Here is a 144179-nt window from a genome sequence, read left to right on the forward strand (position 1 = left end):
CTCTTCCACCTAGAAGGACAAGGGCAGCAGACTCATAGGAACATCACCACCTCCAAGTTCCCCTCCAAGTCACACACCATCCTGACGTGGAAATATATCGCCGATCCTTCATCGTCGCTGGGTCAAAATCCTGGAACTCCCTCCCTAATAGCACTGTGGGAGTACCTTCAGCACACGCACTGCAGCGGTTCAAGAAGTGGCTCACCACCACCTTCTCAAGGGCAATTAGGGATGGGCAATAAATGCTGGCCTTGACAGCGACGCCCACATCCCATAAACAAATTTAAAAAAAAGAAACCAAGGCTACCTATTTTGAAAATTTTTTCTCTTAACAGCCATTTCTAGAAATAGCACAACATAATCCAAAATGCAATCAACAAAGAAGTTTGGCCAATCTATCTACCTGTGACAGTAGTGGAATCAGAGCATTTCTCTGCAGTAGTAGGAAATCCAGTTGGCTGGGATGTTCCCAATCCCTCATCCTAGACAAAGAGCAAGACATTAGATTGATTTTCTTCACAACGGAAAAGTGGCAAAAAATTAATTGCACCAACAAATGATGACAGAATAATAATCCGTTAATATAAACCTGTTTGCTCAGTATTTATTATTTTGTCTAATACATTTTTCACCTTTCAATGATATTCTACTGCACTCCAAAAAAAACCTTTACATTGAACAAGTTGGATTCAGAAACTCAACAAAACCAGAAACTAACATTTTCATGGGGAATATTTGTCAGATATTCTTGGAGCGCTGAGTAACTTTCAGAAAAAAAGATTGCATGAAAAGAATAAACGTGCCGACAAATTAACAAAAATTGAAAGTTTACCTTTTTAAACCATTTTTGGATGAGATGTTAAACAGAGGTCCCATCTGCCCTCTCAAAGAGCAGAGGACAGTGGCCATAGAGGGGTTCAAACCCTGGAAGGCCGGCAGGGACAGTTCCTCGCTCGATATTACTGCTCTGGATTGCACGATTAGCGCAGGTGTTCACTATTGCACCAAACGGTCATTTCCAGGCATCCAAGCACCCAAAAAGGGTTCCATTAACATAACCTTGTTGCTGGATCACAGCATGAAGTGTACAGGGATCTCTCTTTTCTTTACTAACTTTTTTGTCCCCCTCCCTTCCTAAAGGCACTGAACTCTCCTGGGGCATTGGTCCATGGGCACTAGCCAGCCTCTAGGTACCTAACTCAAGTTGATTCAAACCCCATGGACCGGCCTCATACCTTTTTAAAATTGCGAGAGTTTTAAAAACTGTGTACCATAGTGAGAGCATACTGCAGATGGAACAGATTGCCCTTGGTGTGCTACTTAACAAGTTGTTGTGATAAGTTCAAGACAGACTGTGCTGTGAAGGGCGTTTCCCTGATCTGTGTTTACACGAGGCAAAACAATTATAATTAGTTGTCTTTGGGAACAATGTGAATTAGAGGCATACCGGCAGGGACAGCGACTGCAGGGGTGGGGTGGGAAGATAAAAGAGACTCAAACCCCAGGGATTGGTACCGACAACAGCCGCAGGGGGGGGGTTCATCTTTCTACAAGTGGGTCTTTCTCCTGTTGCCGAGCAACCAAACAACCACCGAGACTGCACAACTGAGAGTGATTGGCAGCTGAAATGCATACGCACATTCCAGAAGCATCTCTGCAGCGGCCACTTGACTCAGATACAGGAATAGTACTTTGAACGTTTTAAAATGTGATGTTAGCCTGTAACCAGTGTCTTGAGGTGTAAAATACACCAAGTAAATAGAGCTTGGTACACTGAAGGCTGTTTGTAATTTCCGAGTGCCTGTTGTTTCATTGTATCTTTTGCAATGTGAGTTATTTGGGACGGTCATGAAGTTTCTGTTTTTTGCAGGAGTCCGTCATTTGGGGGTGGTATCCGTTTATACAGGTTTCACTGTATTCAGTGACAGTTTCCAATTTAACTAATCCTGAATAGCGGATCGTTTACATATTTTGTCTGACTCATTTTCTATTTTCCAAGCTGACTCCTCAGATTCATCTGCCCTTCCTAGTTTGGCACCAGATGCAAATTTGACTACTTTGTATCGAGCTGCTAAATTCAAGTTGTTAATGATAATTAGGAACAATAGGGGTCAAAACACCAAGCCCTGGGACACCCAATCAGCACTTTCAACCAACTAACCATACAAGTGCCTGCTGGTTCCTACCTTTCAGCCAATTTCTCATCCATTTCAAGATTTTACCTGTAATCCCCATCATTTTAGGTTTAAATTGCAGCTTCTCGTGCTTTTTGGAGTCAAGATACATCACATTTCTACTGCATAATGAGAAAATACTTTTGACAAAATCCAGTGAATTTTTAAATTTATTTAGGTGACAAGTTCAGGGACCAAGGGAGACAGATAAAGGCACAATGAGTACGATAGCAAAATACTGCAGATGTTGGAAATCCGAAATAACAACAGAAAATGCTGGAAAAACTCAGCAGGTCAGGCAACATCCGTGGAGAGAAATTTGAGTTGACGTTTCGGGTCGAACCTTTCTTCAAAACTGGAAAGAAAAGAAAATAGATCGAAGGCAGGGCTGCGATCGGACAAAAGAAGTAAAAGAAACAAAAGCAGTAAAAGGGACAATAAAAGGTATACGAAGCTAGACGAGATGTAATAGGCTGAGATTAGGTGTGAAGTGTACTGGCAGGGCAAGAGATAGCTGCCAGGTGTGAGAGAGAAACAAAAGGAAAGGGGGGGGGGGGGGGAAAAAGGAGTGGAAAAATTACAAGTGAAAATGTAATAGGGGCCGAGGTTATGATCTGAAATTGTTGAACTCGATATTGAGTCCGGAAGGCTGCAAAGTGCCTAATCGGAAGATGAGGTGCTGTTCCTCGAGTTTACGTTGAGCTTCCGTGGAACAATACAAGAGGCCAAGGACGGTGAGGTCCGAGTGGGAATGGAGCAGTGAATTAAAATGACAGGCGACCGGAAGCTCGGGGTCACCCTTATGGACTGAACGGAGGTGTTCCGCAAAGCGGTCACCCAATCTGCGTTTGGTCTCCCCAATGTAGAGGAGGCCACATCGTGAGCAGCGAATACAGTATACTAGATTGCAAGAAGTACAAGTAAATCGCTGTTTCACCTGGAAGGGGTGTTTGGGGCCCTGGACAGTGGGAAAGGGGGAGGTATAGGGGCAGGCGTTACATCTCCTCCGCTTGCACGGGAAGGTGCCAGGCGAAGGGGAAGGGGTGCTGGGGGTGAGAGAGGAGTGGACTAGGGTGTCTCAGAGGGAGCGGTCCCTACGGAATGCTGAAAGGGGAGGGGAGGGGAAGATACGTTTGGTGGTGGGATCACTTTGGAGGTAGCGGAAATGCCGGAGGATGATCCGTTGAATGTGGAGGCTGGTGGGGTGAAAGGTGAGGACAAGGGGAACCCTATCGTGGTTCTGGGAGGGAGGGGCAGGGGTGAGGGCAGAAGTGCGGGAGATAGAACTGACACGGTCGAGGGCAGTGTCAATCACGGTAGAGGGGAATCCTCGGTTGCGGAAAAAGGAAGACATGTCTGAAGCACTGGTGTGGAAGGTGGCATCGTCGGAGCAGATACGGCAGAGACGGAGAAACTGGGAGAATGGAATAGAGTCCTTACAGGAGGCGGGGTGGGAGGAAGTGTAGTCCAGGTAGCTGTGGGACAATGAGTAATGTTTTCCAATTTAAAACATTTAAATTTTTATGATACTTGATACAAATGATCTTTTACATAATGCTGACAGGACATACAAACTGATCATTGTGGGAAGTAATTTGATTTGAATGGGAAAGATTTCTAGAATGGATTAGAATGACTGGACAAGGAATCCAGTAACAAAAGTGATTTGTTGCATTGCAATTCAGTCATGGAATGAGGTATTCAGTTTATCCAAAGCCTGTTCCCTGGCACAAATCTTCCATTGCTCAGCCAATCAAGTGGAAAATGTTAACAATGCCCTAACATGTAAAATCACTGAGCTAGTTAAGTTTTAGCAAAAATCTCAATAATCTTGTACCATCTTTATAGTGGCAAATGGAAGTTAAAAATCAGGCCTCTCATTTCTCCATTGTAAATCCCCCATATTCTAAATTGCATTGCCAGTAACAAGTCTCACACTGGGCTAGGTTTCACTCCGAAGGTGATTTGGATACATGCGGTCTTCTTCTAATCTGAATTGGCAACAAGATTCACGATCAAGACCCTAATACCAAGTGGACCAAGTGTCTGTGGAAGAACACTTGGGTAAGAATGATCATCGTATCATAAGGTTTAGATAAGTAATGGAGAAGAGCAAGGAAGAGTAGAACTTTTAAATTGGAAAAGAGCTAACTTCAATGGGATGAGGGGGGATATGACCAGGGTAAAATGGAACCAAAGATTGACAGGAAAAATTGTAACGGAAGAATGGGTGATCTTTAAGGAGGAGATGTTTCAGGTACAGGCTAGGTACAAGAGGAAAAGGTAGGGGAACCAAAGCCCGGGCTTCTTGAATGACGAGGGAGATAGAGAATATGATGAAACAAAAAAAGAGGGTGTATGATACATGTCAGGTGAATTCTTCAAGTGATAACCAGGCCAAATACAATAAGTTGAGAGGGGAAGTGAAGAGGAAAATAAGATTGGCAAAGAGAGAATATGAGAATAGAATGGCAGTTAACATAAAAAGGAACCCAAAAATCCTTCTACCAGCATGCAAATAGTAAGTGGGTAGTGAGGCGGGGGTGGGGCCTATTAGGGACAAAGAAGGTGGTAAATGCTTAGAAGCGCAGGGCAAGGCTAGAATACTTAATTAGTGACTTGAATCAGTGTTTATTAAGGAAGAGGATGCTGACAAAATATCGGTGGAAGCGGAGATGATAGAGATAATGGATGGGGTGAAAATTGATATGCAGGATGTACTGGAAAGGCTGGATATGCTTAGAGTGGATAAGTCGTCTGGTCCGGATGGCTTGCATCTCAGGTTGCAAAGGGAAGTGGAGGTGGAGATAGCAGAAGGGCTTCCCATAATCTTCCCTAGATACGGGGGAGGTGCCAGAAGATTGGAAAGTGGAAAATGTGACACCCTTGTTCAAGAAAGGGTGCAAGGACAATTCTAGTAACTACAGGCTGGTCAGTTTATCAGTGGTGGGTAAGGTTTTAGAAACAATAAGGGAAAAATAAACATGCACTTTTTTTTTGTTCATGGCATGGGGCGTCACTGGCAAGGCCAGCATTTATTGCCCATCCCTAATTGCCCTAGAGGAGGTGGTGGTGAGCTGCCTTCTTCAACCACTGCAGTCCATGTGGTGAAGGTACTCCCACAGTGCTGTTAGGGAGGGAGTTCCAGGATTTTGACCCAGCAACGATGAAAGAACGGTGATATACTTCCAAGTCAGGATGGTGTGTGACTTGGAGGGGAACTTGGAGGTGGTGGTGTTCCCATGCGCCTGCTGCTCTTGTCCTTCGAGGTGGAAGAGGTCGCGGGTTTGGGAGATGCTGCCGAAGAAGCCTTGACGTGTTGCTACAGTGCATCTTGTAGATGGTACACACTGCAGCCATGGTACGCCGGTGGTGGAGGGAGTGAATGTTTAAGGTGTTGGATGGGGTGCCAATCAAGCGGGCTTCTTTGCCCTGGATGGTGTCAAGCTTCTTAAGTGTTGTTGGAGCTGCACTCATCCAGGCAAGTGGAGAGTATTCCATCACACTCCTGACTTGTGCCTTGTAGATAGTGGAAAGGCTTTGGGGAGTCAGGAGGTGAGACACTCATCACAGAATACCTAGCCTCTGATCTGCTCTTGTTGCCACAGTATTTATGTGGCTGGTCCAGTTAAGTTTCTGGTCAATGGTGACTCCCCAGGATGTTGATGGTGGGGGATTCAGTTAAGAATGTCAAGGGGCGGTGGTTAGACACTCGCTTGTTAGAAATAGTCATTGCCTGGCACTTGTGTGGTGCAAATGTTACCTCCCACTTATCAGCCCAAGCCTGACCGTCGTGCAGGTCTTGTTGCATGCAGGCATGCACTGCTTCATTATCTGAGGAGTTGTGAATGGCACTGAACACTGTGCAGTCATCAGCGAACATCCCCATTTCTGACCTTATGTTGGAGGCAAGGTCATTGATGAAGCAGCTGCAGATGGTTGGGCCTAGGACACTGCCCTGAGGCACTCCTGCAGCGATGTCCTGGGGCTGTGATAATTGACCTCCAACAACCACAACCATCTTCCTTTGTTCTAGGTATGACTCCCCCCGATTCCCATTGACTTCAGTTTTACCAGGGCTCCTTGATGCCACACTCGGTCAAATGTCAAGGGCTGTCACTCTCACCTCACCTCTGGAATTCAGCTCCCTTGTCCATGTTTGGACCAAGGCTGTAATGAGGTCGGGAGCCGAGTGGTCTTGGCGGAATCCAAGCTGGCATCAGTGAGCAGGTTATTGGTGAGTAAGTGCTGCTTGATAGCACTGTCGATAACACCTTCCATCACTTTGCTGATGATTGAGAGTAGACTGATGGGGCAGTAATTGGCCGGATTGGATTTATCCTGTTTTTTGTGGACAGCACATACTTGGGCAGTTTTCCACATTGTCGGATAGATGCCAGTGTTGTAGCTGTACTAGAACAGCTTGACTAGAGGTGCGGCTAGTTCTGGAGCACAAGTCTTCAGCACGACAGCTGGGATGTTGTCGGGGCCCACAGCCTTTGCTGTATCCAGTGCGCTCAGTGCATGGTTTCTTGATATCACGTGGAGTGAATCGAATTGGCTGAAGACCGGCTTCTGTGATGGTGGGGACCTCAGGAGGAGGCCGATATGGATCGTCCACCCGGCACTGCTGGCTGAAGATGGTTGCAAATGCTTCAGCCTTGTCTTTTGAACTCATGTGCTGGGCTCCACCATCATTGAGGATGGGGATATTCATGGAGCCTCCTCCTCCAGTTAGTTGTTTAATTGTCCACCACTTAGAGGTTTAAGTTAATTAAGGAGAGCCAGCATGGATTTGTAAAAGGAAGATTGTGCTTGACTAATCAAATTTAATTTTTTGATGAAGTAACAGAGAAGGTTGATGAAGGGAATGCAGTGGATGTTGTCTATGTGGATTTAAAGAAAGCGTTTGACAAAGTACCACATAAAAGGCTGGATATCAAAATTGAGGCTCATGGAATTGGAGGGTCAGTGTCAGCTTGGATAAGAAATTGGCTTAAGGACAGAAAAAAGCTTCATAGAGGTATTGAGTACAAAAGCAGGGAAGTTATGCTGAACCTTTATAAAGCTCTGGTTAGGCCACAACTATATACAAGATTATGATGGGTTTGGATAAGGTAGACAGAGAAAGGCTGTTCCCGTTAGCTGATGGTACAGGGACTAGGGGACACAGATTTAAGGTTTTGGGCAAGAGATACAGGGGGGACATGAGCAAGAAGTTTTTTTATGCAGCGAGTGGTAATGACCTGGAACTCGCTGCCGACAAGGGTGATGGAAGCGGAGACGATCAATGATTTCAAAAGGAAATTGGATAGGCACTTGAGGGAAATAAACTTGCAGGGCTACGGGGATAGAGCAGGGGAATAGGACTGACTGGATTGCTATATAGAGAGCTGGCATGGACTCGATGGGCCGAACGGCCTCATTCTGTGCCGTAATGACTATGGGCTCGATTTTGCCAGGCCTGAGGAGGCGGGTTTGGAGGCGCGTGAGGTGTTAAAATCACAAAAAATGGCAGGCGCATCCGATCCCGCCTCTGAGCAATTATCCAACATTCGTGGTTTCAGACCCCGTTTCCATCCTGTGGGATAAGCCCTTAAGAACCAGTTAATTGCCTCTATAATCCCATTTTGAGAGGCCTTTCTGAATTTAACACATTCCCCCGTGCTGCATGTCTCCTCACAAGTGGATTGCTTACTAACAGCTGCAGTTCCACCATTAAAAAGGAGTTTTCACCAATGATCATTTGCAGGTGACAGAACTGTTGTCATCTCAGGTCTGGGGGAACTTTTAGCAAGCCTACTCATTGTTGTGGAAGTTTGAAGCCTGACACCCATCTCCAGTGTGACCTCCTGGGAAACCCCTCTCCCTACCTTGACTGAGCGCTTCCTCAACCCATCCTTTCCATTGAGGTTGCCATCCTTTCCGTGGTGATGCATTCATGCGCCAATGCCTCCACAAAGGCTCTGCTCATATTCGCGATGGACTCCTCCATTCGCTCCACACTTGCAGCGACCCTGGAGACAAAACCTGCCAGAGACTCCTGCACCTGTTCCTGGAAACATAGAAACATAGAAGATAGGAGCAGGAGTAGGCCATTCGGCCCTTCGAGCCTGCTCCGCCATTCAACGAGATCATGGCTGATCATCCAAACCTTAGCACTCGGTCCCTACACCGACAGCCATCCCACCCAAGCCCTATCCCCGTAACCCCACGTATTTAATCCCCCCTAACACTAAGGGCCAATTTTTATCATGGCCAATCAACCTAACCCGCACATCTTTGGACTGTGGGAGGAAACCGGAGCACCCGGAGGAAACCCACGCAAACACGGGGAGAATGTGCAAACTCCACACAGACAGTCGCCCGAGGCCGGATTTGAACCCGGGTCCCTGGCGCTGTGAGGCAACAGTGCTAACCACTATGCCACCGTGCTGCCCAGCACCGCTCGCTTTCTGGATGGACCCGGAGACAGGGGGTCGACACGCAGCTGAGCCGAACTGGGAGAGTCCTGCGCCCTCCGACGAGGGCTCTCCACTGCTGTCCCTGTCTCCACCATCTGCTGATGCTCACTTGTGAGCTGTGATACACCAGGTTACAACACTACTCTATCTCACGAAGGTCCCACCGAGGTGCGGGTGTCTGCGCTGGTGCTGGGTGCGTTGAATTCTGCTGACGCTGCACCCTCAGAGGTTGCAGCTTCCTCTGAGGAGTCTTCAGGCTCAGGCTGTTCCTCCTGGACAGTGGGGACGGGTGCTCTCGATGGTCCTGTGGGGAAGTAAAGGAACGAGTTAGAGATGTGAGATAAAGGTTGCATGCACATTGAATTATACAGATGATCATAAGTCAATCTGTTAGAGCATCAGAATCATTATCAGTCACTCGTGCAATGTCAATGAGATGCAAAACTATTCTGTCACCAGCTTGCTGTGATGCACCCGTCTGTTCGTCCCCCACTTGCGCATCCTTCTCCACTCCCACGATCTCCAGGACCGCCTCCTCTGCATTGGTGAGCTGGGCTATTGAGGGTGGCCCTCCTCCTGTCCTCAACCTTTCCCTCTTATTGTGGGCTCTCTTTTCCTGCAATGAGGGATACAAGTGGAGTTTGAGTGAGAAGTAAGGAGTGAGTGCAGAGAATCCATAGCATAGATGCTTAGAAGGAGGCAAGGGGCCCTCCGTGTGTTGTAAGTTGTTGTCATTGCATCACAGTGATAGGGAGTGTGAGGGCTGCATAGTGGAATAGTTAAGTGAATGTGAACATAGAGAGGGAATGGGTAAGGGTGCAGGGATGTGAGGGTGAAGTGGGATGTGGAGGGAGAGGTTGACAAAGCAGAGTGCTAGTGATGAGAGGCGATGGGGATCAGATTGAGGGTGATGGGAATGTAATACTCACTTTTCCTGTGCGGAGAAGGTCATGAAACCTGTTTCTGCACTGCAGCCAGGTTCTGCTGCACATAGAAATAACATTGGCCTCCTGTGCCACTTGCAGCCACACAGCTTTAGTCGGTTGTGGAGGCTTTTTCCTCTCTGAGGAAGGAAAGAGCACCTCTTTATTTGCTCTTGCTCCCTCCACCAGAGCTTGGAGGGAGGCCTCATCGAATCTGGGTGCACACTTTGGTCTAGTGCTGAACATACTTGCAGAAGGAATCCCTCAGAAGAATGGTCATAAAGTTGTATGGCTGAAAAAGAAGCAAGGCTGCTTGCAGGCCTTAAATCCAGCTGCACAGGTGATGTCATTAAAGGCAAGTTTCTGTATGAAAAGATTCATTGGGCCAGGGGTTTCCACATGCTGGAAATCAAGTGCCCAATTAGGGGAAAATCGGCCAATTGTCCCGAATCACATCGGAGGTAGGGTCGGGAACCGCCGACCACCTGACATGTACCCAGCCCGCCCCCATTGGCAAAATCCAGCCCTATGACTCTAATACATTCCTATTATTACTTCCTACCAGTTCACCCTATACAGCTGTTTCCTCCTTGCCCCATGTCCTTTGGATTCAAAAAGTTATTTGCCAATGAATGCCAAATCTGATACTGTTTTTAATTTATTTAAATATGAGGAAGCATTTTTAGATTCTTGTTAATATAAAATGGGGCAGCTTCTCCAACATTATATGTGTGATTCAAATTCTAAACCAAGATTACAGAACACTGCATTGCACTGCTGCTGAGTTAACAGAAACTGGACTGAAGTAATTTGTTAACTACTAACAATGGCTTAATGTGACAAATATAGGTTTTCATTTGGCTGATACAGCAAAAATATTGTCTCACCGTGGGCATTTTTGGACTGACTAACTTTGGCACTAGTCATAAGGTAATTTTATAGTACTCTAAGCTTAAAACAGACAAAATCAATTTTACATGATATCAATAGCTTTTTGGATGCAACCAGAGATGCCTCAAAGTTGAACCAAGAATACACATGCTAAATAAGATTTGATTAATACAATAATTTACAGTGCAACCTGATTTTACCATATAGTTCCCCTTACCATATCTGCTGTATCATCTGATGGCCATACTTTGGCAGACTGTTCGGACCCTTTACCGGATACCTGAGAGTTTCTGAGGTTACGGCTAGATTGCTGTGTTACTGGGTTCTGTAGTGCGGGGAAATCACTTGATGCAACAGCAGTCTTAGGCTCAGGTTCATTTTGAATTTTCTGAAGTGGCTTTGATTTGCTGTGCTGGCATCTGTTAGACTGCTTGTCCTCTATATGAAATTAAAAACCCACTAGTTACTCTCAGTGCCTGGAACGCAGAAACTGGTCAATGATATAGGAGCTCAAGGACAGGGTCACAGTGGCAGAGTGTGCAACAAATGGAGATGAATTGGCAGCTTCTCAACTGTTTGAAGTGTCTCTGCGAGGTCAGGGGTGAGGATGCTCACCTGGAACGATTAAGTTTCAGAGGCAGTATCTCACAGGTCACCAATCAGAAACAAACCAAACAGGAACTCTACATCTATACATAGCAATAAACATTTTTAATTATATAGATAGTAGTCGTCTAAACAACTGCACATGCCACATGAATTAATTATTCAAATAGTATGTTAAAAGAACGGTTTGTTAGTAAGTTTAGGTTCTGGTTAACAATGGTTCTCAAACATACTTGAGCTTCTATAGTTGAGCTATATATTCTTTTAATACAAAATATTTGGAAAAATCACATGCAAAGAACTGCAAGTATCAAAAAGAGGCATACATTTTAACAAAATTAAATATACTTACCACTTTTGATTATATTATCCCTAAATACATCAGGCTGTTGTAATTGTTCACCTGTTACTGCTTCTGGTAATTCATTTACATTTTGCCCCTGGTTTCTTAACTCTTTTCTGGACCTTGCTTCCTAGAAATTATAGACACTGCAAATATCAGTGACCAATCTACAGAACATAAATGTTTGGACTTTTACATGCACAGGACACAGAGCATATGTTCACTACTGGCTACACATTGGAAATGTAGAAAACAGCTAATTTAAAAACAAGAGTTATTTTTCTCTTCTCATCAGTTTTCTTCATTCCCTTCCTGAAGGAGTTAACTCAGCTGAAATATGGTTTCATGATCACCACTGCAAAATAACTAACAGGGCTTGATTTAAAACTTTATATTTTACATGGCTAAAGCCACAGATAGTTAATCTAATCAATTAGCCTCCAATACCTCATCCATTACTGATTTGTAAGCTTTGAGGAGTATTGATAGGCTTTTCAGCTGGGGGACAGGGAGTCATTACAACTAAGCGCAGTCCTGTCCCTTATCAATGTCCACACATGCACAATTCTTGCAGGGAGCTGAGGCCAATTATAGCACCCCAACTGAGGTCAGTTAGCTCAGCACAGCCCGAGGACCTTCCTGGTCTGTATGGCTTATTCACTTGATATATTTGTAAGCCATCAGGGAAACACAAATCATTGAGAGCTTTCCCTACTCAGAAATCTGCATTATTCTCAGCAAGAATTAGCCAGCTCTTATCAAAAGCATCTAATAGGCAAGAAAGATTCTTGAGGCATTGCGGACTAGAACAATAATGTCTAGTCACATAGCAACGTCAATTCAAAAAGAGCAAATTCAATGATTTAGCAAATTTCAATAGGTTTACTTACTTTTTCCACTATTGACTTAAACAGACAAACACAACTAATCTCATTTTAAATCTGGAAACACTACAAAAATTCTAACATTGGTTAACATTTAACTGGCATTTAGATTCGAATGAGTAGAGCTCTGCATATGTATGATTGCATATACTGGCAGAACTCCATTCTCCCTGGCTAGAGAACACAGAGTCAGCAATGTACTTCAGGCCCACTGGCCCCTGACTGATCTAGTCTCAAAATGGTACTAGTATTAGCTGCACACACAAACACAATTTTTAAATAATTAAAACTTAAAATTTGAGATCTAATAATATGAGCATCTCTGTACCAGACAAAATGATAAACTGATTAGAAAGATTAAAAAAAAAATATATATATATATATATTATATATATACACACACACACACACACACACACACAATCATAAATTAGCACAGCTTGCCATACAGCACAGTATAATCTTTCACACAGATACACACAGGAGATTGGTCTTGCAGTCCTAATGTACCACAGCACCACATGACATACCTTAGATGACTGGCCCAAAAATGTTCTCTCCTTCTCAGAGTCCTGTTGGCCAAGCTGTTTTTTCTTGTTCCCTCGGTTACTGCCACTGTACTTGTGCTTTGAAGAGCAAATGTCATCACAGTGTAAAGATGTTTGCGCATATGGACTCAATGAGGAATCTGATGATTGTCTGTACGAATAATACAAAGAATAATCCACAGGCAAGTGAGACGACATAACTGGATAGGATGTGTGCAACTCTGAGAAATTCTGGGACCGTTTACTGCAGCCATTCTCTGGTGTGTGTAAATGCTGCCTAAAAGTATAGCAGAAAACAAATCACAGATTAATTGATACGGATGTGAACCAATTGCAAGAAAAGTCACCATCTTTTCTTGTATAAATACCCATCAAGGAGGACATTTCTTCCATCAGTGAACCTTTGTACTCAATACATCCCTGCAACATTATATTCTTTAAAGTGTGAGCCAACACGTTATTCAAAATTAAAATCCTTACCTGCAGGAGTACTGATAATTGTTTACTATTTCCAATTTTATCCACACCTTTGCGGAGGCACTGAATAAAACTGGTATGGATGCCTTCTGGTACCTTAGTCACATGACCTTCATGCGTATGCCTAAATGGTGAGTGAGAGCACTCTATTGACTACCTGAAGGGGAAGGGGGCAGACATCACTGCCAAGACCAATACTATCATCACACAACAGATGCACTTTCACTGGGATCACTGGAGAGCAATCAGCAGCAGGAACCTGGTTAACATTTCCCCTCTTTACTCAAGGCCAATTGTAGCATCAGCCAGAGACCAGCTAACTCAGCAGACTGGGAAATGAGCTTGATACCATCCTGATCTGTATGATACAATACCACACCAAGCAATACATTTATCCAAAAGCAAAACAATTAGTACAGTATGCACTAAAAACACCGGTCCCACTAGTCGATGTGCTCATAGAAGGTCAAATAATAAGTCATACTGCAGCATTCTGGAAACACAATTGCAGCTTCTTTAACAAATGTATGATAAAGATGCAAGGCAAGCAGGGGAAAAGAGAATTAATTTTTTGGCTCCAGTTTAAAAAAAAATAGGTTTTACATGTTGTCCCCTAAATATAATTAGGTAGAGATTAAAACACAGAAACAGGTCACTGGGCTAAACCAGTCTGTGCTGGTCTTTATTCTTCACATGAGCCGTCGATCCTAATCCTATGTGCCCACTGTGTTCTCGTAACCCCCCCATTCTTTCAAGTAACTAATTAGCCTATTCTTAAAAGTTGAAATGGTCTCTGCTTCAACCAATAAATCCAATAGTGCATTCTACGGCTTTGCAACTCTGCATTAAATAGCTACTCCTAGTCTCCATTAAATTTCATATACTTATTATTATCTATGCCCCTTCAACCACTGGAAGCAGTTTGTTAAAGAAGCGGCGATTGTGTTTCTATTTATTCTGTCTAATCTCTTCAAAATTATGATTTAACTCTTATCAAATGACATGGTGATCTCCTCTGTTCTTAAGAGAACAGCCTCAAATTTTCAAGTGTTTCTTTCTTCATATTTATATTTTGTCATACCAGACAACATTCCAGTGAAACTGTGCAGGAAGAGGGCGGGCAAGAGGGATGCAAGGGTGGGTGAGCGAGCGAGGAGCAAGCAATACAGAGAGAAAAGAGAGCGAGAGAAAGAGATGAGGGAGCGAGTGAGAGAGAAAAGAGAGCAAGTGAGCGGGAGAGAAAAAGATAGCCAGCGAGCGAAAGAAAGAAACCCTCAGTCATCAGATGTCTGTACCTATGTCAGCAGAGCTCTTTACAGGCACTTTACAGCCTCTGGACTCAACAAAGAGTTCAACAATTTCAGACCATAATAGGGAAGTCACTTGACACTTGGAGGGTGCGAGTCTAGGTGGGGTAGAGGAACAAAGGGATCTCGGAGTACAAATACACAAATCACCAAAAGTTGCAACGCAGGTTAGCAAGGCCATAAAAAAGCAAACCGAGCACTAGGGTATTTCTAGAGATATAGAATTGAAAAGTAGGGAAGTTATGCTAAACCTGTATCAAACCTTGGTTAGATCACACTTAGGGGGAAAAATTCGGTTGGCTGTGCCACCCATTAGCGCCTAAAGAGGTCGAGAAGTGGGGCGCTAACCAACTAGCGCCCGGGCGCAGCGAACCCTGCGCCTCTTCCCGAACTGAGCGGACATTTAGCGCCGGCGCTAAACCGTTGCGCCCACTCACCGGCGCACGCAGATCATGACGTCATTTCAGTGTGCAACGCCCTTGGGGCACCCCGGACCAGAAATTCAGTGGCACCCCCCTCCGTTCCGCCTGGCGCTAACAAGGACAGGTTACCTGGAACGTTTCAGTCGCTGTCGGGCTGGGGGAGCGCAATTTAAAGGGGACTCTTCTTAGATTATTAGTGGTAGCCCTTTTTGGACCACACCTTCTTTGAGAGAGAGAGAGAGAGAGAGAGAGTTGCTCAGAGACCAACGGAGAGCCATTTCTGCAGTGAGCCAGCGCTGGCTGAGGAACTTTAGCCTTCTGAACATTACTTTGCAGTTGGTAAGCTTCTCAACCGGCATAACTTTCAGTGCGCACTTACTATGGGGGCTGCATTGGATGGGAACGTCGTCCTTCTCAATCATATTGACAGGGCACAGAGACGCAGGGATAGAGTGGCAGGCATGGCCAGACGGAGGAGGGCCTACAGACGTCGGCACATGAGATCTTACGCTGCCAGGGTTTTCCGCCAACAGTTTTCGTATATCAACATGTCGGAGGAGCAGTGTTTCCGAAGGCTGTGTTTCAGTAAGGAGGTGGTCACTGAGCTCTGCCACCTGCTTCAGCCAGATCTGCAGCCTCAACTAAGGTGCAGGACATCTCTGTCAGTGGCTGTGAAGATCACTGTGGCTCTAAACTTCTATGCCAGCGGCTCCTTTCAGGCCGCTACTGGGGACATTGCCAACATCTCACAGTTCGCGGTGCATTGCTGCATCCGTCAAGTGACTAATGCCCTCTTTAAAAGGAGACGGCAGTAATCTCCTTCCCAATGACCCCGGACAAGCAGCGAGAGCACGCAGAGGGCTTCGCAAGGATAGCGGGCTTCCCCATGGTGCAGGGCGCCATTGACTGCACGCATGTGGCTTTGTGGGCGCCTCTAGAGAATGCGGAGGATTTCCGCAACCGAAAGGGGTTCCATTCTTTGAATGTACAGCTGGTCTGTGACCACCGACAGCTGATACGCGCTGTCAATGCCCACTTTCCGGGCAGCAGCCAGGACGCCCTCATCCTGCGCCAGACTTCTGTGGCAGACCTTTGAGGCCCTGGCTCACCCAGGAGGCTGGCTTCTCGGGGACAAGGGCTATCCTCTGTGGCCCTGGCTGATGACCCCGCTCCGTTCGCCCAGCATCCCTGCTGAAGAACGTTACAATGAGAGCCATCAAGCGACCAGGAACATAATTGAGCACACAATCGGCGTGCTGAAGCAACGGTTCCGCTGTCTGGACCATTCCGGAGGAGCCCTTCAGTACTCACCTGAGTGAGTCTCCCACTTCGTGGTTGTGTGTTGCATGCTGCATAACCTGGCAATCCTCAGGACCCAGCCAATGCCACCAGACATTGAAGCACCAGCAGAGGAGGAGGAGGAGGAGGAGCACCAAGATGGGAGGGAGGCACAAACTGCAAGGGCCGTCCGTCAGAGGCTTACAGCAAGTCACTTCTAGGCCCCTCTGAGGGAATGCTTTCTCCCATTCCAAGAACATGAATGGAACCGTTCTGCTACCCCTAAGCCGGTCAAGGCAAAAATTAGTGCAAAGAACAGATCATGGACGTTGTGAATAAATAAACTTCTTTATTTAACAAAATGTGTATCCTTCCCGCATGACAAAGCAATGGAAACAAACAGCAAAACAAACAGACTGCCACATAACTGTCTCTCACACCCTGGAGACAATGTCCAAAACATAACTGTCTCTCACACCCTGGAGACAATGTGCAAAACATAACCAACATTCAGACCAGCATCTTTGGCCTTGAATGAAAGAAAGAACATAATTTAGCAGCACCTTCTACTTTTTGCCCCTCGATGGTGATCTGCTTCCCTTGCGGAATTGCCCCCTTCCCGCCCTGCAGCTCCTCCGTAATGGGACTCCAGTGACTGCAGCAAGGCTGGGGGAGGCCTGCTGATTGTCTGAAACTGAGACCGCAGATGCCCTTGAGGGACGGCCTGGACCAGCTCTGGGCCTGGAGGGCCCGGCTGCTGAGTGCTCCAACTCTGCATGGGCGGAAGCAGTCTGTCCTACAGGTGGAGGCAGCTGCAGTGGAGAAGTGCCAGTGGTGGCATCAGGAATGCTGTCATCCGGAGAGCGGACAGCAGCTCCCTGGTCGGTCGACACACTGGCACTCTGACGGGGCAGCACCGCAGCATGCGCAGCAATCAGCTGGTGCACAGATTGCTGGCCTGCTGTGGCGCGGCAAGGGCCCCGGGGAATCCTGCCCGATCCAGCGAGGGTGGCAGCAGTCAGTGCTCGCGTGGCCTCAATCTGCGTCTGCATGAGACCAGCCACTGAGTGCGTGGCGGTGCCAGTGCTTCGCCGAAGTCCGGGAGAATCCTTGCCAGTGCTGCGCCGAAGTCCTGCACACTCCTTGCCTGTGCGGCGCCGAAGTCCTGGACACTCCTTGCCAGTGTCTCAATGGAGTCGGGCATCCTTGCCACTGCAGCCATGAGCTCAGTGTGCCTCAGCCCAGCCTGGGCGCTCATTTCTGCGAGGGCACGCACCTCTTCTGCGCTCTGTGCAGCAGCACTTGCGGCCCGACTCGCCCTCCGGGGAGACGGCCCCCGAGCTTCCCTACCCCCCTCGCGTTGCTGCAGGCCGCTGGGTCCTGGAGCTGCATCCTCCTCAGACCATTGCCCCCCCCGCTCCCCTCCAGGGAAGGCGTCTCCCCAGTCTGGACATGGGCTGGCTCGCCTAAGGGTGGTACGGATGGTCCAGCTTCCTCCTCCTTGTCGCCGCCTCCAGAGTCACTCGCACTGGCAGCTTGAGGGCCTGCCTCCCGAGCTGGTGATGCAGCATCTGAAAGCAGGGAGGCTCAAGAGTGGCTTTAGTGAAAGGACAGGGTGGCAGCAAGGGATGCATGAGTGCTGCAATGCTCTGAGTTGGCTCGAGAGTGAAAAAGCATGCTGGTGTGGGGAACAAGTAGAAGGAGAGAGGTCAAAAAGGTGATGACCTTACCATTGCTGTCCACAATGGGGTCGGCATCTCCAGAGGCGACGGGGCCAATCATCCGGCTTGCCACAATCCGGTGGACTCGCTCCTCCAGGTCTGGAAGGGTCTGCAGGTGAGGCCGGCCTCCTCCGGTCCGATGCTGCTGCCTTCTATTATTTGCCAGCTTGGCCTGCAAGAGAAAGGACGGGGTGTGATGAAACCTGCAGCCCTGATCTGGCATGACATGCCTCCCATGGTCGATTAGCCCTTACATTATGCACAGAGCTGAATGTGCATGTGTGTTTCCAGAAAGGACCATGGGTGCTGGATGACAGCTGGCCATTGGGGCTTTGCACACCCTCTGGCCATTGGGGCTTTGCACACCCTCTGGCCATAAAGTGAGGTGTAGATGGAGGGATGAAGATGATTCGGAAAAAGGCACTCACCCTGATGACCCGAGTGAGGTCGTTGAACTTCTTCCTGCATTGCACAGGAGTCCTGGAAACCATACTGCTGGAGGTGACTCTGGGAAACCTCCCTCCAAGCTCTGCAATAGTCGCTGTGTTGAGGCCTCCTGCTATTCTCTGGGTAGAGCACAGATCGCCTACGCTCCACCGCGCCAACCAGAGCATCCAATGCCCCCTTGCTGAAGCGCTGCGCTCTCTCCCTGGTCCTCTCCATATTGATGCAGTTGTCGATGCCACAGGTAGGTTACCGCCGAGTTTGAGGCCTACGAGGCGCAGGGTGCGGCTGCAGATGATAATCGATCCGCCCCTTTAAGAGCTGGCCGGCGCCAGCGTGTCTGGCTGAAATCGATAATTGACAGCACCTGCACTGCGCCCGCCCGCGAAGAAATTGCGTCGCGCCGCCGGGTTAGTGCCTTAAGACTATCGTGCAGCGCCTGATTTAGCGCTGCAATCACCTTCAGGGGCGCACCTACCCAATATCACTCGAGGTGGCGATAAATTGCGCCTGGCGCTAAACTTTGCGCACTGCCAATACTAGCGCCCCAAACGGGGCGATACCGAATTTCTCCCCCTTAGAGTACTGCATATAGTTCTGGTCGCCATATTATAAGGAGGATATCGAGGCACTGGAGAGGGTGCAGAGATGATTTACAAGGATGATACCAGAAATGCGAGGGTATACATATCAGGAAAGGATGAACAGGCTGGGTCTCTTTTCTCTTGAAAAAAGGCCAAATAGAAGTCTTTAAAATTATGAAAGGTTTTGATAGAGTGGATAGAGAGAGAGAATGTTTCCACTTGTGGAGAAGAGCATAACTAGAGGCCATCAATATAAGAATAGTCACCAAGAAATCCAATACGGAATTCAGAAGAAACTTCTTTACCCAAAGAGTGGTGAGAATGTGGAACTTGCTACCACAGGGAGTGGTTGAAGCGAATAGTATAGATGCATTTAAGGGGAGGCTGGACAAACGTACGAGAGAGAAGGGAATAGAGGGTTATGCAGATAGATTTAGATGAGGAAAGACGGGAGGAGGCTCGAGTGGAGCATAAACAGCAACATGGACTAGTTGGGCTGAATGGCCTGTTTCCGTGCCATATATCCTATGTAATCCTCTGCCCCTATTTTTTCAGATGGCAGCTGCTGATTCTGCTATACACATTTACACCTCTTCTAGACCCATCTTTTGTTTCTTTACTTGTCCCATTACCATCTTCTTTTGCTTTGTACTATCTTTTGTCCTTTAATCACTCCTGCCTTCCACCCTATCACAGACCTTCCCTTCTGTTCTTTCCTTCCCTCCCCTCTTTCCCTGTCCCTGCACATGCTTAAAATCTGTTATATCTCTAACTTTTTCCAGTTCTGACGAAAGGTCATACCTGAAATGTTAACTCTGGTTTTCTATCCACAGATGCTGCCTGATCTGCTGAGTATTTCCAGCATTTTCTGTTTTTATTCAACAGAGCTCTCGATTTGCTGTCTTGCAGCATGTTGTTTCTGTGGCTGACATTGTGGCGGTACCACTGGCTGTCCCTTACATTGAGACACATAATTCCCTTTAACTTACCTTACTGTATGTTTAACTTACCTTTTGGGGCCGTTGCCCTTTTAACTTACCTGTTGGGGCCATTGCCCCTTTAAGGCGCGCCCTAGCGCGCTGACGTCACGTCACGTACAACGTGATGTGCGTGCGCCGGCACAGCCCGGCCTAGCGTCTTCGGCCAGCCGACGGGAGCGACGCGATCTTCCGCTCCCGCGGCAAGCACCGGCACAGCCTGGCCTAGCATCTTCAGCCTCAACGGCCAGCGACGCGCATCACGTGACGCCCTAAGCGCGGGAAACGCGAACAACGTGATGACGTCACAACACAAACACGATGACGTCATCACGCTCCCCACAGGACTGCGAACTCAGTCCTCGTGGAGTCCCCGCTGGGACAAGACCTACACCACGGTGCTCCTACAGTCAGCCATCTTACCTGCTATCATTAGCCTATTCCTGTAAATAAGCAACTTATTTATAGTTCGTCGAAGTCAAACTCTCTTATTTAATGGCGATCTACACGAACCGCTACATTGGTGACCCCACGACGTGAGTACGGGAGCTCATCAATTCCAACGCTACAATTGGTGAACCCGTATCCGTGAACGATTTTCACGGTAGCAACACGCGCCTGAACCTCGTCTACACTCAAGACGACCAACGCACAACCGACGAACAACCACGGAACAGCAACCGCCTAACACCGATTCCACCAAAAGCGACCCCGTCTTTGCGTACGTATTCGCAATGGAAGCGCAGCTTGGAGGTGAGCCCGTTTTTCACGAACGATTTCACAGAGGTAGAGCACGACCAACGGCAACCGTCATCCACCAGCGCTACAATTGGTGGGTTTGTGAATGTCTTTCACAAATGAAGCACGCTATGGAAGCATCAGCCGTTCTGCTGTCGCTACCGCAATCCAGGGAGCCACGGTCTCCCTCGTGCTTTATGCAGGTAGAAGCCCTGTTCGCCGAGAACATCGATGCGGCACAGACCACGCACGTGCTCACGGTCTCCGTATTCGACTCTTCTACCGCCACACGGATCTTTTCGAAGCTCGGCCAGGAAGACCCTGAAAATGGGTCAAGATTTGCAGGGTGTCCCCACATAGACAAGTTTTAAAACCACTGAATAACAGCAATATTCTCTTTTTACAGTCAGTTTTAGTCCAATTTGTAGGAAACAAGATTAATTGATGTTATGGTTACTGTCTTAATAAGCACATTTGGTAATGGTAATGTTCTAATTTCCATCCTCAGTTTGTGTTTCCATGATATGGATCATGAATAAATAATCTTTCATTGTTTATCTTCCCAAAAACTTTAATAACTTTGGAAACATCTATCAGATGCCCCTTATCCTTTTAGTTCCAGGGAAAATTGTGTCTTTTCTCCAAGCTTTTTCCCCCCCCATTAACTATAACCACTCCTTCTTGGTATCACATTTCAACCAGAATCCTGAAAGATAAAACTGGAAATGTCTCTCCAGGTTGATATAATTTTTCTTAACTGCTGTAATACAAACAAAATACAGAATTATAAATTAATATTCACCTATCCACATAAGGATCTTGAACGAAAGGATAGCAGGTCGTTAAATATCTAGGCAATGTGGCAGATGAAGATTCAGACCATCCCACTCCTACTGCGTGCTGTTTTGGCACAAATGGTTCAACATCAGCTGATAATCTGGTCCCCTGTGAAAGGTTGGATTATATTTTGTACTTTATTGACAAAAAATGAAAGAGAGGTATACATTATGTGAAATAGAATTTACTGCATTAAACTCTGTAGTAGGCGCCTTCTAAGTTCACTTGCTGACTCCCAAAAACTTTTCCACCAGTTGGTGCTTGATCGGCACCCCATCCACCACCTTAAACATTCACTCCCTTCACCACCAGCGCAACGTGGCTGCAGTGTGTACCATCTACGAGATGCACTGCAGCAACTCGCCATGGCTTCTTCAACAGCACCTCTTCAGATTTGGCACGTGTTCAGGGACAGGAGTGTGTGACTGCGAGTGAGGCAGGTATGGGGATCCAGGAGGTAATATTGGAGGAGCCTCATGCCTTGCACTTGCCCAACAGTTAAGAGGTTCTTGCAACCTGTGTGGACGAGAGCAGGGGCTGCAGGGAGGATGAGCAAACTGACCATGGCACTGTGATACAGGGGGCCATTCAAGTGGGGGGTGTAAAAAGTAATGTCGCAGTGGTAGGAGACAGTATAGTTAGGGGGATAGATACTGTTCTCTGCAGCCGATAGCATGAGTCCCGAAGGCTTTGTTGCCTGGGTTAAGCACATCGCCTCGGGGCTGGAGAGGAACTTGGAGTGGGAGGGGAAGGATCCAGTTGTCATGGTCCACGTAGGAACCAATGAAATAGGTAAGACTAAGAAAGAGGTTCTACTGAGGGAGTATGAGCAGCTAGGGTCTAAATTAAAAAGCAGAACCACAGAGGTAATAATCTCTGGATTACTACCTGAGCCACGAGCAAATTGGCATAGGGTAAATAAGATCAGAGAGATGAATGCATGGCTCAAGGATTGGTGTGGGAGAAATGGGTTTCGATTCATGGGGCACTGGCACCAGTACTGGGGAAAGAGAGAGCTGTTCCACTGGGACGGCCTTCACTTGAACCATGCTGGGACCAGTGTCCTGGCGAATCGAATAACTAGGGCTGTAGATAGGGCTTTAAACTAAATAGTGGGGGGGGGGGGAGGGCTCAAGCGAGGGGGAATTTAGAAAGTTAAAGAGAAAGGACAGGGCAATAATGCAGGGTAGCGACATGGGCAAGGAAATCCAGAGTGTGACAGGAAGGGACAAAGCGTACAAACATAAGAGTGCACCAGCAAATAAGGTCAGAGTAGGGAAAAATGATAAAAAGACAAAATTAAAGGCTCTTTATCTGAATGCACGCAGCATTCGTAACAAGATAGATGAATTGATGGCACAAATAGAAATAAATGGGTATGATCTAATAGCCATCACAGAGACGTGGTTGCAATGTGACCAAGGCTGGGAACTGAATATTCAGGGGTATTTGACATTTCAGAAGGATAGGCAGAAAGGAAAAGGTGGTGGGGTAGCTCTGTTAATAAAGGATGAGATCAGTACAATAGTGAGAAATGATCTTGGCTCAGAAGTTCCAGGTGCAAAATCAATTTAGGTGGAGGTAAGAAATAGTAAGGGAAAGAAGGCACTGGTGGGAGTAGTCTATAGGCCCCCTAACAGGAGCTGCACTATAGGGCAGAGTATAAATCAAGAAATAATGGGGACTTGTAAGAAAGGTACTGCAATAATTGTGGGCGATTTTAATCTTCATATAGATTGGGCAAATCAAATTGGCAAAAGCAGCCTTGAGGACGAGTTCATAGAGTGTATTCAGGACAGTTTCTTGGAATAATATGTTGTGGAACTGACCAGGGAACAGGCTATTTTAGATCTGGTAATGTGTAATGAAACAGGATTAATTAATGATCTCATAGTAAAGGTTCCTCTGGGGAAGAGTGATCATAACATGATAGAATTCCACATTCAGTTTGAAGGTGAGAAACTTGGGTCTGAAACTAGAGTATTAAACTTAAATAACGGCAATTACAAAGATATGAGGAGAGAGTTGGCTAAAGTGGACTGGGGAAATAGATTAGAAGGTAACATGGTAGAAAAGCAGTGGTAGACATTTAGAGATATTCCATGACTCTCAACAAAGATATATTTCAGTGACAAAGAAAGACTCGAAGAGAAGGATGAACCAATCATGGCTAACCAAGGAAGTTGAGGATGGTATCAAATTGAAAGAAAAGGCATACAATGTTGCAAAGATTGGTGGTAGGCCAGAAGATTGGGAACATTTTAGAAACCAGCAAAGGATGACTAAAAAAAGAGAAAATAGCTTGAGAGTAAACTAGCAAGAAATATAAAAACTGACAGTAGGAGCCTCTACAAGTATATAAAAAGGAAGAGTAGCTAAAGTAAATGTTGGTCCCTTAAAGGACGAGACTGGGGAAATAATAATGGGAAACAAGGAAATGGCAGAGGCATTGAACAAATATTTTGTATCTGTCTTCACAGTACCCGCAACCTCTTCCACCTAGAAGGACAAGGGCAGCAGGTGCATGGGAACACCACCACCTCCAAGTTCCCCTCCAAGTAACACACCATCCTGACTTGGAAATATATCGCGATCGTTCATCATCGCTGGGTCAAAATCCTGGAACTCCCTACCTAACAACACTGTGGGAGTACCTTCACCACATAGACTGCAGCGGTTCAAGAAGGCGACTCACCACCACCTTCTCAAGGGCAATTAGGGATGGGCAATAAATGCTGGCTTTGCCAGCGACGCCCAGATCCCATAAGCAAATTTTAAAAAAGGACACTAAAAACATCTCAATAATAGTAGAAAATCAAGGGGCAAAAGGGAGGGAGGAACTTAAAACAATCACCATCACTAGAGAAAAGGTGCTCGGCAAACTTATGGGTCTAAAGGCTGACAAGTCCCCTGGACCTGATTGCCTGCATTCAAGGGTTTTAAAAGAAGTGGCTACAGAGATAGTGGATGCATTAGTTGCAATCTTCCAAAATTCCCTTGACTCTGGAAAAGTCCCAGCGGATTGGAAAACCTTAAATGTAACGCCCTTATTCAAAAAAGGAGGGAGACAGAAAGCAGGAAACTATAGGCCAGTTCGCCTAACATCTGTCATTGGCAAAATGCTCAAATCTGTTATTAAGGAAGTAGTAGCAGGGCATTTAGAAAATCATAATAAAACCATGTTGACTGTTTGATTGTATGAAAGGGAAATTGTGTTTGACAAATCTATTCTTTGAGGTGGTAACGAGCAGGGTGGATAAAAGTGAACCAGTTGATATAGTATATTTGGATTTCCAAAAGGCATTCGACAAGTTACCACATAAAAGGCATAATATAAGAGCTCATGGTGTTGGGGGTAATATATTAGATTGAATAGAGGATAGGCTAACTAACAGAAAACAGAGTTGGGATAAATGGGTCATTGCTGGGGCTTCAACTATTTTCAATCAATCAATTTTATTTGTCATATATGCAGCAAACGTGTGTACTGCACAATGAAATGTTGATTTTTACGAGTTGGAACATTGGAATAAATATGGCATAGCAATGATAAAAATACTAATAGAAATACAGTAATAATAAATAAAACAACAGTAATAAATAATGATAAATTATTCGTTCATGAGTCTTATGGCCTGGGGGTAGAAGCTGTTTCGAAACCTGCTGGTACGAGACCGTATGCTTTGATATCTCTTACCAGATGGGAGCAGGGCGAAAAGGTTGTGGCTGGGTAGCTCGCATCTTTGATGATTCTCAGGGCCTTCCCCCAGCACCTCTCGGGGTAGATATCCTGCATAGCAGGTAGTTTAATTCCTATAGTATGTTGTGCAGCTTTCACCACCATCTGTAGAGCCTTGCGGTCTATGGCGGTGCAGTTGCCATACCAGGTAGTGAGGCAGCCGGACAGGATACTCTCGATGGTGCACTGATAGAAGTTGGTGAGAATCTGGGGGGCCATTCCAAATTTCTTCAGTCTCCTGAGGAAGAACAGGCGTTGGCATGCCTTCTTGGTTACGACGTCGATGTGATTGGACCAGGTTAAGTCCATGTTAAGTCCTCCGTCAATCTATATTAATGATTTGGATGAAGGAAGCGAGTGTATTGTAGCCAAATTTGCGGACAATACAAAGATAGGTGGGAAAGCAAGTTGTGAGGAGGACATAAAGAGTCTGCAAAGGGATATAGATAGGTTAAGTGAGTGGGCAAGAATTTGGCAGATGGAGTATAATGTGGGAAAATGTGAAGTTATCCACTCTGGTAGGAAGAATAGAAAAGAAAAAATATTTAAATGGAGAAAGACTACAGAATGAGGGATTTGGGTGTCCTCGTACATGAAACACAAAAAGTTAACATGCAGGTGCAGCAAGAAATTAGGAAGGCAAATGGAATGTTGGCTTTTATTTCAAGGGGGATAGAGTATAAAAGTAGGGAACTGTACAGGGCGCTGGGGAGACCACACCTAGAGTACTGCGTACAGTTTTGGTCCCCTTATTTAAGGAGGGATATACTTAGATTGGAGGCAGTTCAGAGAAGGTTCACTAGGTTGATTCCTGGGATGGAAGGGTTGTCTTATGAAGAAAGGTTGAGCAGGTTGGACCTATACTCATTGGAGTTTAGAAGAATGAGAAGTGATCTTATTGAAACATATAAGATTCTGAGGGGGTTGGACAGGGTAGATGCTGAGAGGATGTTTCCCCTCGTGGGGGAATCTAGAACGAGGGGGCATAGTCTCAGAATAAGGGGTCGCCCATTTAAGACAGAGATGAGGAGGAATTTCTTCTCTCAGAGGGTCGTGAATCTTTGGAATTCTTTACCCAGAGAGCTGTGGAAGCTGAGTCATTGAATATATTCAAGGTTGAGCTAGACAGATTTTTGAGCAACAGTGGAGTCAAAGGTTATGGGGAGTGGGCAGGAAAGTGGAGTTGAGGCCAAAATCGGATCAGTCATGATCTCATTTAATGGCAGAGCAGGCTCGAGGGGCCGAATGGCCTGCTCCTATTTCTTATGTTCACCCAAACTCGTAACCTCTACCACCTAGAAGGACAAGGGCAACAGGCGCATGGGAACACCACCACCTCCAAGACACATATCGCCTTTCCTTCATTGTTGCTTGGTCAAAATCCTGGAACACTCTAACAGCACTGAGAAAGTACCTTCGTCACACGGACTGCAATAGCGGTTCAAGAAGGCGGCTCACCACCACCTTCTCAAGGGCAACTAGGGATGGGAGCAATAAATGCTGGCCTTGCCAGCAATGTCCACATCCCATGCATTGATAAAAAGTTACCAAAGACCTCATTTATTTATTCAGCCTTGGCTCAATTGCTAGCACTCTCACCTCTGAGTCAGAAGGTTGTGAATTCAAGTCCCATTCTAAAGATTTGAGCACGTAATCTAGGTTGACATTTCAGTGCAGTATTGAGGGATTGCTGCAATGTCAGAGGTGCCATCGTTCGGATGAGACGTTAAACTGAAGCCCTGTCTGCCCTCTCTGGTGGATGTAAAAGATCACACAGCGCTATTTTGAAAAAGAGCAGAAGTGTTCTCCCTGGTGTCCTGGCCAATAATTATCCCTCAACATCACTGAAACAAATTATCTGGTCATTATCATATTGCTGTTTGTGGGAGTTTGATGTGTGTAAATTGGTGTAGCATTTCCTACATTTAAAAAAAGAGACTTGCACTTAGAGCGCCTTCCACAACCTCAGGACATCCCAAAGTGCTTTACAGCCAATGTAGTACTTTTGAAGTACAGTGACTATACTTCAAAAGTACTACATTGGCTGTAAAAGCACTTTGGGACATCCGGGAAGGCACTATATAAATGCAAATGTTTCTTTCTAATATTATCATCTCCCTTTTCCTTGTTATACACAAATTCCTTGACCAACAGTGTTCACAGGTATAACAACAGAAAATGCTGGAAAAACTCAGCAGGCCAGGCAACATCCGTGGAGAGAAAATGGAGTCAACGTTTCGGGTGAAAACCCCTTTGTCAAGACTAAAGAAGCACAGGAAATGAAATGGATTAAGAGGCCAGGCTGGGAGAGAACAAAAGAGACATTGGGCCAGAAATTCCAGAACGGGGCTTGCAGCGCGTGCAAGCCCCGTATTTGCACTTACCCCGCGCTCCTGCCGATCAGCTTCTGGGACGCCTGAACTTGGAGAAATAGAAAGCACATTCCCGGGCAGCGTATGACGTCACGCCGCCCAGGAGTGCAGCCAGCGCGGACCCAGGAGCGTGCAGTGTAAGTAAGACACGCCCCTTGAGGTCTCAGTTTCACTGGACACGCCCCCAATGTTTCTGTCAAGCTGCTTTGCTTTTTTACATGCAAAGCAGCAGTTTAAATAGGTTTTTGGAAGTTTTTTGAAGATTTTGGTAACTTTTATAAACTTTTTAAAATGTTTACATTATTTTGAGTAATCTGAAGTAGTTTTAAAGAGAATTAAAGCAATTTAAAGACTTTTAAAAGCCCTAAAAGAATTTTTTTAATTCCATTTATTTATTTAGCAATGTCGTCGTCATACGTGTCTTCACACTGTTCCCTTTGGGGAACTGTATGAAGTGGTGGAAGGATTTATGGCCGTGATTAACGCTCATTCCGTGACCGTAACCATCTTTGAACCAGCCATTAGGGCGGTTAGTCCTATGGCGGGAGGGTTTTACGGGCTCCCACAAGCTATACAAGGAGGGGGGGCCACCCACACCCACGGACGCAAATATCCCACTGGATGTCAACCCAGAATTTAGAGCCGGAGCTCCGACTCCACTTGCCGGGACTGTCTGGAGCGGGGTTCGAAACCCTACCCTGATCTGGCCCAGCGGCGGGGATCCTACCGCTATGACAAACGCCCAATCCGATTAGCAACGTGAAATGGCAGCATAGGGCTCCAGTCACGGGGAGGGAAAAGGCGCAGGAAACGTATGGGTGTCACCTTTTGTGCGGAGTGGGCCTTTTGCGTAGCAGTAAGCATCCCCGCCGCTGGGCCAGAAGGAGTAGGGTTTTGAACCCCACTCCAGACAGTCCCGGCAAGTGGAGTCAGAGCTCCAACTTTAAATTCTGGGTGGACATCCAGCGGGATACTTGCGTCCGTGGGTGTTGGTGGCCCCCCCCCCCCCTCAGATGGGTTGTGGGAGCCCATAAAACCCTCCCGCCATAGGACTAACCACCCTAATGGCTGGTTCAAAGATGGTTACGGTCACGGAATGAGCGTTAATCACGGCCATAAATCCTTCCACCACTTCATACAGTTCCCCAAAGGGAACAGTGTGAGGATACGTCCGATGATGACCTCTTGCGCAATGCACCTCCTTGGACCCTCAGTCACAGATGCGAGGGGGCAAGTCGTGCAAGTGTTAAATTTTTTATTTTATTGACATGTAAAATGTTGGCCCAATAATTCCCTTCCAAATGCGCTAGTACGGTCGGGGTACTTACGCATCTGGCCGGATGAAATGCCGGTTTTCAGCATGCACAGTGCATGTGGGGAAAACCGGCATTTCCTGTCCTCTGAACTAAGGGGTTCAGAGGCAGAACGCGTGCGACTGCACATGCAGCGCGTGCGCAGTATAATTCGCCGCTTTCATTAATGCTTTCAGTGAGGTCCAGTCATTACAACTTACACATGAAAAAAGCATGGGTACAGTTGCTACAGAGGCTGCGGAGGAAGATATTTCTTATCGTGGAGCTTCTGAAAGTATGTATGTCTGTATATATTCCTTTGCGTGTTATGTGTATATTCCTTTACTTATGTGTATGAATGTATTATTTAATTATGACTTTCAGAGAAAGTAACTTATTGGAAAATCATAAAAACATACATTCATAGTAAAGGAATATAAAACATACATACATATACGTAAAGGAATATATGTGGACATACATACATAACTCATTCTCACATTCCATTCACACAGCCACAATTGCTCCTTCTACCTACCGTTCTGAAAACCCTTTAAAAAAAAAAAAAAAAAATTTTAACTTTAAAACTTACTTAAAATTTCTTAAAATAACTTCCCTCCCTTTCCCAAACAAAAATATTGCATTTCAAAAGCTCCACGATAAAATATATCTTCCTCCGCAGCCAATGAACCACTTTGCACTTGCTTTTTTTCAGTGTAACTTCTAAGGACTTAACCTCACGGATTTCATGAATGAAATCCACGAAGTTCACTGCGCAAGCGCTGCCTGTGCAGTCGCACGCGCTCGAGGTCTGGAAATGCCGGCGTTCCCCGCATGCGCTGTTCATGCTGAACGCCGGCATTTCCAACGGCCAGAAGCGTGAGTAAGCCAATACTCACGCTTCTGGCCTGGAATTTCTGGCCCATTAAGAGGTATTCAAAACGAGAAGAGATGGTGATAGGACTAGTGTTCACAGGCCTTTGTCAGCGGTGACTGAATCAGAATGTAACTACATGGCCTACGTAGCTAGAATATCACTTTTTTAAAAAGAGGAAATATAAAAGGAATCCTAATCCTGGGGATGGTGCAGAATAGACACCCTAAGCTAAATTTCAAAATATCATAAAACCACTTTAAAAAACAATCCACTTGCACAACTCGTACTGAGACTGCGAGCTGCAAGAAGTGCATCCCCCCACTGTGACAAAGAATAGCGTTCCCCACAACAAATACGTGGCTGAAGCATTTAAAAGGATGTTTCCTGACCCAAATAAGTCATGTTTGGTCTTTGACTGGCCCTGGGAAATACCAAGTATTCTGGTGCCAGTACGGAGAGGGAGAATAACACAACAGTTGTGCATCAGATTTTGTTACAAGGACAAAATTTGCATCATCGCACCACTGTTTGGTAAACACAGAAAAAAAAGAGTTGCCAAACACCTTTTCACAAAGACGGTGCCCTTTAATCTAACATCTGCAAACCAGCTGGTGCGAAGGATTGGTTAGGGTTTAGCATAGAGGCAGTTGGGCAAACAAGATGGTGCCAAGTCCAAGGCAAACAGAAAAGCAACCTAACAAACTGACAAGTTAAACATTTTACAGTTTACTTTGAACCTAAACAACTGATGTCATTTTCATTATATGCCAGATCCACCCAAAGCATGTTCTACAAACACCAATGATTACATAGAATTAACAGCACAGAAACAAACCATTCGGCCCAACTGATCTATGCTGGCGGTTATGCTCCATACGAGCCTCCTCCCACCCCTCTTTATCTAACCCTATCAGCATATCCTTCTATTCCTTTCTCGCTCATGTGCGTATCTAGCTTTCCCTTAAATGCATCTATACTAATCGCAACAACTGCTCCTTGTGGTAGCGAGTTTCACATTCTAACCACCCTCTGGGTAAACAAGTTTTTCCTGAAATCCCTATTGGATTTATTGGTGACTATCTTATATTTATAGCCCCTAGCTTTGGTCTCCCCCACAAGTGGAAACAGCTTCTCTACGTCTACCCTATCGAGCCCCTTCATAAAGACCTCCATCAGGTCACCCCTCAGCCTTCTCTTTTCTAGAGGAAAGAGCCACAGCCTGTTCAGCCTTTTCTGATAAGTATATCCTCTCAGTTCTGGTACCATTCTTGTAAATCTTTTTTGCACCTTTTCCAGTGCCTCTATATCCTTTTTATAATATGGAGATTGCATGTCCAGAAGAACCTGCAGAATTATATTGTCAATTAAGCACATCAAAAATGGGGGGAAAATGCTTTGGTTTACAATTGACAGTATAAACTGAGAATTAAATAAGTCACAACTTCCACCAGCTTAATGTTGGTTTAAACCAAAGCTATGCTCCCACCAGCACCTCCAAGCTACTGCCCACTATTCCATCAACTTCCCTGGCTGCAAGCTTGAGCCCTCGGCATCCTGCATGACACCGAGCTGACTTTCTTTTCCATATCCACTCCATCACCAAGGCCACTTTTTCCACTTCCAAAATATTGCCTGCTGCAGCCCTCATCTACTGTCAACACCCAAGTCCTCACACTACATACCATGCCCAGCCCCAAACAGATAAAAACCCAAGAACTCCAAGTAGCCTCTTGCTCATAGCCACGAAACCCAATTTTAAAAACTATACATGGATCATATCCACATGCTCTATTACAGGCTTTACCCTATCTATCCAATATCCCCAAGAGAAAGTTCTGTATAGATAATCCCTCCTCCCCAAAGGTAATCAAACGGAATTTATATCTATCCCTACAACTCTATTGTTCAATCCTGATCATCTGGCAACTTTCCTCAAAGATTACAAACTTCAATTTCATAACTAGACAATTGTCATTTTTTTTTTGAAGGAGTTGAAGCCAAACTATATTAATTCCTCATCTGGGATTCTGTTCCACATGCCCATTACTCTGTGGGTGGCAAGAGCTTAAGCCCTGAACAGGGTCACAGGACATCCTACCAAATTAAGGGCATATATGGGAAATTAGAGAGTTTTACTTAGTCAAGTGCTTGTGAATATGCTAGAAGCTAGTGGGTCTGTCTGCAGATAGGACTCGGAGATCCCTGTCGCTTGCCATTTCAATTATCGGTCCCTCTCTGTCTTTGGCCTACTTTCTCTGTTCCAATGAAGCGCAATGCAAGCTTGAGAAACGGCACCTCATCTTTCTAGTAGGCACTTTGCAGCTCTCTAGTCTTAGCATGGACTTTAAGCACTTCAGACCTTAAACTACAGTTCATATTTTCTCTCTGGCAGTAGGCGCCAGCATTCCCATAGTTCCATGGGGGAGGTGGTGGGTGGGGAGAAGTGGGTGGTATTTAGGGTGCTGACTCCCACCACCCCTCCCCAGAATACTACTGGCGGGTTTGCTGTGCATTCGTGGTAAACATTATGTAAACTGGTTTTATTTTCCTACACTAGACTCATGGGCCACTGCTCTGCCTTGCCAATTTTTCATACTATCCCCATTAACTGTTCACACACTCTCTGTGTCTTGTATATGTATTTTATTTATTTCATTATGCCTCCTATTTACCACCCAAGCACTTCAGTGTGCGTTTGTCTGTGTGCATTCCCTTCCACCTTTCCCTTGTCCTCTTCCTTTTCAAATGGTGTTTATTTGTAAAGTGTCAGCTGTGGCTCAGTGGGTACCACACTCACCTCTGAGTCAGAAGGTAGTGGGTTCGAGTCCCACTTCAGGGACTTGAGCACATAAATCTAGGCTGACACTCCAGTGCAATGCTGAGGGAGTGCTGCACTGTTGGAGGTACAGGAAACTTTGTTATATCCGACACCGACGGGACCGAGCTGTTGCCGATCTATCAAAACTGCCGGACATACAAAGTTAATGTTGAAGCATACGGAGACAAACACTGTTGCTTAGCAACAGCTTCAAACAGTCGGCCCGTACCTTGGAAGCGTCTCTGTAGCTTAGCAACAGCTTCAGAGAGACTTTCCAAAGCCTGACTGTTGGAAAAAAAAAAAGCCACGAGAAGAAAAACAACCTAACAGAACGGCTCCTGATTTCTGCCGGTAGATCGAGGTTTCCGGACATACAACGTCTCCTGTACTGCCTTTCGGATGAGACGTTAAACCGAGGCTCCGTCTGCCCTCTCAGGTGGATGTAAAAGATCCTATGGCATTATTTCAAAGAAGAGCAGGGGAGTTATCCCTCAATTAACATAACAAAAACAGATTATCTGGTCATTATCACATTGCTGTTTGTGGGAACTTGCTGTGTGCAAATTGGCTGCCACATTACAGCAGTGACTACACTCCAAAACTACTTAATTGGCTGTAATGTGCTTTAGGATATCCAGTGGTCGTGACATGCGCTATATAAATGCAAGTCTTTCTTCCTTCTATTTTCCAGTCCTGAAGAGGAGTCTGAGACAGGGGTGTCAAACTCATTTTACATGGTGGGCCTGATCAGATATCCTGGCACTTGGTGCAGGCCACATTCATCAACAGATATCAAATAGAAATAGATAAAGATAAACCATATTTAGGTGCTATACGATAATCATTAGTTCATTTTTTGTTCACCTTCATTTATTCCACTCTTAAAGATATCTTCACTGCATTTCTCCCTCAGCCTCTGCACCGAGTGACTTCTCATCCTCGGTGATTTCAACCTACATCAACTGAATCGTGCTCTCTCCTGAGTTCACTGCCCTTCTATCCTCCCTTAATCTCTCCCTCCATATAAACTCCCCTGCCCATATTTACGGCCACCTCCTTGACCTTGCCACCTCACATGGCCTGGCTACTCCCATCATGTCAATCACAGATAAGGCCATCTCTGATCACTGCCTTGTATCGCTCTCCACCCACATCCCCCTCCCAACCCTACTTCCTTCGGTGTTCGCCCCTGGAAAATCCTCTCGCCCAATTCGCTTACAACTTCATTTGCAAAATCCCAACTGTCTAGCCTTCATTCACCATGACATTTCTGCAGATACTGATCCGCTCAACCACACCCTCACCTCCATCTTTGATGCCTAATCCTCATTACTCTCTCTCTCACCCTAGTCGTTCCCTCAGTACAGCCCTCATCTCTGCTCCCTCAAGTCCAAGTAACACAGACTTAAACATATATGGCGGACAACTGGTTTAGCCATTCACCGCCAGATCTGGCTGGACCACATAAGGTACTATCGGGTCCTGCTCTCGTCTACCAAAACTGCTCATTATTCCAGGATCACCCTGGAATGCAGAGATAATCCCCGGTTTCTTTTTTCTACTGCAAACCATCTTCTTAAACCCCTCTCTCCTGTCTCCTCCACCCTCACCTTCAACAAGTGCAAGGAGCTCATAGACTTCTTTGTCACTAAGATTGAGACCATTCGTTCAGCTGCCTCTGCCGTTTCTCTCCCTTCTCCTAGCCCACCGGGCCTAACTTCCTCTAGCTGCCCTTGCCCTGAACTCACATCTTTCTCAAGTTTCTCTCCGATCTCCCCTCATGCCTTCTCCAAGCTCATCTTGTCCATGAGACCCACCTCCTGCTTCCTCGCCCCTATTCCCACTAAACTGCTGACCACCCAATTTCCATTCTTGGCCCCCATGTTAGCTAATATATTTAATGGTTCTCTCTCCTCAGGTACTGTCCTCCTCTCCTTCAAATGTGCCGTCATCACCCCTCGCCTTAAAAAATCCCAATCCTTGACCCCTCCGTCCTTGCAAACTATCGCCCCATCTCCAAAGTCCTTGAACATGCTGTCGCCTCCCAAATCCATGCCCATCTTTCCCGGGACTTCATGTTTAAATCCCTCCAATTAGGTTTCCGTCCCTTCCAAGGTACCAAAATGGTTCTTATTAAAGTCATAAATGAAATCCTATGTGACTGTGACAAAGGTTTACTATTCCTCCTTCTTCTTCCCAACCTGTCTGCAGACTTTGACACGGTTGACCACACCATCCTCTTTCAACGCCTCTCCTCTGCTGTCCAACTGGGTGGGACTGCACTCGCCTAGTTCCATTCTTATCTATCCAGTTGTAGCCAGAGAATCACCTGAAATGGCTTCGCTTCTCGCTCCTGCACCATTACCTCTGGTGCCCTCCCAAGGATCTATCATTAGCCCCCTCCTATTTCTCATCAACATGCTGCCCCTCAGTGACATCAGCCGAAAACACAAGTCAGTTTCCATATGTACGCTGATGCCACCCAGCTCTACCTCACCGCCACCTCTCCTCTCTCGACCTCTCCGCTGTCTCTAAAATGTCTAACTGCTTGTCCGACATTCAGTATTGGATGAGCAGAAATTTTCTCCAACTAAATATTGGGAAGACCGAAGCCATTGTCTTCGGTCCCTGCCACAAACTCTGTTCCCTAGCCACCAACTCCATCCCTCTCCCTGGCAACTGTCTGAGGCTGAACCAGAGTGTTTGCAAATTCAGTGTCGTATTTAACCTCCATATGAGCTTCCAACCACATATCCACGCCATCACTAAGACTGCCTATTTCCACCTTCGTAGCATCGCAAGACTCCGCCCCTACCTCAGCTTATCTACTGCTGAAACCCTCATCCATGCCTTTGCTACCTTGAGACTCAACTATTCCAATGCACTCCTGGCCGGCGTCATCTTCTACCCTCCATAAACTTGAGGTCATCCAAAACTCTGCTGCCCGTATCCTAACTTGCACCAAATCTCTTTCACCCAACACCCCTGTGCTCGCTGACCCACACTGGGTCTGGTTAAACAACACCTTGATTTTAAAATTCTCATCCTTGTTTTCAATTCCCTCCATGGCCTCGCCGCTCCCTCCCTCTGTAAACAGCCCTACAACCCTCCGAGATATCTGTGCTCCTCCAATTCTGGCCTCTTGCGCATCCCCGATTTTAATCGCTCAACCACTGGCAGTCGTGCCTTCAACTGCCAAGGCTCTTAAGCTCTGGAATTCCCTCCCTAAACCTCTTACCTCCTTTAAGACGCTCCTTAAAACCTACCTCTTCTGTCCTAATATCTGCTTATCTGGCTTAGTGTCAAATTTTGTTTGATAACACTTCTGTGAAGCGCCTTAGGAGGTTTTACTACATTAAAGGTGCTATATAAATACAAGTTGTTGTTGTGTTGCTGTCAACCCATGTACCATCTGTTTTTGGCTCTCTGATCTCTATCCATTGTTCAACCTGCTGTAATTCCAGATTATCAGCAAAGTGATGGAAGGTGTCGTCGACAGTGCTATCAAGCGGCACTTACTCAGCAATAGCCTGCTAACTGACGCCCAGTTTGGGTTCCGCCAGGGCCACTCAGCTCCTGACCTCATTACAGCCTTGGTCCAAACATGAACAAAAGAGGTGAGGTGAGGTGAGAGTGACTGCCCTTGACATCAAGGCAGCATTTGATCGAGTGTGGCATCAAGGAGCCCTAGCAAAACTGAAGTCAATGGGAATCAAGGGGAAAACTCTCCATTGGTTGGAATCATAACTAGCACAAAGGAAGTTGGCTGTGGTTGTTGGAGGTCATTCATCTCAATCACATGACATCACTGCAGCAGTTCCTCAGGGCCGTGTCCTAGGCCCAACCATCTTCAGCTGTTTCATCAATGGCCTTCCCTCCATCATAAGGTCAGAAGTGGGGATGTTTGCTGATGATTGCACACTGTTCAGCACCATTCGAGACTCGTCAGATACTGACGCAGTCCGTGTCCATATGCAGCAAGACCTGGACAACATTCAGACTTGGGCTGACAAGTGGCAAGTAACATTTGCACCACACAAGTGCCAGGCAATGACCATCTCCAACAAGCGAGACTCTAACCATCTCCCCTTGACATTCAATAGCATTACCATCGCTGAATCCCCCACTATCAACATCCTGGGGGTTACCATTGTTCAGAAACTGAACTGGACCAGCCATATAAATACTGTGGCTACAAGAGCAGGCCAGAGGCTGGGAATTCTGCGGCGAGTGTCTCACCTCCTGACTCCCCAAAGCCTTTCCACCATCTACAAGGCACAAGTCAGGAGTGTGATGGAATACTCTCCACTTGCCTGGATGAGTGCAGCTCCAACAACACTCAAGAAGCTCGACACCATTCAGGATAAAGCAGCCCGCTTGATTGGCACTCCCTCCACCACCGGCGCACTGTGGCTGCAGTGTGTACCATCTACAAGATGCACTGCAGCAACTCGCCAAAGCTCCTTCAACAGCACCTTCCAAACCCACGACCTCTACCACTTAGAAGGACAAGGGCAGCAGACGCATGGGAACATCACCACCTGCAAGTTCCCCTCCAAGCCACACACCATCCTAACTTGGACCTGTATCGCCGTTCCTTCACTGTCGCTGGGCCAAAATCCTGGAACTCCCTTCCTAACAGCATTGTGGGTGTACCTACACCATATGGACTGCAGCAGTTCAAGGCGGCGGCTCAGCACCATCTTCTCAAGGGCAATTAGGGATGGGCACTAAATGCAGGCCTAGCCAGCGATGCCCACATCTCATCAATGAATTAAAAAAAATTACTGCTCAACTCTGAATACATTTTCTGCATCTCCCAGTCTCTATGACCGTCTCCAATTCTTTCCTTCAATTCAGTGCGCTTGCTCAAAAATTGGCCTGGTCATTCCAGGAAATTTTCCCTGGGCACTCCTAACTCGAACATTCATAGGAAGTCTGTGGGTAGATGAAGCTTTTCTGCATGCTGCACATTTGACACCCCTGGTCTAAGACCTAAATTGTCAACTTCTATCAACACAGATATTGCCTGATCTGCTGACTATTTCCATTTTTTTCCCTGTTTTTAGATTTCCAGCATCTGCAGTTTATTCATTTTTGGTAAAATCATTGACTTGTTTTTTGTTTAGTCTCTGTAATAGATTTCGGAGCTCTGTCCAATTCTTTCTTAAAGATATTATCATGCATATGTTCTGGGAAAGAGTTTTTTTCCAAGACTGATATGCTTAATCCAGTTTGAGACTCATTGCATTTCTCTTAACCTATTCTTCCTTCAACAACACTCTTTCTACTTCCTGGAGTTTATAATTTATAGAGAACATAAGAACAGAGATCTTTTATACACCAGTTAATAAAACACTAACCTGTCACCAATTTACAATCTCAAACCACCAGAACATTTAAATCACCACTGCTTCAGGCTACATACAAATTAATACTAGCTGATAATTAACACCAACTTGGATCTGATATGAAGTGAAGATAAAGCAGCTTACTATAATCACAATTTATTGAACAAAATATGGTGTGATCAGTTTTGACCTGGAACACATGATCTGAGTAAAGGTCCAAAACTAGTTCTGTTGCACTGATTGGAACATAGGAATTGCTGGACGGAAAAAGACGAATATCCAGCTAGTTCGCCTTCTACTATCACATGGATAATCACATTGCTGCAATTGGTAACAATTTCTGTAAATTAGTCAATATTTTGGTGTTAGTGGCATGAAATCCGAGGGGGAAATACATACACATTTTAAGGATACATTATTTTCAATCATGTTATGCAAACCATACAAGTGACTATACTTCAAAAGTATTTCACTGGCTTTAAAGCGCTTCGCGACGTCCGGAGGTCGTAAAGTGCGCTGTATAAATACAAGTTATTTAATTTCATTCTCACTATAAATAAGGTGATTGCAGTTGTACTAATCTTTAAAATGTAAGGCTCCTTTTATTTGGCTAAAGGGATTTTAAAAGGAAGATGAATAAACCGAGAAGAAGCCAGACCAGCAATCAAAGCCATTTTGGTCCCGCAGCTTCTGAAGCGCTGAGCCCTGTTTGATTTCATCTGGGACACTTTGCACCGCCTGTCAGACAGGCCTGAATTTGTGCTTTCAAAACATCGACTCTTCTCCGCACAACACGCCACCCAAAGGCCACGTCTCTCTCTCTGCCCAGGGCCCGGCCACCAACCCGGCTTCTCTCACCCACCACCGGTCTCGGCAACTGGCACCAACTCGAGCGATAATCAGCCCTCGGCCCCCAAGGCCCAGCCCGGCTGCTTGGATTACCTTTAGTTCGCTCGCACTGCGTTCGGCCATGGCGCTGCTTTCAAACGGCCGTTCCAAGGCGCCGCTGTCACAACAGCATCAACACCCGCCGCACCGCCTCACTACGGCAGCCCGGAAGGCTCACACAGGCCGAAAGAGACAAACAATCTGCGTGAAATAAATATATTGATTCTTTCCCTCCCCTTCTTCCCAGTTAGACAATTTACTTTATAATTGAATGTTTTTACAGATGCTGTAAGTTATTTTTTGCGCGCACTCTGACAAGTGAGGAAGGCCATTGGGCCCGCCTTAATTCATCTACCCCGAGATCCTCCCACCCATTGTAGCATTCAGTTTTTTTCATAAATAATTGCAAGGTTTCAGTCTCCATTACTCCATTCGCATATCTATCGTCGATCACTATGAAAAATAATTTCCAAATATCAGTACTAAAATGACCTGTTACTAGTTTGAAGCTGTGCCCCCATGTTTAATACTCTTAAGTTATTGTGCCCAATTCGGGGCACCGCACTTGAGGAAGGATGTGTAGGCCTTAGCGAGGGTGCAGAAAAGATTTACAACAATGGTTCCAGGGATGAGGGACTTCATTTATGTGGATAGACTGGAGAAGCTGGGGCTGTTCTCCTTGGGGCAGAGAATGTTGAGAGGAGATTTGATAAAGGTGTTCAAAATCATGAAGGGTCTAGACAGTGTAGATAGAGAGAAACTGTTCCCATTGGCGGAAGGGTCGAGAACCAGAGGACACAGATTTAAGGTGACTAGCAGAAGAACCAAAGGTGACATGAGGGAAAACTTTTTTACGCAGCGAGTGGTTAGGATCTGGAATGCACTGCCTGAAAGGGTGGTGGAGGACGATTCAATCGTGGCTTTCAAAAGGGAATTGGATAAGTACCTGAAGGAAAACATTTTTCAGGACTACGGGAAATGGGTGGGGGAGTGCTTTTGCAGAGAGCCGGCACGGGCTCGATGGGCCGAATGGCCTCCTTCTGTGCTGTAACCACTCTATGATTCTGTGGGGGCCAGCCCTGGGGGGGGGGGGTGAGTTTGGAGGCGGGACAGCCAGGAAAATGGCAGAGTCTGGGGGCGGGTACCCATCCCACCTCCGTGCCATCTTCCCAGGAGGCGGGTCCCCGACCTGCGCCGGGTCCCGTCTCTTCGAGGTGAGAGGAGGATTAATGCCAATTAACTGCCTGTTAACAGGCAGTTTTTTTGGCTAATCCCTATTTTGAGCCCTGAAGTGTGGGCTTCCCAACGTTTCCAAACCTCGCCAGGGTCAGCAAGGCGAGCCGTCGGTTTGCGGGGGTCGAAGGGGCCGAGATGTCCAGTGTGCAGGTGAATGATGGGTGCATATGTGCAGAGGTAAGTGTGTGTAAAGTGTTTTAATAAGTTTTACCTTTACTTCTTCCTGCAGGCTTCCTCCCTTCAGGTCTCGGGAGTCCCTCAGCTCACTGGCACAGAAAGCAGAATGGCCGCTGAACTGTCAAAAGCTGCAGCCTTCTGCTTTCTGCTCAGGAAGTCTTTCTAATTAAGTCTTGAGTAAAGACTCAACTTAGAAGACAGATTGTCAGTGTTTGACGGCTTCACAGAGCTGTCAAATGATGACATTTCATCTGTCAAAAGCTCTTGACAGATGAAACGGCACTCGCTGACGTCACCTGTAACCGGCTTTCCCTTAATTGGTCTGCTAAGCCCGCTGGGCGGGCTTAACAAGGTCAATCAAGGGAAAATAGCGCGGGTTGGTCACAAGTTGATGGAGGCGGGACTAAAACCCGACAAGTGGGAGTCCCGCCTCCAAAAGCTCCCCATTGACAAAATCCAGCCCATCGATTCTAAGTTTCGTTTTTCTATACCCTCAACAATGGCCCGTAATTTGCGGTCAGCGGCGAACCAAAGGTGTTCGCCGCTGGCCCCAAAGAAAGCTGCCCACAAAGATCTTATGATCTCTGTGGCGAGAAGTTCGTCTTTTTCGCTGTGCAATTGAGATCAGTGTACTCTTCTGGTTAAAACAATAAAACTGTAACTTAAAACATTAAATGAAACATAACAAATTAAATTAAAATTATATTCCTGGGCGTAATGATGCACTCTAGTCCCTGCAGCACCCAACGGTCGCGGGAGGCCTAGAGCGTGCCGGCGGTTACCACGTGCTCCATCTCCAGGGCCACCCGGTCGCGAACGTGGTTGCGGAAGAGAGACAGGCAGTCAGGCCGAACGACCCCCTCGACCGCCTGCTGCCTGGACCAGTTGATGGCCAGGCCCAGGAGCAGTCGTACGAGGAGGTCCCCCGATCTGCCCACTCCCCTCTGCACTGGGTGACCAAAGATCAGGAGCGTGGGACTGAAGTGCAGCCAAATATCGAGGAGCAGTCCCTTCAAATAATGGAAGAGGGGCTGCAACCTCTCACATTTGACATAACTTGAGATCAGTGTAGTGTAGTCTTCTGATGGGTACATAAACAAATAGACTGTAACTAAAATAACTTCAAATAAAACTTAACAAATTAAATTAAAATGTTGGCCTGGGTGATGATGCACTCCAGTCCCCGCGGTGCCCATTGGTCGCGGAAGGCCTCAAGCGGATGGCAGACACTGCGTGCTCCATCTCCAGGGCCACCCGGGCGCGAACATGGTTGCGGTAGAGAGGCAGGCAATCGGGCCAAATGATCCCCTCGACTGCCTGTACCAGTTAATGGTTTGGTGAGCCTTGAGTACAAGAACTCACCAAACAACAGAGAATGTCAGTGTTTGACAACTGTCAAACGATGACAATTCATCTGTCAAAAATTTTTGACAGAAGAAACGTCATACGCTGACGTTCTATCACCGGCTTTCCCTTAATTGGCTTGCAGTCCCGCCTCCATCACGTCCCCATTGGCAAAATCACCCCCACAAGTTCCACAGTAATATAAAAAAGTACATTGGTATGCATTTCCTTCCACCCTTCAGGCTTCTCACTTGGCATAGTATAATTATATGTACATTTCTTGAAGCAATTGGCTACATTTTATATTCATAAATCAATAACTAAGAGAAATCACAAAAATAGTCAATCAAAAAAACAGAAACTGAACCAATCAAATGACTCAAAATATTTTTTTCTAAATCCTTTCAGCCATAATGAATCAGAATTTAGTAACTATGGAGACTGAGGATAATTCACTAGTGAAAAAAGAAATGAAACTGAACTAATCAACCTTTGTCTGTTATTTTTCCTTCTTACAAAGTGAAAAGTACAGGGTTCAAGATAAGCTTTCAAACAAAGTAAGCACTACAAAAATATATACTTTACAATAACATGATTAAACTTACTTATAGAATTCTCTTTTGTATCCACATTAATATTTTTGTTCAGAGGCTCTAGCCTTTCTCTAAAGTCTGAGTTTTGGGTTGATACGCTTTCCACAGCTATCACTCTGTCAGCTGAAAAATGTTACCAACCAAACCTGTCTATAATTCCCAGATTTCCACAATCTGACTAGTGTGGAGAATATCCCAGGATGCATGGATATGATTCAATCAAATTTTAAGAATGTCTTTTCTCAGCTTGTAACAGTATTTATCCCTTTGTTTATTTCCAAATGATTTCAAAACAAAGTGTTTTTTTGAGGTACAAATTTGTCATGAAAGCTAAAATGAAGTGTGCATTTTTATTTCAGATAGTCTGAGAGAATAGACAAAGGTTATGATCAACAACATCTGTGATTTGGTTATTTTTGTATTCAAAAACAATTATTATCTATAGAAAAATAGAATTTTAAAGCAGCCATTCACAGAAAAAACATTATTTTTCTCAGCTGCATCAGAATTTTTGAGTCTATTTGTTTTTCTAAATGATTGGATTTTAAAAACTTTAAAACATCAAAACTAGTGTTCACTTTTTAAAAAAAACTTGAGATAGAGATTGTCTCAGACAGAGACACACACACAAACAAGTTTCAATTACAGCATCTGAGCTTTGTTTATGCTTTGAACAGATAACTTACATTTATAAATCACCTTTCACATCCTCAGAACCACCAAGAGTTTCACAGCCAATGATTTACTTTTCAACTATAGTTATTGTGGTTTTGTAAATGAAGATGGCAACCAATTTGCACACAGCAAAGTATAGCAGTAAGACAAATGACTAGTTCATCTGATTTTGGTGGCATTGCTTGAGGGATCAATATTGGCTAGGATGCCAAAACTTCCTGCTGGTTTTCAAAAAAGTGCCTTGTGAACTTTTACGTCAATCTGAAAAGTGGAATTTGAAAATGATAATTGTTTATAGAAACATTAAATTTTACAGCTGTGCTGTGTTTTTTTTCCAATTGAGTTACAATAGGTAAGGGAGAACAAATACATTTTGGAAGTTTTTTTAAACAAAAATCTTTCACATCAAAACCATTACCAACCCCCACGAGAATGTGGCCATACTCCTGGATGCACACCCCAACTCTGCTAGAGCCCAGGGCCATTCCCCCAGTTGGATCAAAGCCCAGGGCTTCTGTCATTGCTGTTAAATCTCACAAATCCCCTGCCCCCAATACTTAACTCTAAACTGGTGGATGTTGCCTAGTGCTTCTCCATATCCTGGGCTTTAAACTTCTTGTATGATAATAAGCCAGTCCTGTAAAGATGGATAGAAGTGCAAATGCTATATATTGGGATGTACCAAATAGATTTTTTGAATGTGCTGTGGCCAAGTGATCACTTTATATTGGTACTTGCAATAAGAATGGACCTGAAATATTCAAAATAACACTACTACATAGCAATGTGAAAACAAGCATCCTTGTGGTTCACGTTGGCCAGCCATTCTCCTCGACACTGTGCCTGACTACTGGCATTGTCATTTTGAACTGTTCATTGCAACTGTTCGGTGCTCCCAAAAATCAAATCAAACCATCCTACAAAAACATAGAAGTTTGGCTCAAAATGCAGAGATCCAAGTATTGGTAGTGATCATTTCCCATATTGCTGCAAGTATCTTAAGTGACCACCTACACAGGTTCCTTGTGGTTTGGACAAAATGGAGGCACTCCTCAGTGAGTGAGGCTAGACCTGGCCCATAGGATATCTGTGGACAAGAACTGTGCAATTTGGTTCCCAATCTAGGATAACAGGCTTCATGGTACCTGTAAGAATCTTTGTGAGATCTTGGATTCCAAATGATTTGACATTGACCTGTATTGATGGCAGTGATTAAAACGTTATTCAGCGTATTCAATGGAGAGGTACTCATCAAGGACAGAGAGGCAGTCAGTGCCCACTGGAAGGAGCACTTCGAAGATCTCCTTAACCGCGACTCTGTCTTCGACGCGAGTGTCCTCAACCCCATCCCACCAGACCCAATTCACGTACGAACCGGGGTCAAACAAGGCTGTGCCATCGCACCAACGCTCTTCTCGATCTTCCTTGCTGCAATACTCCATCTCACCCTCAGTAAGCTCCCCACTGGAGTGGAGCTAATTTACAGAACGGGAAACTGTTCAACCTCCGTCGCCTCCAGTCCAGATCCAAGGTCGTCCCATTCTCTGTCGTCGAATTACAGTATGCAGACGACGCTTGCGTCTGCGCACACTCGGAGGTCGAACTCCAAACTATCGTCAACACCTTCACCGAAGCGTACGAGAGCATGGGGCTTACACTAAACATCCGTAAGACAAAGGTCCTCTACCAACCTGCCCTCGCCACACAGTACTGCACCCTGATTATCAAAATCCACGACAAGGCCTTGGACAACGTGGACCACTTTCCATACCTCAGGAGCCTACTGTCAACAAGGGCAGACGTCGACGAAGTCCAACACTGCCTTCAGTGTGCCAGTGCAGCCTTCGGTCATCTGAGGAAGAGTGTTTGAAGACCAGGCCCTCAAACCCGGCACTAAGCTCATGGTCTACAGAGCAGCAGTGATACCCGCCCTGCTGTATGCCTTAGAGACATGGACCATGTACAGCAGGCACTTCAAAGCACTGAAGAGGTACCACCAACGCTGCCTCTGCAAGATCCTGCAAATCCATTGGCAGGATAGGCGCACCAACGTCAGTGTTCTTGCTCAGGCCAACATCCCCAGCATCGAAGCTTTGACCACGCTCAATCAGCTCCGATGGACAGGTCACATTGTCCGCATGTCCGATACAAGACTCCCAAAACAAGCGCTCTACTCGGAACTCCGGCACGGCAAGAGAGCCCCAGGCGGGCAGAGGAAACGCTTCCAGGACACCCTCAAAGCCTTCTTGAAAAGTGTAACATCCCCTTCGACACCTGGGAATCCCTGGCCCAAGACCGCAAAAGTGGAGCAGGCGGAAGGAGTGCACGTCAACCCAAGCACCCCACCCACCCGCCGTCTGCCCCACCTGTGACAGAGACTGTAGGTCCCGCATTGGACTCATCAGTCATAGAAACATAGAAGATAGGAGCAGGAGTAGGCCATTCGGCCCTTCGAGCCTGCTCCGCCATTCAACGAGATCATGGCTGATCATCCAAACCCTAGCACCCGGTCCCTACACCGACAGCCATCCCACACAAGCCCTATCCCCGTAACCCCACGTATTTAATCCCCCCTAACACTAAGGGCCAATTTTTATCATGGCCAATCAACCTAACCCGCACATCTTTGGACTGTGGGAAGAAACCGGAGCACCCGGAGGAAACCCACGCAAACACAGGGAGAATGTGCAAACTCCACACAGTCACCCGAGGCCGGATTTGAACCCGGGTCCCTGGCGCTGTGAGGCAACAGTGCTAACCACTATGCCACCGTGCTGCTCACCTGTGAACTCATTTTTAATGTGGAAGCAAGTCATCCTCGGTTCTGCCTAAGAGGAAGATTCAGCACAAGCAGGAATCAATACAATTACTGTATCTTAAGCAGCATTTTACAAGGTATCATAAAGAGTTATACTACCCCGTTTATGCCTTGGATAAAAGTCACAGTAAGAGTTATCTGCACCCCTCTGGCAATGCCCCAGGCCCGTATTCACCCGAGTGTCTCCAAGAATTACTTGAATCCTCCTGTCTTCTTCTACACTTAACCCCATGCTGGTGTCCCTTTTTTATACCATTTCTTTCACTTCAAATCTATGTATGGCATTCCCTCGGATCTATCACTCAACTTCCCTGATCTCATGTCGTCCCTCCCCTTCTGTTACTTTCCACTGGAAAACACCTATTTCAAGAGATGTTATTGTGGAACATGGGCCTCTTATCTGTCTAATGAAACTCCATTATCAGTCTAGTTTCTATGGTTGAGCAGATTTCAGCCCGAGCTGAGTCTTGTTTTCTCAAGTTATTACAACTCCTGTCTTTGTGGAAATGTTTTGTTCAGCTCGTCTACTGTGATAAAAATGTCAAGCTGATCAATATTTTTCCCATCAGTCTTATCGCTAAGCTGGTTACTTTGCCTTGTAAGTTAATTATAATTGTGTATATATATTTGTATGTTAATAAACAAATTAGTAACTGCATACATATATATGTATATAATAAAGAAAGTAAGTGTTAAGACAAATTAATAAGCAAATTGACTATAATCTTACATACCTTACCTTAGCCAAAATAATGAAAAAGTTACTGGTGGTCCTTGGATGGGAGGGTCTACCCCTTATGCCAATCTAGTAATCACACAAATGTTCTGTTCATAGCCTCCAACACCTTTTCTACTTGCTCTCAAAAGAACTGCTTCGCATTGAAAATTCAGCAAACTAAACTTGCAGGGCTACAGGAATAGAGCAGGGTAATGGGACTGACTGGACTGCTCTAGAGAGCTGGCACTCGATGGGCCAAATGGCCTCCTTCTGTGCCGTTATGACTCTATGACAAGGTTCCTAGAGTACTCGATCTCAAGTGTGACAAGGATGTTCGCCACAGCCCGCTGTTCAGTGATGCAATTCTAAGCGCTGGTCCCTTAGATATCCACAATTAATCTTAGCATGAAGCAAGAATAACACTCTTGAATAAACCCAGAATTTATGCTGACTGTGAAAAGGTGTCTTTATCGAAGTCCAATCATTGAGTGTCAGGTAGTATAGTGAATTATCTCCTGGGACAGTTGCTTTGGCATGGGGTTCAGCATCTAGAATATGACTCCAAATCACTGGCTATGAGATATGCAACAGAGCAGCAGTAGGTGGACCTACTAAGTTAATTCTATTTTGACAATTTGGGTTACTCATGTATGCCTGCTCACTCCCTTAAAAGGGTAGGACAAATCCTAAGCACCATGTGGTACAAGGCTATTCAGAACCAACATGTTGAAACCCTGGTGTTGAATGCATCAAAGAACCTCCTCAACTTATACTAACTGGTCAGTGAAAGCTTGCAGTCAGTCATCCTCTTTTTGGGACATGGCGTAGTCTATGTAGCAACTCACTCATCGTGAGCTGGCAGAGAAAATTGTGCATGGGGTGGCCAAAGTCTGATAGGAAGGTGAATATATCAGCTTTTGAGTCCACAAATCAAAGATTTGACAGTTAAAACAGTTGGTAGTTTAAACCTTTGGACAAGAGTTCTTCCAACTCAGAGGGAGGGACAGACTATGTTTCTTTACCTTCCCTCATTACAAATTATCTGGATACCCAAGAGTTGGAGTACAGCAAGATTGTCCCCGATATAGTGAGTGATAATATGCAGATGAGGACCTACTTGCCCTACTGTTGTACAGATCACCCTTCAAAAAAAGGACTGAATAAGTGCCAAAGGCCTTTGAGGCTGGTGCCTCAAATTATAGAACATTGCCAGAGGGCTCATCAATACCAGTGAGATTTTGGAGTCACTCCCATTTTGACAATTGGCACTAAATCTGTTGCCAGAGAAAGTCTCTTTTTTCTGTATCATAGAAATTCCAACATAAACAAGCCATTTGGCGCAAGCAGTCCACATTAGTGACATCCTCCGTACTAGCAGCAGTCCTAATCCCATGTGTCTGCTCTATTTCCACATCTCTCAATTCCCTTTCCTTCAACCACCTAATCTATTCTTAAATGTTGACATGGTCTCAGCTCAGCTTCAATCACAACTCTCTTGCTTTCTACTGTAGTATCAGACAGAGAGCATTACTTGATGGTGCAAGAGTGGGGAAAAGATGTTAGCCAGCTCATTTTGATCTGGGACTATAAACAGAGCTGAAAGACCATGCTGCTTGAGCCCTTATTACACTTGTTAATAGCAGAGCTCAAATTACACCACTGACAGGAATGGCGGATGTGATGTCTTTTGATTTGCTTTTGGTGCTTCTCAGCAGTTTTGGTTGGTGCAAAAGTCAAAGCTGGAACTGCAGCGGTATTAGTGAAAACTCTCTGCAAAGAAATAGCAGTAGTTAGTGCTCAGACTTCTTAAAGGGCCAGTGCCATGATGGGTCGGTAGCCAAGGATGACACAGCAATATTGTCAATATAGAAGAAGAATGATCTTATGTTAAATTCCTCCTTCAAAATACCATGAATCTACAGTGGGAGATTGAAACTACTAAGTTACTGTCCCTTTTAAGCCATGCTCAATGCATTGGTGGACTTAGTTAAATATTAATCTTTGAAGAAATTATTGTATTGATAATCAATAGGCCCAGAGCCAGGGTGATTGCATTACCTTGAATAGCTTCGGACAAAGCTATTCCCCTGCCCCTAAACAGACTTTCTCCTCAGCTTCCCTTAAGGATTAAATACAGAAACACAACCTGAAGAGCAAATACATACAGGAATCCCAATAAATGCAATTAAAATCTTTATTCACAACAGTATCCATCAAAAGAAAATTTAAAGGCACAAGAGAAAAATTCACAGAAAAAGTAAACAAAAGGCACTGTCATTTCTTAGAGTGGAACCAACATCATTTTGACTGCTAGTACTTCTTCTTAAATACATCTCATAGCAGTCTAAACCCACTGTACCACAATGAGCTCTATTGCTGTTTAGAATACAGCTCATACACAGGTCTGAATGAATTTGTACAATTTTAATGTATTCACTGAATACTACAATATTTACAAAAAAGTCCCAGAAAATTCCAGAAAGTGAGGGTTTATTTTTCTTGGTCTTTTGAAAGAGGTCTTCGGAACAGCAGAATATGGGGTTCTAGAAATAAAAAATTTAAGTCAGTGGTAAATTAGCAGCACATTTATTGCATATTCTGTAATCCTTCATTGTAGGACTTACCATTAATAAACTTAAAGATCAGCTCTAAAACATGTGAAGTAAAGGCGTAACTATGGGAGAATTTTTATTTTCTGTACAAAGTACTCTATAACTAATCTAATTTTAAAAGACGTTAAGAAATACTATGAATTAAGCAATGCATTTTTAGTTTCAGAGACCTACCATTTCAGGTCAGTCACCCACTTAGCAGGTGCAGTAACGTTCAGTTATGGGGGAAATGTCCAATACATCCCAGAGTAGCTCTATCAATTTTAATAACCAGTACTTAAATTTGACATGGAGAGCAATCTAAAGTACCTTCTGTGGGGGTGGAGGAAGCATCCCCCCCAAAAAAACTAAAATGTCAGTTAGGTCAAGTTCTCTACACCTCATTAATTTAAAATAGAAAAACCTCAGGTGCAAGCATATGTAGGACCTCTGCTGGCCATAGCAAGAAATGTACAAACTGCATATGGAGCTGCAGAAACACCAGGAGATACGCTGCCTTTCCTACAGGCCAACCTCGCAACCAGCACAAGCCCAGCTGAAGAATCAGGTTTCACTTGCCTATAAAGACCTGTTGCTGGTTTAACCTATTGCAGCACTTAAAAAAAAAAAAAAAAAAAAAAAAAAAAAAAATTAGCCCCCAGTATCAGCTGTGGTAGTATACTCGCCTCCGAGTCAGAAGGTTGTGGGCTCAAGTCTCACTCCAGAGACTTGAGCACAAAGCGAGGTTGACACACTAGTGCAGTGCTGAGGGAGTGCTGCACTGTCGGAGGTGCTGTCTTTCGGATGAGACGTTAAACCAAGGCCCCATCTGCTCGCAGGTGGACGTAAAAGATCTCATGGCACTATTTCAAAGAAGAGTAGGGGAGTTATCCCCGGTGTCCTGGCTAATATTTAGCCCTCAAATCAAAATAACAGAAACAGATTATCTGGTCATTATCACATTGCTGTTTGTGGGAGCTTGCTGTGTGAAAATTGGCTGCCACATTACAAAGTGACTAAAGTCCAAAAATACTTCATTGGCTGTAAAGCGCTTTAAGACGTCCGGTGGTCGTGAAAGGCACTATATCAATGCAAGTCTTTCTTTCTTGAAACCAAACAGAATAACGATGCATGACCCTCACTGCATTTACCTGTAGTTATTGCGACATACTATAACAAATACTCTATGAAACTAGTCCTAAGAGCATGTATTTACATAGGACCATATAGAAACAATCTTTATATCAAAGAACACAGAAGCAGGGTCACATTTATGATCATTTACTTTTACAAATAAATTCAGATGCTTAGGCTCTCTACTTCAATGCATCAACTAACTCATCATACAGCCTTTGTAAATACCATTCGTGTTACAATACAATATACAACCTCTACAGAAGAGATATTATGGTTCTTGTAAAGAAGAACAAGATTTTGCAAATGAGGACAAAAAAAGTGTCACGATAGTGCAAGCTTTCCCGATAGCCAGTTCACTCTTAACGGAGCTCTTGGAAGCAGGCTTGAACACTCCAAAGACTCTAAACTTCCAACAGCTGTAATATACAAACCCCAGGCCTCAAAATATTTTGAAACAAGCTATAAAAGGCACAAGGTATGGATAGCTCTGCTGTCACATCACTACGTGGGGAGTTATTAGGAACTCACATTTACTCAGTCCATGGCAGTGTGCTGGTGCAGCAACTTGTAATAATGAGGTTTGATGCAGTTCTTGAAAAACAGGAGACCTAGGCCTAAATACTATGTAACAAGCAAATATGAATAGTTGTATTTAAAGTGGTTTCTCATATTGCCTTTTCTTAATTAAACTAAGGAGACACTGGGTAGCCCCAGTGTCAAACAAAAAATCTAACAAAAGTGCCCCCTTTTTAGAGGGGCACAACTAATAAAGAACTTAAGTAAAAACAAAAGGAAACTTATGAACTTAAATAATATTTACACTATTCACCACATACTCTAGTACCCGCCGGTCGAGGAATCACAGAAACCCCACAGTGCAGATAGAGGCCATTTCGGCCCATCGAGAAGACCTCAAGCGTACCGGCATACACTGCGTGCTCCTTCCACCCGGGTGCAGACATGGCCACCTTGGCCAGGCCCAGGAGCAGACCCACAAGGAGGTCCTCCGACTTGGTTTCTCATCCAGTTAGATCCCAGGTGCAGTTCAGATTCACCATAAACTTCAAACTCAGTTCTGAAAGTGATCTTACATTAGTCTTCACTGGGAGCTCAATCTTAAGTCTAGCATACACCAATAAAAGTCTAAGCAACTGTAAATAAACGAGGACAAAAATACATAAAAAATCTTGGGTGGGGAAATAACGAAGTATACCATCAGCTAGAAACAGCAGATTGAAGATAATTTTAAGCCATACATGTTTTCATTGCATCCATTTGCTTTCCCCACACTGCAAAAAGTTCTTATCCCTTAATAGTCATAATACCTGGTTCATGCATCATGTAGTGGACCCAGCCCAGAGACTGCTGGACACCTAGCTTTCGCCACTCGTCTTCAGACATAAGATGAGTCTTTGGTACTTGCTTTGCAAGTTCTTTGGGCAACATAACATGCCTGTTAAAGAATCAGAAATTAAGTTCATCTATAGTAAAATACATTATATATAAATGTTCTGTTGTTCATATCTAATCCAATCAACTTTTAATTTAGATGACTAATACAAAAAGTAAAATACTGCGGATGCTGGAAATCTGAAATAAAAACAGAATGCTGGAAATACCTAGCAGCTTAGACAGCATCTGCGGAGAGAGAAACAGAGTTCACATTTCAGGTCGATGACCTAAAAATCAGTGACCTGAAACGCTAACTGTTTCTCTCGCCACAGATGCTGCCTGACCTGCATTTTCTGTTTTGATTTTATTTTAGATGGATGATTGGGTGAAGTAGCTTCTAAGAAGCACCTGACTTTAATAGTTAGGACAAGGAAACTCGGATGCGTTCAGCAGGAAGATACTGTTAACATGGTGAAAGAAAAAGGAAGACTTTCATGACGACCGGACGCCTCAAAGCGCTTTACAGCCAATTAAGTACTTTGAGTGTAGTCGCTGTTGTAATTAAATTAAATCTTAAAAACATGTAATGTGTAAACTCAACATCAGATAAACCAATAATAGGAAATGAAAATAGATAATTTAGTAGAAACTAATATGCCATGTACTTTATAGTAATTAGCCTCCAATATCAAGCTCAGATATAACCCTGTAAAGAGGGTCAGCTCTGCTAGAGGCATGAAGACTACCCAAGGAAGATTTATTTTGCGCCTCTGACCTGCATGTCACCACCGAAATACAGTGGCAGCTTCTGGCATAAAAGATGAGGATTGCCATTTTAGAACGGATTGTGAGCAGGCCGAGAGGCCAGCCTTCAGGTGCAATGAGTTTGGCACTGATGGCCTGTACAAACCTTCCAACATCAAGGAAAGTCCCTGACTAAAAATGCTGCAAACATGACTTATTAACTGTACAGTGTCTGTTGCTACCAAAGTTGTTCTGCAGTATTATTAATAGGGAGATTTGGCAGCAAGGGAACTGACCTGGTATAAAGTAATTCTGTAATACAAATGGGCTATACATTGCTAATGTTACAAAAAGACTATGCATAACATTCTTCTGTTAACTAATGTTACTACTGTATTTAACAAGAGGAGCTAGGTCATCAACTGCAGAGAAAAGCTCAGTAAACATTTAACAATAATACCATCTCCATCTGCCTGGATGGGTACCAACAAAGACAACAACTTTTTTCTGTTTTCACACCAATTTTCAAACTACAGAAAGAATGAACATATAGCACCTTTCACATCTTTCAGACATCCCACAGTGCTTCACAATTAAATACTTTCAAATTTTGCAAACACAACCAATTTACATACAGAAAAGTCCTACAAATGGCAATGAGATAAAATAACCAATCTTGTAGTGGTTTAGGTTAAGGGATAAATGTTGGCCAGGACACCAAGAGAACTCAAAGCAAAAAAAACTAGATGTTGGAAATCAAATGAAGAGAAAATGTCAGAAACAAATCAAGCAGATCAGGCATCATCTGTGGAGACTGCAGATGAGTATCCATCGTTCGAACTCTCTAGGTTGGGATATGGGACCTTTTATGTCCACCTAAGCAGGCATATGGCTGAATGTAATACTTTGCCTGGAAGATAACACATCCAATACAGCAGAATTGAAATGTCAAACTAGTTTATATGTTCAAGTCTCTGGAGTGGGGCTTGAACACACAACCTGACTGAAAGGCAAGAGCGCTACCACTGAGCCAAAGGACTGACACACTCAACTCACTATGTTGAAAGTGAAAACTTATGCCGTTAAAAAATAAAATAAGATTTTTACAATTATGCAGAGGTTATGTTCAATGTAGACCTATCATTCCTCTCCAAGTTCTTTGAACACATCATCTAGTCCACACTTACCATTCCCATTGTTAAAAATTCCTTCAGGCTGGTTTCATCCCACTGTATCAAACCTGTACTGGTTGAAGTCACCAATATCATCCTTTGTTACTTTGCATTATCCCTCCCCAACCTATTTGACCACATCATTCCTTTTGAAATTTTGACCACCGTTTCCTCCTCCAGAGCACTGTTCTCACATGGTTCTATACCTTGTTACCCCAACATTCTCAGCACTTTTCCAAACCCTGCATGACCACCTCAGGAGCGTCTTATGACCCCATCTCCACTGTCACCGAGAGTGCCTTAAAGTCCAATCCATAGCTTCTTCCTAGTTCCCAGCTAGACAGTGGCCTTGGTAAGAATGGGGTCAACGTTCACATGCCAGTGATGTCATCCAGGTCCAACTCCCCATCATCACCCTCAACTTCACAATCAGCACTGACTACTTGTCAGACATCAAGTCGTGGATGAACCAGAATGTTCTCCAACTTGACATTAGCAAAGACCAAACTTATTTGGTTTCTAACAACAACTCCCATTTTTATCTTCCTTTCTCATAGTCCATCCCCAGCTGCTTACTCAGGTTGTACCTGATGGTACACAACCTCAGTGCCTTATTTGACCTGGGGCTGAGCTTCATGTCGCAAATTCTGAGTCCCCAAAACCGCAGTGCGCCAACATGTTTTTTTGGGAGAACGATCAGCCATGATCTCATTGAATGGTGGAGCAGGCTCGAGGGGCTGAATGGCCTACTCCTGCTCCTATCTTCTATGTTAATGCAAACATACCCATCTAGTAGGTGATAAGACTAAATTTAGAAAAACAAGTCGAAGATGAAAAACAAACTGATCTGAAACAAAACATGAATATAAGTTATTAGGTGATCATAACATGTAGTAGTTTCCTACATTACAACAGGAACCACATTTCAAAAGTACTTCATTGGCTGTAAAGAGCTTTGGGACATCCGGAGGTCGTGAAAGGCGCTATATATAAATGCAAGTTATTTCTTTAGAGCAGCCACATATCTACTTTTGGACTGGATGGTCCATAAGTTTGACACAAACCAGACATCATTTAGAAAAAGAAACTCACTCCTATCTCCGGAAATGGAACTCATCACAGCAGCAAAGCAAGCCTTAAAATTTAAACCACTAGAGCAAGCGATGCCTTGCAGCAAAAAAAAGCCAGAAGGCATTGGCCATTTGCCGCCTCTGAGACCAGGTCTTGTTGTTTGTGTCACACATAGTCAGTCCCTCTGCTGCAATCATCCTCCTCCTCCTCCGTTGGCTTGGAAACTGTGCAGTAACTACAATCAGCCTCTGGAACCTTTTAAGCAAAGGCACCCTGCTGGGGCAGCAAATCGCATTATACACAGTAGAGTGAGATCTTTTGAGAGATGCGGTACATCCACCCTCTTTCCCGGTTTTTGAACGTAGCAATCAAAAAAGATGGAAAGGCAGCGTGCGAGCCCTTCAGTGGGATGCAGGTGTGTGTCAGTAAGATGGCGGGCGGGCAGTCGGCGCCCGGGAGACCTGCCCGCCCACCTTACGTCACATCACGGGATCTGAGCCGGGAGAGAGAAGCTCGAGATCACTATAAATAAAACATCTTCCCAGCTCCGCACCGAGCACTAGCATCGCCATCATCCCGAATAACGGAACTGGAGAACGGCCAGACTTAGAGAGGAAGAGCTTTACAGATTTAAAATTTGGGATCCTGCAAATACGATGAGGCGGTAATATCTTTATTCCGATTTTGTCAAGTTTAGTTCAGAGCTGCGATCGCGCGAAAATAAAAAAAAGCCTATATAGATAAGTGTCAACATTCAGAAAAGTTTAACGTTCAAAACACTTATTCGCCGCGCGTTTACTTGGTCCGACATTAAAAAAAAATCAAAATCGTGCTTGGACCGGGGGGGGCGGAGCGGATGTTTTTCTGCATTTATAAACTACACCCGCCGCCACTTCAGATGACAGAACTTTTTTTTACCTGTATTCGTACTGGTCGTCGTAATATTTGTCCGAGTAGTAGATTTGTTTGTTCGACATTGTCTGTCTCTTAGTCGGCGCCGGCTGAACGAGTGAGCAGTGACCGCACAAACTCCCCTCCAACCGCCGCGCGTTCCAACTTCACAACCCACGAGGCGATTTGAATCGCACCGGCACGCGCCCATTGGACCGTTCGGACGATCACGTGATCGGAGCGGTGAAAAAGGGCGTGGTGGGCCCGCTAACTAAACGGCTGGATCACCAGCACGAGCATTCGGCGCGCGCAAGCGAGGGATGGACCGGCCGGCCGGCGGGGGAACTAGGGAAAGAGTGGCTAATTAACCCAAGGTTCACGGCGACATTTTCTCCGGTTGATGACTTCTGCCGACTGTTGGTCGTGTCTGGTGTAAGTTCCAATTTCAAAAAATCTAACCAACCTGACTTTTAAATTCCCAGCTTTAGTAACTTTTTTTACTTGCAATGAATTTTGGGTATGAACATTTTGTTTGTAAAAAAAAAATAGCAGATATCCCTGGTCATTGCTGTATGTTGCTTTATTCTCCTTCCCCCCCCCCGTACAAAATATTACATGGGCCACTGACATTATAGTGATTTAAATAAGTGAAGAAACTAAACCAAGTGACTGTAGACTAGCCAATCTAATAAACGAGCTAAAAACAGAAAATGCTGGAAATACTCAGCAGGTCAGGCAGCATCTGTAGAGGGAGAGAAACAGAGTTAACGTTTCAGGTCGATGACCCTTCGTTTTAACAGGTTTTTAAGCAAGAACAAAAGGGAAGGTTTGTGATAGGATGGAAGGCAGGAGAGATTAAGAGACAAAAGGGATGATGGTGCAAGGCAAAAGGGGGTGGTAATGGGATAAGTTAAGAAACAAGATGACTCGATGAAGTGTAAATGGCAATGGCAGGATGATCAACAGCAGTAGTGGATAAGCTAGAGCAGTGGTTCTCAAACTTATTTGAAATGGGAGCAGGACTAGGCCATTCAGCCCTTTGAGCTTGCTCTGCCATTCAATAAGATTGTAGTTGCTCTTCTACCTTAACTCCACCTTCCTGCACCATGCCCATATCTCTTGGTTCCCTTAGTATCCAAAAATCTTATCGCTCTCTGTCTTGAATATACTCAACGACTGAGCATCCACAGCCCTCGGGTAGAGAATTCCAAAGAATGATATTGGGTCAAAGGATCAGGATAGTGAAACAGTTTGGGTGGAGATGAGGAATAATAAGGGGAAAAAAACACTAGTGGGCGTAGTCTATAGGCCTCTGAACAGTTGCAACTCTGTTGGACGGAGTATTAATCAGGAAATAGTTGAGGCTTGTAATAAGGAACAGCTATAATTATGGGGGATTTAAACTATCATATTAACTGGACAAATCAAATTGGGCAGAGCAGCCTTGAGGAAGAGTTCATTGAGTGTATTAGGGATGGGTTTCTTGAGCAGTATGTAACTGAACCGACCAGGGGGCAAGCAACCTTAGATTTGGTCCTGTGTAATGAGACAGGATTAATTAAAAATGTCCTAGTAAAGGATCCCCTTGGAATGAGTGACCATAACATGGTTGAATTCCATATTCAATTAGGGTGAGAAGGTTGGATCTCAAACAAACGTACTGAGCTTGAATAAAGGAGACTATGAAGGTATGAGAGCGGAATTGATTAGAGTGGACTGGGAAAATAGATTAAAGGGTAAGACGGTACATGATCAGTGGTGTACATTTAAGGAGTTATTTTACAACTTCCAAAAAATATATATTCCACTGAGGGGAAAAAAGGGTGTAAAAGAAAAGAGAGCCATCCGTGGCTAAGTAAAGTAATTAAAGGATAGTATCTGACTAAAAACAAGGGCATATAAGGTAGCCAAATCTAGTGGGAGGATAGAAGATTGGGAAGTCTTTAAAAGACAGCAAAAAATAACAAAAAGATTGATTTAAGAAAGGGAAGATAGATTATGAAAGTAAATTAGCAAAAAATATAAAAACAGATAGCAAGAGTTTCTATAGTTATATAAAAAGAAAAAGGGTGGCTAAAGTAAATGTTGGTCCCTTAGAGGCTGAGACCGGGAAATTAATGGTGGGAAACATGGAGATGGCAAAAACGCTGAACAATTATTTTGTATCGGTCTTTACGGTAGAGGACACTAAGAATATCCCAACACTGGACAAACAGGGGGCTCTAGGGGGGGAGGAGATAAATACGATTAAAATCACTAAGGAAGTGGTACTTGGTAAAACAATGGGACTCAAGGTGGATAAATCCCCTGGACCTGATGGCTTACATCCTAGGGTCTTGAGGGAAGTGGCGGTAGGGATTGTGGATGCATTGGTAATTTTCCAAAACTCCCTGGACTCGGCAAAGGTCCTGGCAGATTGGAAAACTGCTAATGTAACACCCTTATTTAAAAAGGGTAGTAGGCAGAAGGCTGGAAACTATAGACCTGTTAGCCTAACATCTGTGGTTGGTAAAATTTTAGAGTCCATTATTAAGGAGACAGTAACGGGACATTTGGATAAACATAATTTAATAGGACAAAGTCAGCATGGTTTTATGAAGGGGAAGTCATGTTTGACAAATTTGCTGGAGTTCTTTGAGGAAGTAACATACAGGGTGGATAAAGGGGAACCAGTGGACGTAGTGTATTTAAACTTCCAAAAGGCATTTGACAAGGTGCCACACAAAAGATTATTGCTCAAGATAAAAAAAAATCACGGGGTTGGGGGTAATATTCTGGCATGGGTGGAGGATTGGCTATCTAACAGAAAGCAGAGAGTTGGGATAAATGGTTCGTTCTCAGACTGGCAATCAGTAACTAGTGGTGTTCTGCAGGGGTCAGTGCTGGGTCCCCAACTCTTTACAATCTATATTAACGATTTGGAGGAGGGGACCGAGTGTAACATATCAAAGTTTGCAGATGATACAAAGATGGGAGGGAAAGTAGTGAGTGAGGAGGACATAAAAAACCTGCAAAGGGACATAGACAGGCTAAGTAAATGGGCAGAGATTTGGCAGGTGGAATACAATGCTGGAAAGTGTGAGGTTATGCACTTTGGCAGGAAAAATCATAGAGCAAGTTATTATCTTAATGGCAAGAAACTGGAAAGTACTGTAGTACAAAGGGATCTGGGGGTCCTGGTGCACGAAACTCAAAGTTAGTATGCAGGTGCAGCAAGTGATCAAGAAGGCCAATGGAATGTTGGCTTTTATTGCTAGGGGGACTCTACTCATTGGAGTTCAGAAGAATGAGAGGCGATCTTATTGAAACATATAAGATTGTGAAGGGGCTTGATTGGGTGGATGCGGTGAGGATGTTCCCAATGATGGGTGAAACTAGAACTAGGGGGCATAATCTTAGAATAAGGGACTGCTCTTTCAAAACTGAGATGAGGAGAAACTTCTTCACTCAGAGGGTAGTAGGTCTGTGGAATTTGCTGCCCCAGAAAGCTGTGGAAGCTACATCATTAAATAAATTTAAAACAGAAATACACATTTTCTTGGAAGTAAAGGGAATTAGGTGTTACGGGGAGCGGGCAGAAATTGGACATGAGTCTAGGTTCGGAACGGTCATGGCCCTGTGGGTAGCGGAGCGGGCCCAGGGGCCGTGTAGCCTGGTTTTGCTCCTACTTCTTGTGTTCTAATTATGTTAGATGTCAGGAGATGGTTCTATTCCTGTTCCTGGCTGGGGTGGAGATCACCTTTTACAGAAGGTAAGTACTGTAGAAAATATAGGGACAGAGTGATCTCCTGGACAAGTTTCGATCGCCTAGATGGGTCGGAGAGGAATTTCCCAGATTTTTTCTCTCAAATTGGCCATTGGGTTTTTTATCTGGTTTTTCGCCTCTCCCGGGAGATCACATGGGTTTGGGTGGGATGTAGAGTGATAGTAGATTTGAGGTTAGGATCAGATCAGCCATGATCTTATTGAATGGAGTAGGCTCGAGGGGCCGATTGGCCTACTCCTGCTCCTATTTCTTATGTTCTTATTCACACCCCTTTGAAGAAATTTCTAATTTCAGTCTTAAATGGCGCCATTATTCTGAGACTGACACCTAGTTCTGGACTCCCCAGCCAGGGAAAACATCCTCTCAGCATCTAACCTGTCAAACACTTTTGTTATATGTTTCAATGAGATCACCTCTCGTTTTTCTAAATTCTAGGGAATAGAGACCTTGTCTCCTCAATTTTTCCTCATAGGACAATTTCCCCCCCCCCCCCCCCCCCATGCCAATCCCAGGAATCAATCTGGTGAAACAAAAGCAAAATACTGTGGATGCTGGAAATCCTGAAATAAAAACAGAAAATGCTGGAAATACTCAGCAGGTCAAGCAGCATCTGTGGAGAGAGAAACAGAGTTAATGTTTCAGGCCGATGACCCTTTGTCAGAACTGGAAAAAGTTGGAGGTGGGACAGGTTTTAAGCAAGTGTAGGGGCTGGGAAAGGGGGGAAGGGAGGAGAGGAAAGAACAAAAGGGAAGGTCTATGATAGGATGGAAGGCAGGAGAGATTAAGACAAAAAGAATGATGGTGCAAGGCAAAAGGAGATGGTAATGGAACAAGTTAAGAAACAAAAGATGACTAGATGAAGTGTAAATGGCACTGGCAGAATGATTGACAGCTGCCATGTGAGAGGGGGAAAAAAAAGATAGGGGCCGAGGTTATGATCTGGTAATCAATCTGGTGAACCTTTGTTGCACTCCCTCCTAAGGCAAATATATCCTTCCTTGGGTAAAGAGACCAAAACTACACAGTAAGTGGGGTAAGTGAAACCTTGGGACCTAACTGGGTAAATAGTGAAAGATTAGTTCCACTGGTGGGCGAATGGGGAACTGGAATGAGAGACGAGGGGTAAGGGAGGAGGAAAATTCTTGAACTGCGGGCTATTAGACCATGGGATACGTCACCATGTGGTGATTGAGGTACGGACTAAAACTTCATTTCAAAGCGAATGGGATATGTATTTAAAATGATCTTGTGGGAGGGGGAATGGGGTTTACAGGAGAGTGCCAACCAGTGATTTTTCCCCGTGATTTTTTTGGGCCACGCGGCTCCTTTAACGGGCTGCGCGGCCCATTCAGAAGTTCATGTATGCGCTGTTCTTTCAATTTAAAGGCTGGGTCACCGGCCACGCAGCTTAAAAGGAAACATAAGAAACATAAGAAGTAGGAGCAGGAGTAGGCCATACGGCCCCTCGGGCCTGCTCCGCCATTCAATAGGATCATGGCTGATCCGAACCTAGACTCACGTCCACTTCCCTGCCCGCTCCCCGTAACCCCCTAATTCCCTTATCGGCTGGGAAACTATCACCATTTTAAATTTTGGTGCCATCACCTGTACTTTAATTTCTATAATCCTGTGAAAACTTTCCTTTGTCAAGCCAGAGCTTGGAGAGTGATTTAGAAATATTGGTGCTGAGCTGCGTTTAGGAAGATGTGCCCTGTGAGAAGTGTCCCAAACACTGAGCCTGCTGCCCTTTGTGTGATCTCTTGGTTTGGTTCAGGTCAGTCTGTGCTGCCTGGTTTTGACGTGTGAAGTCCAAGTATAGATCAGCTCTGACTGAGGTTCCCAGTTCAGTGTTGTCACCTTCACATGGAACTGGAGTCCAAGGAGATGGGGAGTGAGATGTGGCCGACTGGGGAGCCTGACCGCTCCTTGTGCCATGCAGGGGGATTTGGACTACAGTTTCAAGGTGAATATCAGTGGCTTATTGGTTTACTACTAGTTACAGGTAGGATATCTGGGCATTATACCTATTACTACCAGCTCCATATAGTCAGTGAGTTATTGTAGTACTATTGAGGGCAGCCGAATTTGAGGAGGACACTCAAGGGCAGATGTCGACGACGAAGTCCAACACCACCTTCAGTGTGCCAGTGCAGCCTTCGGTCGCCTGAGGAAGAGAGTGTTTGAAGACCAGGACCTCAAACCCGGCACTAAGCTCATGGTCTACAGAGCAGCAGTGATACCCGCCCTGCTGTATGCCTCCGAGACATGGACCATGTACAGCAGGCACCTCAAAGCACTGGAGAGGTACCACCAACGCTGCCTCCGCAAGATCCTGCAAATCCATTGGCAGAATAGGCGCACCAATGTCTGTGTTCTTGCTCAGGCCAACATTCCCAGCATCGAAGCTTTGACCACGCACGATCAGCTCCGATGGACGGGTCACATTGTCCGCATGCCCAATACGAGACTCCCGAAACAAGCTCTCTACTCGGAGCTCCGGCACGGCAAGTGAGCCCCAGGTGGGCAGAGGAAACGCTTCAAGGACACCCTCAAAGTCTCCTTGGAAAAGTGTGACATCCCCACCGACACCTGGGAATCCCTGGCCCAAGACCGCACAAAGTGGAGGAGAAGCATCCGGGAAGGCGCCGAACACCGAGTCTCTTCGCCGGGAGCAAGCGGAAGCCAAGCACAAGGAACGCACCCACCCGCCCCTTCAACCAACGTCTGCCCCACCTGTGACAGAGACTAGGTCCCGCATTGGACTAATCAGTCACCTGCAAACTCATTTTTAATGAGGAAGCAAGTTGTCCTCGGTTCCGAGGGGCTGCCTAAGAAGAAGTAGTATTACTATTGGTTATGGGGAATATGAGTGTTATCATTTTACTATTAGTTATTAGTGCACATTCAGTGAGTTACCATTAGCTACTGGTGGAATCAAAATCCCTTCCAACTCTGGTTTACCCACTGCAACTGGCTTCCCCCATCTTCAAATTCCCTGTCCTCTGTTTCCCCTCTTCCCCCGGCTCATGGGTGCCTCCTGGATCTTGGAACTTGTCATACAACAGCTGCTGGCACTGAACCACAAGCAAAAAAAGGGACTCAAGTTTTGGAAGGTAAATGCAATAACATTTGTAGAAGCCATGTGACAAGATGTCATGTGATTGGTCGTCAGAATGTCACGTGATCAAACCTCCAGGAATGCCTTCAACCAGAATGGCAACCCTTGGTGAACAATATCAAAATTTGCATATGACGAGCGGGGTGGCGGTGGTTAACTGCAAAAAGGACTGTTAGCAATGATAGAAACATAGAAGATAGGAGCAGGAGTAGGCCATTCGGCCCTTCGAGCCTGCTCCGCCATTCAACGAGATCATGGCTGATCATCCAAACCCTAGCACCCGATCCCTACACCGACAGCCATCCCACCCAAACCCTATCCCCGTAACCCCACGTATTTAATCCCCCCTAACACTAAGGGCCAATTTTTATCTTGGCCAATCAACCTAACCCGCACATCTTTGGACTGTGGGAGGAAACCGGAGCACCTGGAGGAAACCCATGCAAACACGGGGAGAATGTGCAAACTCCACACAGACAGTCACCCGAGGCCGGATTTGAACCCGGCGCTGTGAGGCAACAGTGCTAACCACTATGCCACCGTGCTGCTTAGGACATAGGTTTAGTAGATGTGCAGATAGATTTTAGATGAAATTTAATGTAAGGTGATAAATCTTGGAAAGATGACTATGGGGAGTGTGGTGTATGTACCTTAAGAGCCCCTGTGTACTGTAATACCGGTAGTGACCACTCGGGTATATAAGCCTGTATAGCGTCTTGTATCTTTTAGTTAACCTCCAGACTTTGTTCAGTAAACACCTGTTAAACCAACTCCTGCATTCCGTATCTCCATTAACACACGGATACAACAGTGGCGACGAATTGGAAACGGACTTGCCTGCAATTTGGCAGCACCTCAAGGAGATCGATTCCTCAGACGAAGGTCGAAGAAAAAAAAAACTGTGGTTTTACCAGCTAGCCAGGCTGGTGGCAGGTACTGCACTAATCCTTCCTGGGCGGCGGGCTGGGGCTCGATCGGGTGGCTCTGCAGTGGGGCCGAGCAGCGAGTCGGAAGGCGGAGGCAAACGGAGACGGAGGGTGGAGCGCTCTGGAGACGGCCGGCGCTGCAAAGCAGGTCGGCGTTCGGACCAAGCAGAGGGAGGGAAAAGTCCCAGAGAGTCCGGCGGGAACGAGTCTCCAACTATTAAAAATATCTGTGTAAATAAAAACCGCGGAGAACAGCGTTGTCAGCAGCGGCGGGAAAGCGCGGGAGGCGCCATTTTTGATTTTCAGGATGCCTAAGACTGGCAATATTACTGCTTTCGATAGTAATATACAGCATTGGACCACATGTGGAAAGAGTGGAGGTATATTGCACAGCGAATGAAGTAGAGGATGATAAAAAGGCATAGTTACTTCTAAATCTGATGGGCGCAAGGACATACGGGCTGTTACGAAACTTAATCACTCCAGCCAAACCGATGGACAAGAATTTTAAGGAGATTGTTGATACCCTACAGGAGCACTTAAACCCAACACCGCTGCTGATAGCGGAACGATTCAAATTCTTCAGGAGGAATCAGCACAAGAATGAAAGTAACGCTGATTACCTCACCGAATTAAGAAAGCTGTCAAAGCACTGCCAGTTCGGGGCAGGACTGGCAGATTCTCTACGAGACAAATTCGTCTGCAGTCTCCTAAGTGAAGGAACACAAAAAAGGCTACTTTCTGTGAAAGATTTGACACTGGACAAGGCGTTCAGTGTGGCTGTATCATACGAAGCGGCAGCAAGAGGAGCTGCAGAGATACAGCAAAAGCCACAGGACTTCGGCACCCATGAAATGACACTGGGTTTCGAGAGATGTTATCGCTGCGGCAGATCCACCCATGACCAGAGGGACTGCTGGTTCAAGGACAAAGCATGCAGGCAATGCGGAAAGATGGGACACATTGCACGTGTATGCCGATCTGGAAACAAAAAATCCACTGACAGGAAAAAAAAATCAGTAAGGAAAAGTACAGAAAGGTACAAATGATGACGGACAGTAGCTCCGCAGAGCGATAGCGACTCCCGAAATGAGACTAAGCTGTCTCAAATTACATAATGTAATTGCCAAAGAAGATTACCAGACCATTTGGGTTACCCTCACGATAGCGGGGTCCCCAGTTAAAATGGAGCTAGATACAGGATCAGCTCTGACCGTCATAAGTCGACGGGATTACGAGCGGCTATTTCCGCATATACGTTTGAAAGACACACCCATTATCTTGAAGACATATACGGGGCAGAAAGTATACCCCAGAGGGAAAATAAGGGTGCCTGTTGTATTCAACGGCAAGGAAATACAGAAGTTGTATTTATACGTTCTGCAAGATGGTGGTCCACCGCTGTTGGGACGTGAATGGATCAGGAAGATACGTTTAGAGTGCCACTCTATTCAGGCACTGACTGTGACCAGTAAGAAAAAAAATGATGATGATGTCATACCTGAACGATTAAAAGACATCTTGGCCAACACCAAAGAAGTGTTTCAACAGGAACTAGGAACCTTGAAAGGTGTCACCGCCTCAATAAAAGTGGAAGATGCGGCAATTCCCAAGTTTTTTTAAGGCAAGGTCGGTGCCATACGCAATTCGTCCAGCAGTCGAGGCAGAGCTGGAGAATTTGGAAAAGGCAGGCGTGTTATCCAAGGTAGATTGGAGTGAGTGGGCAACACCCATCGTCCCGGTCATGAAGAAAACGTTGAATAATGATAAATCTGAAGAACAGAGAAAAATTTGCATCTGTGGGGACTTCCAAGGTGACTGTAAACCCGGTCCTTCACACGGTACAGTATCCTCTTCCGAGGATAGAAGATATTTTCGCCTCACTATCCGGAGGGAAACGTTTTACCAAAATTGACTTGGCACAGGCATATCTACAGATGGAGGTTGAGGAGGCCTCTAAAAAGTATCTCACGATAAACACACACTGATATACCGATCAATTCGTCCAATAAAAAGCGACGAGTTAGGAACGTAACTAAAGGTTTTTATTGACTAAATAACAGAGCCCACCCTCGTGGGTGATCGGGTCCAACAAGGAGGAATACCAGCCAGTCGACTACCTTTATACCTGGGCAGGTAGGTGGAGCCATGGGCGGAGTCGGAGGTGGTCAGCCCAGGTATAACAGCGCGACAAGAGGCGACCTCGTATAGTGATACAACAGTGAGAACAGTGATAACAATACAACAGTGATAACTATAGTGTAACGATAGTGAACGATAAAAGTGGTTTACCACATTCACCCCTTGTTTAGATTTGAGTCCGGCGGGGTGAAGTGTACTACCAGTTCTGGTATGTCAGTCTGTCCGGAGGCCTCGTAAGCCTCTCCGATTGTCGCAGTGGCGGTGCTGCATTATCCGGTGTTAATGCTGGTGTCTGCGTGGTCGGCGAAGGCTCGTGGGGTTCCGGCATGCCGTCTACCTGGGCTGGAATTGGGGGGGTGGGGGGTAAAGGTGGTGTCTCCGGAGTGCTCGAGGGTGCGAGGTCTCGTAAGGAGACAGTGTCCTCCCGCCCGTCTGGGTAAGCCACGTAGGCGTACTGGGGGTTGGCGTGCAGGAGGTTCACCCTCTCGACCAGGGGGTCCGTTTTATGGGCCCTCACGTGCTTTCGCAGCAAGACGGGCCCCGGAGAGGTCAGCCAGGCTGGTAGAGTGGTTCCCGTAGTCGACTTCCTGGGGAAAACAAACATTCGTTCATGGGGGGTGGCGTTAACGGCAGTGCAAAGTAGTGACCGGATGGAGTGCAGCGCTGTCGGGAGGACTTCCTGCCAGCGGGAGGTTGGGAGGCCCTTAGACTTTAAGGCTAAGAGGACGGCCTTCCATACCGTCGCGTTCTCTCTTTCCACCTGGCCGTTCCCTCGGGGGTTGTAGCTGGTGGTCCTACTTGCTGCAATACCTCTCGCTAGTAGGAACTGACGGAGTTCCTCGCTCATGAAGGAGGAGCCCCGGTCACTATGTATATAGTTCGGGAACCCGAACAAGGCGAAGAGGTCGTTCAGGCACTTGATGACCGTGGTACTGGTCATGTCTGGGCAGGGGAAGGCAAAAGGGAAACGGGAGTACTCATCAACGATGTTGAGGAAGTACACATTGCGGTCAGATGACGGTAGAGGCCCCTTAAAGTCGATGCTCAGGCGCTCGAAGGGGCGGGTGGCCTTGATCAGGCTTGCTCTGTCCGGCCTATAGAAGTGCGGTTTGCACTCGGCGCAGGTCTGGCAGTTCCTGGTCATGGTCCTGACGACCTCGATGGAGTAGGTCAGGTTGCGGGCCTTAATGAAATGGTAAAGTCTGGTGACCCCGGGGTGGCAGAGGTCGTTGTGGAGGGTCTGAAGTCTATCAATATGCGCGCTGGCGCATGTAATTCGTGAAAGAGCATCAGGGGGTTCGTTCAGCTTACTTGGCCGGTACAAGATATCATAATCGTAGGTGGATAGCTCGATTCTCCACCTCAAGATCTTGTCATTCTTGATTTTGCCCCTCAGCTTGTTATTAAACATGAAAGCAACCGAACGTTGGGCGGTGAGGAGGGTAAATCGTTTGCCTGCCAGGTAATGCCTCCAGCGCCGTACCGCCTCCACAATTGCCTGGGCTTCCTTCTCGACCGACGAGTGTCGGATCTCGGGGCCCTGTAGGGTCCTTGAGAAGAAGGCCACCGGCCTCCCCTCCTGGTTAAGGGTAGCGGCTAGGGCGAAGTCGGATGCATCGCGCTCCACTTGGAAGGGGATGGACTCATCCACTGCGTGCATTGTGGCCTTGGCTATGTCTCCCTTGATGAGGGAGAAGGCCGCGCACGCTTCCTCCGTGAGGGGGAAGGATGTGGACTTCATGAGGGGTCTGGCTTTGTCCGCATAATTGGGCACCCATTGGGCATAGTAGGCGAAGAGCCCCAGGGTTCTCTTAAGTGCCTTAGGGCAGTGGGGGAGGGGTAGCTCCATGAGGGGGCGCATTCTTTCGGGGTCGGGGCCGATGAGTCCGTTCTCTACTACACGGCCAAGGATGGCAAGGCGCGAGGTGTTAAACACACATTTCTCCTTATTGTCGGTGAGGTTCAGCCGTTGGGCCGTACGGAGAAATTTCTCCAGATTCACGTCATGGTCCTGCTGGTCGCGGCCGCAGATGGTGACGTTATCTAGATAGGGGAATGTGGCCTGCAGTCCGTTCTGGTCAACCATCCGGTCCATCTCCCTTTGGAAGACCGAGACCCCGTTGGTGACACCGAAGGGGACCCAAGGAAGTGGTATAGGCGCCCATTCGCCTCGAAGGCGGTGTACTGGCGGTCCTCGGGGTGGATAGGGAGTTGGTGGTAGGCCGACTTAAGGTCGATGGTCGAGAATACGCGGTATTGTGCAATCTGATTGACCATGTCAGATATGCGGGGAAGGGGGTATGCGTCCAGCTGGGTGTATCTGTTTATGGTCTGGCTGTAGTCGATGACCAGGCGATTTTTATCGCCGGTCTTAACGACCACGACCTGGGCACGCAGGGGCTGTTGCTCCCCTCGATAATGCCCTCTTTTAGGAGGCGCCACACCTCAGAGCTAATGAAGGCTCTGTCCCCAGCGCTGTACCGCCTGCTCTTGGTAGTGACGGGTTTGCAGTCGGGGGTGAGGTTAGCGAACAGGGAAGGTGGCGGCACCTTGAGGGTGGATAGGCTGCAGGTGTTACGCGGTGGGCGGTTTAACATTCGCTGGTTGTCGACTGTGAGTGGGGGGAGGGGTCCACCGTATGCTAGGGTTACACTTTGGAGGTGGGATTGGAAGTCCAGCCCTAGTAGGACGGCAGCGCAGAGCTGGGGGAGGACGAGGAGTTTAAAATTTTTATACTCCGTACCCTTAACCGACAAGGTCACAACACAGTAGCCGCTAATGTCCGTGGCGTGGGACCTCGATGCCATCGAGGTTTGGTTGCGCGTTGGCAGGACAGGGAGGGAGTAGTGGCTCACCGTGTCTGGGTGGATGAAGCTCTCCGTGCTTCCGCTGTCGAACAGGCAGGTCGTGGTGTGGCCGTTTACTTTGATGTCCATCATCGACTTGGACAGGTGGTGTGGGCGGGCTTGATCCCGAGTGATGGAGGCTAGTGTGTAGGTAAGCGAGTCGTTGTCGTCTGCGGGCGAGGCGGTCGTCGGGTCCAGGGGCCCGGTGGCAGTCGGGCGTGGTGGGTAAAATGGCGTCTCCCACGAGGTAGGACAAAATGGCAGAGAAGATGGCTGCCCCCATAACTCACATGAGGCACTATTGGGGTCGGTTGCCTTGATCAAAGATGGCCGCCCCATGACTCACGTGTGGGGATGCTGGCCTCAGTTGCCTTGAAAGAAGATGGCCGCCCCCACAGTTCGCATGAGGCACTGCTGGCCTCTGAAGATCCGCTCCTGCAGGCCTTAGAGAAGTGGCCTTTCTTCCTGCAGGTTGAGCAGGTAGAGTTCCTGGCTGGGCAGCGCGACCTCGGGTGCTTCTCCTGGCCGCAAAAGAAGCAGCCGGCGGCCCGATCGCGGGTGCCCAATGTCGGAGCCGGTGGCGGTCCCGGTCGGGTCCAGGACGCCGACGCTGAGGTAGGTCCCGGGGGCGGCGCTGCGAAGGGTATTGCGGTAGGGGTCGGGCCCGAGTCCCAGGGTCGCGAGCAGTACCTGGAAAACGCCTCCTGGTCCTGATGGGCCACCTCCAGGGAGAGAGCGAGGGCTTCAGCTTTGTCCAGGTCGAGGTCTTTAGCTTCAAGCAGTCTTTGCCGTGAGTGGTCGGACCGTAGGCCTTTCACAAAGGCATCGCGGATATTATCTTCCGTATTTTCAACAGCCGTCACCGCTTTAAAGTCACAGTTCCTGCCGAGTGCTCTTAGCGCCCGTAAAAATTCAGCTACAGACTCTCCTGGCTGTTGCGGGCGGGATCTCAGGAGGTGCCTGGTGTACATGTAATTTACCGGGCTCCGGTACTGCTGTTTCAGTAGGTTGATAGCGGCCTCGTATGTAGTCGTGTCCTGGATGAGTGCGTATACTCTCGGGCTCGCTTTGGCGTTCAGAACTCTTAGTTTGGATCTCTGAGGGACGCCGGATTCTTCCATGTAGGATTCGAAGCAGTCCAGCCAGTGTTTGAAGTTGAGGGCTGAGTTTGCTGCCTGTGGGTTTAGATCCAGGTACGGTGGTTTGAGGGCTTGCAGCCAAGCCGGCTGGTGTAGCCCGGTGTCTGAAAGCTGCTGTGGCTGTGCTTCTGGGAGGGCTTCTGGCTGGCCAGTAGTAGACATCTTTAAAATTTAGTCAATAAAATTGATATACCTATCAATTCGTCCAATAAAAAGCGACGAGTTAGGAACGTAACTAAAGGTTTTTATTGACTAAATAACAGAGCCCACCCTCGTGGGTGATCGGGTCCAACAAGGAGGAATACCAGCCAGTCGACTACCTTTATACCTGGGCAGGTAGGTGGAGCCATGGGCGGAGTCGGAGGTGGTCAGCCCAGGTATAACAGCGCGACAAGAGGCGACCTCGTATAGTGATACAACAGTGATAACAATACAACAGTGATAACTATAGTGTAACGATAGTGAACGATAAAAGTGGTTTACCACACACACAAAGGCCTGTATCAGTACAATCGACTGGTTTTCGGAGTGGCATCAGCTCCAGCTATCTGGCAAAGAGCTATGGAACAAGTCCTGCAAGGGATTCCGGGGACTCAATGCTACCTAGACGACATCCTTGTAACAGGAGAAAACGACAACGAGCACGTGCCAATTTGGAGCAGGTGCTCACTAGGCTGAGAGAACGGGGCCTACGAGCAAATTGCCCCAAGTGCGAATTTTTCCAGAAACAAATATCATCATATTGTGGCCATATAATTAACGACGAAGGGTTGCATAAGTCACCTGAGAAAATTGAAGCGGTCATAAAAGCCCCAGCACCTGAAAATGTCTCACAATTAAGGTCGTTCCTGGGATTGATAAATTACTATCATAAATTTTTACCGAACTTGTCAACTGTTCTGCACCCTCTTAACGCACTGCTACAAACGGGAGTAATTTGGAAATGGAATACAAAGGATCAAAACAGCATGGGAATGCTGACGGTTTATCGCGCCTACCGTTGCCAACGGTAGAAGAGGCACCTACAGTGGACCCAGTGGAGATGTTCCACTCAACCATAGTGGAATGTCTACCGGTAACAAATTCTACCATTGAAAAGGAAACGAGAAATGACCCGACTCTCTCTCATGAGTCTACGATTTAACGGTGTAGGGATGGCCAGCACATGGCGAACCACTGTTGCCAGCATTCTCGCAAAGAGGAGAATGGCTGTCAGTGTGCCGAGGAACCTTGATGTGTGGATCCAGAGTGGTGATTCCACCCAAACTCCAGGATAAAGTGCTAAAGGAGCTTCACGAGGGGCATCTGGGTGGAGTGAAAATGAAGAACCTAGCCAGCGCGTTTGTGTGGTGGCCAGGTAGCGATGGAGACATCGAAGAAATGACCAAGAGCTGTCTAGGATGCCAGAAGGTCCAAAACGCCCACCACAGGCCCCTCTACATCCATGGGAGTGGCCCTCATCTCCATGGCAAAGGGTACATATCGACTTTGCTGGTCCATTTATGGACTCAATGTTCTTAATCGCGGTGGATGCACACTCCAAGTGGCCAGAGGTAATAAAGATGTCCTCCACCACCACAGAAAAAACCATCACAGTATTAAGGACCATATTTGTCAGGAATGGGCTGCCTGAACCGATCTGTTCTGATAATGGACCGCAATTTGTGTCCGAAGAATTCAGGAAGTTCTTAAAAAAAAAAAAAAAAAAAAACAATGGGGTTAAGCACTACACGTCCGCCCCATACCATCCCGCCACCAATGGATTAGCTGAAAGTTTTGTCCAGACCTTCAAGAAGGCCATGGGTAATGAAGACATAAATCTACAACATAAGGTAGATAACATCTTGTTTGCGTACAAGAATGCAACACGTGGTTACAAACCAAACTCCCGCCATGATGTTTTTCAATAGAAGCCCAAGATGCCGGCTGGATTTGATCAAGCCAAACATCAGAAGGGACGTGGAGAACCGGCAATTTTCAAGGCATGAATGAAAGGCCAACTAGAACCTTCCAGATAGGTCAACAAGTTTTGGCCCGGGACTACCGTACTGAGAAATGGCAGCCTGGAACTGTTTGCACACGACTAGGACCGCTGATGTATACCGTGGACATTGGAGAAAGCATAATAAGGCGCCATGCTGAGCAGATCATAGTCATCTGAAAAGGGACAACCTACACCACAACTCTATACGCCTAATGATGAAGCAGAGATACCCATAGTATCTACCTCCGATCCGGTGATACTGGAACCAGATGAATCTGACACTGGCATTCAAGCCGAATCGACCTTGCCAAAAGAACCTACTACACCACCGAAAACTACTACACCACCGAGGCGTTATCCGGACCGAGTCAGGAAGCCTCCAGAGAGACTGACTTATAATTGATTAACTGCAGCAAATGTGTAAATTATTGTTCTTGTAAACATGTTAATTAATGATTACTTAAAATGTTATGTACTAATTATCTAAAAGGGGAGGAATTGTAGTGTATGTACCTTTTAAGAGCACCTGTGTACTGTAATACCGGTAGTGACCACTCAGGTATATAAGCCTGTATAGCGTCTTGTATCTTTTTTAGTTCACCTCCAGACTTTGTTCAGTAAACACCTGTTAAACCAACTCCTGCATTCCGTGTCTCCATTAACACACGGATACAACAGGGAGCATATACAAAACTTTAAAGGAAGTAGAGAAGCAAATTGACTTTTAGGTTCAGATACACCAATCTTTAAAATTGGAAGGACAAGTTAATAAAGATTTATTTTTTAAAAGGCATATGGGATCCTAGGTTTTACAAATGGGTGTTATGAAGTAAAAAAGCAAAGATGCAATACTAAACTTGGACAAATCATTGGTCACAGTTAGAATATTGTGTCCAGTTTTAGATGACTTGCTTTAGGAAATATATCAAGGCCATGGAGAGGCTATAAGACTAAGATATTGGCCCAGAAATTCGGGTCTCCACGGGTGAGTACGCACGGGTTACTCTCCCGTAGGCCCAACGGAAGTCCTGGTTTCGTGCATGCACATGCGCGGGAAACCGGAACTTCCGTTCCCTTAAAGGAAGGAGTTCAGAGGTTGAACGCATGCGCATTGAACTTATGTTTTTTTTCTCCAAGTTTCTCCGGGAGGGTAAGTCTCCAGGAGTTACACATGTTAAAAGCAGGCCTTGCGCCTGTTTTTTTACAAGGTAAGTGGTGAATTAATTAAAATTAAAACATTTTTTCCACATTGTTTGGGGGGCTTCCAGTATTTATAGTTTTGACAGCTCTTCCTGTCAATTTTATGAATGGGCATTTCCCTGCTACCATTGGCTCTCCATGGCCCACGTGATCCCAGGGGATGCATTGAACTAACTGCGCCCCTGGGATACGCAAGCACTGCGTGCCGGCAGTTGGAGCAGGCCCAGGATCGGAATTCCACGCGGGCCCACAGCTCAACGGCCGGCGCGCTAGGTAAGTGCAGGTCGGAGGCTTGCACCCGCGGGAAGCCTCCGACCCGAATTTCTGGGCCAATACCAGGGATGAGAGTCTTGGTTATGATGAACTATAGAAAGGGTTACTTTTATTCGAACAAAAAAATGTTAAGAGGCTATCTTGCAGAAGTCCTCAAAATTGAAATTTGAGGAAGTAAATTTGATTCTTTTTAAAAGGAAGCGGATAAATATTTGTAAAATGGAACAGGTGGGTGAATGGGAGTGATTATATGGCTTTCAGCGAACTGGCACAAGTGTGATTGGCCAAATGGCCTCCTATGCTATAAAATTCAATAACCTCGCTTTCCTTCAACTGCCTATCTAACCTATTCTTATAAGTTGACACGGTCTCTGCTGCAATCACCAACACTACAACTGACATAATAAAACTCACTACGCACTTGGTTTGAGCAAAGAGCAAGGCTTTAATCAACTTGTTTCGGAACATGGAGGTCTAGTTGTACTTCACTAGTTCCTTGTCTTACAAAATGTCCCTGGAAAGCTGGGCCCACGCCTGATTTTTATACTCCTTGGATGGCGCCACCAGCTGGCCGTCCAGCGTTATTTCATGTGTCTTGATGAGATTTATAACAACTATATAAGAAAAAGTTTCTTCTGCTTTGTCCTTAATCGCTTGCATTTAATCTTATTACTGTCCTCTCATTCTAGATATATCGACCACTGGAAATGGTCTGTTTCTGTCTGCGCTGTTCCATCTCTACATCATTTTAAACACCTCTTATCAAATCACCCTGTAACCTCCTCGGTTTTAATGAAAACAGCCCCAATTTTCCTTGTACCAGACAGATGCCTAGTGATAATTCCAAGCGTTTACCATCTCTTACTTTAACATCCTTTCTATAGTGTGGAAACAAAACTGCACACATTACTCTAACTGTGGTCTCTCTTTCCTCCCTTCTAACCCATTTTTAATCCAATTTTCTACCCTTCCTATAGTTCCACGGCTCTTAATCTTGCACCTTGTCAGGTTTTCTGAACGTCCATATATACCACATCCAATGCGTTTCCCACAACCATGATATCTGTTGCCTCCTTGGGTTTGATCAAGCGTTCTTCCTTTCTGAAATTTGCAATGACTGCTTTTAATTATTTTCTTTATCTAGATATTTAGTAATTCCATCTTAAATTATAGATTCCAAAATCTTATGTACTATAGTTGTTAAGCTAACCGGCCTCCTTGCCCCTTCCGCGCCCCCCCCCCCCCCCCCCTTCCATCTCCTACTCTCCCTGTCTCTCCATTCCCCTGAAACCAGTCCCATAGATACATAGAAGATAGGAGCAGGAGTAGGCCCTTCGAGCCTGCTCCGCCATTCAATGAGATCATGGCTGATCATCCAAATTCAGTACCCGGTCCCTGCCTTCTCCCCATATCCCTTGATCCCTTTAGCCTTAAGAAATATATCCAACTCTTTCTTGAATATACTTAATGAACTGGCCTCCACCGCCCTCTGTGGCAGAGAATTCCACAGGTTCACCATTCTCTGGGTGAAGAAATTCCTCCTCATTTCAGTCCTAAATGGCTTACCCCTTATCCTTAGACTATGACCCCTGGTTCTGGACTCCCCGGCCATCAGAAACATCCTTCCTGCATCTAGTCTGTCCAGGCCTGACAGAATTTTATAGGTTTCGATGAGATCCCCTCTCAATCTTCTAAACTCCAGTGAGTATAAGCCCAATCGACACAATCTCTCCTCATACGTCATTCCTGCCATCCCAGGTATCAGCCTGGTGAATCTTCGCTGCACTCCTTCCATGGCAAGAGTGTCCTTCCTCAGGTAAGGTGACCAAAACTGCACACAATACTCAAGATGTGGTCTCACCAAGGCCCTGTACAACTGTAGCAAGACATCCTTGTTCTTGTACTCGAACCCTCTTGCTACGAAGGCCAACATACCATTTGCCTTCTTAACCGCCTGCTGCACCTGCATGCTTACCTTCAGCGACTGGTGTACAAGAACACCCAGGTCTCTTTGCACTTCCCCTTCTCCCAATCTATTGCCATTCAAAAAATAATCTGTCTTCCTGTTTTTGCCACCAAAGTGGATAACCTCACATTTATCCACATTATAGTGCATTTGCCATGTTTCTGCCCAGTCACCCAATCTGTCCAAATCGTGCTGGAGTTTCACGACATCCTCCTCACAGCATACCCTCCGCACCCCCCCCAGCTTTGTGTCGTCTGCAAATTTGGAGATATTACATCTAATTCCCTCGTCCAGATCATTAATCTATATTGTGAACAGCTGGGGTCCTAGGACCGATCCTTGCGGTACCCCACTAGTCACTGCCTGCCACTCGGAAAACGACCCGTTTATTCCAACTCTTTGCTTTCTGTCCGCCAACCAGTTCTCTATCCAAGTCAATACCTTGCCCCCAATCCCATGTGCCTTAATTTTGCACGCTAATCTCTTATGTGGGACCTTATCGAAAGGCTTCTGAAAGTCCAAATACACCACATCCACTGGTTCTCCCTTACCTATTTTACCAGTTACATCCTCAAAAAATTCCAGTAGATTAGTCAAGCATGATTTACCTTTTGTAAATCCATGTTGACTTTGTCCGATCCAGTCACTGCTTTCCAAGTGCTCTGCTATTACATCTTTTATAATGGACTCTAGCATTTTCCCCACTACCGATGTCAAGCTTACCGGTCTATGATTCCCCGCCTTTTCTCTACCACCTTTTTTGAATAGTGGGGTATCATTAGCTACCCGCCAATCCATGGGTACTGTTCCAGAGTCTATCGAGTTCTGGAAGATGACCAGCAATGCATCTACTATTTCTAGGGCCACTTCCTTAAGTACCCTGGGATGTAGATTATCAGGCCCTGGGGATTTATCTGCCTTCAGTCCCATCAATTTTCCTAACACCATTTCCCTACAAATACTGATTTCTTTCAGTTCCACCCTTTCATCAGACCCTATGTTCCCCAGCATCTCTGGGAGGTTATTTGTGTCCTCCTTTGTGAAGACAGAACCAAAATATGTATTTAGTTGGTCTGCCATTTCTTTGTTCCCCATTATAAATTCCCCCGATTCTGACTGCAAGGGACCTACGCTTGACTTCACCAATCTTTTTCTCTTCACATATCTATAAAAGCTTTTACAGTCAGTTTTTATGTTCTCTGCAAGCTTTCTCTCATATTCTATTTTCCCTTTCTTAATTAATCCCTTTGTCCTCCTTTGTTGAATCCTAAACTGCTCCCAATCCTCAGGGTTATTGCTTTTTCTGGCCAATTTATATGCCCTCTCCTTGGACCTTATGCTATCCCTAATTTCCCTTGTTAGCCACGGTTGGGTCACCTTTTTTGTTTTATTTTTATGCCAAACTGGGATGAACAAATTCTGTAGTTCATCCATTCGGTCTTTGAATGTTTGCCATTGCCTATCCACCGTCAACCCTTTGAGTGCCATTCCCCAATCAATCCTACCCAAATCGCTCCTCAGACCATCATAGTTTCCTTTATTTAAATTGAGGACCCTAGTCTCCGAGTCAATTACTTCATTCTCCATCTTAATGAAGAATTCGATCATATTATGATCGCTCCGACCCAAGGGGCCCCTTACAACAAGATTGCTAATTAATCCTTTCTCGTTACATAATACCCAGTCTAAGATGGCCTGATCTCTGGTTGGTTCCTCGACATTGGTCCAGGAAACCATCCCGTAAACACTCCAGGAATTCCTCCTCCACAGTATTGTTACTCATTTGGTTGGCCCAAGCTATATGTAGATTAAAGTCACCCATGATGACTGCTGTGCCCTTATTGCACGCTTCTTTAATTTCTTTGAATGCCATCCCCAACCTCCGCCTTACTGTTTGGAGGTCTATACACCACTCCCACTAACGTTTTTTTCCCCTTGGTATTTCTCAATTCTACCCATACAGATTCCACCTCATCAGAGCTAATATCCTTCATTACAATTGTGTTCATCCCTTCTTTAACCAGTAATGCTACCCCACCTTCCTTTTCCTTTTTGCCTATCTTTCCTGAATATCGAATGCCCCTGGATGTTGAGTTCCCAGTCCTGGCCTTCCTTGAGCCACGTTTCCGTAATCCCAACCAAATCTTATTTGTTTACTTCTATTTGCGCAGCCAATTCATCCACCTTATTACAAATGCTCCTTGCATTAAGACACAAAGCCTTCAGGCTTGTTTTTTTAACGCTCTTAGACCTATTAGAATTATTATTTACTGTGGCCATGTTTGATTTAAACCGTTGGTTTCTCTGCCACTTTTGTTTTCCCCTCTGCCATCCTCATCTCACCCTTTCCTCTCTTCTCCCTTCTCCTTCTGCCACCTTAACCCTGCTTTCATCTCCACTTTCCTTCCTCCTGAAAAGTGCCCTTTGGCCTTGACTCCTTGTGTAATGCCATGGGAGATTGTCTAGTTTATTATCTCTTTTGCTTTTAACCAATTCAGAATGTATCTCTTTCCAAATATCCTTTTTTTGTAAACACTAAAGTAAAGTATATGTTAAATAGCTCCAGCAATTTCTGTTTAACCTCTACTAATTCACTATCCACCTCTCTGTGATCCCACCTCACATTTAACAATTCCCTCTTTTACTGATCTATTTGTAGAATATGTGTTTAATAATGAGATTTTTCTCCTCATACTCACTCTGTACTTTCCTTATCCCACTCTTAACCTCTTATATTCTTATTGTTACCTATATGCCCATATGTCCTCTTCAATTTTAGTTTGTACAGAAGGAGGCCATTCAGCCCATTGTGCCTATGCTGGCTCTTTGAAAGAGCTATCCAATTAGTCCCACTGCCCTGCTCTTTCCCCATAGCACTGCAAACTTTCCCTCTTCTATATGAAAGTCACTATTGACTCTCCTTCCACTACCGTTTCAGGCAGTGCGTTCCAGATCATTATAACTTCTTTCTAACCACTATTTATTCGCAGCATTCTGAAACTTGGAAGTAGAGTATATTCAATGGTAATTCTGAAACTTTGCAATTTCCTTTTTCAAAAATATCCCATTGTTTAGATACAAGCCTGTGTCCCAATTTCTCTTTCCACCTCACTTCAGCTGGCTAGCTCACTTGTCGCCTTTCTAAAATGAGCCATAATCCAGTCACATGCTCTTTTCCATATTAACTTTCACATGGGATTGGGGGCAAGGTATTGACTTGAATAGAGAACTGGTTGGCAGACAGAAAGCAGAGTGTTGGAATAAAGGGGTCTTTTTCCGAGTGGCAAGCAGTGACTAGTGGGGTACCGCAGGGAACAGTCCTTGGACCCCAGCTATTCACAATATATATTAATGATGATCTAGACAAGGGAATTAGATGTAATATCTCCAAATTTGCAGACGACACAAAGCTGGGTGGGTGTGTGTGCTGTGAGGAGGATGCCGAGAAACTCCAGGATGATTTGGACAGGTTGGGTGATTGGGCAAAAGCATGGCAGATGCAATATAACGTGGATAAATGTGAGGTTATCCACTTTGGTGGTAAAAACAGGAAGGCAGATTATTATCTGAATGGCAATAGATTGCAGGTGCAGCAGGTGGTTAAGAAGGCAAATGGTATGTTGGCCTTCGTAGCGAGAGGGTTCGAGTACAGGAACAAGGATGTCTTGCTGCAGTTGTACAGGGTCTTGGTGAGACCACACCTTGAGTATTGTGTGCAGTTTTGGTCGCCTTATCTGAGGAAGGATGTTCTTGCCATGGAAGGAGTTCAGCGAAGATTCACCAGGCTGGTACCTGGGATGGCAGGAATGACGTATGAGGAGAGATTGGGACGATTGGGCTTGTACTCGTTGGAGTTTAGAAGAATGAGCGGGGATCTCATTGAAACTTAACATTCTGACAGGACTGAACAGATTAGATGCAGGAAGGATGTTCCCGATGGTCGGGGAGTCCAGAACCAGGGGTCACAGTCTAAGGATAAGGGGTAGGCCATTTAGGACAGAAATTAGGAGGAATTTCTTCACCCAGAGTGTGGTGAACCTGTGGAATTCTCTACCACAGAAGGCAGTAGAAGCCAATTCATTAAATATATTCAAGAAGGAGTTGGATATATTTCTTCAGGCTAAAGGGATCCAGGGGTATGGGGAGAAAGCAGGGACCAGGTACTGAATTTGGATCATCAGCCATGATCGCATTGAATGGCGGAGCAGGCTCGAGGGGCCGAATGGCCTACTCCTGCTCCTATCTTCTATGTTTCTTTCCCCCTTCTAATTGGACCTTAAATATGCAGCTGTTGATGGGGGTGCTTTAGGAGTTTGTCTGGGGGAGTTCCTGGATTATCCTATGAATTCCACCATTGTTTGCCCTAAGCCCAATGGAATTCACACCAGCTTTCAGTGGCAGGCCTAGTAATAACTCCCAAAAGTGCCCAATAAAAGAGTAATTGATACCAAAGGGGCTTGAGTACCTTTTAGAGGCCTGCCATGTTGTCCCATCTGGGTGAAGAAATAAAGAAAATTCCCATTTTCCTTGCTGGCCTCTTCCTCTTTCATTGGAGCGTCACGGTTTGGGACGAGGTCAATCTTCTCTGCTGGCAGGCAGGCAGGAGTTCTGCTCCACTGTACTTCTGGTGAGAAAGTAGCGACCCCAGAATTTCGAACCCTTTGGCCCTGAGCTTTCCAAGCCAGGGGGGAGGAGTTCTGGGAAGTCTGGATTTCCCCAAATGCTTTGGAGTTTTGATTCTACACTGAGTTTTCTTTTTAAACAGGATCCCCACCTGGAAACCAGCCTGATTGACAGGCTTGGCTCCCTGTCGGACAGGGAACGCTGCAGCCCAGATGCAGGCAGGTAAGGTCGTGCTGCTTAGAGATAGTGGTGGTGGGGTACAGCATGGCTTGTAGGGCCGGGGGGGGGGGGGGTGTCTGGGATCGATTGGGGACAGAGATGTGGGACGTGCTCTGCAGGGAGGGAAGCAGGTTAGCTTTGGGGACTGGGAGGAAGCACTCCTGCTCCTCCTGGCCCACAAGCAGTGTTGGAAAGACACTTGCCTTTTCCACACAGCGGTCCTCGCCTCCCTTTAGCTGCCGGGTTTCCCGAGGCCTGGGAAACCCGGCCGGCCAGGTTTAAATTTAAAATGGAGATAAAATCTGAGGCATGCATCCTCATTAAAATATTTAAATGAACAAACCGCATCCTGGGAGCGGGTGGTCGCCTGCCCCCACTGTCCTGCCTCTGTTAAAACCGGAGGTAGTTGGGTTCAAGTTTGAGATTTTAAAAAATCTTTACATACCACCGACCCAAACCCATCTGTTTTTTGGGGGTTAAAATTCCCCTTCTTATCTTGCGTGTTTGGGCTGAACTTGAGGCAAGTCCAGGTCCTATGGTAAAAGGATAGTGTTCAGATTGATTGTGCTACCTCATGGCCCTGGTGGAAACTTTTGAAGCACCTAGTAGATGGATCTGAAAATTAAGGATTGCTGTTTTTAAGGAACATCTGATTAATATTTGATTTAAAAAAAAAAAAAACTGATGTTCTGTGTTGCCAAAAAATGCTGTTTTTCTTAATAGGTCTCTACCGAAAACGCAGAATGTTGGCTAAAATTGTTGAAGCTACACCGACAGATTTATGTTCTGAAAATGTGATTTTCAGAACATCAGAGTCATCGAGGTTCTGGTTGTATAATTAAACAGATAAGATTTTCTACATGCACATTTGTATTGATGTTTCCATTTCGTATCTGTCTATTTTATTGATTCCTACTACATTGGTCCATAAGATGCATAATCTGGTTTAGCTAACTGATTCATACATATAAGTTGCTCGTGCACTTTTATACACGTTATAACATGAATGAATGAATGAAGAGCTAGCTAATAAATTTATATGTGCCAACATTAGGCAGAAGATGATTTTTTCTAACTTTCAGCACCACCCACTATTGATCTGTATACAGCAGTAAAATGTACAGCACTGTAGTTGGTTCTTGTTTCTGCGGCCCAGAGGTTTAAAAACCTGTCTGACTGACTAATTTACAGTGTAAAGTATGTGTGCATTTTGACACTACTTTGTACCAAAATAGATTTAGATTTGATAGTCCAGGCAGCAGCATTCACTGATGGCTATAATGTTTGTTTTTTTTGTGTTTATAATGGTTTTTTTTGTTCATTTTGTAGATCTTGAAGTCAAAAATCCGTTATTCTATTTCCACCACTGTGACTATTGCATTCTATTTCTACCACTGTGACTATTGCAGAGTGAGAATCGCAACCTACTGGCCCCACTGTTGTTTTCGAGGTTAGGCAATTGACAGAATACAGGGAGCTGCCTGTGCCTATATTGGAGCATATTGGGTGGCCACTGGAGGTGGGGGAGCAAAATGTAAAGTTGAGGAAATCCAATAGGTCCAGCTGTAGCATCTGTATGAAGTAAAAATAAGCTAATTTCACTGCGACAGAATTTTCTATCTGGAGTGTTCCAGACCATGACTCCAGCCTGGAGCACTTTTTTATGCTGGACACTAGATTGTCAGTATCAAGTAGGTTCAGGACAGAGAAGATGGGAGCAGTGGGAATTCCTGCTGATAGTGCCATCCTGCTGGTCCTTTTTGTGACTGCAGGCTTTCAGGGTGCAGATAAAACTACAGCCTATTCCTAGCCCCAGAGGACAAATGTAAAAGCCGGTTAGCCAGCCTGCGCGGGACCTTGCAGATTCGTGCGTGGCTGCTTGCGCGCACAGCGGAAACATTGCTGCTAGGTGCTTTGTGCAATTTTTTTTTTTTTCAAGCTGTATTTGTTAGATATTTTTTAAAAAGTCGCTCAATTTTGCCACCTTGTTCTTACCTTTTTTGAAGGCAGCAACTTCAAATCAAATCAACTTTTATTGTCATTGTTAGTGCACAAGTGCAGTACAACGAAATGTAGGCTTGCGGCTCCCGAGAGTGTACATTTAGATTAAGACAATGAAACATCCAACATACATTTGGCTTGTAATACATAAACATAACCATAATAAAGTGCATTGGCAGATGTGCAGGCTTTAGTGTTTATTTGTGGAGTTCAGTAGGATGACAGCCCTGGGAAAGAAGCTGTTCCTAAATCTGGTCGTACGGGTGCAAATGCATCTGTAGCGTCTCCCAGATGGCAGGAGGGCGAACAGACTGTGGCTGGGGTGGGTAGGGTCTTTGATGATGGACCGTGACCTCCGTAAACAGCGTTTCTGGTATATGTGCTCTATGGTCGGTAGCTGGGTGCCGGTAATGCGTTGGGCAGTTTTGACTACCCGCTGCAGGGCTTTCCGGTCATAGTAGCTACAGCTGCCATACCATACTGTGATACAGTTTGTCAGGATGCTCTCTATTGTGCAGCGGTAAAAGTTAGAGAGGATCAGGGGTGACAGGTTACATCCCTTCAGCCTCAAGAAATATAGGCGCTGCTGGGCCGCCTTCACCAGAGAGGAGGTATTGAGGGACCAGGAGAGGTCTTCCGTGATGTGGACTCTGAGGAACTTTAAAGCTGTCCACCCTTTCCACCACAGCCCCATTGATGTGGATGGGGGTGTGACTTCTGCCTTTAGACTTCCTGAAGTCCACAATGATTTCTTTGGTTTTCTTGATGTTAAGGGCCAGGTTGTTATCGGCACACCACTTCACGAGATTCTGGACCTCCTCCCTGTAGGCTGACTCATTGTTGTTGGTGATCTGGCCTACTACCGTGGTATCATCCGCAAACATGATGATGGTGTTGGAACCATGAACAGCCACACAGTCGTGGGTGAAGAGGGAGTAGAGGAGGGGGCTCAGCACACATCCTTGTGGGGCCCCCGTGTTCAGGATCAGGGGGAGGAGGTGTGGTTACCTAATTTGACAGACTCGGGTCTGTTTGTTAGGAAGTCCAGGGTCCAGTTGCAGAGGGAAGTGTTTAGGCCAAGAGTTTGGAGTTTGGTGGCCAGCTTGTTGGGGATGATAGTGTTGAATGCTGAGCTGTAGTCTCTGACCTTTAGTACCCTGTCCCTGCCTTCTCTCCATATCCCTTGATCCCTTTAGCCTTAAGAAATATATCTAACTCCTTCTTGAATATATTTAATGAATTGGCCTCTACTGCCTTCTGTGGTAGAGAATTCCACAGCTTCACCACTCTGGGTGAAGAAATTCCTCCTAATTTCTGTCCTAAATGGCTTACCCCTTATCCTTAGACTGTGACCCCTGGTTCTGGACTCCCCGGCCATCGGGGACATCCTTCCTGCATCTAGTCTGTCTAGTCCTGTTAAAATTTTATAAGTTTCAATGAGATCCCCCCTCATTCTTCTAAACTCCAGCGAGTATAAGCCCAATTGACCCAATCTCTCCTCATACGTCATTCCTGCCATCCCAGGTATCAGCCTGGTGAATCTTCGCTGCACTCCCTCCATGGCAAGAACATCCTTCCTCAGATAAGGCGACCAAAACTGCACACAATACTCCAAGATGTGGTCTCACCAAGGCCCTGTACAACTGCAGCAAGACATCCTTGTTCCTGTACTCGAACCCTCTCGCTACGAAGGCCAACATACCATTTGCCGCCTTAACCGCCTGCTGCACCTGCATGCTTACCTTCAGCGACTGGTGCACAAGGACACCCAGGTCTCGTTGCACTTCCCCTTCTCCCAATCTATTGCCATTCAGATAATCTGCCTTCCTGTTTTTGCCACCAAAGTGGATAACCTCGCATTTATCCACGTTATATTGCATCCGCCCAATCACCCAACCTGTCCAAATCATACTGGAGTTTCTCTGCATCCTCCTCACAGCGCACACGTCCACCCAGCTTTGTGTCGTCTGCAAACTTGGAGATATTCCACCTAGTTCCCTCGTCCAGATCATTAATATATATTGTGAAGAGCTGGGGTCCTAGGACTGATCCCTGCGGTACCCACTAGTCACTGCCTGCCACTCAGAAAAAGACCCGTTTATTCCAACACTTTGCTTTCTGTCTGCCAACCAGTTCTCTATCCAAGTCAATACCTTGCCCCCAATCCCATGTGCCTTAACTTTACACGCTAATCTCTTATGCGGGACTGTTGGGTGAAAATAAATTCACATCTAATCTGTGGTAAAGTAAAAGGTGCAGTTTATTGAAAACAGAGCTCTGGGAGAAGCGGCTTAGACCCCGCGGTCTGTGCGAGCACCTTCTCCCCGATCAACAAAATTCACAAGCTTATATACAGTACAAGACTGGAGCACATCGATAGCCTTGATTACATTACTTATTCCTTGGCCAGTCTGGCTTCGTGGCAACAGCCGCCCCCCTCCCCAATTATATTCCTTCAAAAACAACCTAATTATAACTTTACATCGTTAGCTAAACCCCTTTTAGTTCTGTCTTTTATCTAAGTTTGTCCAGTTATCTGGACAGCAGGGTCCTTTCTTACTTCATTGTGGCTTCGGCCAATCAGTGACTCGTGATTGGACATGGCTCAAAGGTTAATCAGCTTCTCATATCTCCACATGCTTAATCACTTTTGTAGTTCAGTCCATTGTGTTTTTAAACTAGTCTCGACTGAAACTAGGTTGTCATGCTGTGTCGCTCGACTGCAACATTCAACTGGTTCAAATCCCAATCCTTCAATCCCTCCTATTGGTCCCGGTACAAATTTAGATTTTGCCCCGGGATACCAACTTCCAATGCCGTTTCTTGCCATCCACCGGGTAGTCACCCTGTATTGAGGGTTGGGCTCAATTGTCCTGAGCTCGTCCTTCGTTGCTCATCATGTGATTCTTTACATGTGAGACTCGTCCTCGTCGTCTTCTCCTGTTGCTTGCAGTTCGTCTGTCGTTGATAGCCAGGGTTTTATCGCATCTCCAGATCGCATGCCAGCGAGGGCCAATTTACAACATACTTTCAAAATCGTTGTCATAACACAACATATTGTCATCACTACAACAACAATTATAAATCCATGTATCAAATACGATCCCCATGATCCTCCGAAGAGCCAGTCCAACCAACCTTCCCCTGAGGTTTGGTGTAATTTCTTTACCTCCTTTTGTATATGCTCGGCCAAATTGGTTATATTCTCTGAGCTATCTGGTATGTAGGTGCAGCACTCGGCGCCTATCATTGCGCATGTGCCACCTTCTTTAGCTAGGAGATAATCAAGGGCCATCCTATTCTGGAGAGCTATTGTTCTCATAGCCACCATTTCTGCACTTATTTCAGACAGGGCTTCAGCTGTGTCATTAGCTACTTTCTCTAATAGCGATGCTACGAGTCGAATTTCCTTTATTGCCCTAGCCGTCCCATACCCAGGGAATAAAATAGCGAAGAACCACTCTGTTTCTGTAATTGCCCTTTTGGAGCGATAATGGTGATGATCTGCTAGGGAGGGCAAGTGATGGATGTATGGCACCACATATCCCAAATAGCAGGACCCAGTCCAATTTCGTGGAAGCCATGGGTATGCCTTATGTCCGCAAATAAAATAGGTCCCGTTATAGGCAGTTAGGTTCATATTTGTTGTGAATGTGGAAAAGCCAGACTCACCGTTACTCCCTGTGATTCCGTTCCATTTCCCCCCACTAGTGAGGTTTGTTAAACCAGTTGTGTTAAACCACCAAACTTCTAAGGGTGAACCTTGTTCGAGGGTTGTCCAATTATGTTTACAACGACTGTTTCCTGCTTCCATATTCCCCTCTTCCCCTCTGCTTACATTCCTTATCCAACATATCGCCCCAACGGGTCTTCCTACCCCAGTTGTGTTTGTGAGGATAAGGTACGGTGGCTTTTCGCTTATACACGGGTTTGTACCATCCTTCAAACATGTTTAAGGGATATCCTGCACTCCTGAACTGTACTCTTTGTTGCTCCCGTTTTCTGCTCTGGGTGTCCTTGCCATTAGTACTACTGCTCGTATTGTTTCTACTAACTAACCACTCAGCCATTTGAATTACATTCAATGGTATTGGTCTAAGAGGGATTTCCCCTCTGGAGTGGATTGGGATATGGCTACATACCCAACATGCACTTTCTCCCTTGTCCCTTGCATACATATAACTCATATACAAAAAGGTATTAACATGTAATTCTCGCTTTTCCCATGCCGGGTGGCATGTCACTTTGGTCAATGCCACACATATTCCACAAAACAATACTATAGTCAAATACATTTTAAAGACGTATTAACAATTTTCCAAAGGGTTATTGAGATTGATTGCAGGTATCACCTGTTAGATATACAAATATGTATTTTAGTCCTTGTAGACCTTCAGTTGAGTCCAGTGTTTCCACCGCCCCATCCCCTTTATATATCTATACATGCGCACGTATCCCCACTAATAAGGACTTGATGCGGTCCTGACTATTTTGGGGCAAAGCCTGGTTTTTCTGGTAAAATTTTAACCATTACCTTAGTTCCCGCTGGAGGGATATGTGGAAGTGCAGTCAATTCCAAATCTTTATCTCTTTCCTCCTGTCTATCCCTAGTTTGCTGTCTCATTTCCTTTAACTGGTTACTTAGAGTCCGTAGGTACGTCTTGGAACTATCTCTCAGAGGGCCTATATCCTCTCCTGTTATTATTCCATGGGGGAGTTGCATCGCTCTCCCCGTCATTAATTCGTAAGGGGACAAACCCGTCGTTTGGGTTGGGCTCGCCCTTAACTTCATTAACACGGTTGGTAATACATTTACCCATTGCTGTTGCTTTTCCCCTAACGCCTTGGCTAAGGCTGTTTTCAAAGTCCAGTTCATTCGTTCCACCATTCCCGAACTCTGGGGATGGTAGGGAATATGGAATTTTTGCTTTATTCCCATCCATTCGCATATCTTTTTCATTACTATCCCTGTAAAATGTGTCCCCTGATCTGAATCGATTTGGATTGGTACTCCCTATCGGGGAATTATTTCTTCTGCCATTATTCTTGCCACTGTGGTGGCTGTGCAGTCCCTAGTAGGGAAGGCCTCGACCCATCGAGTAAACTGGTCTATAATTACCAAGCAATATCTCTTCCCCCTGGAACTTGGTAATGGTCCGATGAAATCTATTTGTATCTTTTCCCAAGGGCCTCTAGGTCTCGGCTGGTGGGCCATTTGTATTTTTACTGGCCGTCCTGGGTTATGCTGGGCGCATGTCAGACACTTTTGACAATACTTTGCTACATCCCTTCCTACACCTGGCCACCACCATTCTTGTCCTACCAGATGGGTCATCGCCCCTCTGCCCGCATGATCTATGCCATGGTGTAACTCCAAGAGTGTTTGTCGAATACAAGTGGGGGCTATTACCTTCCCGTTCTTTCGCCAAACCCCCTGATCATCTGCTCTACCTCCTACCCGATACCATTCCTGCCTTTCTCCCGGCGCGGTATCCTGGTGCAACCTTCCGATGTCTATCTGGTCTACCTGTGTACTTGCTACCGGTAGTTCCTGTTCTAATGCCTGCTGCGCTGCCAAATCCGCGGCCCGATTGGCCTCTTGTTGGTGGGTTTCTACCTTCTGATGGGCTTTAATTTTTACTACTGCTGCCTGCTTTGGTGCTTTTGCAGCTTCCAAGAGGGCCCCTATTCGCTGTTGATGTCTGATAAGATCTCCTCCTGCAGTGATAAATCCCCTTCTTCCCCAAGCTATCATATAATCGTGCACCACTCCGAACGCATATCTACTATCTGTGTAAATATTTACTGTTTTTCCTTCTGCCAGGGTCAGGGCCTCTGAGTGCTACTAATTCTGCCACTTGGGCTGATAATGCCCCGTCCAATCTGCCGGACAATACTGTTTCTAATTTTTCATTTACGACTGCCCACCCAGTTCGGGGAGACCCGTCAACATATTTTCTGGAGCCGTCCACGTACAGGGTAAGCTGTGGGTCTTCCAGAGGATCTTCCTCCAAAGGGTCTCTGTCTACTTCCTCATCTACTTCTGCACATACGTGGGGTTCCCCTGATCCCAGGATCCCTTCCGCGGGAATCTCCCCCGTATCCCTAACAATTACCACTGATTCGTCCTTAGGTATTGGGACCGTCTCCCAACATGCCCATCGCATGTTAGATACTGACCGTAGCTTATTATTTAACATTTCTACTATCGTGTGTCTGGTATGGAGGATAATGTCCCCGGTCATTACTGTGGGCTCGCTAACCTTTACCGCCCACGCTGCGCAATCCGGTGCTGCTACACATCGTGATAATCCAGCGGCTACGGATGACTGTTTAGTGGAGTAATATGCTACCGGCCGTCGCCTGTCCCCATGTTGTTGGGTTATCACGGCGGCGTAGAACCCCCCTTCGTTTTCACAATGAATGTGGAATGGTTTCCTCATGTCGGGTAGACCGAGGCCAGGGGCCACTATCAGCGCTTGTTTTAAACTCCCATATGCCTGCTCCTGTTCTGGTCCCCACTCTACCGGGTTATTACCGGGACCCCCCCCCCCCCCCTCACCAATTTCTGGATGGGTTCCGCTATAGCTGCAAAGTTCGCTATAAAATTCCTACTATAATTAAAGAGACCTAAAACCTTCCTGACTCCTCGTACTGAGACCGGTCGGGGCATCTCTTGTATGGCCTTCCGTCGGTCACCTGGCATGGCTCTGGTCCCCTGTGATAATTGTTGTCCCAGGTAAATAACTGTGCTCTGCCCGATTTGAGCTTTCTTAGGGTTTATCTTGAACCCTCCTATTTCCAGGGCTTGTAGGACTTCAGTTAACGCAGCTGCATGTCCATGCTCATCTTCCAAGGCGATTAACAGGTCATCCACGTATTGCAATACAGTGCTGCGGTACGGGTTGAGGTTCACTGTTTCTAACAGTGAACTCATTACCCGGTGGAATACCGCCGGGCTGTTATGGAACCCCTGAGGTAGCCTAGTCCATGTATACTGTCTTTCCCCGACCGTAAAGGCAAACTTATTCTGGGATTCCTGGTCTAAAGGTAAAGACCAGAATCCATTAGCTATGTCCAAAACTGTGAAAATCTTGTGCTCCGAGTTCAAGGCATTTAAGATTGTGGATGGGCTGGCCACTATTGGGTGCAATTTGGGCGTTACCTTGTTTAATTCCGTATAATTAATAGTCAGTCGGAATGATTTATCCGGTTTGGTGACTGGCCATATGGGCGAGTTGGTTGTGCTTTCGGTAATCCTAATTATGCCCCTTCCAGATCACGTACTATTTCTTGTACCGCTTCCCGGGCTTCTGGTTTAATAGGGTATTGCTTATGGGGCTTGTGTTCCGGACCTGGAACCGTGATTGGCTCCATTTTTACCTGTCCGGTGTCCTGTTTTGTCTTAGCCCAAATCCCTTTCATAATTTTGCATATGGTCCCGTATGGTTTCCGTTCTAGTTCCCAATCCCTGCTCAAAGATGCTGCACTCCCTACCCTAGCCAAATTGGTGCATGGTTTATCTATACTGACCTTGGACCCATCTCCTTTGGACCAAACAATTTTATTTTGCGCGGAGTCCACCAATATGTTAAATTCTTTTAGCAAGTCTATTCCTAATATGGTACCTTCGTTATTTGGACACACACAAAATTGGGCGGGGAGGAGTTTTCCTGTTAACTCTAAAACTTGTACCTCACTTTTATAAGCCTTAATTTTTATACCCCCTAGGGGCAAATCAGTCAAGGATACTGATGCTCCTGCGTCAACTAACATTTCACATGGTCGGCCCCCTAATAATGCTGCTACATAGACTCGGTTATCCGAGCCTCCTTTTACGGGGGCCGCCTCCCGTCATTGACTCTTCCCTTTCGACTTGAGGTACTCAAGAAAGTCCCTTCTATCCTCCGGACTGAGATAAGCGCCCTGTGTCTGGTCCACGTTTCCTTTCTTCTGCCAACAGCTGTAACTCTGGTGTCCTGGCTTACCGCAATAGTCACATCCCCCCCCCCCCCTTTCTTTCCACTCCTGCAATCCTTTGCCATATGTCCCATCTTCCCACAATTATAACAATTCCCCTGAATCCTCTTGTTTGATTGTGATGCCTCCCCTGCTGCTACCCTTTCCTGTTTAACTTTTACACCTCCCTTTTCGGTGTGTTCAGATTCCTTTGCGTCTATCTGACATGCCCATTGAACTGCGAGATCATACGTAGGGGCGGCTACTACCCCCATTTTTAGGATGGCTTGGTGTGCCGATGAGTCCATCCTTAAACATCTGGATGAAGGGCTGGTCTGTTCGTTGTGGGTTTGCTTGCCCTGACGATTCGCAATAGGCGTCAAACAATCGTTCTCCATAATCACTACTAGATTCTCCCTTTCTTTGCTTTATTGATTGGATTTTTCCCCAGTTTATAGTAGGGGCCCCAAGTGCCGTTTCTACTGCGATCTTAAAGGGCCTGTATGCTGCCCGCTGTGCCACCAGTGTGGCACCCACAGGTACTGCATCCGCCCACGCTCTGTCTTGCATGCCTGCAGCGGGGTTTACATTTCTCCATTTGTCGGCTGGGCATTTCGCCCTAACTAACTGGTGGATGTCTCGAGGATGTAAATCATGGATTTCCCATATTTCCTCTAAATTCCTCCAGAACTCTGAGTTCTGACTACGGGGTTTAAGGGTTCCTAAATCTTTAAGAATGGCTTGTTTTTCAAGAGGGGAGAAAGCCCGATATCAACTTTGAGCTGGCACTGGGTGTCGTATTACAGGTGCCATCGGCACTACTGGAATATCATTTTCGTCTCTAGGTGGAGCCGAGGCATACGGCGGGGAGTTTTCTTTATCCCGTTCGTCTCCTTTTCCCTTGCCTGTCAATTCCATCCTTTCTACTAAAGTTTCTAATTCTGCTATTCTTATTTCTTGTTCTTCCATCTTACTGGTTTGTGTCTTAACCCTTTTTGTTAACATTACTACCTGATGTATTAAAATTACTCCTGCTTTCTTAGTTTTCTTTTGTTTCTGCTTTTCCCACCACTCCCGCTGTGTTATTGGTTTTTCTAGTGGCTCCCACCCATCTTTCTTCATTTTATCGATCAAACCCTTTTGGTCGTCAGCATAGAGCCGACTCATCGATCCTGGCGGACCCCAGTCTGGGCTTCCGCCTTCCGCCATAATGTATTAATTTTTTTTTTTCACTAGTTTACCGCGTTCCGGTCCACCCTAGTAACTCGTTCTCAGAGGTCTTGCCTATCGTCCACCACTAGATGGCTATCGTACTAGATGGTGGCGGTCCTGACTTGTAACTATCCCTGTCAGAGGTGCTCGTCTGGCACTTGCAGGCTCTAATACATTAGCACAATACGTCACTTAATGCAATCCAACAGATCCCGCAACGCAACACAGCAGAGAGACTTTTAGTCTGTCTCGGATTCCCAACTAACTCTGGCCTTCACGTGGGGCCCAGTCGCCCTCTTAATTCCGGCTCAGTATGGGTCCTCGAGACATTTACATTCCGAAATAACACATCAGGTTTCAATCAACTTAACTACTATTTAAACTGCATCTCTCACCCGTCACGGATACCAGATTCTTTCGATACTGCGTTGCTGTCACACCGCCCTTCCGAGTGATCCAATTTCTGGACGGTCAAAGATCTGACTACTCGCCCCGCTCACTGGTGCAGGCGGTCTTCCAGCTCTGCAGTACCCTGCTCGCAGCGCCAATTTGTTGGGTGAAAATAAATTCACATCTAATCTGTGGTAAAGTAAAAGGTGCAGTTTATTGAAAACAGAGCTCTGGGAGAAGCGTCTCAGACCCCGCGGTCTGTGCGAGCACCTTCTCCCCGATCAACAAAATTCACAAGCTTATATACAGTACAAGACTGGAGCACATCGATAGCCTTGATTACATTACTTATTCCTTGGCCAGTCTGGCTTCGTGGCAACAGCCGCCCCCCTCCCCAATTATATTCCTTCAAAAACAACCTAATTATAACTTTACATCGTTGGCTAAGCCCCTTCTTTTAGTTCTGTCTTTTATCTAAGTTTGTCCAGTTATCTGGACCGCAGGGTCCTTTCTTACTTCATTGTGGCTTCGGCCGATCAGTGACTCGTGATTGGACATGGCTCAAAGGTTAATCAGCTTCTCATATCTCCACATGCTTAATCACTTTTGTAGTTCAGTCCATTGTGTTTTTAAACTAGCCTCGACTGAAACTAGGTTGTCATGCTGTGTCGCTCGACTGCAACATTCAACTGGTTCAAATCCCAATCCTTCAGGGACCTTATTGAAAGCCTTCTGAATGTCCAAATACACCACATCCACTGGTTCCCCCTTATCTATTTTACCAGTTACATCCTCAAAAAAATTCCAGTAGATTAGTCAAGCACGATTTACCTTTTGTAAACCCATGTTGACTTTATCCGATCCTGTCACTGTTTTCCAAGTGCTCTGCTATTACATCTTTTATAATGGCTTCCAGCATTTTCCCCACTACCGACGTCAGGCTTGCTGGTCTATAATTCCCTGTTTTCTCTCTACCACCTTTTTTGATAACATTAGCTACCCTCCAATCCATGGGTACTGTTCCAGAGTCTATAGAATTTTGGAAGATGACCATCAATGCATCTACTATTTCTAGGGCCACTTCCTTAAGTACCCTAGGATGTAGATTATCAGGCCCTGGGGATTTATCGGCCTTCAATCCCGTCAATTTCCCTAACACCATTTCCCTACAAATACTGATTTCATTCAGTTCCTCCCTCTCATTAGACCCTATGTTCCCCGACATCTCTGGGAGGTTATTTGTGTCCTCCTTTGTGAAGACAGAACCAAAGTATGTATTTAATTGGTCTGCCATTTCTTTGTTCCCCATCATAAATTCCCCTGATTCTGACTGCAAGGGACCTACGCTTGACTTCACCAATCTTTTTCTCTTCACATATCTATCGAAGCTTTTACAGTCAGTTTTTATGTTACCTGCAAGCTTACTTAATTAATCCCTTTGTTCTCCTTTGTTGAATCTTAAACAGCTCCTAATCCTCAGGTTTACTGCTTTTTCTGGCCAATTTATATGTCCTCTCCTTGGTTCTTATGCTATCCCTAATTTCCCTTGTTAGCCACAGTTGAGTCACCTTTTTTGTTTTATTTTTATGCCAAACTGGGATGTTGAATGTTTAAATGTCTTAATCTAAATGTACACTCTCGGGAGCCGCAAGCCTACATTTCGTTGTACTGCACTTGTGCACTAACAGTGACAATAAAAGTTGATTTGGTTTGATTTGATTTTGAACAAATTCTGTAGTTCATCCATGCGATCTTTGAATGTTTGCCATTGCCTATCCACCGTCAACCCTTTGAGTGACATTCCCCAATCAATCCTACCCGACTCGCGTCTCATACCATTGTAGTTTTCTTTAATTAAATTCAGGACCCTAGTCTCTGAGTCAACTATTTCACTCTCCATCTTAATGAAGAATTCTATTGTATTATGATCGCTCTGACCCAAGGGGCCTCGCACAACAAGATTGCTAATTAATCCTTTCTCATTACATAATACCCAGTCTAAGATGGCCTGATCTCTAGTTGGTTCCTCGACACATTGGTCCAGGAAACCATCCCGTATTCACTCCAGGAATTCCTCCTCCACAGTATTGTTACTAATTTGGTTAGCTCAATCTATATGTAGATTAAAGTCACCCATGATAACTGCTGTGCCCTTATTGCACGCTTCTCTAATTTCCCTTTTAATGCCATCCCCAACCTCCGCATTACTGTTTGGAGGTCTATATACCACACCCGCTAACGTTTTCTGGCCCTTGGTATTTCTCCGTTCTACCCATACAGATTCCACATCATCAGAGCTAATATCCTTCCTTTCAATTGTTAATCCCCTCTTTAACCAGCAATACTACCACACCTCCTTTTCCTTTTTGCCTATCCTGAATATTGAATACCCCTGGATGTTGAGTTCTCAGCCTTGGCCACCCTGGAGCCATGTTTCTGTAATCCAATCATATCATATCCGTTTACATCTATTTGCGCAGCTAATTCATCCACCTTATTACAAATGCTCCTCGCATTAAGACACAAAGCCTTCAGGCTTGTTTTTTTGACGCTCTTAGACATTTTAGAATTATTATTTACTGTGGCCGTGTTTGATTTAAACCCTTGATTTCTCTGACTGCCACCTTTTTGTTTTTCTCCTTCATGTCTTTTGCTTCTATCCTTGTTTCCCTTTCCTCTGTCTCCCTGCTCAGGTTCCCAACCCCCTGCCATTTTAGTTTAAACCCTCCCCCAGAGCGCTAGCAAACACTCCCCCCAGGACAACAGAAAATGCTGGAAAAACTCAGCAGGTCAGGCAACATCCGTGGAGAGAAATTTGAGTTGACGTTTCGGGTCGAACCCTTCTTCAAAACCATCGGTCCCAGTGAAGCATGCACAGCGCATGTAGCGGTTAGTCACGAACAAATTATGGAAAGGGGGCCTCAATCAGGTGTTCAGCCCCCTATTTTTATATGCAAAAGACCCAATGTCTGTTTCAGGCGCAGGTCTTGGACATCTATACAGGAATGTTTACTAATATGGCGGGCTACTTACTTCTGGGGCAAAATGTGTGTATGCACACTGCTTGCCATATTGAATGCCTAGGTGCCTGTTTTACATCTGTAAAGCAGGAGCAGTACAAATTATTTTTTATGCCTGGCGGGAGGACCAGCCCGCTGGCTGTGTACCATTGGGGAATCCCCATTCCAAGCACCAGCCTACAACAACCCCCCCCTCATTCCCAGTAGCTCTGGTGCACCTGTCCTACATTGCCAACACCAGCTATCTGATTTTAAAATGGGAGTTCTGAAATTGTTAGTCAATGTTAAGGCTAGATGGCTGTACAGTGCCTAGTAGAAAAACAAGATGCAGTTCCTTGAGCTTGCGTTGAGCTTCAAGCTTACTTGGAACAGTGTAGAAGGCCAAGGAAAGGGGTCAAGTTAGAGTGCGATGGAGAATTGAAATGGCAAGCGACCGTAAGCTCAAGGTTACACTTGTGGACAGAATGCAGTTGTTCAGCAAAGCTTTTTCCACCCCTAATCTACATTTGCTCTTCCCCAATGTAGAGGAGATCGCATTGTGAGCAGCAAATAAAGTATACTAGGTTGGAAGCAGTGCAAATAAATCGTTGCTGCACTCGCAGGAGTGTTTGCGGCCCTGGACGGTGGCAAGGAGGAGGTGAAAGGGCAGCTGTTGCATCTCTTGTGCTTGCATTGGGAAGGTGTTGGGGAAGGAGACCAGGTGATGGAGGAGTGGACCAGGATGTCACAAAGGGAACAGTCTGTTTGGAATGCTGAAAGGGGAGTGGAAGATGTGTTTAGTGGTGGGATCACGCTGGAGGTGGCAGAAATGGCTGCTGATGATTTGTTGAATGCAGAGGCTGGGGTGGAAGGTGTGGAGTAAAGTTGTCACTTCCTCTTTTCTATTTTGCTATTTGTTTTCAATGTCCATTTTCCCTCCAGTCTACTCTGTTTAATTGACCATGAGAAAAAAAAAAGTTGATTGCAGTTTTACACTTGCTTGCTCCACTTATCTCATGGTTGCTTGCTATATAAAAGCTATGGTGTGGAGATGCCGGAGTTGGACTGGGGTGGACAAATGTAAGAAATCACACAACACCAGGTTATAGTCCAACAGCTTTATTTGAAATCACAAGCTTTCGGAGCGCTGCTCCTTCTTCAGGTGAAGTGGAGAAATGCATAAAGACACAGCTTATATAGTCAGAACCAGGAACACTCCTCGCCACGATGGACGTCTCGGCACTCTACACCAGTATCCCCCACGATGACGGCATCGCTGCGACAGCCTCAGTACTCGACACCAACAACAGCCAATCTCCAGACGCCATCCTACAACTCATCCGCTTCATCCTTGACCACAATGTCTTCACCTTCGACAACCAGTTCTTTACCCAAACACACGGAACAGCCATGGGGACCAAATTCGCACCCCAATACGCAAACATCTTCATGCACAAGTTCGAGCAAGACTTCTTCGCTGCACAGGATCTCCAACCAACGCTATACACCAGATACATCGACGACATTTTCTTCCTATGGACCCACGGCGAAGAATCACTGAAAAGACTACACGATAACATCAACAAGTTCCATCCCACCATCAAACTCACCATGGACTACTCCTCAGAATCAGTCTCATTCCTGGACACACGAATCTCCATCAAAGACGGACACCTCAGCACTTCACTCTACCGCAAGCCCACGGACAACCTCACGATGCTTCACTTCTCCAGCTTCCACCCTAACCACGTTAAAGAAGCCATCCCCTATGGACAAGCCCTGCGAATACACAGGATCTGCTCAGACGAGGAGGAACGCGATGGACACCTACAGACACTGAAAGACGCCCTTGTAAGAACGGGATATGACGCTCGACTCGTCGATCGACAGTTCCGACGGGCCACAGCGAAAAATCGCATAGACCTCCTCAGAAGACAAACATGGGACACAACCAACAGAGTACCCTTCGTCGTCCAGTACTTCCCCGGAGCGGAGAAACTACGCCATGTTCTTCGCAGCCTTCAACATGTCATCGATGACGACGAACACCTCGCTAAAGCCATCCCCACGCCTCCACTACTCGCTTTCAAACAGCCGCCTAACCTCAAACAGACCATCGTTCGCAGCAAATTACCCAGCTTCCAGGAGAACAGCGACCACGACACCACACAACCCTGCCACAGCAACCTCTGCAAGACATGCCAGATCATCAACACAGATACCATCATCACACGTGAGGACACCACCCACCAGGTACATGGTACATACTCATGTGACTCGGCCAACGTTGTCTACCTCATACGTTGCAGGAAAGGATGCCCCGGAGCATGGTACATCAGCGAGACCATGCAGACACTGCGACAACGGATGAACGGACACCGCGCAACAATCACCAGGCAGGAGTGTTCCCTCCCAGTCGGGGAACACTTCAGCAGTCAAGGACATTCAGCCTCTGATCTTCGGGTAAGCATTCTCCAAGGTGGCCTTCGAGACACACGACAACGCAAAATCGTCGAGCAGAAACTGATAGCCAAGTTCCGCACCCATGAGGACGGCCTTAACCGAGATCTTGGGTTCATGTCACGCTACATGTAACCCCACCTGATGCAGGGTCATCCAGACTCGAGTCGACATTGGCTTGTTCTCTCTACACAGATGCGGCTGGACATGCTGTGATTTCCAGCCAAAAAAAATGTTTTTTGTCTTTTTTTGTTTTTCAGACAGACCCCAGCATCTGCAATATTTGACCCCTTGTGACCCCACCTCATTGTTCTTTGATGTAATGTTTCCCTGACTGACCTGTTTGGACACCATTCACACCTTTGACTGCTGTGATTATCTCTCTGCCGAGGTGTGATAAATGGCAGTTGGAAAGGTTACCTGTAAACATCTGACATGATTCTCTGACTATATAAGTGTGTCTTTATGCATTTCTCCACTTCACCTGAAGAAGGAGCAGCACTCCGAAAGCTTGTGATTTCAAATAAAGCTGTTGGACTATAACCTGGTGTTGTGATTTCTTACATATATAAAAGCTAGCTGTTGCAGTCTTTGTCCATTAAACAATTAAAGTTTGCTACTAGATCAAATAGGAAAACATGTGTTCCACTTACCTAAGTACTGTATTGTGTTCTCTATAAAGCTTGTTCCTGCAATCCTACTGTGTATTTTGTATAATTGCTCCTTCATTTTATTAATTTATAGGTTGAAATTGCACTGTAATATTGGTAACAAATACATTTGCATGTTTGCATCCTTTGTCTGCTATTATAGTAAAGATATTAATGCCGCACAGAGCAATTTCAACCCATTCGTGGTGAGAGAAGTGGGAGCTAATACAACACAGTATGTTCTGTGGTGATATGGTAGCCTTATGTGCAAATGCACATGGAGAGTACAGTGATATTTGGAAAACAATTACTTGCCTTGGCAGAAAGGGACAGAGGTCTTCTACATCCGGATCTGTGGTGGGGGTAGAGCAGCACAGTGGTCCTATAGATCTATATTGTGGTTTGATAAAAGATGGAACACACAGTATATATAAACCTGATGAAGTAGCTCACTAATGTCACCTGATTTGACCAAGCAGCTCCACACCTGCCAGTCTAGTCAGCTAAAGAAAAATCTGTTGGGGGAATGACGCATACCCTCTGGCCCTATTTAATCATACCTGCTTTAAAGTGGTGCAAGCGGGGTGCATGAAGTTGAACTTCCAGCTTTGCATTACTCGCGTCAGGTATGTAAGCATGCATGTGCAGGGCTCCACCCACTGGTGCCCAAATACCAGTTAATTTTGTAATCTTGGCAAAGGATTTATTAGATGTATTGACTGCCCTCTAACAAATTATTATTCTCCAGCTGTTCGCCCAGTAGATTTCTTAACATAGTTTCAGAATTTCTCTACAACTGATAACCTACTGGGGTTGAACTTTCACTGTTTCTCCCAATTGTCCACTGTAAAGATCTGTGAAGACCCCAGACAAACTGTAAATGGTAGTTACTCATTTTCTCCAGGGTTTTTGTGGATCTTCTGGCAAAGTTATGGCAGATGATTAGGAGAACGCCATGAAAACTCAACTCCATAAATACTGAACAGATTTCACAATGATCTGCATTCTGGGGTATATTTTGTTTGCATGTAGGGACCAGGAAATGACACACTATCCAATTTCACTGGCTCCCTAGTGGTGTTGAGCAACATGTAATGTTCCAGCCAATAAGATCTTCATGTGCTCCACCTGAGACTGAGGCCGAAGAAGAGAATGAATGAAGGAATACCCAGGAGGTTCCTCTTTACAAGAAGTGGTCTACGCACACCTGCTGGTAATCATTGAGCCATATTTACTAATCCAGGCACTTCTACTTCAAACTGTCAGAAGAGAAATGTTATACTGATTAAAGGGTTAAAAGCTAGCTGATTCTGCACTCCCTTTTAAAGGAAAAACCACACCAGAAGGGAGCCATATTAAAGTTTTATAGTATCTACTTTCACCAGAACTGTCAGTGGCGCACTACTTTAAGTCTCGGATAAACTAAATGTTTACGTCAATACTTGACTCAAAACAGGAGATATGAATTTAACGGGTGTGCTATGTTCAGCATTTCCATACTGTCTGTGATGTAACAGCTGTGTTTCATTGGAAACCTAACTGGTTGTTCATGCTGTTCTGTTACCATGCTTTGAGTTAGCTGACAGCAGTAATGCCCCATTGTAGCTCTTTACTGGTACATGTGCAGCTCTTAGGTCAACTCTGACAGGTGTCTACTTGATGCAGTCCAGTTTTATAGCGGTGTGCACGGGACATTCCATTTCCCTCTGAATTTGGAAAGACCGTAACTATCCGCATTGCACGTCCATGTTCACACACACCACATTGCACTGAGCATTTCAATGTTATGTATCTGTACATATGCATATACCAAGTACAGTTAGTGGTAATGCTTCTAATTTCAGATGAAGTTGAAATGTCCAGGATATATACTCATCGTAACTGAGCCATACCAAGTAAAGGCACTGCCCAGAGTGGATTTTAAGAGTTAGGCTTGCTCTGGTAAGTAACTATAACTAGGAACAAACTATTGCTGTTAATATGCATCACAATAGTTAATGATTTTAGAAGCATTTTATTGACAACTTGTGTTTAGACTGCAGTTAATATCCAACTGGGTGGGTCTGCACTTTAACTGGGTCTGCACCTTAACAAGTGTTAATGGTCGAGCAAAAGGCATTTGTAATATCCTTCATGATGAGTCTGTCATGAGCGGTCTGCAGCAACTGCTAGGAAATGTGCTGTACTAACTACAGGAGACTTTGGTTTATCCGGAGGTTATATGTCCGGAATACTCGATCTAACGGCAAAAATCAGGAGCCGCTTTCTATAAGTTTTTTTAGTTCTCGTTGCTTTTTTTTCCAGTCAGGCACTGCCAAGGTCTGTAGCTATAGCAACAGCTTCAGCTAGAGACGCTTGCAGCTGCAGCCGACTGTTTAGAAGCTGTTGCTAAGCAACAGTGTTTGTTGTCGGATACGGAGATGAAAACCTCCGTATGCTTCAACATTAACTTTGTATGTCCAGCGGTTTTGATAGATCGGCAACAGCTCGGTCCTGTCGGTGCCGGATATCACAACGTTTCCTGTACTACAGTGTTGTCAGATATGATTCCAGTTGTTCTAGGGATGTTGCACGACTGCACCCAGAGACTGATCCCAGCAGGGCTGCAGCTATCAACACCACAGATGCTCCTCCCAACGCTGGGTGCACTTTGACAAATCCTCTTCCTGTGGGCCTGCAGAGAATTGGGCTTCCTCCTCATCCTGCTGCATGCTCCATCTTTAGATGGAAAAGTTGTGCAGCATGCAGCAGACTTTAGGGAAGTGATTTTCATTTCCTTACCACCACATTTGCACTCGAGGTGACAGTGGGTAGACTGCCTGCTCACTTATTGCTGCTTTTACCACCAAATTGATTTTTTATGAGGGACGTTAATATTGGCAGGCAGAGCTCTTGTCTGAAATGGGCATGAGCCTTGTGAATAAGTTCAGGTCAGGGTCAAGTGACGTCATAAGACATACGATGCTGATGCTATTTTCTGACTTTATCGCCTGAATAAAACCACTTCTGCTCTTGCCCACCAACCATGGTCAACATTTCCCTTAAGATGCGCGGCGATTGGGAGGTCCCACGCAGGCCGTTCACCAGCTGTAATGTTGGAAATTGACCATGGTTGTTATAAATCCTGAGGTGGCCATGTCAGATTTAAAGGAATCCTCAGCTAAAGCTCGAGAGAGCTTTTGGTGACATTTCTCTTGCAGCAGCTTCTAAATTCTTTAAGGTCAAATAATTTACAAGTGCATGTAGTTGCTATTATGAGTTTTTAAATATTATGGTTGGAGCCCTATGAGTCCCACTATGGGAAGAGCAGTAGGAAGGAGCAAACGGAGCTACTGCTGAAGAGAGCCCAAATAAAAGGAGACATGTTGAGTACTCCTTGGCTTAGAAATACAGCGCCTGTTTTTTGGGTGTTCAACGGCCTCCTAAGACTCTCAAATATTTGACGGGCAGGAAGTGCAGACTCCTGACGAGCCAAAATTGTGCCATATTGGTGAAGGCCAAAAAATTGGTGTGCAGTGCTCACACCTGAAGTAGGTGTTAGGCCCTTTGCATATGAATATAATAATGGGCCTAACACCCTTTTCAGCCATGGGCATATGCAAATAAGGGGCCTAGTGGCAGTTTGAGGCCCCTGCTGCAAGGCTGGTTTGCCTTGAGTCGCTCAGAAAAAGCAGGTCTACATGTGGCCTAACACATGGTTTTTAAAAGGATCACCTGTTAGGCAGTATCAGCAAGGAGCACTGCAGCCAGAGCTATAGAAAATGCTGATCGTATTTACAAGTTATCCCATCTCTCTCAATGTCTGTTCACCAATTTGCCATGGTACCCGCTGGCCAGCCACTGGGAAGAGAACCTCCTTTCCATTGTGAAACTGCTCCATCTTCTGGGCCCTGCTGGAGTTCTTTTATCCCATAGAAGACATATGCCTGCAACTCCACTGTTGTTTCTCTGCTTTGGCCACAGAAAAAACACTTCCTCTTCAATCTGAAGCAGGCCTTTAAGAACCTGCTGGTGTGCCTAATTTTCCTACCTTCTAATCGATGAGCTGCCAATGGGGGACATGTTTTACATTGGCAGCTTACCTCAACTATGCAAATGAGGGGTGACCTGCAAACTGGGACGAGTCCCCTGCCGACTCCTCCAGGTGACTGTTGCTCTCTCCACATTTTGCCTATTTCCTGCTGAGACACTCAATTCACCCTACTATGATTGAGACTTTGGCTGGACTATAGAGCATTCTTGTGCCTGAGGAGTACAAACAATAGGATTGTTGCTTCAGAATCCCTATTGTGTGCTATACAATAAGTGGTGTGGTGGGATGAGCCTCAATTGAATCTGCATTTTGCTTCTTGTTTGGAAGTTTCTGATTGGGTTCATCACGTATAGCTGCAAAACGTATCCCTGGTCCCCCAAAAGCCATCCATTCATTAAGACTGTCAAATAATGCAGACATGGACTACTATAGAGTAAAAACATCATGGCTGACTCTGATATGAACCATCATCAGGTGTAGACTGGTAGGCCAGACACCTCAGACTTGTGGAACAGTGATGCAGTTCAACATGCCACTTAAAGAAGATTGTCATTATCTTTAAATGACTATCCCTTCAAAAACTGGGTTCCAGAGCCAGTTGGGATGTGTAGAATGATTTCTGTGGTCTGAAACCAACTGCACATTTATGGAGTGGCATTGACATGTGCAGTCCATTTATAATGTTCTCAACTCTTGAAACCTGCCAGGTGATCAAAGTTATGTGCTCTCCAGTTGATGTCTCCTTTTCACTGGAAAAATGATTAAAGGCTTCCTCTGGCATGCATAGCATGTCAACTTGTTTATACAGGAATGAAAAACAGACTGGCTGATGTCCCCTGTGATGGCCTGGAAGTTATCCTGTTACACTGAAGCGTAATGTCATAGTAATAAAAATAGAAAATGCTGGGAAATACTCAGCAGGTCAGGCAGCATCTATGGAGAGTGAAACAGTTACCATTTCAGGTTGATGACCTTTTGTCAGTTACGAAAGGTCATCGCCCTGAAACATTAATTCTTTCTCTCCACAGATGCTGTCTGACCTGCTAAATATTTCCAGCATCTGCAGTATTTTGCTTTCATAATACCATAGTGACCTTCACAGCCACAAGGAAGAGCTGTCCCAGCCTTTGAACTTTTTTAAAATCAGCCTGCACAGTGGGCATGACACGGTCACTGACTGCAGTAGTGACTCCAGAGAAGTATCTCTTAGCCAAATGTTGGATTTCAGTAAAAAGATAACGATGTAAAACAAAGAGACAGTTTGGAGGATATTCAAAAAACTGTTAACTGGCCCCCAAAAAATACACTTCAAAACAATCTGTGTAATCACAACAGTTACCTTGCTCTATGATGCACTCCAAAGCAGGACAGGCCCATTTTAATGGTGTACACCCATTTTATATGGGTGAGTTGTGAAGTGGGATGGACCCTCGCTCGAACTCATGAAATTCAGTGTGGGATCTTATTTGCCTAAATATACCGTTTCAATGAGGCTAAATCATGTCTGAACTCAATTTTTTGTTTACCTCAAAAATGCACATTGGCAAATTTAGGTATGCCACAAATTAGATGGGTGAGCTCGGGGACCCTGCAAGGCTCTACATTACCAGGGAAGCATCAGTATATTGGGGCCTATATATCATGGAGTAGCTTTTCAGCTTGCTTCCCAGGCATATAAAACTGGCATTGGGGAATGGCTGCTCATTTAGAAACCACCCAATTTTCATTTCCATTGACATTTGTGGAAAAGAAAATCGGGTAGTTTCTGTAACAGATGGCCAATCGGCAATGCCAGTTTTACACCTGGCAAGTTGAAAATCTACCCCCAAATCTTGCTTCAGTTACATCGCGTGCTGACCAATATTAGCGTACAATTGACGGCAATCATGGAGAAGTCTGCTCAGGCTGCTCTTGCAAAAAAAATAGGAGAAAATGAAGAAGGAAGTAAATGATCTAAAAGCACAGTTCGTAGTTTCATCCTGAAGCTAATGTTTATAGCACCTGAGCTTCAAGTTCACCTTTGTCATCTTTGAATTCAAACTTATGAATTTCTTTACCAAATCCTGTTTTATGGGGAAAATAAAATGTATTAACCATGGCACACTCCTGGTGCTATGGGAATAACTGAATTATTAGAATTAGTATCATAGAAAAACTGAAGACAGTTGGGAAATCTGCAGTTTGAAAGCATTTTAATCAGATATTTGTTACCTTTGCCTTTTATGTTTCCTCGTGAAAAATTAGACCCTGTTATGCCCATTATTTGGGTGCAAAACGGGCAAAAATCACAAATTTTTATGGGCTGTGTCCTACACCCAAACTGATGAAAGTATATTCAGTGCCATATTGAGTCGGGTGATATTTAGGTGTTCCTGCCAGCTGCCTCAAACAGGCATTGGGTGCCTTGTATGTGCTAATGAGGGGTCTAACGCCTCTTTCATAACCCTGCTCTGAAATTCAGCAGCACTGAGCATGCTCTACTCAATTTTTGCGATTCTTCTGTGGCTTAACCAATGGTCCGTAAAGAGACTGCCACCAAAACGGTAAGGCCTAGAAATGCCATATCCCACCATCTGCACCACAAACCTCACAGTGCTCAATGCACCACACTCACCTACCAAAAATCTCTACCTATCTCCTGGCTTCGCTGCACCCGCGACGTTATCACTGCTGCAGCTCTCGCACCTTGCACACGTTGACAGCTATTCAACTATGGCAGGCACATTACCCAAACACATTGCACCACACACACACTTCCCTTTCTCTTGCAGGCCAAGGTGGTGCATAATCAGTGAGCAGTGGCAGATGGGCGGGGGGGCAAGCTACCATACAGGACATCATTGGGCGAGAAGTCATCGAGGCTGTGGCAACCGGTGAGGTTGAAGCCCTTGGGGACAAGAACGGGATGCTCATTCCTAATCCTCCTCCTCCTCATTCCACTTACTATAACAACTTGTATTTATATAGCGCCGTTAACGTAGTAAAACATCCCAAAGTGCTTCACAGGAGTGGGAATGGTAGCATAGTGATAATGTTACTAGGCTAGTAATCCAGAGGCCTGGACTAATGATCCAGAGACGTGAGTTCAAATCGCACAGGCAGGATAGACCCACCAGGGGTGGCGGCACAGTGGTATACAGTCGGGAAGGAGTGGCTCTAGGAGTCCTCAACATTGACTCAGGATCCCATGAAGTCTCATGGCATCAGGTCAACCATGGGCAAGGAAACCTCCTGCTGATTACCACCTACCGCCCTCTCAGCTGATGAATCAGTACTCCTCCATGTTGAACACCACTTGGAAGAAGCACTGAGAGTAGCAAGGGCATAGAATGTACTCTGCGTGGGGGACTTCAATGTCCATCACCAAGAGTGGCTCGGTAGCACCACTACTGGCTGAGTTCTGGAGGACATAAGTGCCAGTCTGGGTCTGCGACAGGTGGTGAGAGAACCAACACGAGGGGAAAAACCTACTTGACCTTGTCCTCACCAATCTACCTGTTGCAGATGCATCTGTCCATGACCGCATGGCTAACAGTGACCACCGCACTGTCATTGTGGAGACGAAGTCCCGTCTTCACACTGAGGACACCCTCCATGTTGTGTGGCACAACCAGCGTGCTAAATGGGATAGATTCAGAACAGATCTAGCAGCTCAAAACTGGGCATCCATGAGCTGCTGTGGACCATCAGCAGCAGCAGAATTGTATTCGACCACAACCTGTAACCTCATGGCCTGGCACAGCCCTCCCTCTACCATTACCATCAAGCCAGGGGACCAACCCTGGTTCAATAAGGAGTGTAGAAGAGCATGCCAGGAGCAGCACCAGGCGTACCTAAAAATGAGGTGCTAACCTGGGGAAGCTGCAACACAGGACTACATGCATGCTAAAAAGCGGAAGCAGCATGCTATAGACGGGGCGAAGCGATCCCACAATCAATGGATCAGATCAAAGCTCTGCAGTCATCCCAAATACAGTTGTGAGTGGTGGACCATTAAACAACTAATAGGAGGAGGAGGAGGCTCCATGAATATCTCCATCCTCAATGATGGTGGAGCCCAGCACGTGAGTGCAAAAGACAAGGCTGAAGCATTTGCAACCATCTTCAGCTAGAAGGGCCGAGTGGATGATCCATATCGGCCTCCTCCTGAGGTCCCCACCATCACAGAAGCCAGTCTTCAGTCAATTCGATTCACTTAACGTGATATCAGGAAAGGGCTGAGCACACTGGATACAGCAAAGGCTATGGGCCCTGACAGCATCCTGGCTGTCGTGCTGACGACTTGTGCTCCAGAACTAGCCGCGGCTCTACCAAGCTGTTCCAGTACAGCTACAACACTGGCATCTATCCGACAATGTGGAAAAACTGCCCAGATATGTCCTATCCACAAAAAGCAGGACAAATCCAAACCGTCCAATTACCGTCCCATCAGTCTACGCTCAATCATCAGCAAAGTGATGGAAGGTGTCTTCGAAAGTGCTATCAAGCGGCACTTACTCACCAATAACCTGCTCACTGATGCCCAGATTGGGTTTTGCCAAGACCACTTGGCTTCCAACCTCATTACAGCCTTGGGCCAAACATGGACAAAGGAGCTGAATTCCAGAGGTGAGGGTGACTGCCCTTGACATCAAGGCAACAATTGACCGAGTGTGGCATCAAGGAGCTCTAGTAAAACTGAAGTCAATAGGAATCGGGGTTGGGGGGAAAACTCTCCACTGGCTGGAGTCATACCTAACACAAAGGAAGATGATTGTTGTGGTTGAAGGTCAATCATCACAGCCCCAAGACATCGCTGCAGGAGTTCCTCACGGCAGTGTCATAGGCCCAACCATTTTCAGCTGCTTTAGCAATGACCTTCCCTCCATCATAAAGTCAGAAATGGGGATGTTCGCTGATGACTGCACAGTGTTCAATGCCATTCACAACTCCTCAGATAATGAGGCAGTCCATGCCCGCATGCAGCGAGACCTGGACAACGTTCAAGCTTGTGCTGATAAGTGGCAGGTAACATTCGTGCCAGGCAATGACTGTCTCCAACAAGCGAGAGTCTAACCACTCCCCTTGACATTCAACGACATTACCATCACCAAATCCCCCACCATCAACATCCTGGGGGTCACCATTGACCAGAAACTTAACTAGATCAGCCACATAAATACTGTGGGAACAAGAGCAGGTCAGAGGCTAGGTGTTCTGCGGCGAGTGTCTCACCTGACTCCCCAAAACCTTTCCAGCATCTACAAGGTATAAGTAAGGAGTGTGATGGAATACTCTCCACTTGCCTGGATGAGGGCAGCTCCAACAGCACTCAAGAAGCTTGACACCATCGAGGACGAAGCAGCCCGCTTGATTAGCACCCCATCCATCACCTTAAACATTCACTCCCTCCACCACTGACGTACCGTGGCAGCAGTGTGTACGATCTACAAGATACACTGCAGCAACTCGCCAAGGCTTCTTCGGCAGCACCTCCCAAACCTGCGACCTCTTCCACCTAGAAGGACAAGGGCAGCAGGAGCATAGGAACACCACCACCTCCAAGTCGCACACCACCCTGACTTAGAAGTATGTCGCCGATCCTTGATCGTCGCTGGGTCAAAATCCTGGAACTCCCTCCCTAACAGCGCTGTGGGAGTACTTTCACCACACGGACTGCAGCGGTTCAAGAAGGCGGCTCATCACCACCTTCTCTAGGGCAATTAGGGACGGACAATAAATGCTGGCCTTGCCAGCGACGCCCACACCCCATAAACGAATTAAAAAAAAAAGACAAAAGCTTGACTCCGAGCCACATAAGAAATTAGGGAAGATGACCAAAAGCCTGGTCAAACAAGGAGGTTCTAATGAGCGTCTTAAAGGAGGAATGAGAGGTTTAGGGAGGGAGTTCCAGAGCTCAGGACCTAGGCAGCTGAAGGCACGGCTACCGATGATTGAACGATTATAATCAGGGATGCTCAAGATAGTAGAATTTGAGGAGCGCAGATATCTCGGGTGGGGGGGGGGGCAGTTGTGGGGCTGAAGGAGATTAGAGATAGGGAGGGACAAGGCCATGGAGGGATTTGAAAACAAGGATGATAATTTTGAAATCGAGGCGTTGTAACTGGGAGCACGGGGGCGGTGGGTGAATGGGACTTGGTGCGAGTTAGGACACAGGCAGCCGAGTTCTGAATGACCTCAAGTTTACATAGGGTAGAATGTGGGAGGCCAGCTTGGAGTGCGTTGGAATAGTCAAGTCTGGAGGTTCCAAAAGCATGGATGAGGGTTTCAGCAGCAGATGGGCTGAGGCAGGGGCAGAGACGGGCAATGTTACGGAGGTTGAAATAGGTGTTCTTAGTTATGCCACAGATATGTGGTCGGAAGCTGATTTCAGGGTCAAATGTGACACCAAGGTTGTGAACAGTCTGGTTTAGCCTCAGACAGATGCTAGGGAGAGGGATGGAGTCAGTGGCTAGGGAATTGAGTTTGTGGCGGGGCCCGAAGACAATGGCTTCGGTCTTCCCAATATTTAATTGGAGAAAATTTCTGCTCATCATCCAGTACTGGATGTCGGACAAGCAGTGTGTCAATTTAGACACCGTGGAGGGGTCGATAGAAGTGGTGTTGAGGTAGAGCTGGGTGTCGTCAGTATACACGTGGAAATTGATGCCGTGTTTTCAGATGATGTCGCCAAGGGGCAGCATATAGATGAGAAATAGGAGGGAGCCAAGGATAAATCCTTGGGGAACCCCAGAGGTAACGATGTGGGAGTGGGAAGAGAAGCCATTGTAGGTAATTTTCTGGCTACGATTAGATAGTTAAGAATGGAACCAGGCGAGTGCAGTCCCACCCAGCTGGACGATGGTGGCGAGTCGCTGTAGGAGGATGGAGTAGTCAGCTGTGTCAAAGGCTGCAGACAGGTCGAGGAGGGACAGTTTACCTTTGTCACGGTCACATAGGATGTAATTTGTGACTTTGATGAGCCGTTTTGGTACTGTGGCAGAGGCGGAAACCAAATTGGAGGGATTCAAACATGGAGTTCTGGGAAAGATGGGCATGTTCAAAGACTTTGGAAAGGTTGGCGATGGGGTGGTAGTTTGAATGAACGGAGGCGTCAAGGTTTTTTTTGAGAGGGGTGATGACTGCAGATTTGAAGGAGAGGGGGGCAGTACCTGAGGATAGCAAACCGTTAACAATGTCAGCTAACATGGGAGCCAGAATCTCTTCTCACTTACAAGCTGCTAATGCTGTATGCATGCATATCTTGCTTCCCCCCTCCCCTCATCAACTCTCGACATTTGTGCCTTTCTGCTTTCAGATAATCAAGAACAAGCAGCAGCCCAACCTGTCCTTGAGGCGATGGAGGAGAGCGAGGGGGAGAAGAAGACAGTGTCACTGCATCTGTCACTTACAGACACCAGCTCAGAAACTGGGACTGTGTGGAATTTAGAGGGTAGTGTAGATGCGGGATCTGCACAGGGTGAGACACCGGGCATGAGTGGGGTGCAGCAAGGCTAGGGGGTTAGGGTAGTTCGGGGGCTAGCTCCCTGGAGGATGAGTTCGTGCACAAGTTCTGCTGCGCACTGATTCAGATGTAAAGTTAAGGCACATGGGATTGGGGGCAAGGTACTGACTTGGATAGAGAACTGGTTGGCAGACAGGAAGCAAAGAGTTGGAATAAGCGGGTCTTTTTTCCGAGTGGCAGGCAGTGTCTATTGGGGTACCGCAGGAATCGGTCCTTGGACCCCAGCTATTCACAATATAAATGATCTAGACAAGGGAACTAGATGTAATATCTCCAAATTTGCAGACGACACAAAGCTGGATGGGCGTGTGTGCTGTGAGGACGATGCCGAGAAACTCCAGGATGATTTGGACAGGTTGGGTGATTGGGCAGAAGCATGGCAGATGCAATATAACGTGGATAAATGTGAGGTTATCCACTTTGGTAGCAAAAACAGGAAGGCAGATTATTATCTGAATGGCAATAGATTGGGAGAAGGGGAAGTGCAACGAGACCTGGGTGTCCTTGTGCACCAGTCGCTGAAGGTAAGCATGCAGGTGCAGCAGGCGGTTAAGAAGGCAAATGGTATGTTGGCCTTCGCAGCGAGAGGGTTTGAGTACAGGAACAAGGATGTCTTGCTGCAGTTGTACAGGGCCTTGGTGAGACCACACCTTGAGTATTGTGTACAGTTTTGGTTGCCTTATCTGAAGAAGGATGTTCTTGCCATGGAAGGAGTTCAGCAAAGATTCACCAGGCTGATACCTGGGATGGCAGGAATGACGTATGAGGAGAGATTGGGTCAATTGGGCTTGTACTCGCTGGAGTTTAGAAGAATGAGAGGGGATCTCATCGAAAATTATAAGATTCTAACAGGACTAGACAGACTAGATGCTGGAAGGATGTTCCCGATGGTCGGGGAGTCCAGAACCAGGGGTCATAGTCTAAGGATAAGGGGTAAGCCATTTAGGACTGAAATGAGGAGGAATTTCTTCACCCAGAGAGTGGTGAACCTGTGGAATTCTCTGCCACAGAGGGCGGTGGAGGCCAGTTCATTAAATATATTCAAGAAAGAGTTGGATATATTTCTTGAGGCTAAAGGGATCAAGGGGTATGGGGAGAAGGCAGGGACAGGGTACTGAAATTGGATGATCAGCCATGATCGCATTGAATGGCGGAGCAGGTTCGAAGGGCCGAATGGCCTACTCCTGCTCCTGTCTTCTATGTTTCTAGATGAGGACTTCAATGGGGTGGCCTTCAGAAGAAAGGTGATGGGCATGCTCATTGAATTGCAAGGTGAAATGACAAGCCTGCCAGAGAGCCTCTTGGCAATGTCAAGGAACATGGAGGAGTCCGCCTCCAACATTGCACAGGGCTTTGCGCAGAGCTCGGAGCCCATGATTTCCAGGCTGGAAATGATGTAAAACTCCAGGAGGGACTGTGCTGACCTAGACATGATGCTGCGTATGATGGGCAATGTTGCGGCTGCCATTGCAGCAGAGGCAGAAGTGACCCAATGTCTTAGTGCTGCGGCGGAAGTGCAGACCGCTGTCCTGCAGTCTTAGCTTGTTGCCACACAAGATCAGACTGCTGCCATCATGGCTGGGTTTACCACTGTTGACTGGAGCTTGCAGTGTTTTGCAGCTAGCCAGCAATCTGTGCTCCAACAGATTACTATGAATGCTGAGACATCGCACCGGTGGAGTGGCAATGGGTCTGTGGAACAGGACCCTGCTGTCCTCTCTCAGGATGACAGCAATCCTGTTCCCACCACTGCCATGCCACCTTTGCTGCTGCCTGTCAGCCAGCCAGCCCAGACTGCAGCTGCCCATGCCGAGGTGGTGCAGTCTACAGCCGAGCCTTCTAGGTCCAGAGCTGCTTGAGGTCATCCTGCAAAGCCATCTGAAGTCTCCCCCACAGAAAATCAGCAGCCTTCCACCAGTCATGCTGCAGCCACTGGGGGAGCACTTTGTAGGAGCACCAGATCAGGAAAGAGCACCAGAACGACTGGCACAAAGGGATTGCGCAAGGGTGATTGCTAAATTTACTAATTTTGTTTGGAATCTTTTGTGGTGGCTTTCATTTTAGCTTTGTGTCCAGGAGGACACTGATGTTCCATGACAGGGATGGTATGATGGGGATGTGGTGAGCAACAGGGATCTGGGGATTCATTCACTGGCATCGGAATCTGATGAGGTGTTCACAGACAGCTTGTGCTGAAGGTGGATTTTCTGCCTGCCTCCTCCCTTCCAGCTTGTCCTCCTCCTCTCCCTTGTCCTCTTCCTGAGGTGATCCCGCAATCCCTGCTGGCAAGGGCTGCGCCCTCATGATGGCCAAATTGTGAAACATGCAGCAGATCACCACGAAATGGGACACCCGCTCCACCAAGTACTGGAGGGCTCCTCCCGAGTGGACAAGGCAGTGGAGCCATTGCTTCAGTAACCCAATGGTCTGCTTGATGATGTTCCTGGTTGCAGCATGGCTCCTCATTATATGAGTGCTGGGCACGAGTGGTGGGGTTGTGGAGGGGAGTCATCAGCCAGGTGTAGAGCGGATAGCCCTTGTCTCTGAGCAGCCACCCTTGGGTTTGATATGGTGGCTGAAAGATTGCTGGCACACCGGACTGACGCAGGATGAAGGAAACATGACTGCTGCCAGGATAGCAGGCACTGACCATCTGGAAGCACTGGGCGTGGTCGCACTACAACTGCACAATAAGTGAGTGGTAGCCTTTGAGGTTACGGAAGATCTTCGGATTGTTATGCAGTGCCCGCAAAACCACAGGTGTGCAGTAGCTGCACCCTCCACTATGGGGAAGCCCGCTATCCTGGCAAAGCCACATGCACACTCCTCCTCCTCCTCTCTGCTCAGAGCGAAGAAAGCATAGTCCCTTCTCCTTGTTTACAGAGCCTCAGTGACCTCTCGGATACAGCGATAGACAGCAAACTGGGAGATGTTAGCTATGTTTCCTGCTGCAGACTGGAAGGATCCGCTGGTGAAGAAATTGAGGGCCACAATGACCAGCCACGGTGACTTTGAGGGCTACGAGGAGAGCCGTGTTGACCTTGCTCTCGGGCTGCAGGCCTAGTTAGTTGCAGGAGGTGGCAGAGTTCTGTGACCACCTCCTTGGTGAAACGGAGTCTCCCAATACACTGCTCCTCACTTAATAAGTAGAGATAAGGGAAGTGCTCTCGGTAGACCCTAGGTGGGTAAGGCCTCTTGGCCCTCCTTCCTCTGCGCGCCGCCTCTTTGCTGCTTCCGCACCTTCTTCTGAAGATACTCGAGCACGAGGGGGACTGCCCGTAGAGCCTCCATGACTGTAAACAAGTGTTGTGAGCAGAAACCTTTAAATAAGAATGAAGGTGTTCTCCACTTGCCCCAACACTCCATGTTACCTTAGGACCTTGAAAGAAGGTTATAAAGCTGCTGGAGTTGCAGAAAATCCCACAGAGCCATTCAAACTGCAGAAACATGTCAACTGCAAGTAGTTGCTGATGATCCCTTTAAATAATGATGCTGGAACCGCCTTCCTGCCTGCCAGTACTTGCTCAGCTGGTCGCAGTTAAGGCATAGCAGTAATTGGAGTGGCAAAGTTGAAAATGGCAGATCAGGTGCCAAATGAGCGTTGCACACTCTGATGTCACGATCTGCATAAGCCGGCATATTTTCCCCTGAAGCGGGCAGTAACGGGTGGCGCTAAACCCCTGAATTTTTAGCCCTAACTTTTTAATTTACCTTAATGTTAAACCAGGAGGAACACTCCTCCACAGCAACATTGCGGGCTGCTTCAGCCTGCGCTTACACCCCTTCTGTTTGCCTTCACCCCCACCCCCCCCCCCCCCACCAATGCTCTCCAGATCTCCCTGAGGGTCGCTGCTGGCGCGAAAATTGATCTAAAATATCCTGGCGAGGTGCCTCCGGATACCCAGTTGACGTTTGCAGCTCGCCAGAATTATGGTTGAGGCCTGAAGCCCATATTGGGACAAACTTCAAAGTTCCTGCTTCTGACGCGCGAATTGAATGCATTGCCCATCTTGCACCCAAAAATGGGCCAAAATTAAACATCATCTCACTCGTGCCTGCTTCCAGGTCTCCCTAGTGTTTGGCAGAAACCAGATACTGAGATGTGGCACTCGTAGTATTCCCTCCCTCCCTGTAAAGATATAGAAGATTGAGGTACTCTAATTGAGGTGTTTAAGATAAATAAAGGATTAGATAGGGAGAAACTATTTCCTCTGGTGGGAGAGTCCAGAACAAAAATTAGAGCTATGCCGCTCAGGGATGTCAGGAAGCACTTCTTCACACGAAGGGTAGTGAAAATCTGGAACACCCTTTCCCTCAAAAAGCTGTTGAGGCTAGGTCAATTGAAAAATTCAAAACTCAAAAGTGATAGATTTTTGTTAGGCAAGAGTATTTATGGTTATGGAACCAAAGTAGGTAGATGGAGTTAAGATACAGGTCAGCCGTGATCTAATTGAATGGCGGAACAGGCAACTCCTGCTCCTATGTTCCTGTGGGAAAGTGCCTTCCATCTGCTTACTGATTTTTTAGGGCAGCATGCATGAGATTTGAGAACTCTGTGGAAAGTGCTCCACTCAGTCACTTAAAGCAATTAGGCTCCAATTTGCTGTGCCACCGTGCAGTGCTGACAAGAGCACCTTCTAAGCTCTTTTATCTGAATGGAATTGGCATTTGCTGCACTGTCATTGAAATCACTTACACAATTTCATGTTGCACATAAAATGGTCACATTATTTGACAAAATCAGACTACCTGGACAATGCTTACTCTGTGAGATGTTTGCACGGACTGTTCCTCCTGGTTTTCCTTTTCTCAGTTGGTTTTTCATCCCTTTCACAAAGCAATGAAAGATTGATTCGCTGATGGGCAGCAATATTCATCATAATTTTCAGAATAGTACAAAATGTTCTCCCTTACTGTGAAAACTACTGAAAATTGGACACATAAAATCACCCCTTTGAAGAATTAATTCTCTTCTCCCAACACTCTTTCTTGCTCTTGTGAAAATTATGATAATTATAACCTGACACCAGTTACATTTTAAATGTAATTTCTCCATTATAAAACTAGACAAGATAGATATGATACAGCTTTAAGGTGTCAATGGGAGGCAACTAGTTCAATTTTGAGACAGTTTCACAAGTCTCGCACCTTGACGCTTCAACACTTGGGAGGAAATCAAAAAATAATGGTACCAAAATGGAGGTAGGTATCTTTTGAATGATATGTTAAATTTTTGCAAGTACTTTTAATGTGGAAGAAAAATTGAGTGAAATTGAAGAGAAAAAAGTGATTACCTTCCCTTGCCTTCTAAGAAATATAGAAAAATATAGGCCCTGAAATTCAGGGCCATCCTGCTCTGCCATCATAACCATGATTTCCCATTGTATGGGGCATTTTTATAAAGTGGACACATGCCCATGGCAGTAGTGGCACTGCTGTGGCACCTGCTAGGAAATAGTGGCATTGGTTTTGCGACTGGCTGCTATGAAAATACCGAGCTATTCTAGTTAGATGGATTTCACTTCCAGCAGCTGGCTTCATGTAGGTGTTTTTTTTTCTCATGAGCAAGGGCTTGCCAGTGGAGGTGGACGTTTGTGTTAGGCACGCATAAAAGTATCTGGAGTGAACCAGAATCGTAACTGGAGCTGCACAGAGAAACAGAAACTGCCTGTTCAATGAATGTTGAAGCATCTATTCTGGAAAACATTTTATGCATTCTCAGTGTACTGTAATACTCACAAACATTGCCTCCCGTTGGTAAGAAGTGACATGAATTTAAATGCATAACACAGCCATTTATCTTTACACTAGGTTTCTGAGAGCTGGGTGTGATGACTGAAGGTTTTGGCAGGACTAGATGCACTGAAGGTCAGAGTTGCAAGAGCATAGAGTGTGAACTTGGATATAGGGTTGGAGGAGGTTTCAGAGAAAATATGGGGGTGGCCTTAGGGGGATTCATAAACAATGGCCAGAATGTTCCGGGGTGTTAACAGGTGGGATTGGTGGTGGGTCGGGTGGGGAAAGTTTTTTTTTACAGCGGGTCAAAACCCGCCTTTCCCAATGTTGGGTCTGTTAACGCTGAGCAGACCCAACAGGCAGCGGCAGGCAACCCAATTAAACTAATTATAATGTACTTAACAGACCCTTAACCGGCTTTTTAACTTTAACTTCATGCCCATGAGAACCATGCTGTTCGGGGACCACGTCTGTCAACCTGAGGTGGGAGTTCAGTGGCCATTGCTCTAGCTGATTACTTGACAGCTTCAAATGTACAGTAAAAGCTCCCACCTGACAGAACATCACTTTCCTCGGCCGTAAGCTGTTTCTCAGTCCAGTTCCAGCACAGATTCTGCAGGCTTTCCACTCTCCATCCACTCTCACCTCATTGGAAGAACTCTCTCACCATTGACAGAATGCTTCTGTCATCTCTACTTCACCTGCCATCTATTCCATCAACATGGGTGCCCTTTATACTGTCTCACCTTGGTCCTCGGAATCCGACCACGATCAGCCCCAGCACCAGGCACACCAGCAGCACTAGCAACAACACCAACCTCCGCAATCACCTGATGCTGCATAGGACAGAGGGCATCAGCACCTGAGCACATTGCTTCCTGGGAGGTCAGGGATGGCCTCACCATGGCCAGATTTACTTCACTTGATGCTGTACACCCTGGCTGCCAAATGATGTGCCAGGTTGGCACTACCCCACACCAGCACCATATATCATCCCTACAATATCCAAGCCATTCCAAGGGTCAAGGATGTCTCGGAGCGGCTGCAGGGCATTCTGGAGGGGGAGGCTGAACAGCCAGTTGTCATGCATATAGGTACCAATGATATAGGTAAAAAGCGGGATGAGGTCCTAAAAGCTGAATATAGGGAGCTAGGAGGTAAATTTAAAAAATAGGACCTCAGAGGTAGTAATCTCAGGATTGCTACCAGTGCCACGTGCTAGTCAGAGTAGAAATAGAAGGATATTTCAGATGAATACGTGGCTAGAGGAATGGTGCAAGGGGGAGGGAATTCCATTTCCTGGGACATTGGAACAGCTTCTGGGGGAGGTGGGACCAGTACAAACTGGACGGTTTGCACCTGGACAGGACCAGGACCGATGTCCTAGGGGGAGTGTTTGCTAGTGCTGTTGGGGAGGGTTTAAACTAAAACGGCAAGGGGTTGGGATCCTGAGCAGGGGGACAGAGGAAAAGGAAACAAGGATAGAAGCAAAAGACAGGAAGGAGAAAAGCAAAAGTGGAAGGCAGAGAAAGCAAGGGTGTAATTCAAACGGCCACAGTAAATAATAATTATAAAAGCACTAAGTGTTTAAAAAACAAGCCTGAAGGCATTGTGTCTTAATGCGAGCAGCACTCGTAATAAGGTGGATGAATTAGCTGCGCAAATAGATGTAAACGGATATGAAATCATTGGGATTATGGAGACATGGCTCCAGGGTGACCAAGGCTGGGAATTCAACATCCAGGGGTATTCAATATTCAGGAAGGACAGGCAAAAAGGAAAAGGAGGTGGGGTAGCATTGCTGGTTAAAGAGGAGATTAACACAATAGTAAGGAAGGTTATTAGCTCTGATGTGGAATCTGTATGGGTAGAGCTGAGAAATACCAAGGGCCAGAAAACGTTAGTAGGAGTTGTATACAGACCCCCAAACAGTAATGCTGAGGTTGGGGATGATATTAAACGGGAAATCAAAGACGCGTGCAATAAGGGCACAGCAGTTATTTTGGGTGACTTTAATCTACATATAGATTGGGCTAACCAAATTAGTAACAATACTGTGGAGGAGGAATTCCTAGAGTGTATATGGGATGATTTCCTGGACCAATATGTCAAGGAACCAACTAGAGATCAGGCCATCTTAGACTGGGTATTATGTAATGAGAAAAGATTAATTAGCAATCTTGTGCGAGGCCACTTGGGGAGGAGCGATCATAATATGATAGAATTCGTCATTAAGATCGAGAGTGAAGTAGTTGACTCAGAGTCTAGGGCCCTGAATTTAAGTAAAGGAAACTACGATGGTATGAGGCGCGAGTTGGCTAGGATGGATTAGGGAATGTTACTTAAAGGGTTGACAGTGGATAGGCAATGGCAAATATTCAAAGATCGCATGGATGAACTACAGAATTTGTTCATCCCTGTCTGGCATAAAAATAAAACAAAAAAGGTGGCTCAACCGTGGCTAACAAGGGAAATTAGGGATAGCATAAGATCCCTGATCCCTGCTCTTTCAAAACTGAGATGAGGAGGAACTACTTCACCCAGAGGGTGGTAGGTCCATGGAATATGCTGCCCCAAAAAGCTGTAGAAGCTACATCATTACATAAATTTAAAACAGAAATAGACAGTTTCCTAGAAGTAAAGGGAATTAAGGGTTACGGGGAGCGGGCAGGAATTTGGACATGAGTCTAGGTTCGGATCGGTCATGGCCCTGTGGGTAGCGGACCCAAGGGCCGTGTAGCCTGATCCTGCTCCTATTTCATGTGTCTACTTCTGTTAGATTCAGGAGATGGTTCTGTGATAGTAGATTGGCGGTTAGGATCAGATCAGCCATGATCTTATTGAATGGCGGAGCAGGCTCACGGGGCCGATTGGCCTACTCCTGCTCCTATTTCTTATGTTCAAGGAGAGGACATATAAATTGGCCAGAAAAAGCAGCAAACCTGAGGATTGGGAGCAGTTTAGGATTCAGCAAAGGAGGAGAAAGGGATTAATTAAGAGGGGGAAAATAGAATATGAGAGTAAGCTTGCAGGGAACATAAAAACTGACTGTAAAAGCTTCTATAGATAGGTGAAGAGAAAAAGATTGGTGAAAAAAAGCGTTGGTCCCTTGCAGTCAGAATCAGGGGAATTTATAATGGCAAACAAGAAATGGCAGACCAATTAAATACATACTTTGGTTCTGTCTTCACAAAGGACAGAAATAACCTCCCAGAGATGCTGGGGAACATAGGGTCTAATGAGAGGGAGGAACTGAATGAAATCAGTATTTGTAGGGAAATGGTGTTAGGGAAAATGACTGGATTGAAGGCCGATAAATCCCCAGGGCCTGATAATCTACATCCTAGGGTACTTAAGGAAGTGGCCCTAGAAATAGTAGATGCATTGCTGGTCATCTTCCAAAATTCTATAGACTCTGGAATAGTTCGCATGGATTGGAGGGTAGCTAATGTAACCCCACTATTTAAAAAAGGTGGTAGAGAGAAAAGGGGGAATTATAGACCGGTAAGCCTGACATCGGTAGTGGGGAAAATGCTAGAGTCCATTATAAAAGATGTAATAGCAGAGCACTTGGAAAACAGTGACAGGATCGGACAAAATCAACATTTACAAAAGGTAAATCATGCTTGACTAATCTACTGGAATTTTTTGAGGATGTAACTGGTAGAATAGATAAGGGAGAACCAGTAGATGTGGTGTATTTGGACTTTCAGAAGGCTTTCGATAAGGTCCCGCATAAGAGATTGGCATGCAAAGTTAAAGCATATGGGATTGGGGGTAAGGTACTGACTTGGATAGAGAACTGGTTGGCAGACAGGAAGCAAAGAGTTGGAATAAACGGGTCTTTTTCCGAGTGGCAGGCAATGACCTAGTGGGGTACCGCAGGGATCGGTGCTAGGACCCCAGCTATTCACAATATATATTAATGATCCAGACGAGGGAACTAGATGTAATCTCTCCAAGTTTGCAGATGACATAAAGCTGGGTGGGCGTGTGTGCTGTGGGGAGAATGCAGAGAAACTCCAGTATGATTTGGACAGGTTGGGTGATACGGCAGATGCAGTATAATGTGGATAAATGCGAGGTTATCCACTATGGTGGAAAAAACAGGAAGGCAGATTATTATCTGAACGGCAATAGATTGGGAAAAGGGGAAGTGCAACGAGACCTGGTTGTCCTTGTGCACCAGTCGCTGAAGGTAAGCATGCAGGTGCAGCAGGCGGTTAAGAAGGCAATGGTATGTTGGCCTTCATAGCGAGCGGATTCAAGTACAGGAGCAAGGATGCCTTGCTGCAGTTGTACAGGGCCTTGGTGAGACCACATCTTGAGTATTGTGTGCAGTTTTGGTCGCCTTATCTGAGGAAGGATGTTCTTGCCATGGAAGGAGTGCAGCGAAGATTCTGGATGGCAGGAATGACGTATGAAGAGAGATTGGGTCGATTGGGCTTATATTCGCTAGAGTTTAGAAGAAACTTATAAAATTCTAATAGGACTAGACAGACTAGATACAGGAAGGACGTTCCCGATGCCGGGGGGAGTCCAGAGCCAGGGGCCACAGTCTAAGGATAAGGGGTAAGCCATGTAGGACTGTGATGAGGAGGAATTTCTTCACCCAGAGAGTGGTAAACTTGTGGAATTCTCTACCACAGAAGGCAGTTGAGGCCAATTCATTAAATATATTCAAGAAGTAGTTAGATATATTTCTTAAGGCTAAAGGGATATGGGGCGAAAGCAGGGACGGTACTGAATTTGGATGATCAGCCATGATCTCATTGAATGGCGGAGCAGGCTTGAGGGGCCGAATGGCCTACTCCTGCTCCTATTTTCTATGTTTCACACTCACCACCATTGTGGGGGGTACCGTTATGTCTCACCATTCACTGCAACTCACTAAGCCACTTACAAAGGTGCACACACATCTGTCCAAGAACAGAAAGTGTTGAAAATAAAGGTTTCAATGTTTGAAAGCACATTAGCAGAAACTTTAAATGAACATTGAATAAAGCACCCAAGTGGCTACCCTTGTGTGTTAGTTGGTATGATTGCACTAGGATAAGGGTGAGTGTAAGTGGTGGCTAGTGAGATGGTGATGTGATAATGTAAATAGAGAGAGGGATGAGTGGAGATGCAAGGTAAGTTGGTGTGCAGGAGTAGGGATGGGAAGGCAGAGTGATGGGGATGTGATGAGAGGCAGAGGAGGATGAAGGTGAGTGTGGCTTTGTACTCGTGTTGTACTCACTACACCCAGGTCCTCCTGACGACATCGCTGCTTGTGACCTCTGGAATGTGCAGCCAGGCTGTGTTGGTCTCCTGGGGAGGTCTCTTCCGCCCATGGGAAGGGAAGAGGACCTCCTTGCGTACTGTGACTCCCTTCATAAGCATATGGAGGGAGTCGTGGGAGTACCTGGGTGCAGCCCTGCAATGATTGTCCAGTGTTTGCAGCACTTCAATGCTGTAGAACACTAACAGCATACACAGCAAAAGTAAGGGGGCCAGGGTCCCTTTAAGGAAACCGGCTGATAACATGTCATGAATGACGTCACCAGACCCACTTCCTCTAATTGGCCCAGGAAATGCGCTGGATGGGCTTAACAAGTCTGTCAACGTAAATTCATTTTAGGCAGCGGGATGGAGCCAACAGCGGGGCCGCGACCTGCCACTGACATCGCCCGCCCCGGACTCACCGAGGTGAGCAAAATCCTGGCCAATGACCAGGAATTTAATATCAATGCATTGGGCCAGAGAACCAGAGGAGGCTGGTAAGAACAAAAGTGATGGGTAAACAGGACTTAGTACGGGATAGGATGTGGATGACAGCCTATTGGATGAGCTTATGTAAGGTAGGCTGGTGAGGGAAGTGTTGGAGAATCTGAGTATGGAGATGTGGGTGAGGGTATCAGGGCAGTGTTGGTGAGATAGCGTTGGAGGAAGGTGATATTACAGCTGGAAAAATGCAAGGGATGCACAATTGTAAGCTTTAAAAAATGGTTTATAATCATACCAAATTGGCTAGAAAGGTGAATTGCTTTATGGTGTAGGTACAAATAATTTCTGACATGTAAATTCATATACTGTAAACATTATGAATGCATTGAATATTTGAGTAAATTATGCATTTCTGATAAATGGGAAATTGAAATAATTCTTTTGTGGTGGCCACTTGATTAATTCAATTTAAAAGAATTCAAAATAATATATTGCACGAACTGTAATTATAGTGGAAGCACCTCAGTGTTACCTGTTAGTACAGAATCGGTATGAGGTCATTCTTGGTTTTTTTATATATATATGTAGACCATAAATGGTCAGGTGTTTGCTACCTACACAGATGTGTCATAAAAATAACATGCAATTATCTTGAACAGCTTTGAGATGACTAATGGAACTAAAATGAAGTCGGAAATTGTTTCTTTCACAGTCAGGAGTCATTACCTGTCATAATGTGCCGGAGATGAGGGCATTGTTAATGGACTGGTGTATGCCTCTTCTTGAATATCGCAAAAATGATCAGTGAACCCAAAGTGCACTTTCCAATATAACTTTGAATTTTTCAATTACTGTAACATGTAGCAACTATTACTTGATTAATTCTCTGTAGCCTTCTGCATCACTAGAGTAAAAGGTCCAATTATGATTGGCAGGTCTGACAGTGAAAAGCTGTCCTTCATCCAGATGCCCACTTTATGTAACCAAATCACCAGAAAAGGCACCATTCAACTGGAGCGAGATCTGGAAACTAGAAGAGCTGCTGTCTTAACCTGTAACAGCAGGCTCAACAAGCTAATTACAATACGTTACAGACACTAGGATAAGGCAAAGTGTTCAGTTTAGACATGTCATGCTGCTTTGGATTCCTAAAATTGTCAAAAGATTGTGGTGCAGATAATTCAAAAAAGGTGGTAAAAAATTTAATATTTTTTATGTCTGCTGTTCAACAATTTAGGACTTTTTTTAATAATGTGAAGTGAATTTTTCTTTAATAAAAAATGTTAACTGCTATATTTCAGCACTTATAAAATATGAATGGTATGCATTGAGATTAAAACAAATCTCACTTATCAACAGTGACTAAATGATATATCACCAGAGATAATTATGGGCCATAATTTGCTGTAGGTGTGAATCTAACGGTATCTGCCATTAGTTAGACTTGCCTTTGCACGTTTGGGTTTTTAAATTTTTTGCGTTCAAGTTGCTAAAAGTGCGAGCTGATAATGTGGCAGCAAGGGAAACAGTGCAACTGGAACCTGAGTGAACAGCAACTGTGGCCCCGATTTTCTGCCAGCTGTCGGGCGGGTTTTCGGGCAGGCGGGGGCCGAAAATCGCCAAAATAGTGGGTGGCAAACCCCCCCCCCCCCCCGCCTGATTCCCCGCCCCGTCCGACTTTCGGACCGCCGTTTCTCCGCGACCCGAATCCGTCCCGCCCGCCGCTGGTGGGACTGGCCGTTGGAACACTAATGACCAATTATTACCATGTTTAAACCTATTTTCAGGGGCCGTTGCGATTTTGTGGCTTTCCCCACGTAAAACACGCCTTGTGGGAACACCGCTGATGAGACCTGGCGTGAAAAGAGTTGGCTTGCTTGCTTTCAGTTGCAGGTCAATCAGGACTGAAGAGATTTAAACAGGCAGCATTTGCAGGCTGCAGGACCTTGTTGCTGAAGGCTTGGGGGAACTTTTTCAAGGCTTAGGCACAGCTGTGGAAGGTTGGAGCCTCACACACTTCTCCAGTGTGAGCTCCTGGGAAGCCCCTCTCACCACCCTAACTCAGCACCTCCTCAACGGAGGCATCTGCCAGAAGCATGGAGGACTTTTTTACCTTCCCTTCATGGCATTAGAGGATCTCCAACAGCAGAGGAGGCTGGAGCAACAACAGGAGTGGCAGGCTGTGGCTCAGCCACCTGGGGCAGCACAGGCCAGAAGGGGCCAACGCATGGAAGGTCGTTGGCGCAGGAGATAACCCCCAAACAGGGTCTACAGACATAGGGTCAGCTATCTCAACATGACTGAGCAGCAGTGCCAGAGGCGGCTCTGACTTTCACGAGAGGTTGTGACTGACATTTGCGCAATGTTGCAGCAAGACCTGGAGCCCAGAGCACCAGGTCCACACTAACCAGTGGCCATCAAAGTCACCACTGCACTCAACTTTTATGCCTCAGGCTCCTTCCAGGGATCAGCAGCAGACATCAGCGGCATCTCCCAGGCGGCCGCACACACTTGCATCACGCAGGTAACCTTTGCCCTCGCGCACAATCACATCCATTTCACCAGGGATCGCGCAAGTGTGACGGCGCGAGCGTGTGGATTTGCTCAGCTGGCAGACTTTCCAAGGGTGCAGGGCGTCATTGACTGCACACATGTGGCCCTTAGGGCACCCCACCGCAATCCAGGAGTTTTTGTCAACCACAAGGGCTTCCACTCCCTTAATGTTCAGCTGGTGTGTGACCACAAGAAGGTGATTTTGCATGTTTGTGCCAGGTTCCCTGGCAGCTGCCATGACTCCTTCATACTGCGCCAGTCTAGTGTGCCTCCGCTATTCAGTCCGCCAAACGAACTTCAAGGATGGCTACTTGAAGACAAGGGATATCCCCTGCGCTCTTAGCTAATGACGCCGTTGAGGAGACCAGCCAGCAAAGCTGAGGAGTGTTACAGCTCCAGCCGCATTACCACCAGATGCATTATCGAGCAAATCATCGGATTGCTGAAGATGCGCTTCAGATGTCTCGATAGATCAGGTGGAGCCCTACAGTACTCATCAGCCAGGGTCTCCAAAATCGTCATGGTATGCTGTGTGCTTCACAACGTGGCACAGCGTCGTGGCTTGCAAATTCCACAGGACCAAGAGGCTCCTCACAGAGCCGCCTCGGATGAGGATGATGCTGAGGAGGAGGAGGAGGCCGGAAACGAGCATCCTGCAGAGGCCCGCCAACCAGCGGCACCAGTGCGTGAGAACATTGCTGGGCGGAATGCAAGGAACGCACTCATCTTGGGCAGATTTGCATAGCCTGGTACATCAAACACTGCAGCCTCACTGCTTCTTAACTGACCATGGACAGTGGGCCATGCCTACACATTCCTACCTATTTGACCAGCTTGCTGACATCTGCAAGTTATCCTAAGGCCTCTATGTGATATCCCCATTCGCCAAATGACAGACGCCATAACTGCAGCAGCTGCCACCAGATTTTTTATGTACAGTAAAATGATGGCATTAAAACTATTTACAACACTTTTCACCCAAGTGACTACCCTTGTGATTAGTGGTGCTTTATTTTTCTCTTACGCGTGCTCCTACATAGTGCTACCCCTGTGGCTTTAGCAGATGTGGAGGCCCCTTGCTCAATTTCCTGCTGCGCCTGTCTCGACACCTTTGGCGGGCGCCCTCTGGGGAGGCGAGCCTGTGAGGGCTCGCCAGCAGTCTGCTGCTCCTGTGGCTGTGCAGGGCTTGAGACTCCTATCTCACTGGGGTGTGGACTCCGGCAGGCCTCCGACCGAGGGCTCTGAAGTGGCATGGAAGTGTGAGCGCGTGGAGAGGAGCCCCCACTTCCTTGAGGTGTGCCAACAACCTCCCTCTCATGGGTCAGCTCCCCCTCAGCGCCTGCAAGTGGCTGGAGAGCACCTTGCTGCACATCAGGGGGGCCATGGGGACCCGTCTCAGCACTGGAAGTCCTGCTCAGAGGGACTTCCATGAAGGTCTGGCTTCGGTGCTCAATAGATGCCCATCGCTCCTCAAGAGATGCCATTCTATTCAGAGCACGCACCATGTTTTCGACACCCTGGCAACTAAGCTCCTCCATGGCCACAGCCCTCCTCTCTGCTGCAGCACTCCTCTCTTCGGCTGCAGCCAGCATTGCCACGGAGGTAGCCATCCTTTGCGTGGTGATGCTTTGATGTGCCAATGAGTCCAAAAAGGCTCTGCTCATGCTCGCCATGGACTCCTCCATTCGCTCCACACTCGCAGCTACCCTGGAGCCAAAACCTCCCAGAGACTCCTGCATCTGTACATGGAGATCCATCACCTCCTCCCTTGCGGATGGACCCAGAGGCATCGTGTCGACATGCAGCTGAGCTGAGCTGGCAGAGCCCTGCGCCCTCCGACGAGGACTCTCCACTGCTGTCCCTGTCTCCACAATCTACTGATGCTCACTTGTGAGCTGTGATACACCAGGTGGCAACTCTACTCTATGTCCCGAAGGTCCCACCAAGGTGTGAGTGTCTGCGCTGGTGCTGGGTGCACTTACTTCTGCTGCCGCTGCGCCCTCAGAGGCTGGAGCTTCCTCTGAGGAGTCTGGCTGCAAAGTCTCTTCCTCCTCTGCAGTGGCGACGGGGGCACCGGATGATCCTGTGGGGGAGTAAAGGAAAGAGTTAGAGATGTGATGGCAAGGCTACTTGCACATTGGATTTGGCATATGCTCATAAGTCCAAATGATATGGCTTCAGAATCATATCAGCAACTAATGCTATGTCAGTGAGAGAGATGGGGAACTATTCTGTCACCAGCTTGCGGGCTTGCTCCTGTCTCTCCTGCCCCAGCATCCACAGGCACGTCAGCCCCAGCAATCTCGAGCGCCGCTTCCTCCCAGGGGGTCAGGTGAGCGAATGAGGGTGGTCCTCCTCCAGTCATCGCATGCTCTCTCCTATTGTGAGCTCTCTTTTCCTGCAATGAGAGAGACAAGAGGAGTTTGAGTGAGAGTGCAGGAGTGAGTGTAGAGATTGCATAGCATAGATGCTTAGAAGGAGACAAAGCTGTTGTGAGGCTGCAAGACCAAGGGCCCTCCCTGTGTGTTGTCAGTTGTGTTCCAAGCATCAGAGTGAGAGGCTGTGTGAGGGCTGGATGGTGGAATAGTTATGTGAATGTGAGCATAGAGAGAGAGGGAATGGGCAAGGGTGCATGGATGTGACTGTGAAGTGGGATGTGGAGGAAGAGATTGCTGAGGCTGAGTTCTGTTGGGGAAAGGCAATGGGGATCAGGTTGAGGGTGATGGAAACTTCGTACTTACTTTCCCTGTGCGGTGAAGGTCATGGAAGCGCTTCCTGCACTGCATCCAGGTTCTGCGGGTGACTCCCAGAGAGTTTACCTCTGCTGCCACCTCCATCCAGGCAGCCCTGGTCTCGATGGGAGGCCTCTTCCTCCCTGAGCGAGGGTAGAGGACCTCCCTGTGGGCCCTTACCCCATCCACCAAGGTCTGCAGTGACGTCTCGGTGAACTTGACAGCAGCTCGGCCTCTGCTGCTGGCAGCAGCTGGTGCAGGCTCCTCTGCCATTGTCCAGGAGTGGTTGAGAAGCCTGCAGAGGTGGAGAAGCTTGCTGGACACTTTAAAAGCACCACGAATGATGACATCATACTGTGGAGCTTTCTGACTAGAAATGGACAATTAGCAAGGTTGCCCACACGCTGGAAATTAATTGGCCACTTGAGGGAAAATTGCGTGCAGCTGGCTCACCCATTTTTTTGTGGGTCAGAACCCCACATTCGAGGGAATCCGACCATTTCCCACACAATCCACAAAATCGGGCCCGTGTCTGCTTAAGCAATCTGATTGAAGGATTGTAGAATTAACAGTGCAAGAACTGAGAAAGAAGTGTAAATTAGAGTGGGTGAAATTAATGTCAAATCAGGTACAGAAAGAAATAAAGAAAGGGAAAGAAAGATTGGATTGAGAGAGAGGAAAAAAAGACAAAGGAAAAGTAAAAATAAATTAAATTTTAAATTTGACATTTAAAAAATCTCCAACAATTAAAACCTGAAGAAATGAGACTCCACGCTTGTAATAGTTAATTTTCAGTGCCAGAGAGGTTGATTGGCAGTAATTAACACTTAGCACGATGTTAAAAGGATACTTAGACTAGAATTGAGAAGGCGTAAGTTTCTGTGCTGAGTTTAATTCAGCAACTTCATGACATTCAATGCATTTCAATGGTGAGGCAGACAGCGAGATGATGTTTTCACAAAACTAACGGCAGAGTGGTAAATTTTGACAATAATTTTTGGATTTCCACAGTTAATCACGTATCTGCCCTTGCCTGAAGTTGCTGTACCCTTTGCATATAAATAACGGCAAGCGCCATTAGGGTTGCCATTATTTTGACAGCAAATTATGGGTCAATATGTTTTTTGTTTCCAAATAATTATAAAAGGTAGTGGAGGTATATAGTGTACAATAAGATTCAAGTGTGAAAGCAAATATTAAAAAGATCCTTGAAGTAATTTTTAATTTTATTATGCTTTAATTGGATACATTGTTTAAAGCCAAAATAAAGGCCTGTTTTACACTTTGGGAAGATTTGTTATCATTTGTAAAAAGTGATGGTATCATAAAATCCAGTGTACTGGTCGCACCAGTGTAAAGGTTCCACACACATCTTTCTCAGTTGGTTTCCATCTGTTTTTTAAAAAAAACATTGCACTGATGCGGCAATCATGCTCCCAGGAATGGCGGTGATAAAACTGCAAATATATGATGGATGTATTTAGCTTTGCAGTAATTGGAAATGGAGTTATTGCTCAATACCCTGTACCAACTTTTTTTCTTGTTTTAAAGTTCAGCATCATACAAAGGGGATGGTTTTATAGGAGTACTTTCTGACTTTGCATTCTGGGTGGGAAGCTTCGCCTATTAGGAATGGATTCCAGGAATTTGGTATGCATCACGCATAATTTTCTGATCTTTTAAATTAATTGCTGAAAAATCATGCATAGAATGTGCCCAAATTTCTGATATATGCTCTTGGCAGGTGAGGCTCCTCACCAGGAACAGAAAGTCAGAAAATTAACCCTTATATTTTCACTTTTCTTAAATTAACAAACCTAGGTGAAAGACTAAAGCTGACAATGTTGGAAAGAATAAGAGAGAAGATAATAACGGAGACCTTGTAATGTTATCTTATATCTTAGTATTAAGAGGCTTACGAGTAGATATCATTGAGTACTCTTTATTAGGTCTTGAGTCAGTGCCAGCTCGTGCAGTACTGCTGCATGGCCAAGATGGCTTCCTATTTATACGACTGCCGTCAAGCAGCTGTCTTTACTACAGCTACCGTAAAGCAGCTGTCTTTACTACAGCTACAGTTATCTGTACATCTTTTCCCCTCAACGATGACATAAACAGTAAACACCATAACATAACATAACACAAAGAACACATATTAACAACATATAAAAACAGTCAGTGTAACTATACCTTGCAATAACTGCCGGTACATATAAACACTACCCACACCCAGAAGTCCATTAGCTGTTTACAGTCTTTCTCTTGTCTACAGGTCGAATCTAACGACAGGCTTTCTGGTGCGCTGTGACCTGCGTAGCTGAGCGGGTATTTGCTGGGCCAACCCAGTTGTGTCCATTAAGTTCATTTCTGTACCACACAGATCCCTTGTCTCATTGTCACCCCTATGTACTTCATCACTTTGTGGCATTGCCCTCGTCTCCTCATCACTCTGTCGGATTTCCATCATCAGCTCATCCTCTCTGTCCTCCTGCGGCTGATAGGTCTCGGTGGTTTTCAGTAGGTGCCTCCTGTTTCTGCGATACACATTGCCATTTTCTGTCATGACACTGTATGACCTGGGGGCGACCTGTTGTAGAACAATGGCTCTTTGATTCCATGACCCAGGCCCTTCAATGCGAACTACATCCTTCTCCTGTAGAGGCACTAGTGCAGTGGCTGTGCGGTCATGGAGCGTTTTTTGTTTCCGCTGAAGTTTCCGGGCCTTGTCTGCCCATACCTCATCTCTGTGATCGGGTGTGACATGCCTGGGAAGTTGAGTACGGATTTTGCGACCCAGTAAGAGCTCAGCTGGAGACTTGCCACTTTCCAGCGGGGCCACCCTGTACGACATCATGGCCAGATATGGGTCAGTGTTGCTGTGTGCTGCTTTCTTCAATAGTCTTTTCACAATCTGTACCCCCTTCTCCGCTTTTCCATTGGCTTGAGGGTAGAGCGGGCTGGAGGTTACATGCTTAAACTCATACTCTGTAGCAAACGACTGAAACTCATGACTGGCATAGGGAGAGCCATTATCAGAGACCAGAGTTAGAGGGATGCCCTGCCTGGAAAAGATTGACTTCAGGTGAGTTATCACAGCTCTTGATGTGGTGCTGGGTAGGAGAGCAATCTCAGGATAATTAGAGTAATAATCAATAACTAACAAATAGTCTTTTCCTTCGTAGTGAAAAATATCAGTTCCTACCTTTTCCCAAGGTTGTGATGGGAGCTCTGTGGTAATGAGGGGCTCTTTTGTTTGCTTGTAGTGATACTCCTGACATGTAGCACACTCACTGATCATCTGGTCAATATCAGAGTTCATGTTTGGCCAGTAGAGTGCCTCACGTGCTCTCCCTTTTGACTTTTCCACACCCAGGTGCCCTTCATGTATCCTGTTAAGCATTTCTCATTGCATAGAGATGGGCACTACAATCCTGTCACACTTAAGCAGTAGTCCATTGACCACAGAAAGCTCAGACTGAATATGATGATATTGTTTACATGACCCTTTCTTCCAACCCTCTTGAAGATTTCTCATCACTTTCCTTAGAACAGGGTCCTTTGATGTCTCTGTGGCTATCTTTGATAGTTGTTCCTGTGAGGCGGGCAATGCTGCATAGACCATATCCAAATGAAGGGCCACATCCTCTTCTGTTTCATTGTTTTGTGTGGCACGAGGCGCAGCCCTGGATAGTATATCTGCTATGAACATTTGTGTCCCTGGCTCATATGTGAGCTCAAAATCATAACATTGTAGGCTCATCATTAGGCGCTGTATCTGTGATGACATGTCACACAGATTCTTTTTTGTGATCCCTAGCAGTGGCTTATGGTCAGTTTCTAGGATAACCTTGGGAAGTCCATAGATTTAGGTATGAAATTTTTCACACCCAAATGCCAAGCCCAGGCACCACTCCTCTATTTGCGCATACCGGCACTCTGTAGCCGTCATGGAGCGTGACGCATATGCCACTGGTCGCCATTCTCCTTCATCTTCCTGTAGAAGGACAGCCCCTAATCCATCCTTGGAGGCATCTGGACACTTTTGTCCTCTTTTCAGGGCAGAAGAACTTCAGTAGGGGTTCACTTGCTAGAATGTGTAGCAGCCCCTTCCATTCATTCTCATGTTCATGCCCCCATTGGAACTCTGTCTCTTGGTGCAGCAGTTTTCTCAGGTTTTCACTGCCAGATTTGGAATGAATTTCCCTAGGTAATTAACCATGCCAAGGGCCCGCTGAACCCCTTTCTTGTCTTTTGGTTTTTCCATGTCATGTATGGCCTTTACCTTTGACTTGTCTGGCTGAATCCCTTCTGCAGAAATCTTGTCCCCGAGGAATGTGATTTCATTGACGCTGAACTGACATTTGTCTTTATTTAGTTTGAGTCCATACTGCCGTATCCTCCGGTGTTTTTTCCAGTCTGGTGTTGTGCTCTCCCTGAGTGGAGCCCCATACTACCAGATCATCCATGTACACCCGCACACCATCCAGGCCCTCGATGATTTGCTCCATTGCTCTGTGGAAGATTTCTGGGGCGGAGCTAATGCCGAAGGGCAGGTGCTAGTAAGAGTATCGACCAAACGGGGTGTTAAAGGTGCACAGGTTAGCACTCTCCATCAAGTTTCAGCTGCCAGAATCCATGCGAGGCGTCCATCTTGGAGAAGAATTTTGCTTCTGTCATTTTGCTGTCTATTTCCTCTCTCTTAGGGATTTGATAGTGCTCTCTTTTTATATTAGCGTTAAGGTCCTTGGGATCCATGCAGACACACAATTTATCAGTCTTTTTTGAATTGACGCAAACCATGGAATTTACCCAGTCAGTTGGTTCCTCAGTCTTCTTTATGACACCTAGTCCCTCCATGCGGTCTAGCTCTTTCCGCAGTTTCTCACGGAGGGCCACCGGAACTCTCCTGGGTGCGTGAATCACAGGTTGTGCGTCATCTCTCAGTTTGATGGAGTATGTAAAGGGCAGTGCTCCGAAACCCTGAAATACATCTGCGTACTTGTGTGTTATAGCATCATGCTTTATATTCATACTGTCTTGGGGGGCACTCTGCACACAGTTCAGTTCATTAATAGTATAGACTCGTTTTACCAAGCCCAAATCCACACATGCCTTATCCCCCAACAGTGACTCATGTCCTTCAGGCACAATAACAAACGTCAATGGGTGAATGCGATTTTTTACCTTAACATTCAGCCTACACGTTCCTTTTGTTTCAATACTTTGTCCATTGTATGCCTTCAAAGCCACTGTCTTGTTCAGTATTTTTGGTCTCACTTTGAGATTCCGTGCATCACTCCAGCTTATGAGGTTTGCCTTAGCACCTGTATCTAGCTTGAAGGGAACAATGGTGCCATTTACCAGCAAGGGGGCTATCCAAACTTCAGTCTTTAGTCCTACGGAATGTACTTCCTTTTCCATATCTTTACCCTGTTTTAAGTCATTTTGCACCATTCCAACATACAAAGTCTCCGATTCTGTGTCTTCAGTCTCAATAGCATGCACTGTCTTTTTACCTTCGGTTTTCTCTTCCCAAAAGCACATTTTAGCAAAGTGATTCCTGCCTTTACATTTTGCGCAGTTCTTCCCATAAGCCGGACATTGTCTTGCCACGTGCCTATTGCCGCACCGTCTGCAATCGTATGGTGTCATAGTCCTGACCTCTGTGCGCCCTCTTGTGTCCCTTCTGTGTACTACACCCACTGGTAGGTTGTCCAGTCCCAGCGCTCTCACGCCCGTTGCTGTAGTTCTCCCATCGAATGTTTGCGTGTGCATGGCTGAGAGTTCACTAGCATGACATTTTTACTGCAGCATCCAAAGTTAAGTCATTGTCCCTAAGCATTCTCTCCCTCACCTTCTTGTCAAGTATTCTGAAAACGACCTGATCGCGTATCATCGATTCCTTCAAGTCTCCAAAGTTACATGTTTGTGCTTTTGTTTTCAAGTCCGTCAGCAAAACATCAAAGGATTCTCCTTGCTTTTGCACGCGGGAGCGAAAAACAAATCTCTCGAACGTTTCATTCTTTTTAGGTGTGCAGTATTTATCGAACAAATCTATCACCTTGTCCAGATCATTTTTGTCACCTTCAGCTGCAAACGTAAATGTATTATACAGCTCGATTGCCTGCGAGCCAGCCACTGTTAGCAACAAAGCTACCTTACGTGTTCCAGAGCTAGTCATGGCGTCGATCGCTGTGAGGTAGAGAAGAAAGCGTTGTTTGAATTCGCGCCAATTTTTGTCCAGATTTCCTTCAAGTTGCAGGCTAGTCGGTGGTTTTATCCCTTCCATTGTTGTGGTATGCCCGTATCGTGTGTTCTATAAATCCTGGTACCATGTAATGTTATCTTATATCTTAGTATTAAGAGGCTTACGAGTAGATATAATTGAGTACTCTTTATTAGGTGTTGAGTCAGTGCCAGCTCATGCAGTACTGCCGCATAGCCAAGATGGCTTCCTATTTATACGACTGCCGTCAAGCAGCTGTCTTTACTACAGCTACCGTAAAGCAGCTGTCTTTACTACAGCTACAGTTATCTGTACAGACCTGGCTCAAACAAGGGGAGGAATGGGGACTTAATATTCCTGGCTACAAAGTATTCAGGAAAGATGGGGAAGGAATAAAAGGGGGAGGGGATGGCAGTATTGGTCAATGACTGAGGGGGTGAAATTGGGCTTGGTAGCGCCCGATTTTTGAGCATTACGAGGCCCCTTAAGGATCCAAAATGGCGTCCGCGGCACAGGGGCACACTTCTGATGCGAATTGCACCAGATGCCATAGGGGTTAGCACGTGCACACCTAACGTTCGCCAGCAGCATGCAGAGCAGGCAGATCATGACGTCAGTCAGCACGCAACACTCATTTGAATCCAGCGCTGCCATTTTGGGCCTTCAAGCTCCAGCCTACACCCTCTGTTAACCTCCCACAGCTTGAACAACACGTGTTGAACATCATGAATGACCCCCCCACCACTGCTATTTAAAGGGATCATTAACTACTTACAGGTTAGTTGCTGGTTTATTTCTTCTGGCTGTTGTTGCAATTCTACACATTTTGGGTGCTTTCTATAGTTTGTTTAAAGTTTCAAAAGTCTACAGGGAGTCGTCTGGCAGGTGCTGAATTACTTTTCTGCTGGATTCAAAGCTTCTGCACAAATCAATTGCTTCCACACATGGGTGGGCTAGTAGGCCTTCCTCTTGGCTTCAAGTATGACTGGGAGAATGAGCAGAGGCCACGCAGAGCAGGACAAGCTGCTTGAAGAGGGAGGAGGGATAAAGGCTCTCACCAGGAGGCTATATCTGGCCAGGATGTTTAGGGAGCAATTCTCCTACCTGAACCTCAGTGACAAGCAATGTTTGAGATGTCTGCGCTTCACTAAGGGGATCGTCACTGAAATCTGCCAACCTCAGAGCAGGGCAGGGACCACATTGCCAGTGACTGTGGCTATGAACTTTGATGCATCTGACTCCTTCCAGGCTGCTGCTGGAGATATTAGCAACATCTTGCATTTGCAATGCACAGCTGCATAAGGGAGGTCACTGAGGCTCTCTACGCAAAGAGAGACCGCTTCATCTCATTCCCTCTTTCCAGAGAGAAGCAGGTGGAGTAAGCAAGTTGGTTTTTAAGGATTACAGACTTCTCCATCCTGCAGGGTGCCATTGACTGCATGCACATTGCTTTGCATGTGCCTCATATCAACTCTGCCATGTACCTGAACCAAAAGGGATTCCACTCCCTCAACGTGCAGCTGGTGTGTGACCATAGGTAGTGCATCATGCAGGTCATTGCCCGGTATCCTGGCAGCAGTCACGATGCATTCATTCTCCGACAGTCCTCTGTGTCAGCTATATTTCAAACACCATGACAAAACAAAGGGTGGCTACTGGGTGACAAGGGCTATCCGCTGATTACATGGCTCATGACTCTGGTCCACAACCCACGCACATGTGTGCAGCAGGCATACAATGCTGCCACAAAAAATCTGATAAAGCAATCTATTGGTGTCCTGAAGCAACGATTCCGCTGCCTGGACTGCTCTGGAGGAGCCCTGCAGTTTTCGGCTGAGCGGGATTTGTCGTAGTGTGCTGCACAACCTTGCCATCATGATGCAACAGCCCTTGCCACTACCTATCAGGCGAGAAGATGAGGAGGAGGTGGAAGAGGAAGGGAGGCTGTAACCTAGACAGCCTCTCTGCGTGGGCTGTATGTGAACAACTAATTCAAGAGCGATCCAGTAACCTCAACACCAATTCCCCATTCATCAGCAGTCCCACACTCCTTACCTTCTCTCTGTCACTGACCATCACATTGTCCTCTTGCCCATAATGCAAAAATAAAAGCCAACACAAAATACACATTCCTATCCAAATATATAAATTAAATCATGCTGTTATAAATCTCATTATCTTGAAGAAACGACTCATGAAATAACACTGGACAACCAGCTGGTGGCACCGTCCAAAGAGTATAAATACTTGGGCGTGGGTCCAGCTTGCCCAGGGACATTTTGTAAAACAGGAACTAGTGAAGGACAACTAGACCTCCATGTTTTGAAACAAGTTGATTAAAGCCTTGCTTTATACTCAAACCAAGTGCATAGTGAGTTTTATTACGTCACATGCCATGTTGCATACAAAAATAAACAAATCACCCTTGTGCATTCCCTTAGTGCCTGTCTTCCGTGTGCCTTTGCCTGGCCTAGTGCTCCTATGAGGTGCTACCCCAGTGGCTGCAGCATGTCTGGTGGAAGGCTGCTGACTTTCAGTGGAGGAGACTGCAGTTGGCTTTGGAGGACGACCTCAAGCTGCTATGGGTTTAGAAGGCCCGGCTTCTATGCAAAGCCCTGTGCCAAGTTGGTGCTGGATTCCTCCATGCTCCTTGACATTGAACGCAGGCTTTCAAAAGGCTTCCCTTATTCACTTTGGTAGAAAGAATAGAAAAACAATATTTTTTAAATGGTGAGAAACTATTAAATGTTGGTGTTCAGCGAGATTTAGGTGTCCTCATACAGGAAACACAGAAAATTAGCATGCAGGTACAGCAAGCAATAAGGAAGGCAAATGGCATGTTGGCCTTTCTTGAAAGGGGGTTCAAGTACAAAAGTAAAGAAGTCTTACTACAATTGTACAGCGCTTTGGAGAGACCACACCTGGAGTATTGTGCACAGTTTTGGTTTCCTTATCTGAGAAAGGACATACATGCCTTAGAGGTGGTGCAACGAGGTTCACGAGATTGATCTCTGGGATGAGAGAGTTCTATGAGGAGAGATTGAGTAGATTGGGCCTATACTCTCTGGAGTTTAGAAGAATGAGCGGTGCTCTCGTTGAAACATACAAGATTCTGAGGGGGATTGACAGGGTAGATGCTGAGAGGTTGTTTCCCCTGGCTGAAGAGTCTAGAACTAGGGGGCATAGTTTCATGATAAGGGGTCAGACATTTATGACTGAGATGAGGAGGAATTGCTTCAATCAGAGGGTTGTGATTCTTTGGAATTCTCTACCCGAAAGGGCTGTGGATGCGGAGTCATTGAATATATTCAAGTCTGAGTTAGATAGATTTTTGGACTCTAGGGGAATCAAGGGAGATATGGGGATCGGGCAGGAAAGTGATGTTGAGGTTGAAGATCAGCCATGATCTTATTGAATGGCGGAGCAGTCCCGAAGGACCATATGGTCTACTCCTGCTCCTAATTCTTATATTCCCAATGCACCAGGCATTGTGTACACCCATCAGCCTTCTGTAGCCTGCCCCAGCAAAGTCATCATCTGAGTCCTCTGCAGCAGATTTCGTGGGATGCCGTCAAAGAGGAGTTCATTCGACTAGACACATTCCCATGAGGGGGAAAGGAAGAGCATCCAAAGCTAGAGCCCCCTGGATAACAAAAGATAGAGATTAAAATGAAACAGGAAAAGGAGGCTTATGATAAATATCGGGTTCATAATTCAGCAGAGAACCAAGCTGAATATTAAATGTATAGGGGAGAACTGAAAAAGGAAATAAGATGGGCAAAGAGAGCATTTGAGAATAGGGGGTAACATAAAAGGCAACCCAAACATCTTCTATAAACATATAAATAGTAAAAGGGTACTCAAAGGAAGGTTGGGGCCAATAAGGGACCAAAAAGGAAATCTTGTGGAGGCAGAGAGCATGGCTGAGCTACTAAATGAGTACCTTGTATCTGTCTTCACTAAAGAAGAGGATGCTGCTAATGTCACAGTAAAGGAAGAGGTAGTAGTGAAATTGGATAGGATAAAGAGGAGGTACTTTAAAGGTTGCGGTACTTAAAGTATAAAGGTCACCCGGTCTGGATGGAATGCATTCTCGGTTGCTGAGGGAAGTAAAGGTGGACACTGCAATCTTCCTTCGATATGGGAGTGGTGGCAGAGGGCTGTAAATGTTACACCCCTATTTAAAAAAGGGGAGAGGGATAAATCCGGAAACTACAGGCCAGTCAGCGTAACATCGGAGGTGGAGGAACTTTTAGAGACACTAATCTGGGACAATTGTAGTATTTCTCTCTTTTTCTTGGGCATTGTTTTAAATTAAGAGCCAGGATTAAAATCTAAACCTTCAAAACTTAAACACTTAATTGATTAAATACATTAGAGATGGCAGGGCAGGCAATGTGTTACTGCTGCAACATGTGGGTTGAGGTCCACAGCGACCACATTTACAGTAAGTGTTGGTTGCTTGAGGAACTTCATCTCCGTGTTGATGAGCTGGAGTCCGAGCTTCAAACATTGCGACACATCAGGGAGGGGGAGAGTTACTTAGATGCTGTGTTCCAGGAGGCAGTCACACCCCTTAGATTAATACATTCAAATTTGTTCCGTGGTCAGGGACAGATGGGTGTGACTACGAGCGAGGCAGTTATGGGGACCCAGGAGGTAGTGGTGGAGGAACCTCAGCCCTTGCTCTTGTCCAACCGTTACAAGGTTCTTACACTCTGTGTGGGCGAGAGCAGGGACTGCAGTGAGGATGAGCAAACTGACCACAGCACCATGGTACAGGGAGTCATTCAAGTGGGGGGAGCAAAAAGAAATGTGGTTGTGGTAGGGAACAGTATAGTTAGGGGGATAGACACTGTTCTCTGCAGCCAAGAGCGTGAGTCCCGAAGGCTGTGTTGCCTGCCCGGTGCCAGGGTAAAGGACATCTTCTCTTGGCTGGAAAGGAACTTAGAGTGGGAGGGGAAAGATCCAGTTGTCGTAGTCCATGTAGGTACCAATGACATAGGTAGGACAAAGAAAGAGGTTCTGCTGAGGGAATATGAGCAGCTAGGGGCTAAATTAAAAAGCAGAACCACAAAGGTAATAATCTCTGGATTACTACCTGAGCCACGTGCAAATTGGCATAGGGTAAATAAGATCAGAGAGATGAACGAGTGGCTCAAAGATTGGTGTGGAAGAAATGGGTTTCGATTCTTGGGGCACTGGCACCAGTACTGGGGTAAGAGGGAGCTGTTCTGTCGGGACAGGCTTCATTTGAACCAGACTGGGACCAGTGTCCTGGTGAATCGAATAACTAGGGCTGTAGATAGGGCTTTAAACTAAATAGTGGTGGGGGGGGGGGGGGATCCGCTGAGCGGAAATTAAAAAAGTCAAAGAAAAATGAGACGGCAAAAGTGCAGGGTAGCGATAGGGGTAATCAGAGTGTGACAGGAAGGGACAGAGCGTATACACATAAGAGTGCATCAGAAAGAGGGGTCAGAGTAGGGAAAAATGGTAAAAAAACAACATTAAAAGCTCTATAACAACGCACGCAGCATTCGTAACAAGATAGATGAGTTGACAGCACAAATAGAAATAAATTGGTATGATCTGATAACCATTACAGAGACGTGGTTGCAAGGTGACCAAGGCTGGGAACTGAATATTCAGGGATATTTGCCATTTCGTAAGAATAGGCAGAAAGGAAAAGGAGGTGGTGTAGCTCTGTTAATAAGGTGTGATGAAATATGCCATTCATCAGGCACTCTGTATTCTCTGTGTTTGATTGTGCCTGTGACAAGCAGGGGAGTTTAGTTTTAGTTTCATTTCCTTACCTGTATTGTATTGTGTGTAGGGCTCCGCCCATACCTGGCCGCTACTTAAGCAGGCCCCAGCCTGTCTCACAGGCAGTACAGCAGATCTCTGGATGAGAGACACTTCTCCACTGTGTATTACTTTCTGAGTTAATAAAAGCCTTGCTTTGCTCCGTTAACGTTGAGTCTCGGATTCATTGAGGCACATCAATTTTATTAACTCAATTTTCAACGCAATGGATCAACTCTTGAAACCCGAACGTTTGGATTTGGACCCGCATGCTTCGGACGCATCGGCACGATTCGGACACTGGTTTAAGTGTATGGAATTCTTCCTGGACAATTCCGCAGCCATCACAGACGCTACGGACGCTGAAAGTATGAAACTCGGAATCCTGCGGAATTGGGTAAGCCACCGGGTTTACCCCCTCATCCAAGACGCCGACACGTACCCGGCCACCTGCGACATCCTAAAGGCGCATTACCAGCAGCCTACAAACAAGGTGTACGCTAGGCATCTGCTCGCTACTCGCACACAGCGACCTGGGGAATCGCTGGATGAGTTCCTAGTCACCCTGAAAACGCTTGGCAAAGACTGCAAGTGCCAAGATGTAAAAGCCGCAGTGTACACTGATGAGCTTGTTCGTGATGCCTTTGTCACAGGCCTCAGCTCCACTTACATCCGGCAGAGACTACTGGAAAAAACGGGATTGGACCTGAAACAGGCTGTGGACACAGCGCGATCCCTGGATGTGGCCCAGAGAAACTCGGACGCCTACTCTTCAGCCCGCGCTGCCCACGCCGCCACGTGTGCACCAAGGGCGCCGCCATCTTGGAAGGCATCTTCCCCGCCCGGCAGCCCGACACCGTCGGGGCCCCGCTCTCCCCCCAGAAGCCCTACGACAGCCGCGACGCGTCGGGGCCCCAACTGCTACTTCGGCGGGCAGCCGAAGCACACCAGAAACCTGTGCCCGGCGAAAGGCACCACCTGCTTTAAGTGCGGTAAGAAGGGGCACTTCGGGAAGGTGTGCAGTGGGAACCCCGCTGGAAAACCCGCCACCGCCGCGTGTGCGCCGTGGGAGCGGCCATCTTGGACACCATCTTGCCCGACCTCGTGGGGTCCGCCATCGTGTGAGCAGACAGCGTGGACGCCATCTTGTCTCAATCAGGGCCCTACAGTGGCATCGGTCACAGTGGACCAGACCAGACCGCACCCGCTATCCAAATCAATGGTGGACATTGAGGTAAACGGGTGCGGGGTTAAATGTTTAATTGACAGTGGAAGCACGGAGAGTTTTATCCACCCTGAACTAGCACAACAACTCTCTCTAACGGTGGTCCCTGCTCGGGGCACCATCTCTATGGCTGATAAAACCCAGACATCGACCATTATGGGTTACTGCGCGGTACAATTGTCCGTTAACGGAACTGTATACGATAATTTTAAATTACTAATCATGAAGAGTCTATGTGCGAGCGTGATCTTGGGCCTGGATTTCCAGTGCCATCACCAAAGCATCACGCTCAATTACGGTGGGTCCCAGCCGCCCCTCACTGTGTGCGGTCTGGCTACCCTGAAGGTAAAGCCACCTTCGCTATTCGCGAACCTTACTCACAACTGCCGGCCAATAGCGACCAAAAGCAGGAGGTACAGCTGGGAGGACAGGCGGTTTATCGCGACCGAGGTGGACAGGCTGCTGAGGGAGCGCGTTATTGAACGCAGCAACAGCCCGTGGCGCGCCCAAGTGGTGGTGGTGAGGGGTAGTGAGACGAAACGGATGGTGATCGACTATAGCCAAACGATCAACATGTACACCCAACTAGATGCCTACCCGCTACCCCGCATATCAGAAATGGTGAACCAAATTGCCCAACACCGGGTGTTCTCCACCATCGACCTCAAGTCAGCGTACCACCAGCTCCCTATCAGACCAGAGGACCGCCCATACACCGCCTTCGAGGCGAACGGACGCCTCTACCAATTCCTCAGAGTCCCCTTTGGGGTGACGAATGGGGTCTCGGTCTTCCAGAGGGAGATGGACCGCATGGTCGATGACCACCAGTTGCAGGCAACCTTCCCCTACCTCGACAATGTCACCATCTGCGGTCACAACCAGCAGGATCACGACTCGAACCTCGAGAGGTTCCTGAAAACCGCACAAAAACTCAACCTCACTTACAACGAGGACAAGTGCGTTTTCAACACCACGCGCCTCTGCATACTAGGCAGCGTGGTGGAGAATGGGGAAATCGGACCAGACCCCGACCGACTGCGCCCCCTATGGGAGCTGCCCCTGCCCAACACTCCCAAAGCCCTGAAAAGGTGCCTGGGGTTATTTTCTTATGCCCAATGGGTCCCCAACTACTCCGACAAAGCCCGCCCCCTCTTGAAAGCATCCTCTTTTCTGCTCTCTGCTGAGGCCCACGCCGCCTTCATAAGCATTAAGCGGGATATTGAGCGGGCCACGCTACAGGCAGTGGACGAGAACACTCCCTTTCAAGTGGAAAGTGATGCGTCTGACTTTGCCTTGGCGGCCACCCTCAACCAGGCGGGGCGGCCCGTAGCTTTCTTCTCGAGGACCCTCCAAGGGCCCGAGATCAGACACTCCTCCATGGAAAAGGAGGCCCAAGCCATCGTGGAGGCAGTGCGCCACTGGCGCCACTACCTAGCCGGCAAACGCTTCACCCTACTTACCGACCAGCGGTCGGTAGCGTTTATGTTTAATAATAAACAGAAGGGGAAGATTAAAAATGATAAGATTCTCAGGTGGCGGATTGAGCTCTCCACCTTCGAGTATGACATCATTTACCGGCCAGGGGCCCTTAACGAATCCCCCGACGCCCTCTCACGAGGGATGTGTGCCAGCACCACCGGGGCTCGGCTACAGACCCTCCACAACGACCTCTGCCACCCAGGGGTCACACGGCTGTTCCACTTCATAAAGTCCCGCAACTTACCCTACTCGATTGAGGAAGTTCGGTCTCTGACCAGGAACTGCCGCACCTGTGCTGAGTGCAAGCCTCGGTTCTACCGCCCAGATAGAGCCCACTTAATCAAAGCTACATGGCCCTTTGAGCGGCTCAGCTTAGATTTCAAGGGCCCCCTCCCGTCAGTCGACCGCAATGTTTACTTCCTGAACATTGTGGACGAATACTCCCGTTTCCCATTCGCCTTCCCCTGCCCAGACATGACCAGCGCCACGGTCATTAAATGCCTCAACAGCCTGTTCTGCCTGTTCGGTATGCCGAGCTACATCCATACGGATAGGGGGGCGTCCTTCATGAGTGAAGAGCTACGCCAGTACATGCTGTCCAGGGGGATCGCCACGAGCCGTACCACCAGCCACAACCCCCAAGGTAATGGCCAGGTGGAGCGAGAGAACGGGACAGTATGGAAAGCAGTCACTCTAGCTCTAAGGACCAAGGGCCTCCCTATCTCCCGCTGGCAGGAAGTCCTCCCAGATGTGCTCCATTCGATACGGTCGCTATTGTGTACTGCCACTAATGCCACGCCTCATGAACGAATGTTTGTCTTTCCCCGGAAATCCACCTTGGGCGTATCCATGCCATCATGGCTCTCCACCCCAGGTCCGGTATTTGTACGAAGGCATGTGAGGGGCCACAAGACGGACCCTCTCGTGGAGTCAGTGCACCTACTCCACGCCAACCCCCAATACGCGTATGTCCGGCACGCCGACGGAAGGGAGGACACCGTGTCCATAAAAGACGTCGCCCCAGCTGGTAACGACAACAACCACGACAACAACAGCAACAACGATCACAGCAACTCTTACCCACCCACTATCCTTTCATCACCCCCGGAAGAACATCGACCAACGGTGCCCCCACCAACTACCCCTTCAACAACCCTGGCGGCGCCACCGGCAGAGACCCAGGAGGCCACCGGGGACACCCAGCCGACATCTGCGGCACCACAACAGCTACGTCGGTCACAGAGGACTATCAAACCCCCGAACAGACTAAATCTGTAGAAGGGGTGAATGTGATGAAATATGCCATTCATCAGGCACTCTGTATTCTCTGTGTTTGATTGTGCCTGTGACTGTGACAAGCAGGGGAGTTTAGTTTCAGTTTCATTTCCTTACCTGTATTGTATTGTGTGTAGGGCTCCGCCCATACCTGGCCCCTACTTAAGCAGGCCCCAGCGTGTCTCACAGGCAGTACAGCAGATCTCTGGATGAGAGACACTTCTCCACCGTGTATTACTTTCTGAGTTAATAAACGCCTTGCTTTGCTCCGTTAACGTTGAGTCTCGGATTCATTGAGGCACATCATAAGGGATGAGATCAGTGCAGTAATGAGAAATGATATTGGCTTAGAAGATCAAGACGTAGAATCAGTTTGGGTGGAGATAAGAAATAAAAAGGGTAAGAAGTCACTGGTGGGAGTGGTCTACAGGCCCCCAAACAGTAGCCACACTGTAGGACAGAGTATAAATCAAGAAATAATAGAGGCTTGTAAGAAAAGTATGGCTATAACCATGGGAGATTTTAATCTTCATATTGATTGGACAAAGCAAATTGGCAAAGGTAGACTTGAGGAAGAGTTCTTAGAGCGTATGTGGGATGGTTTCTTGGAACAATACGTTGTGGAACCAACCATGGAGTAGACTATTTTAGATCTGGTAATGTGTAACGAGGCTGGATTAATTAATGATCTCAAAGTGAAGGATCCTCTTGGGAAGAGTGATCATAGCATGGTAGAATTTTAAAATCAGTTTGACGGTGAGAAAGTTAGGTCTCAAACTATTGTCCTGAACTTAAATAAAGGTAAATACAAAGGTATGAAGGCAGACTTGGTTAAAGTGGACTGGAAAAATATATTACAGGGTAAGACTGTAGAAAAGCAGTGGCAAACATTTAAGGAGATATTTCATAACTCTCAGCAAAGATATAGTCCAGTGAGAAAGAAAGATTCTAAGAGAAGGATGAACCATCTGTGGCTAACTAAGGAAGTAAAGGATGGTATCAAATTGAAAACAAAGGGGCTGGATTTTGCCAATGGGGAGCTTTTGGAGGCGGGACTCCCATTTGTCAGGTTTTAGTCCCGCCTCCATCAACTTCTGGCCAATCCACGCTATTTTCCCTTGGTTGACCTTGTTAAGCCCGCCCAGCAGGCTTAGCAGGCTAATTAAGGGCAAGCTGGTTACAGAGAACGTCAGTGTATGATGTTTCATTGACAGATTAATTGTCATTGTTTGGCAGCTCTGTGAAGCTGTCAAACACTGACATTCTCTGTAGTTTGATGAGTTTTTGAATTCAGGACTTATCAAACCTCATTCTTTTGCAGAAATTAGATGGCCATTTCATTGGAGAATGCAACAGCCATCTGTCATCTCTGCCGTGGAGGTGTGGGACTCTCTGCATACCCAACTCTTGAAGCCTGCAGGAAGAAACAAAGGTAAGTAAACTTTTTCTAACACTTTCCACTTAACTCACATACTCACCTCTCCACACTTGCACCCATTACTTCACAGTGCACTTTTGCACCCCTCCGACCCACTGCTCACCTTGGTGACCCTGGCAGGGTTCGCAGCCTTTGGGAAGCCCGCACTTTTGTGGGTAAAATGGGAATAATCCTCTTATCTGCCTGTTAACTACCTGTTAACAGGCAGTTAAGTGGCTGTAATCCCCTTCCCGCCTCCAAGGAGACAGGACCCGGTGTGGGTTGGGCACCCACCCCCAAATTTAGCCATTTTCCCGGCAGTCCCGCCTCCCCAGGGCTGGCAAGATCGCGCCCAAATGCATACAATGTTGTGAAGAATAGTGGAAGGCCAGAGGATTGGGAAATTTTTTTAAACTAGCAAAGGGCGACTAAAAAAATGATAAAGAGAGAGAGAAGATAGCTTATGAGAGTAAGCTAGCAAGAAATATAAAAACAGACAATAAGAGCTTCTACAGGTATATAAAAAGGAAGAGAGCAGCTAAAGTAAACGTTGGTCCCCTAGAGGATGAGTCTGGGGAATTAATAATGGGAAACAAGGAAATGGCGGAGACTTTGAACAAATATTTTGTATCGGTCTTCATGGTAGAAAACACTAAAAGCATCCCAATAATGGATAATCAAGGGGCTATTGGGGTGGGGGGGGGGGGACTTAAAACAATCACTCACTAGAGAAAAAGTACTAGGCAAACTAATGGAACTAAAGGTGGACAAGTTCCCTGGACCCGATGGTCTCCATCCTAGGGTCTTAAAAGAGGTGGCTGCAGAGATAGTGGATACATTGGTTGTAATCTACCAAAATTCCCTGGATTCTGGAGAGGTCCCAGCAGACTGGAAAACCACAAATGTAACGCCCCTATTTAAGAAAGGAAGGAGACAGAAAGCAGGCAACTATAGATCAGTTAGCCTAACATCTGTCATTGGGAAAATGCTGGAGTCCATTATTAAGGAAGTAGTAGCAGGACATTTAGAAAATCATAATACAGTCAAGCAGAGTCAGCATGGTTTTATGAAAGGGAAATCATGTTTGACAAATTTGCTGGAGTT

The 144179-nt window shown here is 46.2% G+C and overlaps 3 protein-coding genes and 1 long non-coding RNA gene across 7 annotated transcripts in view; 1 reads left to right on the plus strand and 3 right to left on the minus strand.

Annotated features, from left to right (window-relative positions):
* LOC147124294 (selenocysteine insertion sequence-binding protein 2-like) overlaps positions 1-39242 on the minus strand; it is a 171901-nt gene extending 132659 nt beyond the window's left edge. Inside the window, exons 1-6 of one of the 4 annotated variants that reach the window (XM_085984698.1) lie at positions 39010-39242; positions 21584-21726; positions 12816-13110; positions 11411-11531; positions 10670-10890; positions 404-482 (exon numbers count right to left, since the gene is read on the minus strand). In XM_085984698.1, coding sequence (XP_085840824.1) covers positions 404-482; positions 10670-10890; positions 11411-11531; positions 12816-13110; positions 21584-21726; positions 39010-39039 — 889 coding nt within the window. In that variant the 5' untranslated portion in view covers positions 39040-39242. The remainder of the gene's footprint in view (positions 1-403; positions 483-10669; positions 10891-11410; positions 11532-12815; positions 13111-21583; positions 21727-39009) is intronic. The other 3 variants (XM_085984717.1, XM_085984709.1, XM_085984726.1) reach the window with 3 other exon arrangements.
* A 9454-nt stretch (positions 39243-48696) lies between these two features.
* LOC147124295 (cyclin-dependent kinases regulatory subunit 2) lies at positions 48697-55710 on the minus strand. The gene is made up of 3 exons (XM_085984731.1): positions 55542-55710; positions 51570-51697; positions 48697-49059 (listed from the first exon to the last, which is right to left on the minus strand). The coding sequence occupies exons 1-3, from the start codon at positions 55598-55600 to the stop codon at positions 49007-49009; spliced, it is 240 nt and encodes a 79-aa protein (XP_085840857.1). The 5' UTR covers positions 55601-55710; the 3' UTR covers positions 48697-49006.
* A 55-nt stretch (positions 55711-55765) lies between these two features.
* On the plus strand, positions 55766-80579 carry LOC147124296 (uncharacterized). Its single transcript, XR_015077978.1, has 3 exons — positions 55766-55946; positions 79640-79719; positions 80440-80579. It is a non-coding gene; the product is annotated as an uncharacterized LOC147124296 (long non-coding RNA).
* A 4046-nt stretch (positions 80580-84625) lies between these two features.
* LOC147124297 (endogenous retrovirus group PABLB member 1 Env polyprotein-like) lies at positions 84626-85398 on the minus strand. Its single transcript, XM_085996263.1, has one exon. The coding sequence runs from the start codon at positions 85355-85357 to the stop codon at positions 84626-84628; it is 732 nt and encodes a 243-aa protein (XP_085852389.1). The 5' UTR covers positions 85358-85398.
* Between the last annotated feature and the right edge of the window lie 58781 nt (positions 85399-144179).

The sequence above is a fragment of the Somniosus microcephalus genome, chromosome 1, assembly GCF_052327205.1.
Source record: "Somniosus microcephalus isolate GS21.2 chromosome 1, FLI_Smic_1.0, whole genome shotgun sequence".
NCBI lineage: Eukaryota > Metazoa > Chordata > Chondrichthyes > Squaliformes > Somniosidae > Somniosus > Somniosus microcephalus.

Coding starts and splice junctions, on each gene's coding strand:
- LOC147124295 (XM_085984731.1), bottom strand. CDS start 55,600: ATGTCGAACAAACAAATCTACTACTCGGACAAATATTACGACGACCAG. Junction 51,698..55,541: donor GACGACCAGTACGAATACAG/GTAAAAAAAAGT, acceptor ATTCTTTAACAG/GCATGTTATGTTGCCCAAAG. Junction 49,060..51,569: donor CTACATGATGCATGAACCAG/GTATTATGACTA, acceptor TTTTATTTCTAG/AACCCCATATTCTGCTGTTC.
- LOC147124297 (XM_085996263.1), bottom strand. CDS start 85,357: ATGAACCTAACTGCCTATAACGGGACCTATTTTATTTGCGGACATAAG.